Here is a 122,018-nt window from a genome sequence, read left to right as displayed (position 1 = left end):
TCGTAAAACGTCAAATATTACGAGACACCATATTGTCAGAAGTTGTTTTCAGATTGGACTAAAGAAAGAGGCTCTTACCATTGTCTTGTCTTCTGTCTGTTATGTGTTTGTGAGAGAAAGCACTTCCACTTATGAACTTTTTATCGAGGGGTGGAGCCACGCACAGTGTATTTCCTTCTTTCTCTGTGCCAGTTATGAGTATGTTAACAAGCAAAATCCTGAATACTTTGGACAATACTATTTTAGTTAGGAATAAATGCACATAATAAGACAAATGAATACACAATAAGAACTTTGTCTTTGATTTGCTGAAATGTAACTTCAAATTTGAGCAAGGCTTCTACAAAACCATGTGGCTGTGTTGTGTTTTGTATGTATCTTTGTCTTTCTATAGTCTCATGGTCCAAAAACACGGAGCCCACAATATTTTAGGGATCAAACACCATTTGGTCTCCACAAAACATGTTGTTTTGAAGGTCAAAACTTTGTTTTATGGTTAGGGTTAGATTGGGTTTATGATTAGATTTAAGATGAGGTTTAGTATTAGGCACTGAGCTGTGATTATTATTTATAGGGTAAGGAGCTAGGGAATGCATCGCGCCAAGGTTACACCACAAAGTTAGTGTGTGTGCGTGGGTGTGCGTCTGTCTGTCCATGTGCTTGCGTTTTCTATTCTGACGTCACACAACATCAACTTCACGTCAACTTCCTGGTTTCAGCCTCAACATCTCAGCCTCACCTGACTAGACATGATTTCTCCGAAACTGATTCTAGTTGTGACCAAAGCAATGCTGCATCCACCAAATAACCTGCTGTTCAATCTGCGTCACACTGAGTGCAACTGCCTCACTCCCAAAAAATGTTCACTGCCAGGAACGAAGAAAGTAAATATGAGAGTTGACCTCAGTTTAACCGTCACTATACAACCCTCCCTTTGATGACACGTAAAGTGAGAGAGCAGGAAACGCTCTCTCTTCCCTTCTTAGGTAGGGATTCATTTGTTTTCATCTGGTAAATTTTGACAAAAAAAGATTGGCATAAGATTTTGCAATGAGCCCTATTTTTTTCCATCCTTCTGAGCTGCCCTCGCTGCCTACTTCTTTTGGCACCAAAAGAGTGAACAGCTGACATTTACCTAATACATGTTTCCTAAAAGTGTGATCAGTGGCAGAAAACTTCCAAATGGTTGCAAACACTTTAACATCAGGGTTGTGGTACACTTGTGGTATGGATTTCCTGCTGCTTGGATTTCTAGTGTCTTTGACATTTTATCAGGTTCTGCTGTGTTTGCACATATCCAGTATACACCTACAACTGGTTTGTTACAACTCATCTGCTAAAAAAAACACAGTGTTGGTTCTCATATCTACGTCTTTTCATGTACTCACTACTGTTTTTTAGTCTCCCTTTTAAACTACCTTAACTGGCATGTAAAAAAGGCGTGTTGTGATCAGTTGTTGTTGTTGCTATTATGATTTCCCACTCTTAAAAAGACGAAGTTCTCAAATGGGTAGAATCTGTATAGCTGCTGTTCAACTTGATGTGAATAATTGACTGAATATCTACTCTAACACAAAAATATTTTTGGGTCTCTCAGTTTTAGCTCAGTAAAAACCTCTTTCCAGTGCTTAGTATTTTCTTGGAAATCCATGGCTCTGGCTGGGAAAGGGCAGATCCAGTAGTGTGGAAGATTGGGGAATACCTTGGAGAGGTTGGCATTCTCTCAGAAGGCCAAGAAATTACAAACAGATTTCTGAGAAGAAGTCTCTGTGGCACAAGTTCTTCACAAAAACAAAGAACCTGGGGGATTTTCCAAAAGTGTCTCTGATAGATCTGAAAAACTGTAATCAGAAATCAAAGCCTCTCTATTTCCCTCTCTACTCCCTCAGCCCAAATACAAAGCTTAATTTAAACAGTACCTTTATATTTGTGACAGCAGAGCATGAGGGACTCTTGTAAAATGGAGGTTCATCAGAGGCTGGGCGCCCAAGACACTTATGTGAGTATAAACCTAACAAAAATGATCTGTTCTGCTTTACACATTGGATGAAATTATGTTAACATCCAGTATGAGCCGCCAAGGGAAGCTTTATTTGCCAAAGAGACGATAATATTTTACAAAAGATATTCTGAAAAGTTGAGTTTATTACCTACATGCTCTCTAAACACAGCCTTAATGAATAGAAATTTGTCGGCCGTTGGGAAGTATAGTATGTAGGAGGAAAGGCTCTGAGATTACACATACTGTACCAGGATAAACAAATCAGTTCTAACCATACTGGGGGATTTTGAAACTTATTTTAATTTAAACTGCAAACTCATTTTGTTTGTTGTGCTCCAATAGATTGAAGCAAATGCTAACTGACAGTGCTTGTTGAAAATAGTTTTACAAGAAGCGACTGCATGGCACTGCCAGGTGGAAGCTGTCTGTAACCCCTCTAAAATTCTCAACCTTTGTTTATGCTGAGGATAGTATTGGCTGTTCATTAAATAGTGAGAGTTGGTTGGTCTCCTATAATGGTGTACATGCTGTTTAAGAAGCATTAAATTGAACTCTTCCTGATAATTCAAGTATCAACAGCAACACATTTATTTCTCAAGTCTGAGCAGATATGATTATAAGGTATTGTTTATTTGCTTTCCAACAATAAAGATAAGGGTCATCAATCTTACCTTACTGCTCTAAGACAGCTCAATCATATTCTGTAAATGTGTAAGTAGGTGTGACAATCGTTTCCTCTCTATCTACAAAGGGTTACTAACAGAAGTGAAACTTTCACCTCGGCACTATGTTTATGTATGACTAGAACAAAATAAATAAAAAATCAGCTCTTGTTTGTGAGGCTGATATAGTAAAGAGTCATGCAATAATGTAAGACCTTCACCAAAGTCCAAACTGTTAACTGACATGATAAAGAAATTCAGATATGCGAACATCAAATCCTTATTTTGGTGAAGTACCTTGTGTCAAATTGAAGGCTTGAAATGATTGTTTTAAGCAATATTTTTCATAGATTGTCAGAAAAATTCTCTCAAAATTAGGCTCAGAGTCGCTGGATACGATTAACACAAAACATTTATTTCTTGCAAGAAAGAGACAAGTCCGCACAACCTGTCAGGAAGCTGGCTCAGAGTTGTCTGACTAACAAAATGGTACTATTGCTATTTATATAGTTTATGCTTGCTGGCCACACAAAGTTATGAGAAAGGGACATTCAATGTTGTGGGAAAAGGCAATACTAGCCATTTAATGTTATGGGAAGACGAGTTCAGACAGTCAAAACACTTTTGCTTGCTACATAGTAATATGAGAATCAAAAGACAGGAGGAGGCCTCCCCACATCACAGAAACTCTTATTCTTGCAGCTTTTCTCATACTATAACTATATATATTTTTTTAACATAGATCTAAGACAAATTACTGCTCAACAAACCTGGGCAAAGGCAATCCAGCATAATTAGAAACTCCCACTGTTGATAGTGACCAAGTTAAAATTTGGCCTGAGAACCTACAAGACAATCAGTCCACGCTTTGAAAAATAAATGGTTCTCTTGTCTTACACCAGTTATATCAGATTATTATATCAGATGGATATGCCACTAATGTTTTGAATCCTGACTGACTGTGACTTTATTAATTTGCTGTCATATTGAATAACATATAACTGTTTTTATGCAATACATGGTGATATCTAATGCTGATTATGGAGTCCTGTGCTATGATTAATTAGTTTTGAACTGGCAAACCTTTTGGTTTTCTTTATTTAGGACACTTTGGCATGTCAAAATGAAAAAAAAACTAACAAAAAAAACGCCAGTAGTATGAAGAATAAAAATCACTGAGGTCTACATAATGCCTCAATGTCACATTAAAATAATTAAATTCTTGCACCGAGTAATTTGTTAACACTATTAGACACCCGTGTGCCTTTCCTACGTCACAGTGTGACTATGACAGTGGATTTAAAAAACATAAATATATAATCATATCGAGGTTAGTTAACTTTTGTTACTAAAAACACATTAAGTTCTATATATCCACTTGTTACGAAGCTTTTCAGGTTAGCATGGGGCTGGAATCAGTAGCTATGCAGCCAGACACAGGAATGTTGTGGCTCAAGAGAAGGAAGCCCATGTTCTACGCTCTTAGGAATTTATATGTCATACTCTATCTGAATACCAATGGAACGGAGCATGGTACAACAGCTTTCGATCCTGCTGTACGTAAATTATGGAAGTGAATTGCGTAAGGCGTTTTGTTGGATTCTAGTTGCGTAGTATCACGTGGTATAACGGGTCGTAGTTGCTACCTAGTAACCACGCTAGCGTTGTAGAGCACAGTTGCAAACAACGCAGCTACATCGCCAAACCATGGATTAAGTTACTAAAAGTAGTGAGCGTACAGTTGATGGAAAAACGGTATGAAACCAATGTTTCTACTAGTTTACGAACACGCTAAAACCAGCATCGTCGCTACTGCCCTTAACTTTAATTCACATGAGCAAAGCTAATGGTAGCTCGCTAGCTAGCTGCATTTACTCACGTAGCCATTGTTTTGCTAAATATCTGCCCCATAACTTTGCAAAGATTTTGAATCTCCCAGTGCAAATGCATGTACCTAACATGTCGTGGCCTAAAGCATTCTGAACTGAAAAGCTATTGTTCTCCGCTGGCATGACGGTGGGTGGCTTGTCGTTTACTTCCTAAGCATCACTTAGGACGCTAGATGCTACCGAACAAGCGCGACCAAACTTGTGAACCAACATCGTAAGTTATAATGTGGCGAAAAGAAATCTAGATCTGGCGTAAAACAGCGTCATTAGTTATGGGTGAGAGGATCATAAAGCTACACACAGATGACAGAAGATCCAAAACACTTGATCCACACGTCAAGTGAAGTCGATCATTTTAAAGAAATGTAGTTGCCTTTTTCTTCCCACAGCATTTACACTAATTTGATGGTGTGACTTTTTTTTGTATGCTTAGGCTTTTTCATAGTCAGCACTTCATGTCCAGCTGAAAGATGTCTCACAGTTCAGAAGATGCTCGCAAGAAGTTTATCCTGACCACAGCAGGAAACTTCTATGGAGTAAAGCCTTCCTCCTCCCTGAATGACAGCCCAGAGCTGAATAACTTCTTGGATGATGGGAATGAATTTGTCCTGTCTGTCAGCAGACATGTCAGTGATCTTCATCTGTCGAATAAGGTAACACAGTAACTGAAAATATCACTACAGCATTGATTTATTATTTTTTATACTATATTTACAGGGAGTAAAAAAGCCCAACCACAAACAACTGTGTGATGATTTGGTGAGCGTGACAGAACTTTTAACTGTAGTTAATTATGAATATTTAGCAAAAGGGATCACAGTTAAAAGGCAAACAAACTATTAATGGTATATAATCCCCTGTCACAATGGGCTTGTGTCTGTTTTGCTGTTTTTTCCCTCTTTTTCCCTCCTAATTTCCCCTCTTTCAACAGATTGAAGTATTGAGTGACAGTAGAGAGAAGGTGTTGGTGTTCTTCAAGCTGCAACCCACAGTGATCACAGAAGATAACCTTCATCAAAGCCTCCTGGTGTCATCCATGCTGGAATCTCCCATCAACACCCTCTACCAGGCTGTCAAACAGGTTTTTGCACCAGTGCTGCTGAAGGTGAGCATGTTCATTTGTATCTAAGACTTCCTTTTTGTCACTGTTTGAAGCACATGCAAGTCACATCACATGTTGGTACAAAAAGCCCCTCTTGGCTATATCATTTGAAAAGGAAGATTAACATACATGTTTATAACTGCACATTTTTGAGGAATGAATTCGCTGAAAGCTTTGTTTTGGGTGCCCAAACAATGATGCAGATTTCACCACGGAGCAACTTCTTTGTAGTCTGAAACAGTTTTTGTTTTCCCAAGGATGAGCACTGGTGTTCAGCATTTGACCCTAAGTTGGCAGCCCTGCTGAGTGAGCTGGAATTGGGCCTGGGCTTCATGGTTCGCCAGTCTAGAGCCCAACCCTCCTCCAAGAAGGGCCGGATGGAGGAGGATGTCTTGGGTATGCCTGTATATAGCCCAGATATTGAAAGAAGTACTTTAACCTGGATGATAGTGTCTCTAGGGTGGTTATGGAACCTGTTATAGGTGCCCTTTCCAGATCTTTCAGGGATGTAGTGTCATTCATGCTAATTGATATTGCTCGTAAAGTGTTTATCATGCTTCTGAAGCTGAAAACTTAAGACTGCAAGCAAATATGGCACAATGTCTTTAGGAGTTCCAGCTGCCATTCTGCTTTATTTGACCTGGTTGATGCAGGGAAGCAGAAGTCGTCCAGCCTCTCGTCTTTGCCAACGAGAGATATTGCCTGCTGTAATAATTTAACTGCAGAAAACAAGACTACACATTCAAGAGCTGACTTAGTATTTAGTGATTGATACTTGAGAAAATGGTTTTATTTATTGACGAAAACTAAAGGCAGATCTATCAAGATATTGTGACAGATTGATCAGTTCCCACAAGAAAAAAAAAGAATTCTTAGAAATGAAAATAATTGACTCGAATAGTTAGAAGAAAAAAAAAAAGAATTACAGACATGCAAACACCTAAGCTAAGTTGGATACTTAGATGTTTGCAGTAAAATTGAAAGAATATAGATGCGTGTATTACATTTTTTTGAACACTGTCTGCAGGCATCCTGACTCCCACTGATGAGTTCCAGTTCTGGGAAGATCTCTCTGAGTCTGCAGAGAAGAGCAGCGTGAGAGAAAGGGCGACATATTTCACTGAGCAGTTCAAACTCATACAAAAGGTATGCAGGCAAACAAATATGTATCAATACGCACTGCAAAACCACTTACATTAAAATACATTTACCATGTATTGTTTTTGTGTGGCAGGCGGTTGCTAATTCAATTGCAGTCACTTAGACAAGAGCTATAGTTCGGTTCGGTACTGTACTAAACAGTGAAAAACCATTTGCATGGTGGTACGTTTGACTGTTTGAAGTGTTAAACCATTGAAAATTAGAACATGAGAAAATCCTAAAGTGATACATAACTAACACATCCACATATATGTGTGTGCATGCCTCTGTTTCCACCAGGAATACGGTGGACTTGACAGCTTGTCTATGTCGGATGTTTCGGATCTGGTGGAACAGAGCAGAGAGACTCTGGACGACGTGTGGAGGCAGACTGATTTTGAGCCGTATCCCGAGACCCGCATGGTCCGACTTATGGACGTTATCGGTGGGAGTCTCTCAGACAGACGCAAACCAAAACAAGGAAATGAAAACAAATATTTGCAGATGTTGCCTTTCAGCTGCAGTGAATGCCGACATTTCTATATTGTCAGTTGGCCACTTTTACAGATGAAATGCATCTGCTGAGAAGTGAAACTAACTTTTGTTTCTCTGGAACTTCCATTTATTTTTGATGGTGCTGCGGGCATCATTGTGTATTGTAAATGAAATTTCAAACATAGTGAGTTGTTTGACATTTTAAGCCAAGTGACTCAAACTCAAGAAAAACATGATGCGCATGTGTCACTTTTCTGAGAATGTTCTGTCTTCATGTGCATCTGTAAGTGGTAATCGTGAATATGTTTTTGTTTTCCTTTGCTTGCATGTACATCTGCAAGGTGGAGACCTGGGAAGGTATGTTCAGAGGAAGCTGAGTGGGCTTAAGATTTTTGGGGAGCCGTTCGTGTCGGTGAGAGAGAACCTCAGAGCAGGAGTCTCCATCTGTGAGCAGTGGGTGGTAGCCTGCGAGCATCTGACTGGGCAGGTATGGGAGTCAAAATGGGGGCAAAGTATGCACAGTTTGAGCTCACCTCAGCTGAAAAGACTGCAATGAAACATGACATTTGGCTAAAAATCGAATTTTCCTCTTGTGAAATGAAAACTATCACGATATCACAAGATTTTAAACCCGTGTTGACTGTTGAAAGCACGTCAAATGTCAAATCTTTTATCTCAGGTATGGAAAAGACACGCTCCACATCCCTGGAAGGGAAACAAGCACTGTCCACAAACCCTTCAGTGTCTTGTGAAGAGGCTGAACGAGGTAAAATGTACCATCTGCAGAGGGAACATTGTTAAGAAATGCATAGTAAGCTTACGTATACCAACACAATTCGAGCTTAAGCGCTTTCATAGTGGAACAGATTACATATTTACGTGAAATTTCGACTCCACATTTCCTTAAAGACGAGAACTAGGAAGCAGAAGTGAGCCTTAAACGTCTTGATCAAACGGAGTCGTGTTTGTATCTATTTTTCAAAGAATGCTACCTGTGTTTTGAAACATTGTGAAACGTGTGCAATTTTCTACGTGCCTTAGTTATCATCAGATTCACTAATTCACTCAGAACATCCATGAAACTTTTGCTCTTATTCGGTCCTAATCTTTGCCTTGCTTCCATGCCTCTTTCCACTACTTCTCTTTCGTGCTCCAGATCTGTGGCAACATTGAAATCATATATAGCTACACTGATTGAGACACGAGCTTCAAATACTTACTGAGATCCCTTTCCTCTTTTCAGAAACTTGCATCACTTCCCTCGTTGCATGTAGGAACTTGTATCTGCCCCGTTAGCATTTTCCACTGAGGGTTTTCTGATTGTGTGCCATGCTTTTGGACACTTTCGTCACAAACTCAAGCAATTCCAATGAAACCCATGATCTGCAGCACAGTGCAGAGTTTGTGCGACAATGGGATATGAGTAAAACTGTGGGCACTGATAACATGTGAATACACACTCCCTGTTTGTGTCTACCAGGTAATAACTCTGCGTGTGGTTCACGAGAAACTGCTGTTTTTGCTGCCAGGAGGGAAGCAGCAAGCTCTGACTTCCAGCCGTGTGTTTGAGCCTTTCTCTGGACTCAACCCACTGCATTACAACCCTTATACCGAGGTTAGTTGAGGAGAACTTTGTGTGTGTCGACTCATTTCACCGTGTTTAAAGCTGGCCTCCTAGACTCTTTCATGAAAAAGAAAATATATTGTATTCCTGTCCTTGCCAAATGAGTTCTGAATAAGCCTCGAGCGCTGCGCTGATGCTCCGGTAGCAATGAGTTGAACTTTAGTTAGTGTGGTGGAGTTTGCAGTGGAGGCATCCTCAAAGTTTGTTATTTTGCCGGAAAAAGAAACTCGACTTTCAGAAGAAATATTATAGTGACCAGCGGCAAGGATACACGCAGTATCTGTCACCGGCACTGATGTAATTACTCTCACTGCCGGAAGGAGAACAAAAGTTCCACTCTGCAATTTTTAGCCGTCCTTGTGCTTCTGCTTTGCTGGTATGATTTGAGATTCCTCCCTGTTTTTATTTTTTATTTGTTCCCAAAGTAATGTAGACTTAACACTCGACTTAACCTGTCAACTTGACTGTTACGTCTCGGCTTGGCTGATGACTCCAATTAATATATGTGCATTACTCCTCCTGAACTGATTTGAAAGCGATAACAGTTTCAGCCTTTTAAGTTGCACCCTTCTTTATGCTGCTCATGCCAGTGGACGTTTTTTATAGCCCCAGACTATAACTGTCTTTTGTAGCCTCTCTGGAGAGCAGCGGTGGCTCAGTTTGAGCGTCTCATAGCGCCGTCTGAGCAGGATGTTGCCGGCAGACTGAAGAGCTACATTGCTGATGTGCAGGACAGCCCACTACAGGTAGTAAAGCCACACCACTTTGGCTCAGGCTGTGAAAAATCCAGAGGGTTTCTGTTGAGTCTGACATTCTGTGCGCGTGTGCGTTTGATGTTTAGCTGTTGCAGGTGTTCCAGAAGCATAAGGAGTTGATCAGACGCCCCACTATCAGCAAAGAGCTGCAGTCGGAAAGAGAGACGCTACTGGCCAGACTCCTAGACTACAACAAGGGTAAATTAGCCCTGCCTCGAAGCACCTGTGGTGTTTCTGGGTTAGATCAAGAATGACCGCGAGTTATTGTGTCGATACGTTGGAGGGGGAAAAACGTAACGTGAATAAATCCTCTTTATGGTCTGTGCTCATAACAATGAGTCTGTGCAGGGGCTGAATGGACTCATTGAAGAATGCTGCATTCATGTGATGCAACGGTATTACCGTCCAGATCAGTACAGCGGTGGCTGTTCTGTTCTGCTCTGCTCATGGCAGTAATTAGGACACTTTTATAACCTGAATATGGTGTATATAAATATAAAAAATCTCTGTGTAAATCAGTCAAAACCGAGTCAGATCTGAACAGCCCACATACACTGTTTTAATTATGTCTGACATGGGCCCACTGAGTCAGACTTGGAAATCTCTGTTCTATTAGTTACATTTTACCTGCTTCCTCAGCTTGATTCAGGAATGATTGCCTTCAACTGTGTGGTGAATTGTTGCTTCTGTTCCAGTAAATGCTTTGTTATTGTCTTTGGAGAAGTGAAATGTCCACTGACCCATAGTGACTGACTGATAACGCAAGTCTTAGCTGAATGTAAGACATCCAGTGGTAGAAATTCAGTGTTGGCAAATTGTTGTTTGAGCCCTCTTGCTTTTCTTAGGCTTGACGAGTGACTTTGAAAACCGTTGCCATGGGGAACCTGGCGATAAGTGTGGTCCTCTCATGGGCAAGAACCTCCCTGAGGTGGTCAACAAAATTGTTTGGGTGCGACAGCTGTTACACAAGGTAACTGTGTGTGTTTGTGGCATAAAATCTCTGTGAGAGATGTGAGAGAATATACTCTTATTAGGTCATTCGACAGATGGTGATGATATGAAAACAACTTTATCTTACAAATGCAAAGTAACTGACAGTGAGAACAGTCTCTGCTTCTTTTATGTTACGCCAGGTGGAAGACTCTGTCCGCATAGCAGAGGCCCTGCTTTTGGACCTGACTGGGTTCAAGGCTTTCCTGCATTTCTGTGATGATCTTCTGGAACTTCTGAGGGCTTATGAACAGGAACAATTTGAGGACTGGTCAAGGGATATACTGTCTGGACTGGCTGACCCAAAGTCTGGGATCAGGTTTGAGATACTGCAACACCCAAGTGCTGTCAACAAGAATTTAGTCTCTGTATTTAGATGGTTTTTGATCGATTTTAAAGGTGCATTTGTGGCCTCTAGCCAGACGCGGGATATATTGCTCTGTAATATTTATTGATATTTAGTATGTCTATGTAGGCTGAGTTGACTGGATTTTAAACTCTGCAATTTCTGCTAATTTCTGGTTCCCTCCCACTATGTAGTCTACAGGCCAGTGACCGCGTGATGGACCTGGACCATGTGGACGGCAGGCTGAGAATCCAGTACTCAGACAGACTGGTCACTCTGCTCAGGGAGGTCAGGCAGCTTTCTGCCTTTGGCTTTCCCATCCCAGCCAAGGTGCAGCAGGCTGCCAACACAGCAGACAAATTCTACAGACAAGCCATCGTCCTGAAACAGGTGAGAGTGTGGGATAACGCTCAATCAATAAGGAGAGATTGCTTTTATTTATTTAGTCGCATCGAAATAGGTTTGGTGTCGTAACAAAGTGTTACTTTTGTTAAAGGTGGCACATTTCTACAACACCATCGACCAGCAGATGATTCCCTCTCAGAAACCTATGATGTTGAGTCTTGCACTGGCCTTTGAACAGGTCATCAAGGTACTGTTGTTTTAAAGTCGTTTTTTACGTTTTTTTTATGTATGAATAGCTCAAAAATACAACACATCGACACACTTTGAGGAAGACACTCACTTGTCAGATTTTACCAGGCAATGATTTCATGTTGTGGACTGAGATCGTTTTATTGCTTCCCTTTGTCAGAATCCTCGCTCCCAGTCAAAGGAATCGGGTGGTAAACTGCAGATCACGTGGGATAACCCTAAAGAGTTAGAGGCTTACATTGGCAAACTGCAGTCTGCGGCAGAGAAGCTCTCCACCGAAAACAGGAAGCTACGAAAATGGCACACCGACTTCATTGACAAGGTGGTAATTGTTGTCGCACAGGGGCTGTTGGCGCTACGCTAATTTGAATGAATGCCATGAGAAAATACCTTTGCAGTCTCATTGTTCACATTGCGCGTACACCTCTGGGTACATTTCTCAGGTGGTGACACTGATGAATGTTGATCTACTGAGACATCAGCAGCGGTGGAAGGATGGCCTTCAGGAACTCCGGACTGGCTTTGCCACTCTGGAGGCCCAGGTAATCACGAGTTACAGAGTTGTATGTGTTTGTGGTGCTAACTGTATTCTTTATTGACATAGTTTATTAACATAGTCATTGTATCCACCTGACTATAAGCTTACATTTACACTACAAATATTTCCTAGAAATCTACGTACGGTAAGACAGTTCACCATGGATGTAGTAAAATAATGATAGCAGTTGGTCAAAATGGACTTGCATACATCTAAGCTTACAGATATGTGCTAATATGTAGTTTCTATTGATCAATAGCATTAGTTTCAAAGTATTTATTAAAATAAACCAAATAATCTGCCAATTTTTGCCCAGACACGTGCTTGCCAGTGTTTTTTTTTTAATTTTAATAATCTGTCATTTTGTTCTTCCTGATTTTCCTCTTCCAATGAATGTGTGTGCGTGTGTGTGTGTGTAGGGCTTCAGGTCTGATGACATGCGGGCATGGCGTCAGCACTGGAACCATCAGCTCTACAAGGCTTTAGAACACCAGTATCAGACTGGGCTTGAAGCTCTGAACAAGAACTTGCCTGAAATACACATAGACCTAATATTCAAGTCAGTGCCCTCACTTTTAGTTGTACCTTGTTTCGGTCTCACTCTGCTCTGTAACTCTCTCTCTGTCTGTTTCTCTTTTGTTTTTCATCACTTCAGACTAATTTGTCCCTTATCTCAAAGCACAAGTGACATTTCACCCCCGACACCTCTTAATTCACACAATTGACCAGCTCTCACTTCACTTTTGCCCGTCTGTCTCTCTCTCTCTCTCTTTCTCTCTCTCTCCCTCTCTCTCTCTCTTCGACAATGGCTCTCTTCTTTTGTATTGTTTAAAGACTTCAAATGTGACCTTTTTCTCAAGCAATCTATCCCTGTGAACAGGCAGGGCCGTTTACAGTTCCGTCCACCTTTTGAGGAGGTGCGAGCGCGCTATTTCAGGGAGATGAAGCGCTTCATCTCAATCCCGAACCAGTTCAAAGGGGTCAGCGCCCAGGGGGAGGAGCTTATCTTCAACGTCATGATTGATAGAAATGCCTCTGGCTTCCTCACCATTTTCAGCAAGGCCGAGGACCTCTTTAACCGCCTGCAGGCTGTACAACACAAGTTCAAGGTGCTTTCGTCGGTAGATGATGTTGACATGAATGTTTGTGGCATTATTATTAGTCTTCCTGTAAGAAAGCCTTTGTACGATATTAGAGAAGAGGGAAATTAATGTGATACAAACTGAAACCGTTGTCATGAATTGTAGTCCGCAACGCTGTTCTTCTTCTATTCTTTGACACTCCAGAGCAGATCTGAGCCTAACCTTAGATGTCAACGTCTGATTGCTTCTAATAGACTCAAATGATGTGTGATTACCCTGACAGAACAGTGACAACATTGTTTCCCTATGTCCGAAGCCATGCATATCTAAAACACAGGGGGAAACCCCCTGCCAAAATCACACTTCCCCATTATCTCCCCTGAGTTTCTTCCTTTTTTTTTTCGTCATGCGTGGCTGGTTGGGTTTCGCGTTTTTTTTCTGTCAACCTTGACTTTGACACATTTAAACCGAAAATGTACCCTACAGCCAACCTCACTCTGACACTGTGTCTGTTTGTGTTGTAGGAGTGGGTGGTGCTGGGCCAAGTGGATTTAGAAACATTAGTGGAGAAGCACCTGAGTTTTGTCCAGGACTGGGAAAGAAATTTCAAGGCCTTGAAAGCCAGAGGGAAAGAGTCTGAACGTCTACCCAGGTACATAAAATGCACAATAAGCACTATTGAATATGATCAAATTAAGATTCATACCAATGCAACTGAACTGTAAACGCAGCACGATCGCCAAGACGTATTTGATATCTAAAGGCAGATCTTTGTCACTTGTTTGGTTCAGCTCTCAGCGTCTCAGTCAAGTGCAGGAATCTTACCCTGTAACAGCTGAGTCTCAGGCACTGCTTCTCTCCTCTCTCCTCTCTCAGTCAGGAAAAAGTAGACTGTATTACAGTCAACTGTGAGCCTGTAAAAAATGTTATCGACGACCTGATCCAGAGGCTGTTTGACATGCTGCTGTTGTCACTCAGGAAGTCTATACAAGGTAAACGGACACCTCAACCATCTTTTTTCTTTCACTTTCTTTTCATTTGATGAACACTTGCTTCACTGCCACTTTGCTTCTCTCCTCGATCGCATTAAACATTTATGTATTAAGTGTATGTCATAGTTTTTCTGGGGGATATACATTTTCTTTTTCGATTTGCTTTGCTTGTTTCAGCCCCGTGACATCCCCTCACTCTCACTCTCGCTCTCAATTTCACTTTCCTTTTCTGTTTTCTTTTCTCTGTGCATCATCGTCCACTTCCTTCCTTTCAGGCCACACACAGGCCATAGACAGTTTTGTGTCCGAATCAATGGAGGTTCTGTGCACCCGACCGGAAAGCATGGAGGAAATTGGGGCGGCCAAAAGCAAATATAGCCAGATACTTTCCCGCCAGCCTGAAGTAAGACCACTTAATCCCAAACAATGAAACAACGTATCCCCTGAGATGGTATTAAACGCCTAATGTTTGTGGATAGATCCTGCCTCAGTTCCAGTTTGCCGAGGAGAAGAACCGCCTGCTGCGAGCTGTGGCTGGGGCGGGCCTGGACTCTCTATCCTCACTGAGAGCCAAATGGGACAAACTGGAGCTTGTCATGGAGAGCCACCAGCTGATGCTAAAAGAACAGGTGACATCAGCTCATACAGACGCATTTCATACATTTTCAGCTTATTGCTGCTGTTCTGCTTCAGTATCTTTGCCCGCATGCATTCATCCCGCGTTTCACCATCTGTCACGTGCCACTTTTATTTGCTGCCTCTCTCTGACGGTGTTTCTGTGCCGTTTGAGTTGTCATACTTGTTCCTTTATTAGGTTGAGGTAATGCGAAGCCATGCTGAGGGTCGTATCGGTGCCTACAGGGCGGATCTGGAGCGGTTTAAGGCCCGCTGGGATCAGCTTAAACCTAAGGATGAGATGCTAGAGACTGGCGATCATGCTGCCCTGCTTGAATGTCTTCAGACCATCAAGGACAAACAGCAGGAGTTCCAGGAGCTTGAGCTTGTGCGCAGTAAACTGCTGTAAGTTGGTTGCAGTTTGCTGAATTTATAGTTGTTTTCTTTATTGAAGCATTCCAGATCGCTGAAGTACTCCAGGTGCCTGTTGCCTTCATCTGACAAAGGAATAGCTTTAAGACCGTCTTTCCTCTCTGCAGTGAAGACTGCAGCTATTTTGATTTGGAGCCTCCAGATTTCTCTCTGGCGGAAGAAACGAAAAGAGACATGGAGGAGTGCAGCCAGATGTGGGGTCTGTATGAGGAGTGGCAGCAGGGCTTTACAGAGAAGGCCCGCGAGGACTGGATCACGTTCAGGTGTTCAATTTAGGCCGAGGAGATTTTATAGATTTATTTCCATCCACCCTATGTTTAGTTGCCACCCTATGTCATGTTGTTTTTTTTTTTTGTCCATTTGTTGTGCTTTACAGGAGTAAGACGTATGTATTCGAGGAGTTTCTGTTTACCTGGCAGGACAGATTAAGGAAACTAGAGCAGCCTACTGTCATGTCTGTTAAACTACAAGCAGAAGTGGACAAATACAAGGTACAATAAACAGATGATGATGTCGCTGTGCTCTGTTTGGTTTTTTTGTTTTAATAAAAAAAAAACATATGTTGACATAATACAGAGACCAGGGGACTAGAATAGTTGGTCTGAGGAGCGTTTAGAAGGACCTTGGAGGACTTTTTAATTTTCTTACCTGCATGTCTAGAACATGGTGCCTGTGCTGAAATACGTACGCGGGGAGCACCTGTCGCAGGACCATTGGTTGGACATGTTCCGTTTGCTGGGTCTTCCGCGAGGAACGACCTTGGAGAGACTTACCTTCAGCGACCTTCTCGGAGTCGCAAATACCATCACAGAGAAGGCATTGGAGCTCAAGGTTTGAACCAACTTGTGGAAATAGAGACACACATCGGCGCTGCAGTGCTAAAAGAGTTGACCCTCTGTTTTGCTTGACTGATGCAGGCGTGTGTGTGTGTGTGTGTGTTTTCATGTGCATTCCTGATGTAGGATTTGAACAGTCGTGCTCAGGCGGAGGTGACAATCAGAGAAGCTCTACGGGAGCTGGATTTGTGGGGCGCTGCAGCTACTTTTACCCTCACTGAGTACACGGACAGCAGTGGGCGCTCTCTTAACCTCATAAAGGACTGGAAGGACATAGTGAACCAGGTTAGACGTATGGAACAAATTGTGGGACAATAGATTAGAGAGGTGTATTACTGGCACACGTCTTCTTTGTGTATTTTGTCTAATATCACTGTTATCTGTAGCCAGAGCAACAGGATTGCTTTGCTGCACATAGATCTTTTTATGGGAAGAAATCACCTCCTCCCTGTCCAGCTGGCTTTGTATTTCTTCTGCTGTAGTCACTCAATCGTTTCTCTGTCTTGAGTTTATCGTTTCAAATGAATCAGACTTTTTGTTTATTGCTGAGCTGGCTCGTCGAATATGACCTCAAAAACATTGTAACTCAGGACCTTTGCTTCAAGTACAATGTGCTAAAGCCTTAAATGCAAGTTGAGAGAGAAAGGTTGATTTGGTTTTGTTTTACCTGTTAACTTAACAGTTAACTTGTTGTCTTGCTGAGCCACTTCTAAATCGTTAGATTGCTTTTTTTCAAAACCTTGTTTCTTTCTCAGCTGGTGACATTGACTACATTGGATCTTTTCCTCTCCCCTCCTTGTCTTTTCATAGCCATATTTGATTAAACCTCCTCTGTCCCGAGAGGAAGTTCAATCCAAATCGTTTTAGCTAAATTTAAATATATCGTCAGTGACGAAACAATCTATTTATCTTACTGTCCTGATTGAACTTGCCTGTCTAACAAGTCAGCAAATACTTGACGTACATTCATTGAAACTATAGACATGATTCAGTCCTAGTGGTACAGAGATAACTTTTCACAGTTATTAAAGAGGGACTGCTGGCAGCTGACGTCTGTTTTTTTTTTGTGACTGTATAAAGGAACATGACGGGTTATTGAGGTTTTTTTACTTGCCTGTACAGCATCTCTGTCCTGTTTTGATATAAATGTGCAGCGTAGAAAGTAACTCTGTTCACTTTCCACTCCTGAAGGTGTGAACAGAAACTCTGTGCTTTGATTCAGTGAAACTTGAGGAGGTAGCGTTAAGATGAGAAGCAGGCAGCTGCTGATGTAATGATTTACGCAGTCAGAATGTGAGAAGCTTCAGCCTCTAATGTTTGTTAGTGACATTAGCAGACTTTGTATTCATCCCCATCTTCTGCCCGTACAGGTGGGCGACAACCGTTGTCTGCTGCAATCTCTGAAAGACTCGCCATACTACCGCAACTTCCAGGACAAGGTCGGAGCAAAGGGTTCAAATCTGTGACCAGACTTTTAGAAGTCCTTTGATTTTATCCTTTGTTTAATGAAAGACCTACTGTGCTTCTAGCCTAATCAAACAAATTGCTTTAGAATGGTGTTACTGCATGTCTGTTATTTGTGGCCAGCCCATATATTAAAATCCTCATCCTTAACGAAGCTCTGATTGATTCCTCTTCGTTCAGGTCAGTCTGTGGGAGGTTCGTCTGTCAGACTTAGACGAGTACCTGCTGAATCTGAATGCTATTCAGAGGCGCTGGGTTTACCTGGAGCCTATTTTTGGACGGGGGGCACTACCTCGAGAAGAGGCCCGCTTCAGACGTGTTGATGAAGACTTCAGGTAGTCTGTATTTTAATTTGGCAGCCACCAGTTTCATTTCATATCCCCTGAAAATACAGAACCTGTCAGGTATGGTAGTCGTTATTAACCCACATACGCTTTGATGAAAAATTCATCCTGTTGATGAAAGAGGTCTTTTGTGCAAGAAGTGTGGAATACATTTAAATTTTTTTATTTTTTTTCAAATATGTAACAGGTCTATCATGTCAGACATCCAGAGGGACAGCAGAGTTGTTTCTCTGAGCTCCAGAGCAGGGATCAGAAGCTCCCTGGTCACCATACTGGATCAGCTTCAGCGCTGCCAAAAGTCACTCAATGAATTCTTGGAGGTGCACACACTAGCATTTCTGTCTGCAAATACATCAACATTTTTTTTACACTGGTTGCAAGCATTGTGCCTTGTTTTTGATGGCCTTGCGCATGGCTGTTGCAGGAGAAGCGTTCTGCCTTCCCACGGTTCTATTTCATCGGCGATGACGATCTTTTAGAGATCCTGGGACAGGCAACCAATCCAAGTGTCATCCAGTCACATCTCAAGAAACTCTTTGCAGGTCAGATGCCTCTGTTTTGTTCAGTTGTCCTTTATGTTTCATCTGTTTTGCTCCATTCTATTGTTTTGTTTTTTTTCCCCCTGCCCTGTAACTGTGGCACATTCATTTGGACATCGGCAGCAATCTGCATGTGTTTGATCTGTGCAGGTATTCACAGCGTTTTGTTTGATGAGCAGTGTGAGCACATTGTCGCCATGTGTTCTCTGGAGGGAGAAGTGGTGCAGCTCAGAAACGTTGTACGCATCTCCAGTCTTGTTGAGGTAAAGTCTTTTTTGGAGAGTTTTTAATCTACATTCTGTATATTGTGTTTGAGATGCATGCCTGAATTGATACTTAAGGGGTTGTGACTTAAAAAAAGAGCAATTTTCTCCTATTCTAGAGTTTGATATGTTGTCCTTATGAGAATCTTTTGGTAATTCACTTAAAGTAAATTCAGTTAGTTTGGGTTTAGTTCGGTTTCACTCATACTTTATGAAGCCCCACAGGGAAATGATGTTGCTGCAGTATAAAATCATTCTTATAGATAGGAGGTGTTGAGATAACCATGAATGGGTCAGAGTGGTGTTTTTATAGCTTGGCAGCAACTTAGCTGATGACGTTACACACATACTGGGCAGGTAATGAGGGTGAACTCTCATAGTAGACAACACAAACAGAGGCTTCAGCCAGCAATTCTCTATCCCTCCCTGTGACGTGGAGGATTACAACATCCATTGTTAGCCCTCTGTCTGTCGTCTGAAAACCAGGTAGAGAGGTGTTAGAGTTGTTCCTACAGCCATGTCTCGATGTAACAAAAGATTTTGCCTTCCTGATATTTCCGCTGCAAACTTGTCAGGGTTTAATTTCGTCTGTTATTTCTGCAAGCGATCTCACATTTCCCATGACGGACAAGAGAAGAACTGTTTTAAACTTCTTCCTCATGTCTCTCTGTTTAGTTCCTTTCTGCATCTCCTCTTCAACTCATCTGGCTTTTGTGTGTCGTATTCCAGGTTTTTCCTTTTGAAAGCTCACTCAGCTGCTCCTACATGCAAATAACTTTCCCTTTGGTTTCCCCTTTGGCTTCACAAGAAATATAGAAAAGCGCCAGAATTACCAGTGGCAATCATTCCTGCAACCCGGCACCCAAAGCAGCAAATAAGAGTGTTTTTAACAGTAAAGAACTCATTCGAAAATGTCAAAAAGATACAAAAAAAAAAAGACACAATATGTCCAGAGTTACTGCAGCAGGCTGCCACAAGTGTGGCGCTATTCTAAAGGCTCCTGTTTTTGTTTTTGCATTTTTGGTTTGCGATCGTGCATAAGTGTCCACTTCTTTCTAGGTGTGGTTGAGTGAACTGTCTGTGGAAATGAAGGAGACTTTGAAGCAGCTGCTGCATGAATGTCTGATGGCAGGGAGGAAAGGAGGGGTGGACCCCTCGCGGTATCCATCGCAGGTACACACACACACACACACACACACACACACACACACACATACACACACACACACATTCTCTTATGTCAATAGTTCTTGAATATGCAATACCTGTTTTTCTAAATGTTCTCCAAAGCTTGTGATGTTGTTTAGAGACGGTATTTCTTCATCTGAATAATACCATAACTATTTTAAGTTGCTTATCATTAAACATTGTCGTATCATTGTCAAAATCATGTCAGAAAAACTGCTTTTTTTAAGTCTATTTTTAAGAGCGAATGATCAATTAAATTTGAAGGGAGTGATGTGTGTTTTTGTTTTTCTTTTCTTTTTTCACTATTTTATGTTTAATGTAGATTCTTTGTCTGGCTGAGCAAATCCAATTTACCGAAGACGTGGAAAGAGCGATAAAAGAACAAAATTTGCATCAGCTGGAGCTGGAGCTTAATAGCAAACTGGAGCACTACACCACAGTGGACACCAGCTCCGACGACCATCCTAACGCAGGTAAGATTTGTTTCCGTGTGTGTTTCCGTAGGTGAATGTCTGACGGTTAGCCTGTCAGCCGCAGCAACCATTTCTTTTTTTCTTTTTTTTTAAATCCGGTGATATATGACTAAACTCATTTCACAGTCTGAGATTTCCTTGAATGCAGAAAAGATGTGAAAACGCTGCCTGTCATCGTCGTGTTCTTTTTGTCCAGAGATTTTTGAATATTTACACGTGTTTTCTGCACCTTGTTCCACTATCAGAGATCCTCTTGCGTTGTTTGTGGTTGCACTGACTCTGATCACAATCTTGTTACTCAGGACTGAGAGTTTTTCTTTTTCCAAGTGACTGATCGTGTGTGAATCTGTGAATCTGTTCACAGCCGATGAAGCACAGGAGCCTGCAGAAGGGGCAGTACCCTTTAAAGCTGTGCTTGTAGTTGCTTACATACTAATTTAATGACCTGAGGCTAAGTCTACGGCCACATCAGGTATCACAGTAGAGTTTTAACTCAGAACTTGAATTAGCAAAAAAAAAGACTATTATATTTGAATCTTTGCCAGTGCTGCCTTCTTATTCAAGCTCCTTCAGAAGGTCTGCGGGGCATCATTTCACAGGACATTGCTGCAAATTCAAAATCTTTTACATCATGTAAAAATTGTTCCTTTAGTAAGAAAATGTTATTGGGCGAAAGAGAATATAGCCCATTTTGTGTCAAAACTCCACCCCTGCCACTAATCAGTGAAATCACAGTACTTTCCATGGTAGCATGCCATTACTTTACTGGCTTCCTTTTGCCATTGCCATGTAGCCGAAGAGCCTGTAGAGTGGGGCTACTGATTAAAGCGGGTCAAGTAAGGCCAAGAAGGATAATCTAATTTCCTGGTTCACATACGTTAACGGGGCTGTAAACTCAGAGGGGAGTGTGCAGCTTTTCCTCTTTGGCACGGATACAGGACAGGCTGGCGCACATTTGGAAAGATATTTTGTACGCTTTCAGCACCAGCCACGCCTTCTCTCAAACCAGACAGGCAGCTACAGAGGATGATGCCATTTGCACTGTAATTTTAGCTGAAGTGAAATCGCTGTTTGGCAGTAAAAACAAATCCTTCTCAGTATATTGATGTCATTGTAGCTTGGACATTTTTCATCATCCGCCATCATATGCTATCACTGTGTTTTTAGAAGACAGTGACTACAACACATTACTTTACTAAATATATTATACTGACCTTTCTTGATTTAATTGTGGCTTCCCAATTCATTCATTCATTCTTTTTCCCTTTTTGAATTGTAGTTTTTCTCTTGTCTAAGTAGCTTCATTCCCTCTTAAATGGATCTCTAGTTTTTACTGGGAACACCTCTCTTTACTTTTAAGGAGAGCTGCTTATTTTGTGATAGGATAAAAGCTGGGGCCATCCACCATGCTAATGTTAGTCGATCATCCACCCACAACAAAGAAACCGGAAGAGTTTTCTGATAACTTGTGGCTTAACTTTTTTTTTTCTTAAGTTTTTACATGAAACCAACCAGACTAAAATGACACTTGCATAGTATTGTATGTTGTGTTTAATAATCTAAGAGCTTGTGTTCATCATATGCGGTTAACCTTAACCCTAACCCTGTGTATATATATATATATATATATATATATATATATATATATATACTGTATATGCTCTCATTTCCCCCTGAAAAGAGTCCAGCATCCTGCAGCTGAAACTGAAGGCCTTGATCCTGGATATTATCCATAACATCAGCGTTGCAAAGCAACTTAATCAGGCAGGCATTACCAGCTCTGATGACTGGGCCTGGAAGAAACAGCTCCGCTTCTACATGGGACCGGACAAATGCTGCCACATACACATGGTGGATGCACAGTTCAGCTACACATATGAGTACCAGGTATGTCAGAATGAATTACAGAAGGATGAGTAAGTTTAGTAACGCCCCCCCCCCCTCTTTGTGCTTCCAAGTGTTGCAGTGATGTGTTTGTGGAAGATCTGTTTCTCTGTCACTTAGAAGGAGAGGTTTCATACTGAGTGAAAGGGGAAGAAATCAGCAAAACGTTCCTCGAACAAAATATTTCATGCTTGAAAGGGTGCTGTGTGTTTTCACATGACAAATGATTACAGTTGAAAATAATCGGTCCCCTTTGGTTTAGATACATTCATTGTAGATTGACTTAATGGTTAAGTGTTTTACACATTTCAGCCACCTGTTTTCCGTGTTACACGACAGCATTCTGGCCACGCGATTTGTGTTTTTCTGCAGCAGTTCACCGGAAGTAGTATCAGGCACCCAAATCATATCAGTAGTTACACAATGCTATATTTTGCCACAAGTGTGACGTCGTAAACAAAAATATTGCTGTGCTGTGCGCCTTTTCAGTCACATCCACACGTGCTTTCAACATTTAAAGGGCACAGCATTTTGAATGTTGGGGTACATGTTATCTTGTTGTTCATTCAGGACCTCACATAGACTTTGTGAACAAATGCTATCCTCACTTTTACTCTTTTTCAGCTTAATGTCCTTAGTTTTCTTTTCACTCCCTTTCCCCTGTCATTCTTCCATTTACCGGTCTTTTTCTGTGCCTCTCCAACCACATCTTTTTTTTCCCGTCTGACCACTGTCGCTTTTCTTTCCTGTCTTTATCACTAATGCTATATTTTATCTCACCCTCCCTGTCCCCCAGGGGAATGCAGCTAAGCTGGTGCACACTCCATTGACTGATAAGTGCTACCTGACTCTGACCCAAGCCATGAAGATGGGGCTAGGGGGGAACCCCTATGGGCCTGCTGGCACAGGCAAGACCGAGTCGGTCAAAGCCTTAGGGGGCCTGTTTGGACGCCAGGTGTTAGTGTTCAACTGTGACGAGGTAAAAAGATGCTTCTCGTGAGGGTGGGACTATTTTAACATCTAAAATGTGGGTCACTTCTTCTGAAATTGTACAACATTTAGTCAGCTGTCAGCGCGAACACCTGAAGCCAATGCAGTACGTTTGTCCTGGAGAAGACATTCCTTTACTTGTTGTTTCATTATCACACAGAAATTGAATTAAAAAAAGGACTCAACACAAGCTTTTAACCATTTGTCTGTTTTTTTCAGGGTATCGACGTGAAATCAATGGGACGGATATTTGTGGGGTTGGTGAAGTGTGGAGCATGGGGCTGCTTTGACGAGTTCAACCGTCTAGAGGAAGCAGTTTTGTCTGCAGTTTCCATGCAGATTCAGGCCATTCAAGACTCCCTGAAACATCAGAAGAACACATGTGAACTGCTGGGGAAGGAGGTCAGGAATTCAAATGAATAGAATTGAGAAAAAAACAAAAAATATTTACGTAGCATTTCTGTCTTTTTGAACCTTTTTTCTTCATTGTTGTACCTTTATTAAAAATGAATTGGCTCTTAACTTCACTCTCTTGTTATGACCAGTTACTTTTCATGCATTTTTTCATGCATTGTGTTGTAATTTTCCAGATGGAACTAGATTAATGATGATATAACATGCGTTATTGCGACAATGAGAAGATTTCTTTCCTCTTTTCGTCATCCTCCAGGTGGAACTGGACCCAAACTCTGGGGTATTCATCACTTTGAATCCAGCGGGAAAAGGCTACGGAGGCAGGCAGAAGCTTCCAGACAACCTGAAGCAGCTGTTCAGGCCAGTGGCAATGAGCAGACCGGACAACGAACTCATTGCTGAAGTCATCCTCTACTCGGAGGGCTTCAAAAATGGGGAAATACTGGGGCGCAAATTGGTTGCAATCTTCAACCTGGCAAGGTAGTAATTGTAGGGTTCATTTACTTTTTTTTTTGTTGCTGTTTATATTTAGCCCATAACCCGAATATTAATTGGTGTTATGCCACTACAGTCTGCTGTGGATAAATGATCCTACTTTTGAGTGTTAAAGCCAGGGCTACAGTCAGCTGTATGTATGAAAATTCCATCTTTATTTGTCTGCTCAGGGAGTTGTTGACACCCCAGCAGCACTATGACTGGGGTCTACGCGCTTTGAAGACTGTGCTGAAGGCCTGTGGCAGTCTCCTTCAGCAACAGAGGAGAACTCTTGACAAGGAGAAGAGTAAGTCTCCCTCTGGCTGTTTTCTTTTTCTGTGAGGCGTTTTTTTTTTTTTTTCCTCCCCTTGTCCTGCCCAGCATTATGGCAGCAGAATTATAATCTGAATACCTTTTAATGCAAACAGATTTTCTTTTCCAAGGGTAGCTTTATGAATGCAAAGCTCCCCTTGATGCCCATCAACTGCTTCTTTATTTATTTTTGGTACAACATTTAACATGTGATAGTGCCAAACCGGACCGGGGGACAGGGAAAGAGGAAGAGCAAATAAGAAGAAACACAACAAAAATAGAAATAGAAATAGAAAAACGGTGTTATTTTGCTTTTCCAATATTGGGGCGTGGCAAGAACGTTATGAGGGAGTGGATGCGGAAGTGGCCGTGACCGCGGGTCATATTCTTTGCTGCCCAAAATACACAGTGTCAAATGTGCTTCACAACAGCGTTACAAGCATCTGGCGGATGCCAATTACATTTGGCAAATATTACAGAGGCAGAGCACAGGGATTCATAGCTAAGAACGCCGCTGCATGTTGAGGCATCCGATCCCATTCCATCAAGTGTCGAAAGAGGGCGGGGTTTTGTGGCAGCCAATCACACAATCAGCTGATTTGACTGAACCCGAGTCTGATCAATTGCCTCAAGTCATGAATCAATCCCCAGTGATCCTACAAGTTTGAAAATAATATTGTATAATTTCTTTTTGAGATAGACATTTCACCACACAAAAAGACATAATATGTCATTTTTTAGAAACTCTTTGAGTTGGAATCTTCTGTTGGCCACTTTAAAGCAAAAGTTTTTATTTGATGTGTGTGTGTGTGTGTGTCTTTTTATTTTCCAATCTTGGTCTTTTCTGAGATAGTTGTGGCATTGCTCATTAAAAAGAAAACAGTATAAATAGCCAGTTTAGATGCATGAGTTCTTGATATGCTTACCCTCAAGCAGTGACCGTAGTATCACTGTTTCAGTCGTCCATAAACATGAGGCAATTAGGCTACATGAATTCTAGATACACATATAAGGATCCATTCTGTTTGGCTTTCTATTACCGGATACTTCATTTAAATGTCAGAAACTGACTGCAGGGTATAAGCCGTCAGATTTAATAAGGTGAATTAGTTTTTAAAAAACTATTTGTTTTATCGGTTGTGGAAATGAAGTCGTCTGACTGTTGGACTCTGGATTTCTGTGCTTGTGACAGCTTCCTCAAGAGACCGTAAGCAATTTTATCACAAAGGCACAACTCCAGTACTCCAGTATTCCGTGTTGTTTAGCATCTTACACAGCCAAAAACCGACTGAAGTGGGTCAGGATTTAATGCTGGATGTTATTTTTCCTATGTAGATTATTTAACATGCAAGACATCCAAACTGAGTCATTTTTTTTTAAAAAGCATTGTCCCTGAAATGTATGTTTTGAATGTAAAGTCTAAGTAAGAAAAAAAAAATCCATCAATATTTGTGATGAGAAAACCATCTCTATTGTCAGACCATCATGTTTTGCCTTGTTGTGTTCATCAAAGTCAGCTGTGAAATTCACCTCAAAGCCAAAAACAGCCAGAGGTTTGAGTGTTTTCGATCGTTTCTTTCTCCATGCATCTTGGAAGTAGAGGAAATTGTGCCACGAATCCCTGCTCTGCGTCTGATGTAAAGACTTTTTCACTTCACCAAAATTTTAAATAATCTGTAAGCTTAGTTTCAGGCCATTCGTCCCCCCCCCCCAACAGTGAGGTGCTGGAAAGGGCTGTACAGCAACTTTCTGACCTCAGACACAGAGAGTTGATACAAAAGACTGACTGAACTGGTATGGAGATGCTCTTCCTGTACCTAACGTGATCGTATCGCAGAATCTTTTATCAGTGCGAGCGTTTTTTTGTGTTATTTCTGCTCAGTGCAAGAAAATACACAAGACCAGCCATGTCTCCATACACCTCCTGTCCTTCCTGTCAAAGTCCTTCAATAAAGGCACACCATCAACTGACATGAAGTCCAAAAGCATCCCCTAAAACTTCCCTTCCCGAGTGTTTTTCCCCATTTATACTTTTGTCCTTCTCCACGCTCTTGTTCCCTAGCACCTCAGCAGAGTTGTTCTGTTTACCTCCTCGGCACCTCTTTCCCCACCTTCTTCGCCCTTCGTCTGACCTCTTGTTAGCGCTCTCTCAGATGCCTGCCTGTCGATGCTGCTTTCGTCCCACTCATTCTCATGCTCTGCCCCCTGCCTCCCCCACCCCCCTACATCCCCTTTGTGTCCCTTCTTTTCAGTATCTTCTCATCTGTCTCTCTCCTGGTCGTCGTCCCTTTTCTTGATTCTCTCCCTCGCTCCCTTTCAAATCTTTCTGGTTCACTACCCACCTTTCATCTGTCCAACACAGACACATATCCACACCGCGCACATCTCCTGTCTGTCGATGAGTCCCCAAGGTTATCCCACGTTGTCTCTATGTCGTCTAGCCAAGTGTTGTTGTAGAAAAACACCACATTTGTGCCTGCAGGGAAGGAAAGAGTCTTTGTAGTTGAGAACAAAAGTATTGACAAAGTCATAGATCATGGCAGGCTTTGCCAATTAGCAAATGTGCAAGAGCAAAACAGTAATGACTAGATCTTTTGTATTAGTCTCCATCTGTCTTCTTGTTAACGTTTTGTTTCTTTGCAGTTTTCTCTGCAAGGAAGCAATGAGAAATATCCAACAAGATCTTTTTTTTTACTTGTTATTCCTGCTTTGAATTCGACACTAATTTCTTTCATCTACAAGCAGTCCAGGAGAGCAACATGGTGGTTCAGGCATTGAGACTGAACACCATGTCCAAGCTGACATTTGCGGACAGCTCGCGGTTCGATGCTCTGGTCAGAGATGTCTTCTCCGGGATTAATTTCACCAATGTGGACGACCAGATACTAATGCATGCGTTAGAACAAGTCTACAAGGAGGCACAACTTGAACTAATACCCAGCCAGGTGTGTGTAGGAGGTTATCATTTACTCTCTGAAAATGTAAATGTTTTGCGTGATAAAACCTGTTGTGAAATGTCATTGAGCCAGTTTGACGAACTCCTTACTGCAGTTTGTCTGTTATAAGCAACGGCAAATGGTTTGCTAACAAGGTGCCAGGAAAAATAAACAAAACGCCATAACCAACAGCTTTATTGGTGACTGTTTCAGCTGAAAAAAGCCCTGGAGCTTAACGAACAGCTGAGACAGCGTATGGGTATAGTCATTGTTGGGCCAAGTGGAGCAGGCAAGTCTACTCTCTGGAGAACGCTCAGGGCTGCTCTCGGCAAGACAGGCAAAGTGGTACGTAGAGGCTCAACCTCCTCTTTGGAGTTTTAATTTATCCGTTCAACTGTATATCTATTATTTCATTTGAAAGAAAATATTCAAAATGTTTCCATTGGGCATAACTTTGCCTCCCATAGTATTTACCATATCAAAGATTATGAAAAGAGTTACTTGAACTTTCAGGTTAAAATCATTCCCAGCCTTATCATCTTGCGGATTTTTGTAGGTGAAGCAGTACACAATGAATCCTAAGGCCATGCCCAGACAGCAGCTTTTGGGACACATAGACATGGACACCAGGGAATGGGCCGATGGCGTCCTCACACACAGTGCCAGGACAGTTGTCAGAGAACCACAGGGTAGGTGGGAGACCCAACGACTCCACTGATAGTCTGTCTTGTTTACTATGATGTTTGACAACTTAATGCAGTTTGTTCTTCATTTTGGTCCACTTTAGCTGGAAAACCCCTTAAACTGCACCCATTACGCTTGATAAAGTTTAGCTCAAAGTACTCTACATTGGTTGTGCACTGTGCTGGGATTATTGCATATGTATTTTTTGTATTTCCAAGAGGTGAACTCCTGGATAGTGTGCGATGGGGACATTGATCCAGAGTGGGTTGAGAGCCTGAACTCTGTCCTCGATGACAATCGGTTGTTAACCATGCCTAGCGGCGAGCGCATCCAGTTTGGACCCAATGTTAACTTCCTGTTTGAGACTCACGACCTCAGCTGCGCCTCGCCTGCCACCATATCCCGCATGGGCATGATCTTTCTCAGGTCAGACAGCCTTTGAGGACTGTACGTATTTGAATCAGACTCTGTCTTTCTCAATGCTTGTGTTCATTGTTTTTGCTTGTTGCTCTTGTTCTGAAGTGATGAAGATATTGATGTGGCTGCCTTGCTGAAATCGTGGCTGAGGAGTCAGCCAGACGAGTGTCGCGGTAATCTGGAAAACTGGCTTGGAGATTACTTCCAAAGAGGTCTGGACTGGGTCCTCAAACAGGTAACATTTTCTACATCCTACCACTACATTATTGTCCGTTTTAAACACATTTAATACTAAGCTTTTGCTTTGAAGCTTAAATGGTCCTGTCTTAATTCCCCTTGCATAAGAACCTTTTGCATTTGTGTTTTCTGTGTATGTTGAAAAACTGACTTCCTGAATTGTCAGTCATTCTACTTCTAGACCATTTATCTTGTGATTAACCTTATATATCCCATTATGTCCTCTCCCTGAACATCAGAATGACTTTGTGGTGGAAACTAGTCTGGTGGGTACAGTGTTCAATTCTCTGTCTCACCTCAATGCCGTGACCGAAAGAGGACAGTTCATCGTTGGACTTCTGAGAGGCATGGGAGGGAACCTCAATTTCAAAACACGGCAGGAATTCGCTAAGGAGGTGAGGATTCCTGCGTTTTCTCCTCCGAGGTTGAAATTAACAACGGGTCATCAGTCCTTAAAATCAGAGCAAAGCAGAACTAAATCACAGACCAACACGGCCGTGGACTATCCAGAGAAATGATTAAAACAGTCGACAACGAGAATAAAAATAAGGTCTCAAAATCACAAGACAATGAGGAGCGATCACCACTGTCAGACGGCGCAGGTGTTGTCCCCAGATCAGCTCAAATGAAACAAATGCATTAAGTTTATATTTACTGAGGCAGACTGCTTATATGTGAAATGCCAAACACACACCGCAGACATGAAATAGTTTTGGTGACCTTTTAGCCGTGGAGAGGATTCAACAGATATACATCAGCGCAGCATGAGCCCACCGGCGGTCACAACTGTTTACCAGCGTATCTGTTATCAACAGCTGTCTCAGATCAAAGTTTGTAAAAGCACCAGCTGAACAACGAGGCGTTGATTATAAACTCTATCGCTGCAGATCGGCACAAAATGAATCGTTTTTCCTAAATAGTTTTTCCTAAGACTTCCCTTCCCTCAGTGGGCGTGCTGACTGAGCCTTTGGGATCCCCTCCTGGATCTGCTGGTGTGTTGCCAGGTCTGCAGTCTTGACGCATACGAGCGTCACACTTGTAGCCAAATTATATATATCGCCGGCACACAAGGCACCAACGATATATATTTATAGCGGAAACACGTAGCGTGATGTGATAAGATATAAGGATTTATCAGAAAGTTCTCACTATCTGAATGAGCCTTATTTAACCTCGTTTTAGGGCACCACCTTCAATCCAAGGAAAAAGACAGAATCTTACGATTCTGGTATGTTACATTAATAATCAATTATTAATTAATAACTAAGAAATTCCAGTCTCATATAGTCGCTACTCGTGAATTCTCGTTTCGTTGGACTCACACATACGTATAGAACACATACACAAAAGCCGGTTGATTTTATATATGAACCATTTATTAAGATGATATGAGCAAAGACATGAACCTTAAGACAACATGAGAAATGCTTTGAATATGGATGATTATATAAGAAACACTTAGTGAATTGAAAAGAACTAAGGGGATGGGATGGATCGATACCGGAATCATTCAAATAGTCTAGCTTTGTTACTATTTGAATTTAAAGGCTAACAACTTGGGTTGATTTATCATTTTAACAGCAAATTCTCTCGACACCCACCGCATACCGTCTGAAATGTAAGAACAGGGCAGATCTTACGGTCAGGTCAGCTCCGAACCACAGGTCATCGCCAGCGGGTCCCACTGGGTCTCTCTCTCGGTTCCGCGTCTCGCGGCCTTCGTTGTGGTTGACTTTCAGGGACTGGACCGGTCGCTTTCCTGCACTGGAGAATGGCTTCCTTCTGATAGCTTGAAGACGAACGGGGTGGTGTGTCAGAATTCACGCAAATAATGATAAAACTGTCCAAGGGTGGAGTTGGGTTTGGTTGCTGACCAACTCTGATGAGGTGAACTTAAATTCACCAAAGGTTGACAAAAAGGTTGACAAGCTTAACGCTGGCTCCTTTTGGTGATCAAAACTAGATGAGGATGCTGCAGCAGCAGAGTTTAAAACGTGCTATAGAGAGTAGACAGGATGACGGACGAACAAAAACGCAAAATGTATCTTTCTACTACATTCTTCTCTTTCTGTCTTTGTTCGGACCTTCTTCTTCCATCTCATCTTCCTCTCCTGCCATTTTCAAAGACTCTCCGCCAGACTCTCATTCCATCAGTTAGAGCTCTCTGCTCTTCATCTTCTCTACTGATCTGGACCTTCAATATTCTCTTTCAATATTCCGTCCATATTCTATTCAAGAACTTGTGCGAACACTGGGCAATAACTGACTTTTCCTCGCGGTTTCCGGAGTTTGATTCGCGGAGGCGGGGCATGACGTAGGCCTACGCTACACTTTCAGCCAATGGTATGCCTGAAACTGTTGTGACGTCTGCCTGGGCGTATTTTGTAAGGCGACCTGCAAGGAGAATTCAACTCCTGCATTCCTCCGTCTCATAAACATTTGTTCAGAGGATTCTAAAACACCATAACTTGTTAAGATATAAAGGGTAAAGATATAGCATAAACTTAGGATATAAAGACAGCAAAAACAACATAACATAACATAACATGATGGTTATGAGTCTCAAAATTCAGATGGATATCTGTAGAGTTACAAAGTATGAATAACGGCTCCATAAGCTGATTAGTAATTTTCCAAAATAATAATATCTTCCGTATCGTTCCACGTATGATCATGAAAAAGGTATTAAAATGCAGCTTGTGATATCACTGAGAACATGAAAGAACTTGTACAAAGATACAAAGCACATTTAATACAGTTTAAAGATTCAGCTAAAAAGTTATTCAGGGTGAGATCCTTTTGAGAGGTCCATGCAGCGGCTGTCTCTGGCTTGAATCAGAGTCGGGGCAAACTGTCACCATTGTTTACTTTGAACCCTATAGGGTCGGAGGGGTCCTGTTCTGGTTTGCCCCAATACTCTCCTGAAAGAGTCCGTTGTTTGTTCAGCTTAGTTAGCACTAAGCTATTAATGCATTTACCTAAATTCATGGCACGGGTCTGTGGAAAGAGGGGCTGAGAAAACTCCCCCCGAATGCTTTAGTGGGCAAAGGTTGTTGTAAATTTCTCATCTTTGATGTAGAAATCCCTCATCTGGTATTTCCACACTGACCATCCCCACAAAAGAATGTTGCAGTCATTTCAAATCTTAAGTTTGTATTAAATTCCACACTTGAGTTCGCTTCACACTTCGTGAAAATATACCAGTTTTTCTTGTTCTCATTGTTCCGTCCAGGGAAGTCGCCATTTCATGATTAACAGTCCAACTCTACAGTCCAGTAAAACCCATATCTTTGTTTTAAGCAGCTACTGTCTAACAAATGTCTCATTTAGAAATAGAATAGAATAGAATAGAAAAAAACTTTATTCATCCTCCAGTGGGGGAAATGCAAAATTGATTTCCATGCTGTTGCTTTACTCAGACTTTGATATTTGCCCTTATTTGCTTTTATCTCTGCAGTTGCTCAGCTGGGCTAGGGAAAGTCCACCGAATGCCAGGAAACCGCTCGATACCTACTACGATTCTGACAGCGGCAGTCTAGCTGCATACATTTTCCAGCGTCCTGAGGGTCTCACACTGGAACAGTTCTCTCACACGCACATGCTACCTGTAATAGAGACTCCTGGCATGCTAAGAGGTCTGCACGGTTTCTCCCCATGGCTCACAGCTCAGCACAGGCAGCCCTTCATGGTGGTTGGCCCCGAGGGCTGCGGAAAAGGGTAATTGAATATGCATTACAAGTGCATGCACAAACAAAGTACACGAGTACAATCGAGCACAACTGTCATCTTGGTCTTCTTGTAGAAAAAGGGATCGGCAAGGCCACAGTGAAGGAATGTTCATTACACTCTAAGATGGGGCCCGAAGATGACAAAATCTGACAAAATAGACAAAACAACACCATCAACGGTGAAATCAAAGCAGCTTTTGTTCAAAACTTGGCCTTTCTGGTGAATGCACTGACAGATCAGAAAAGGGATCAGATCTGTACATGCATCTGTGTATGTTTTATGCGCTCAGGCTTGAGTGAGTGCTCAGAGTCGTCATCCTCATGTCTCGCCACGCTTCTTCTAAAACGTCACTATGCCAGTTAGAGGGTTTGGCAGCTCATTCCCTTGACAAAAGAACATGTAATTTGTTTACGCACTGATTACATGGACTAAGCTTGCATAATCATACACACAACCCGTGTACTTTTTATGGTTATTTCATCCTCTTGATGTGTCTATTTTTGCCTTTAAGTCAGCTGGTGCAGACATTATTCCTTAGATCCGAAGAGGCTCCTTCTGTTGCAGCGTGAAACTGTCTCTTGTCCTGACACCATCCAAACATGTATGACACTGAGCTGTGTAAATGTTTAAGCATTGACTGAAGCCTTTTCATAATGCTGAGGCGACGTCTCTCGACCTTTCTGGGCCTGTCGTTTACTCTGCAGCATGCTCCTGCGCTGCGCCTTCACTCGGCTGCGGTCCACCCAAGTCGCTGTGGTTCACTGCAGCGCCCAGACCTCATCTCGCCATGTCCTCCAGAAGCTCAGCCAAACATGTCTGCTGCTCAGCTCAAACACCGGCCGAGTGTTCAGACCCAAGGACTGTGAGAACCTGGTCCTTTACCTAAAAGACATCAACCTGCCCAAACCAGACAAATGGGGGACCAGCAACCTCACTGCCTTCCTGCAACAGGTTAAAATGATAACGCGAATGAGCAAAAACTACAGATAGTTCGATAAATGATTGAAGGGATAGATTAGGCACAGAATATGGCATTTGTTCAAATCCCTTTTGTAAAATAAAGTGCACCTGGAATGATTTTAATGTGATACCCCTTCTCCCTTCTGCCTTTTCTTCCAGGTGTTGACATATAAGGGATTTTATGATGAAAATCTAGAGTGGGTGAGTCTTGAGAACATTCAGGTGGTGGCCTCCATGTCAACGGGAGGCGCTGTCGGCAGCCATTCACTTACCTCCCGCTTCACCTCGATTGTACGCATCTGCACCATAGAGTAAGTACGGCACCAGTGACCTAAAACTAAAAAGCAGTTCTTTTTACATGCAAATACATCACCTTTGGTTTCCTTCTAACTATGAACCTTTCTTTATTTCCACCCACTGTTTCTCTGCTCCTGTGCCTCTCTGATTAGCTATCCAGACAGAGAGCAGCTGCAGAACATCTACTCTGCTTACCTGCAACCCGTTCTCCAGCATAGCCTGGGCAACCAGGCAGCCTGGGCCAGCACAGGAAAAACACACCAGCTGTCTGGGTCTCTTGTGCAGCTTTATGAACAGGTATTGAATTTGATGGGACGTTCATTCATGGGTACGTCTGCGTATGCAATGACTGGATAAATTGGACAATCTATATATGTTCGGTCTCAGGATAAAATACATATAAACATGAAGCACGTCCACGTTTTATGTAATCATTCCAAGTATTTACAGTTACTTATGTTGAAGACTCTCATACATGACACAGCACGACACAGAGGAATAATGTTTATTTGAATTGCACAGCTTTGCCCTATAGTAGACAGCGTCACCAAATGCTTTATAGGACTACTTTTCTGCCGGTTTGAAATGTCACATTCTGTGATACTTGATGGTGGGATGCTCATGTTTGCACACTCTGTTACGAAAGTGGATTATAGACTCTGAACAGAACCTTTGAACTTACACCTTGTCCGTGTGGTCATTTTTGAAAAGAGAGTGAGTAGCTTATACCTTCAAGTAGGATGATTATAGATATGAAGCGACCACAGTAAATAGTTAGAGCTCTAAAGAGGCAGAAGTATTTTGGAAAGAGTGCTTTAATGAATTTTTTTAAAATGTTTTTCTGTTTGTTTCTGTCCTCCAAGGTGAAAGCTAAGTTTACCGTAGATGACCACAGTCACTACCTGTTTACCCCCTGCATCCTCACAGAATGGGTCCTCAGCCTTCTTCGATACGACCTCACTGCCGGTAACCAAAGTCAAAAGCGAAAAAAAAAAAAAGTCCCTTACACAAAATGTATTCATGTGTTTGAGCACTTTTTGATGGGATTAATGGTTAAAGGTAGAACACGGTGATGCAGCAAACCACTTTTTTCTTTGCCAAGAGAGAGCTAAGTCACTCTCCCTGACTGAGAGGCAGGGGAAGAAAAGTGGAGCGTGGATTACCAGGCTTTCTGTCAACAGCTGTATGCCACAGTCTTCTGTACGCTGATGAAGACCTTAAATGAAAATAAAAGTTTAAAGGGAAGGATTTTGAGCTATTTATCTTTTTTTTTGATAGCTAGTTGGGCAGTCCCGTTTTTATTTGTGTTATTATCGCTCTCCTTGTATTATAATCCCAGCTTTTTTTCTCCTGCGTCGTGGCAGCCAGTTCAAACATGTGTGCAGGTTAGCTTGGGAGTCACTGCCGTGCATTTCGGCATTTCAGCTTTTCAGATTCTCCTACAAAATGATTAAACCACATCCATTGCTGAAAGGCCTGCTACAAAGAGGGGATGAGTCCAGAATCAACACTGCTCTTACTCTAATTTTCTCGCTGAATTAAGTTTAAGCTGTTTTTTTTTTTACATTAACAAGTGGAAACCTTCATCATCAAATCTGTGGTCTGGATAAAAGGACTTTTTAACTCCATTTTAGAGAAAAATGCTGTTTGTAAACAAACCCCACAGTTTAATCTTTTTTTTTTCTATTCTTGAACTCCTCATATGAAAGTATGTGTTGTTGAGCAACAAAAAGCACCTATGACTCAGTTTTGACTCAAGTGGCGACTGTCACCTTTTTCTTCAGCCTGTCTTTCTTTTTCTACCTCCTCCCTCCTTTCCTGAATTCCTCTGTCACTCATCTCTCTCGCCCCCTTTTATCATCCCCTCCCTTCGGTGTCCTTTCATCTCTCCCTCTGTCAGTCTTTCTCCCCTTCTGCAATGTGTTCCTGCTGTGATAGAGAGTCCAATCATTTATTTTAATTAAACGCGTCAGCAGACAAACTTCTCTTTTGCTATGCTCAACATTTTTCTGACTTACTCTTTTCTTCTTCTGCCCACTTCCTCCCGCTGCTGCTGCTTACCTTCTTTTTTGGTATGTGAAAACCCTTTTCTCTTTATATTATTCCTATGATTTTGGTCATGCATGTGTATGACTGCCTGTTTTCGAGTTTAAATGAAGGGAGATCATACAGGAAGTCGCTTCTTTTCTTTACAGCCATCTCAAAAAGCTGTCAGAAGTAACTGATTGTCTTTATTTTACATGAGTGGTATGATCACCACAGAAGTGGTTTTGGGCCAGCATCACAGATATAGAAAAGCACTTCAGCGTGACAACTGAGTTTTGACACATTAGCATATGTTGAATTTATATTTGGTATTCTAGGAAAACCCCAGAGTGTAAACTTTGACACTGTTTGACTTCTTCCTCAAAACTATCTTGATAACATGACAGTCATTTTTGAAAGCAGTGGACTGTGAATACACAGATTTGCCTTTGGCTTCACCCTCTTGCTCTTTTTTGTTTTTAGCTTGCAACGCCCCTCTATTTCTAGGGGGAATCCAGCACATTTAGTCTCACCCTCCACAGTGCCTTTCTCATGCTTCAAAAACAGCCCTTTGACTCATGTTGAGCCCTGAGTCATTCTGTTAACATGGCACTTATTCTTCTTCTTTCTGAAACTATAGATATTAACAGATAAAAAAAAAAAATACACATTGCATTTGTAGTTTAGATGTTAGGAGCAGAAAATGTGAATTGAATGTTCTAGTTAAGAACAAAAATCCAATGCACAGAGCGAAGGGGTGCGAAGGTTTTGAGCTACCTCTCATTTCGACCTATTTTCGTCTTTCAAAGTTTTTCTTGTAGCAGACCTTTTTTCAGAGGACTTAGAAATAGGAAAAATCCAGCAAGGACCTGATATGGGGCCTGAGAAATGTATGGAGTCCTTCAGTTCATCCATCTACTGTTTGCTGAGGCCTCATCAGAAAACTTCATGGAAGGGTGGCTGTCAAAGAAGCCATTCTTAAGGAAGGGAAACGGGGAGAAAAGCCTGAAGTTTGCCAAATGACACAAGAAGTGGACTGAAAATCAGCCACAACAGGTCTTATGGAGGGATGAATCCTCCCCTGAGCCTGGACTCCAAGATTATTGAGGCAGTGTGGGATCATGGGCAAAACAAAAGGCTGCCAACATCCAAAGAAGAGCTTTGAATAAGAGTCCTTCAAGAAGCCTGGAGAACTATTCCTAAAGACTACTTAAAGAAATGACAAGAAAGCTTGTTTAAGAGGGTTCCCACTGTGTTCAAGAGTGCTGACTTTTTCAAGCTCATAACAATGGCACAATTTCTGTTTTTGCCTCTATATGTCTATCTTTATTTACTCCTTTTTTTTCAGAAAATGACCAGTTTTTCCTTTTTCCAGGGACTATATAAAGAAATGAGGGGTGGCTCAAGACTTTTGTCCAGTACCGTCCAAATGGCATTTTTGGGTAGAAATGTGCAGCGCTATCCTGTTGAGCATTTACCCAATTATGTGTGTGTGTGTGTGTGTGTGTGTCTCCCCTTCTCCGTCTTTAGCCCAATCCAATTTGACAGACAGCGTGTTGGAGGTGGTGGCATATGAGGCCAGGAGGCTGTTCAGAGACCGGCTCGTTTCCTCCAAAGACCTTCACACCTTTGATAACATCCTCTCGTCCATCATACGAGGAGACTGGGGCTCTGACGCTCTGGATAACATGACTGGTATGGCACAGCTCTCCATTTGCAGTTTCCTGCCAGCCCGGCATTTCTGCTAGGCAGGAAGGATTCCATTATACTGGAGATGAAGTACTCGAATCAGTTCATGCCGGCATTTACAGACTGTCACTCATGCCTGAAGGAAAGCAGTATTTGATTATTTCAGAGCTCCTTTGACAGCTCAGCATATGGCAATTTCTCTGCTAATAGTCTGTTTACTTACTTTAAAGCAGCATGATGTTAATAATTACTTTTCTTTCCCCAGTTGGTTTTACTGCTTGGAATCACATGGCTTGTAAACAGACTGTGTGCTTAGTAATGTTTCTTATCCACTGATCAAGAATATAATGTCACCCACAGCTGATCGATCTATTTCTAATGATAGGTTTGATATGTTGGCAACGGACTATGAATTGTGGTTGTGGCTGGCAACGTGCCAGTGTGTTCTATGGCTTTTAATGCAAGATGCATAAAGTCGTGCTAGAATTAATGTTATCTTGTCTTACCGGAGGGCCTCTCTGGATCATTAGAACGTGAGACTGAAAGTTCTTCCTCGTGCTGCAAACGACAACTTGTAGAACTGCTGTTTTTGTCAGAGTATATGTTGTTTTAGCGTATGATGTGGTTTGATATGTGGCTATGCTACTAAAAGTCTGCAATATTTTTCCTGCCTGCAGATGGGTTCTATGTGACATGGGGAGCCTCTGAAGGGGCTGTGATGGCCCCAGGCCAGCCTCTGCCTCCTCATGGTAAACAGTTGGGTCGCCTGGATTCTGCCGATTTAAAACAAGTTGTACAGAAGGTATGCAATGAGGAACTGTTTTTTTTTTCTTTGGTCTGTAATGTCTTGTTTGAGTAGCTATGCACATTTTTTTATGGACTTGCATACAGGAATAGAGCAATTGAGTTGATTTTTTTTATTCGTGCTGCTGTTTTGTAACAATGACGCTGTGGAGGAGACACATTTGAATAATAACAGACGCTATGTATTGAATATTCAAGTTTTCATGTTTTTGGAACGATGAACTTCATTATTTATTATGAACATTGTGATTTTACAACCTCACTGTGGTGATTTAAAGGTGTATTTTACTGTTGCTGCTGTTATTCTGTTGTTGGACTCTTGTGGTTGTGGGTATTTTAAGCCTCTCTTTTGCACCTCCATTCCTCTATGGTCTTTTTTTTTTCTCTTCACCAGGGAGTAGTGCTGTACAGCCGCGATAACAAAGAGCTGGACCTTCTCCTGTTCTGGGAAGTGTGTGACTTTGTGTCCAGGGTAGATCGGGTTCTGAGCCGACCCGGGGGCTCTCTGCTTCTGGCGGGGCGGAGTGGAGTGGGTCGGCACACAGCCACGTGCCTGGTGGCACACATGCATGGATACACCTTGTTCACACCGAAAGTTTCCCGTGTTTATACCCTGAAGCATTTCAGCAATGATCTCAAGTCGGTGAGAAGGGCTTTATCGGCTTAACTGGTTCACATTATGCTTAACTAACTGTTTTTTGGGAGAATACTCCCAGAGATAATCACATTATGCCTTCAAGCTGTTCAGTAACATGTGTTTTTCAGATTGAATTTGGGTTTTATTTGCCACCTGTTCCTAGCACAGAGTTGAAAGGATGTTCTCTTATGAAAGTATGTCTGAAATGTTCATGTATATATCAAATGTTTATGTAATATACATGCATTATATACTCAGGTGATGCAACTGGCAGGTCTGGATGGCCAACAGGTGGTTTTACTATTGGAGGATTATCAGTTTGTCCACCTGGCTTTCTTAGAAATGGTGAACAGCCTGCTGTCTTCAGGTGTGTGTCCGTATTTACATTTTTATGAAAATAGATCTGAATTGTCGCACTTCAGCTTTTAAACGTTGTTTTAGGATTATTGAGAGAAGGATAGAAATTTCCATTAGGTTGATAAAATAGACAAAGTGTAGTTTAGAGAGGATTAATTGCGGCACTATTTCTTGGCAGGACATGCTGGAGACGATCCTCATTTGAGCTTCAGACGTTTGTCTTTTAGACCACTACCACTATTTAGATTTGTTCCAGGTTAAGCTTCACTTTCCTCTTAATTTGGAGCAGGCAGGTTTGCATGATGGTATGAATCTTCATGGAAATGTGTACATGTGTTTTTCAGAAAAGGCTAAACTTTTCCATGCATTTGACTGTTTTATTATAGCTAAATAAATTCTCAAAAGTATGAAGAGTCCACTTGATGTTCCTGTGAAAATGAACCATGCACTGCAGCCGCAGCAAAAACCACAAAGCCATACAAAGTCTTTTGTTGCCTCTAAGAGACGACATGTGTTATTTTTCAGGTGAAGTTCCTGGGTTGTATACCCCAGAGGAGCTTGAGCCATTACTCTCATCACTGAAAGATGCTGCTTCCCATGATGGATTCACAGGACCTCTCTACAACTACTTCTCCTTCAGTCAGTATCAATAATAGCCCCCCCCCTCCGATATGTCCACCTCTATCTAAAAAGCATGTGTTGTGCACTGGTCCTTCTCTCATTGTACATTTCTGCTACATTCGTGCAATTTCTTTCCGCAGAGTGTTATCTTCTCTTCTTTTCCGTTCTTTCCTTTTCCGACTCTGTTCTTCTGCCTCCCTGCTGTGCGTGTGCTGCAGAAATGGCAGCATGTCACTGAAGCACCAGCTTCTGCCAGACAATCAAATCAATAGCTCCACTGTTGTCACAGTTAGCTGCCTAAAGAGCTCTCTGCTCACCCCCACCCTCCAGCTCTGCCAGTGAGGCGCAAGCTGAAAGAGACGATATGAGAGACACAAGATCTAATGGCGGTCTCCATGTTGTCCCACACAATGTGTGTTTCTCTGGACAGAATTTCTCTACTCGTTCTTCTTTTTTTTTGTTGTTGACTTTTGTTTTCTGCATCTCATTTAGGAATCCAGCGGAACCTTCACATTGTGCTGATCATGGACTGCTCCAACTCCAACTTCACCATCAACTGCGAGAGCAACCCGGCGTTTTACCGCAAGTGTTCCGTCCAGTGGATGGAAGGATGGTCTGAGAGCAGCATGAAGAAGGTTCCTGCATAATGACAACAATGACCAAAAAAAAAAAAAGATAAAAATTGGATGTCAAATGGGCAATTATTGATGAAGCTCATTATGATGAGTGTGGAGTTTTGCTGTACAATAAACAGTATATACAAAGAGTTTTGGAGCCCGCTCTTTGATAAGATTAGAATGACTTTGACTACACAAACTCTTTATCAGTGTGCAATCTCTCTAGACCAGTATTGAGCCTCGGTAAGGTCTTGGTACCAAGTCAAATAAATTGCTTGTCGGTCAGTTTTAAAAGTAGACAGGTTTTCTTATCCCCTAAAACGATGCCTTCCACCTAAAATGCTGTGTGGGTTAACCTGTTTGTGTACCTTGATAGATTCCTGAGCTGCTGCTGGCAAAAATGGAGCGAGGAGGGGGAGAGAATGACAGTGAAAAGGCCTCAAATAGGACGAGCTCAGGTAAAAGCACATTAAGCCAAATTTCTTCCAGTTATAGAGGAGGTCTAGGACGTGCCACTTCTTTATTTTATGTGGCTCCTTTCTCTCATTTTACCTGTCGTTTATTAACACAGAAACTTTTTTTTTTTTTGTTATTGGTAAATGATCCAAATATGTAATGAATACAAACTTGTGTTCGCGAGAAGCTGCTACCTTTATAATGTCATAATGTATAAATCCTTGGTTCTCTGCAGGGTCTGAGAAGGGAGACCTGTGCCGCTTGTTCCTATTGGTCCACGAGTCGTGTAGAGAGTACGGTGCGACACCAAGTCAGTACATGGCCTTTCTGCATGTTTACACAGCTTTATACAGCCGGAAGCAAAACCAGCTTACGACAAGACAACAGCATCTGCAGGTAAAATCCGGCCTGTACCACATCTGCAGATTGAATCTGTAGATTCATACGGTAAAGAAGTGTCGGAGCTGGACAAAATAACGAGACGCGCAAACCATTAAGCAACACAATGGTACGCCTCTCACATGCTGTATTGACGTGTGTATGCAGGCAGGGGTATCAAAGCTGAACGAAGCAAAGGCATTGGTGGATGATCTGAAGAAGCGGGCTGCAGAGCAGAGCGCGCTGCTGAAGACGAAACAACAGGAGGCGGATGCTGCCCTGCAAGAAATCACCACCTCCATGCAGGTGTGTGTGTGTGTGTGTGTGTGTGTGTTTGCAGGCATATTTGTGACACACAGAGCTGTCCTACAGGCTTTTATGTTTCCTCTCCTCTCTTCTCCTGTCCTCTCCTCTCATCCTCTTATCCTCTCTCCCTGTCTCTCCTCTCTCCATCTGCGTTTTATGTCACGAGAAACTTTTTCCAGATTTCCCCTGGCTGTGTTCTCCCTGCTGTGAAGACACTATTTATTCTAATTTATGAGCACTGATGTTTATTAGTCTGTTTTATGACTTCTCCTCCAATGTTCTCTATATTCTGATATCCACATTTCCATTTCCTCCTCCGGGCTCTGTCTTGAGGACAGATAGATGGATAAAAGGAAGCTAACCTCTGTTGGCCAGTTATGATATTTTACTGTCTCTTCACTCGGGAGAATGTGCATTTTCGAGTACGATAGAAGGAAGAGAGACATAGGGAAAGTAAAAGAACAAACTTTCCGACTGTTTGCAGAGACATAATTAACTGCTAAACTCGTCTCTTTGGTCTGTTGCAGCTCTGTCGCCTGTGGAGACAGAGACAGCAGGGAGGGAAAAAGTGACTGATGCTTTGTAAAGACACAAATATTCAGTACTGGGAGAAATAGAAGGAAAATGAGAAGGAGATTTGAAGGGGAAAAAAGGAGAATGCTTTATAAAGCATGTAGTCAACACTTTTCTGTGGGAGACTTAAAGGAATAGAGAGAATCTTCAATAAGAAGATTAGTGTTGGATGAAGATGTGATGGGATGATATGGATAGATACCGGGGACAGAGAGGTCGGAGAAAGGAAGTGTGCTGCCAAATATTCATCCTGTCTCCCTTTTCAGCCTCAATGACTCTCCCTTTTTCTTGATATTCCTAAACTGAATCTTTGATCTTTGGCTACAGATGAGTGCCTGAACAATTTCAGAATTGATCTATTATAGTTTTTAACAGGCTGTTAAACTTTGGGAGTCTTTTTTTTTTTGTTTGATTCTTTCTTTTTTTATGGCAAATCACAGATGCAATCATAGTATTTTAATCCGGTGTAATCGTTTGTATCTAGAATGCCAGTGACCAGAAGACGGAAATGGAAAAAATAAAAGGGAAAATGGCTCAAGAAGTGTCCAAGATTGAAGAGAGAAAGGCCAAAATCGATGATGAGTTAAAGGAAGTACAGGTAAATTGTCTGATTGATCTTTTTTTTTTTTCGTGCTTGTCATCCCATCCGTGCTAAACCCTCACTTGCCTTTGCATCCCTCCCTCCCCTCACCCTTGCTGCCCTCTAGCCTTTGGTAGATGAAGCAAAGCGTGCTGTTGGAAACATCAAGCCTGAGGCTCTGTCTGAGATCCGCTCTCTCCGCATGCCCCCTGACGTCATCAGAGACATCCTGGAGGGTGTTCTTAGACTAATGGGCATCTTTGACACCACTTGGGTCAGCATGAAGAGGTGAGGGAGGAAAAGAAGGGAAGAATGTTATAGAATGAATCGGAAAGGGGCTTGAATTAGCAATTCAAGCCTAATATTTCTCAAGCCTGAAGTTCTATCTTGTCCGTGACATGCAGAAGTGTCACACTTTTTTCACACATATGATATCCAGTGCTTTCGGTTGCTTATCTCTTACTTTTGCTGCTCTTCTATGTAGCTTTCTCGCTAAGCGTGGTGTGAGGGAGGACATAGCTACATTCGAAGTGAGGAACATCAATCCAGAGATTCGCCAGAGTGTGGAAGAGCTACTCAACAGGAACAAGGCCTCCTTTGAACCAAAGGTCAGCCTGCACTTTTTTTGCCGCAGAATGACAATTCGATCTGTTGTTAATGCTGGTGAATGTCAAGAGTCGCTGTTTTTTCTTTTTAATTCGGCACTGTGACTGCTGCATGTTTGTTTCTGACGTGTGATTCTGTTCTTATTGTCAGAATGCAAAGCGGGCCAGTGCAGCAGCTGCTCCTCTGGCTGCCTGGGTCAAAGCCAACGTCCAGTACTCCTTCGTCCTAGAGAGAATAGAACCACTGGAAAGAGAGCAAGCTGGACTCATGGAGTAGGAACACACATAAACGCACCTCCAGACAACACCAGAAAATGATTTTCGAGATCAGAATGACACACATGACACGCATCCCTAATTCTGCTTTTGTTTATCTGTGTGCCTTTTTAAAGAAACCTCAGGAAAACAGAGAGTAGGAAGAATAAACTCGAGGATCAGCTCAGCAGTGTTGGAGCCAAAGTCAACAAGCTGAAAGAGAAGTATGTTTTTATCCATTCCTTCACCCTTTAATCTTTCTATTCTTCTGTAATTCTGATGATTAAAACATTTCAATGTTGCATTTTGTGATATTACTCCCTCTGGTTTAGTCTTTGTGACTAAATGAGTTGTAAACAGGTCATTTGAACTTATCTTCATGGCAATTATTCTTGAATAATAGCATTCCTCGCAAGTACACAAATGCCCCCCCCCCTTTGCATGCGGTACTTTTTTGCAGTGATTAATATAAACAGTATGCTGCCTGAAGGTGCTTTTTAATTGGCTTCACCTGCTGGTTTAGAATTGGGCTGGTAGTTTGTCTTCAGGGTGTAAGCAATGACATGTGTGATGATTTTCTGATGTTATGATAGGACACGATCGCCTGTGAATAAAGTTATGAGCGACGACTGAATAAAAGGCCAATCTCATTTTTCTATCAGATCGAATAATCAAAGCTTAGCAAAAGCAAACGTCATACTGCATGTGTATCTGAGATCCCTCCTCCTCTGTGTCGTTCTTTCCTCCGTCACCTTTAACTGTTGCTCTTTACAAATACCAGTCCTGCCATTCATCGTACCATCCACCCATGTTCTCACAGTTCTCTAATAACTGAAAGCTGTCTCGCTTCCTCTCAGATCCTCTACATACCACCTCGTAGTTTTAGTCTATTTGATCCGTCTCTGGTGGGGAAAAAAGAATTATCTAACGATCGTCCTGGAAATCTCCGATGATCCGACGCCATTTTCTACTTACCGACATGTATGCTGTCTTCTTATTCTCTCCTCAGGTTTCAGTGTCACACGGCAGAGGCCGCTAAATTGGAGGCCGAGGTGACAAAAGCTCAGGACACGATCACTGCAGCCCAGCAGCTCATATCACAACTGGATGGAGAACACACACGGTGGAACGCACAGGTAGTGTAACATATGAGTTTGTTGATGTGTGTGTGTTTGTGTGGGAGGGTTTACAAATGTACTCCAAAGGGGGCTAATTTACCATGTAGGAGCAACAGGAGGTGTGGGTGTCAGGGAGCGCAGTTGTGTGTGTGTGCGCTACAGAGGGATGGATCCTGCTGCCGTGGGTCCCCTCTGGCTGTTTTTACTCCTCTCTACAGCATCTGTCTGCGCCTTAATTAAAACACTCAATCTCACGCTGACACACTCACTTGCGCACACACACCCTCAACTCTCACGGTCTCGCTCAAGGCCTGCACCACAGAGCCAGTTTACTCTCCACTCACGTATTTCCATACCATACGCACATACACACATCCACAGACGCTCTTTTCGCATCCACAACAGTAGCTGCAGTTCACTATATGTTGCTGCCTCGAAGCGATTTAGTTCTCTTAAAGGAAATGAGGAGGGGATGAGGACAGGTGTGCAGAGTCACAGAGTTTGGGGTGAGGGGTGACTGCGTTCTTTTCAGTGTTAATACAGCAGACAAGAGATTACAAAGTCCTGTAAACCTGCGGCTTCAGAGAAGTGTTCGTGTAAGGGCCTTAAGTCTTAACCATCAAGGCTAACGTGAAGTTATTCATCAAAGACACGCGTGTGCATTTGTTATCTCCTGACATGCCGCTGAAGTGCCTCAGTGGAATACCGATCAGCCCTGAACTCCTGCAGTAATGTCTGTACGATCGGCTCACACGTTTGTGTTGTCATTTAACATTCTTGCTTTCGTCTCCCTCCTCTTTGGTCCGCGCCTTCCCCCCTCGTTTCACCCGCTTGTGCGTCTGCTACCGTCCTGTTTCTTTTTCAGATGTCTGAGATTAAGAATGAGTTGGAAACGCTCCCCCTCAGGGCTCTGCTCGCCGCGGCCTTCATCACCTACCTGTCCGCTGCGTCTGAAGACCGTAGAAGACTCTGTCTGGAGACATGGATGGCCCAATCTGGACTACAAAGTAAACACAGCAGTACCGCTTTTTGACACGCTAGCATATGCGGACTTCTGCGCTCAATAGCCTACGCACACACCTCTACCCACACACAACCCCACGCACTCAGCTGTTGCACATTGTAAATGCACTTCTAAGCTCGGTGTCTATTGACAGTGAGGGCTCTTTGAATCATTATCAAAGGGAGCTTTTGATAAAGCTGGTTTGTTATGATTATTTAGATACTCTGTAGATGTTATGTGGGTCAGGAATTTGGCTGAATTGGAATGTGACACGACGGTCACACACTGTCATTTTAATAATTAAAGCCACAATATGTTTGTTTGTTTGTTTCAGAGTTTGACCTGCGTTCGTTTTTGTGTTCGGAGAGTGAACAGCTGATCTGGAAGAGTCAAGGGCTGCCATCGGATGACCTCTCCATGGAGAATGCACTGGTTATACTTCAGGTTAGACTTTTTGTCATACATCGATCTGCCGCAACAGGGGAAGTGGGTTCCTGTCGAGGGGTGGGATATATTAGGCAGAAGGGGAATTGTCAGTTTGATTGATGTTGTGGAATCAAAAATGAAAACTGGGCAAATAATAAGGACCTGAGTGTTGTTGAGATCTTTGAAAACATTTTGTAAGGAACTTTTTGATTAGTTTCTACCCAAAGTGGACAGAAAAAAAACCCCTAAGAATAAGACCCTAACCCTAACAGAAGCAAAACTGAAAACAGGACTGTCATTAACTCAACTAATATTTAAAGGCAAAGCAAAGGCTGAGAAAAAAGGTGGGAGATGAGACCAACCCACCGCCCCTCTGGCTTTATATCGGAGATACAAGTGTATCCAGCCAATTACTCGAGAGAAGGCAAGACAGAAGAAGTTAGTCACAGGAAAGTCACATTAACAATAGTCTGACGAAGAGCTGCATGTTAAGAGTTGCTGAAAACATTAATCCTGGACATGAAAAAAAGGTGGGAGGGCAACAGTTCTCGCCGCTTGTTGGCACCACATAAGCACAAACCATGCGGTGTCCATGCTGTCTGCCGCCAAAAGTGCTTATAATGGTTTAGTGTTACAACTGAGCCTTTGGGCAAGGATGGAGGGAGGCCCGATGTGATGAATCGCATTTTCTGTTCAAGATGTGCTGCAGAAGTCATGCACCCCGACACGGCCACTGTGCTGCTGAACGGCCGTGGTCTTTTTCAGCAGGATAATGCCCCCTGCCTCTGTTCAGGCATGGTTCGAGGAATGTGACAAATTGTTCAGGTTTTTGACAAGTCTTATCCACGGAGGCTCTACCGTGTAACTACCAGGACTTAAAGGATGTGTTGGAGCCTTACGCTACAGCACATCAGACTTATAGAGTCCATGAAGGTACTTAACAGTTTTTAAGTATGTCGTTTTCAGTGTTGTGGCTCATTGGTTTGTCTTTATGTTGTACATTGCATACACTTTTTTTTTTTTTTAAAGCACAAAACAATCTCCACATTACTTATTGTGCAAAGAATTCTGCCCTTCTTGCCATTCACCTGTCCTCCATTTGCTTGTACTGTGTTTGTGTGTGTTTCTACCATTGCTGCCCTCAGATCAATGCATTAAAGATACAGGTAAGAAGTTGTTCCGTCATTCCCCCTCATAGCCCACTCTTAGTTCCTTTTAGCTGTTTGTTTTTGTCTTTCTCTGTCTGTTCATGTCATTTGTAGCTGTTGGGGGTAGGAGCAGAGGCTTGTTCCCATGCCAGCTTCCATTATCTTGTTTTGCTTGAGTTTACATGGACACCATCAGCTGAAAGAGTTACATGCAGATCCTGTGATGAAGTATTGGGGCTCTTTTGGCATCAACTTCTTTCCTCTAGAATTAGATGAGGCAGGCAGTTTTGACCAAACTGGAAGTTGCATGACATCTTCACCATGTTTAGATATTCTAGCTGTTATGAGTTTGACGGTTTGATCAATCACGGTGTGATTGTCACGGGGTGCAGGAGGGGGGTGGTCGTCCCCTTGGAATTATCCGCGACCACCTAGTAACCACCCCTCTCCACCCGATTGTGGTTCTTTCTTTATTACTATGAGTGTGAGCGGTACTGACGAGCCACAGCTTCGATGCAATTAAAAACTACATTTATTAAAAACAACAATGTGCTTAAAAACAGCTGGGAGAATAAAAACACCATTAAAAACTTTACTAAAATTACAGTGGGTGTGCCACGACCACTGCCCCTGCCACTCCAGCCAATCCCGGCTCCTGGTTGGTCGGCTCCGCTGGTCCCCGGTGCTCCTCAGTGGTCCCAGCTACGGACGTGGACCTAAAAAACAAAGAACATGGGCGGCAGACAACTATGCGGACAGGAGGGTCACTCGCTCTCTCTAGAGTGGGCCTGACCCTACAGCTAGCAGTGCATTGTACATCAGGGACTCACAGCTTTCGGGCTACCAATGCACTGCTCCGGCGTCTCCGGCCAGCCCACAAGTCCCTCCTGCCGCCGCCGCCTCTCGCTTGTCCACGTCCGCGCCGACCAACCGCTCCTGTCGTGTCTCTTTTTGCCCACGTTTGTTCTTGCTACCTTGCCTCCTTAAAACAATCTAGGCGCCAGTCCCAGCACCTGATTGGCTGGCGCCACAGTTGGCGACTGTGGCGCCAGCCAATCAGGTGGATCCACTTACTTGTTAACAAAACAATACATGCAAGAATGCAAATCATAATTAACACAATTATAACAAAAACACAACATATAAATAAACATGCAACTTAAACATAACCAAAACATAACAAGTAAGTGGATCACACTCCTGACATGATTTCTTGATTGATATCATTTCTTTTTGTATTATCCGCTTTATGAAAATGGCAAAAATGATACCTTACTTGTTTTGATGGCCATTGTCTCAAAGAGTATCAAATGTTTGCTTGTCACCTACGAAAAGGTGAGGAAATGTTAAGAGAGTGTACGGGGACAGACAACTAAAAATGTTTTGGACAGAGGAGCCTTGAGCAAGAGACCATGAAATAGAAGAACAGCCAGTCGACAGCTGGGTAGTGGACTGCGTGCCTTTCCCTGGGATTGGAGTGATGGTGTTCAATAAGCACAACAGCACTGTGACAAGACCGAACTACATGCATACACGCTCGCTTATCCTTTTTCTCGGTAATTTAGCTTCTTTCTTCGTAAAAACAGCATAACCTGAAATTGAGGGTTTTCTCATTGTTCTGTAGAGTGTCGCCTGTCCATTCCTGATCGATCCATCGTCCCGAGCTACAGAGTGGTTATGCACACATCTCCGAGAGCATAGACTAGAGGTGATCAACCAGCAGGTAAACACTCTCACACACACACACACACACCTCTTTTTCATACCCATTCACATATTGAATATATTCCCTTCAATTTATTAACTCTCAACCTAAACGTATCTAATGTCTGAACATTTCCTTAAAGTGATTTGGTAAATATCACCTTTGATCTTTTACTTCTCATCTCACGGCTCTAAGTCCACTCACTGGTCCACTATTATACCATTTATCAAGTGTTTAAGCTACTTTCATCTTCACTTTGAGCTGCTCCAGGTGTTGATTGTAACAGATGATTATTCTAATTCCATTAATCGTTATTTAACTGGACTGATCTGCACTGCACTGACTTACTTAGTCATTAACAATGACTAAGTAATGTCAATTTACCGTCAATATTTACATTGATGAGGCAGTCATTTTGTTTGAGCTTTCACTGAACCCATTCATTCATGTTAACTACTCTGGCCACCTGCTAGAGAGTAAGTCTGGGCCCTGGACATGAAACATTTTCAGTTTTTCTGCTTTTATTCACGATGTGTAGTGAAGAAGTATTGCATAGCATGGATTGCAGTAAGGTGCTGATCACTGAAAAGAGATCACATATGTTTCCGTGTTCCCGCTCTTTGTAGGATAGCAACTTCATAACATCCCTGGAGCTCGCTGTCAGATTTGGAAAAACCCTCATCATCCAGGAGATGGACGGTGTTGAACCTGTGCTCTACCCACTGCTGAGGAGGGATCTCATAGCACAGGGTACTCGCGCAAACTCACAAGCACAAACACAGATAACACACGTATTTTCCTTTACTGTGTGCACTATGAAGGAAATCCAGACTTTTGTCATGTTTAGTTTTTTTTTTTTAAACTAAAAAAAATAAATAAAAAGGTAGTAAAAATGCATTATCATCGTTATTTTTATTGTGATTATTAAAACGTCTTCTGAAAAGCAAAGTCCTCCCTCTTTCAGTTCTAAAGTTTACACATCAAAACAACAAAAATCCTCTTGTCCAGGTCTTAGAATTCGGTAAAGACAACCTCAGATGAAAAAGGTGTCATTTTTGCCCAAATCTCAGCCTGAGTGCAGACGCAGTCTGTGAAAAACTAGGTACACCCTGTGATTCAGGAGCTTGTTGAACCACATTTAAAAGCAGTCGTTTTCTGCACGACGTCGTCAGTCTCTCATGTTATTGTGGAGAGATTTTGGCCCACTATTTTTTACAGTGTTGCTTCAGTTGGTTAAGGTTCTTTCACCTATGCCCATCTTTCTTGAGATTCTACCACAGAACTTTAATCTGGTTGAGATCTGGACACGGACCGAGCCACTGCAACACCATGATTCGTTTCCTTTTTCAGGCATTCGGTTGTGGATTTGCTGCTGATGTTGGACGACCCAGTGGCCTCTTGTTTGACAGGAGAACATGTTTTATATAGAGAGAAGTTCATGCTCAATTCAATGTCCCCAGTTTGTGTGGCAGCAAAACAAGCCCAAATCATCCCCCCTCCTCCACCGTGCTTAACAGTTGGTATGAGGCGTTTGTGCTGATATGTTGAATTTGGTTTTCACCAAAGGTGCTGCTGTACATTTGTTTCTTCAAATGCAACTTTGAAAACCAAGGCCACGCTGCCACCATCATTTCATAGAGAAGAGTTCTCCTAGCAACTCTACCCAACAAGCCGTATTTGTTCAGTCTTCTCTAATTTTACTGTCATGAACTTTAACATTCGCTCACTGAAGAGGCAGAGATATAGCTCTTGAGTACTGCACTTCCTGTTTTTTTCTTCTTCATTGTGTATGAGTTTTTTGCATAGAAATAGATTCAAAACAGCAGAAATAGGGACAAAAGCATGTCTGGGAAATATATCAGGTATATGGAACGCGTCAGCCAACGGGTTATGAGGAGGATTTTCTAAGAATTAAAGGGGATGTTGTGGGGAAGCATGAGGCTGGATTCAACAAAGAAAAACAGAGAAGTGGCGAGAACTAATAATTGTTGAAAATGTCATGAGGTGCGTTACATTACCAGTGCCACCATGTAATGTGTTTTCTGTGGTGCTAAAAAGGTAGTTCCCCTATGTGTGAGTTTTCATCATTTAAAAAGTAGTACATGGTTGGAGCTCATTTTCTCCACTTCCCCTGGGGCACTTGTGGTCATTGTTCCTTTAAGAGAGAAAGAGCAAAAGCCAACTCTGGAATCCAAAATGTCATCCCTTAGCGCCGCCACGTGTGGTTCTCCACAAGTTCATGACTGTTGTGCACGCAGTGCAGACCCCAGACATGGGGCTGTCAGTCGAAGTATTGTTTCTTTTGCTGCCCAATATAACTGCAAAGGACACATGCAAAACTAAGTGTTGTACTTCCGTAAGGCTCTTGAAACTTCTGATGTAACCAGTGATATTTTATAGCCTTGATTTAGATAATTACACACTAACCGCACTCGTATTAACAGAGGTTGGAAACATACCTGGGAAAATGAGGATGATTCATAAGGCTCTGAGTCACCCAGGGAGAGGCGGTTGTCAATTTGAAGCTGAATTGGAAAGAGTGGGGGCAGAGGAACTATATAAAAGGGCAAGGTAGCCACTTAAAAATGATGTTGGGCAAGACGGAGAGAAAAAAAGGTGAGACGAAGGGAGTACTGCACAGCAGACTTCTAGAAGACAAAAAGTGGAGAGCAAAATGATAAAACCCAAGGTTAGATTTTTTTCGAAGTTAAAAATCTGAATGGAACAGTATCTGTTGTTAAGCGCTTTGATATGTGCACTCACACACCTGCAGGTCCAAGATATGTGGTCCAGATAGGAGACAAGGTTATTGATTTCAACGAGAACTTCCGTCTGTTCCTTGCAACGCGGAATCCCAGTCCCTTCATCCCTCCTGATGCTGCCTCTGTGGTCACGGAGGTCAACTTCACAACCACCAGGGCAGGCTTGCGCGGACAGGTACCCCAGCTGACCCTAACGCGATCTAATCTGGCAGTCAAGCCCATGGTTAATGTGTGTGTGTGGGGGGGTTTGCTGACTGACTGAATGTGCTGCAGATTTTCTTTATTTCAGCTGGCAGATTAACTTGATATGACTAGCACCAAGTGAACGTGTAGAGCTATGTATATGTACTTGATGTTTTAGTCATGCTGCATTTGTTTCTGAACTCTCACTTTTATCATCACTTGTCTGTTTGTTTGCGTCCGTGCGTCTGTTTATCAGCTGCTAGCCTTGACCATCCAGCAGGAGAAGCCAGAATTGGAGACTGAGAAAACAAGACTACTGCAACAAGAAGAGGATAAGAAGATACAGTTGGCTCAGTTGGAAGAATCTCTCTTAGAGGTACACTTGCCAAGACACACAAGACGCATGCCATACATGTTTGGCTGCATCATATGTGGGTAAACTATGCAAAGCATAATTATGAGACAAAGTTTAGATAAGTTGTTGTGAGATTTCCCTCTCTCCCAGCTCGGAATGCTTAGCTTCCACTGCGGCGCACGCTCTGTGTTGTTGCTAACTCCCTCTGGCTAGCCTGACGAGGGTGCAGTAGAAAGAATAAGACAGAGAAAAAAGAAGAAAGAAGACAGAGCGCACTGACCGAGCAGGAGCAGTTGCAAATGCCATGACCAGTTTCCCTGCAAAACGTATCTGATGGAGCAGTCCGCCACAGCCAGAAGCACCACTGCTCATTATTGATCCCACGTCTCTGCGGTGTACTTTTTGTCCTGCGCCACCCATTCACCTTGATCAGTGGGTTGCCTCAGGGGGCTTTAATGACTGTTGTTTGCTTTACTTCAGCTCTGTTTAGTTCCATTAGTTTGTTTAAATTTGCATTTCAAATACTCAAAAATAATTGAATAATGTTTTAGCAGAGTAAAGCTAATGAATCAGTGATCATAATTTGCCTACAATTTTACATCTACGTGGATTCAAGAAACCCCAAGCTTGAAATTTAGGCTTTAGTGATGCAATTCAATTTAGTAGTTTTGCAAGGAAAACACCTGGTAATTAAAGTGACGGCAAGTGATGGATAGAGCCATAAATATATGTCAAGCTTTCTTTGTTCGCTTTAAATTTGAATAATTTAGGTATATGGTAAAGAGAATATGGAGGCCAAACATCAGATTGTTACTGCCCATATGAATAATATAGATATACACATAGACATTCAATATAAGAATGTTTTTGTTTTTTTTGTGCAGTCTTTGGAAAATTTGGACATATACACATACAGACACCCACCCACACACACATAGATAATGCCAAGAGCTGGATGTCGGTGCTTCAGTGGTACTAGACATGTAATTATTCTTGAATCGTAGGAGCATATTCAACTTGACATTTCCATGCTCCACTGGCTTCTCATCTATTTTACTTGAATTTATTCGAATACATTTTATCACTTGGTTTCAGAGAACAGACTCCACAGGACTGAGTGCGAGAGTCGTGGCACCCAATGAACGCCGATTTAGAATGAATTATACATGCATCCCATCAGGCGATTACAGTACAAACAACGTCTCTATCTCTTGCAACTTTGATCAGATCACAGACATCAGCCGAATGACAGAAACATGGCAACATATATTCTCTTCCATTATGTGACTCCCTCATCCCTCTTTTCTCCTCCATTCTTACAATCTGTCTGTCTGTCTTTTTCTCTGTGTCAGACTTTGGCTACAGCTCAAGGTAATATACTTGAGAACAGGGAGCTTATAGACAGCCTAAACCAGACCAAGGCAAGCAGTGCCCTGATCCAGGAGTCACTGGTGGAATCCCACAGGCTGCAAGCATCCTTGGACCAGGTACTGTATGTCAGCCATGCATTCAAGAAATCACACACACACACTAGCACACTAAATATATGACAATGCCATGAAAAACAGGAAGTCAGTTTCTTATTTGTCTAAATGCTGCATGCACTCAACTGTACTTTGTTGCAATTTTCATGCTTATTCTGCTGTACATGTGCTTAATAAGGATCTTGAATACAGAAAAAAAAGTCAATATGTCTGATTGAGGCAGATTGTGCAGCCTACACATTTCCTGACATTCTGACATCGAGGCTCTGAAACAGACAGCAGCAACTTGTGGATAAACAGAGATTAGTTTGATGTATTTTTATCTTTTTTTAAAACAGCTGGCAACTCACCCCCCCCCCCCCCCCCCCCCGTCCCGCTCCGGGGGCTGACATCTGCATTCAAATCAAACATTATAAACTAGACTAATTATCCCAGAAAGTTGTAATTATCTGAAACTGTGGTTCATCGCGGCATGTGTGTCGAGTCTAATGCCGTCCTTTAACGCTGCCACAGTCACTTTACCTTTTAGAAGGTTTTGGAAGGTAATTGCAGGACTTAACAAGTTTAACGAACCTGACTGAACACACTACTTTTCCTATACAAAAAGGACATTATTTTACCATAATTACACAACATACTGCTTCGTTTATATGTGAAATCTCTGTTGAAATGTAAAACGGAACAGATTGGTTTACTCATAGTGCGACAGAATAACCTGTAATGGCTGAAATTCCAAAGTCAATTGATACTGAACAGTGGACCACTGCAGTGTGGCAGCCAAACTGCATCAGCATGCGTGGAAGTAGTACGATAGGTTTAGTTAGGCTTTTTGACTCATAACAGCTGTTATACTCATTATTTATAAAAGGGAGAGGATTCAGAGCAAGCACAGGAGAGAGACTCTGCTGAGGGAGGAACATTACAAAAAACAGATGACAGAGGTACAGACAGACACAACCAGTGGATGTAAGAACCATCCCTCTTTCTTTAATTTTGATTGACAGTGGAGATTTTAAGCAGTAATATGCTATTGTGCACAGTTTCCTAGTGTTTGAGTAGCTTACAGAAACACAAGCTTGCATCCTCTCACTGCACGAAATGCTGCAAAGCTCAGACAGCAAAGGTTGAGAGGCATGGGCTTGTTGAGCTGCATTACAAGATCATCCTCTAGGGCGCAGTGTTACACCAGAACTGATGATGTGCTCTTTCTCTCAGTTGTTTCTATTTATTCATTATCTCTCTCCTGTTTCTTTCTCTCATGCACCTCCTGTCTTTTTTCTCACACTTCCTGTCCCATCACACCTCATGGTGTCTACCCTCCTTCCTTCCTTCTTCTGTACTACTTCTCTGCATATCATCCCCACATCAATCCCCCTATCTGTCGTCCGTCTGTTGTGTTTTATGTAACTCTCAACATATGCGGTTCTTTTTCTGCTTACCCTCTTCTTTCTCTGTCATGTTTTTTTTTTTTTCCCCCCTCTCTTTCTCTTTTTTTTTTTTTCTTTGTAATTCCAGGAGCGGGATGCCTACCTGCCCCTAGCAGAAAGTGCGAGCAAGATGTATTTTGTCATCACAGACCTGTCAAAGATCAACAACATGTACCGCTTCAGCCTGGCTTCTTTTCTGCGCATCTTCCAAAGAGCTCTTCAGGCCAAGAAGGTAACTGGATGCCACAGAAATCAGCTCCGATACCTCTTCTTCTTCTTTTTCTTTTTTTTAAAAACTGCTCAACAGCGTTTAACACTCATTCTCCTCATAAAAGTATCCAAAAAAAAAAAAAAAACAAAGATCAACTCCACTAGCTCTAGCTCTAGGCTTTGTTTTCAGGTGATACTAGCTAAATTGACGGCTTTTGGTGCAACCTGTCACTGGTGCGTGTGCAGCTAGGGAGCTGGAAAGCGGTGCTCGTCCTCGTTTGTTTGGCAGAGGCAAGAGCCTAAACGGAGATGACAGGGCAGTTAACTGTACCAACCGCTAAAAAAGACATACGGAAATTGTTCAATATCCTGAGAGGATCACGGTCCTATGCCAAGAGCAGAAGAAGATTGGGGATCTAGGCCAGTGAAATACCCGCTTCACATTGCAAAATGCAAATCTCTGGCCGCGTGTCCAGAGACTTTATTTCCTTTAGCTCCACAGAAAACAGAATTCTGTGCATATCAGGATCTGTATGCTCGCAGATTTTCCTTTGTGTAAACACCTGACGTCTCAGTGAGTTCCTGTGGAAATGTGACGTAAGACGCACTGTGGGACTACTGATATAAATGATCCTGTGTTGTACTGACAAAAATATGTGCGATTGGGTGACAGAAATTACACAAAAATGTATGATTCTGTTAAATGACAGTAATAAGCCTTTGTCAGAATGGTGGTTTTCTGGCCATAGGGTGAAATAAATCTACGGATCCTATATTCAGCCATTGGTGGACTGACTATGAGCTTCAAGTGATTTATCATTTTTTAACTGCTTGTATGTGTAAGCACTCAATTCACATTTGTGACTGTAAAACACATCTGGAAAGGCTCCGTGCGATAACCTTGTGCAACTTCTGCTTCTAAAGAATCTTCAACTTGGTCTTCATCCAGTCAGCTTCCAGTCAGCTTTCTTTTTCTTTTTTTCTGTGTCTCTCAAGTCTCTTTTTCTTTCTCGCCTACAAGATCTGCAACAGTCAATCTGCTGTTGATCTGTGTTTGTTGTGGTTGTGTGCTGAACAGATGTGTCATAAGACAGGGTGAACACTGCCCAGAATGCAATGTACCGTGGCGTCATTGCCCATTCTCTATGTCAGGCTATGCAGATATTGTCAGGATCCAGTCATTCCTCAGCAGATCACTGGAATCAGTGCCGACGACTCTGCCTGAAGCCTTTAACCGTATCTATCAGATATTCTACTGCACGTCGACAGAAAGAGTCATTTTTGTTGGAAGTTTTAAGTTGTAGAGAGTATTTTTTACTTTTTGGGCCCAGCGAATCTAGAATTAACAGCAAGCTTCTAATATTGTTGAGTGAGGAGAGCAAAACCACATAACCAAGTCAGATCACTCAGAAATATCGTTAGCTTATATTTTCCTATTAGCTTAGAAGTTTTTTTTTTTTTTTTTGTTAAAACTGGGCAGAGTAAGAATTAGTAAACTGTGAAAACCTGTTTTGTGAGGAAGTTTCTTGCAGTCTCATGACTGACCGCTGCGGTTTTCTCCCCCTGGGTGTCGGGATGTTGGTGAGCAAGAAACCCAGCTAATGCTAATGAAGGAGGGTTATATCTGGCTGATTGGCTTCAGATGGTTTCAGTTGCAATAGGCCACGCTGGGTTTATCGTTAATACTGCATAAAAACAGCTTCGTGTGAAGGTTCAGCATTGTGGGAAATGCGTTTACACATTACCTCGCTGAGAGATCTCTGTGCTCAGAAGAAAGAAAGGAGGCAGGGGAAGTTGCTAGCATTCCTCTGTCAAACAGTAACAAAAAAAAAAAAGAACTTCTAAAACTCACTGATTAATATGTTACATCCCATTAGCTTTTTTTGTGGCTCTCCCTTGTTACCAGGCAACATAGTCCGCCAGTGCAGCACCCCAATCGTTTACTTTTCTATGTATTCCTCCGAACTTCAGGCCGTTGCTTATAACATCTGTGGACTTTGGGATGGAACCGGGTCACAGATCACATGTAATTTTAATGAAATAGCGAAATATTGCACGTCTCTTGCTAGGGTTGGCTCGAGAAAAAGAAAATCCCTTTTCAGTGCGAGGTTATACATTTGCTTGGACAGATGGCAGTAAACCATAGGTGTTATTTCTTGCTGCTGAGGATTTACCCTTGGGGTTGTTGTATTCTTGATAAACTGAGCTTAATTCTATTTCCTCAGTCATACCTTTTTGAGGTGTATTTAATTAGAGACCATCTTGATTTCTAACCAGCTATTCCTTCTATTTTCTTTATCCAATTTATCCCAGTGTGACATGTACAGCTGGAGAGCGCCACAGACTGTCACGCTGCTGTTCTCCATCTGAGTCCTGAACACTGTCTGATAACCAGAGTACACACACACACACACACACACACACACACACACACACACACACACACACACAGGAAAACTGACAGTGAGTTGTGAGACTAAACGCTGATGCCGCCAAATCCTGTGTGGGCTGTCAGAGCCACTGCTGTCATCCAAGAGTGTCACCTGACGGCAGCAGCTTGTCGCCGCCGTTGCATGTTTCCGTGTACGTGTACGAAGTTAGGCTTTCGGACACAGTCAGCGACTGTGCTCGTGGGCTCTGCCTCCCTTTGTCTCATTCGGTTGTTTGTTGTATTGAATGGGCAAGTTTAATTTGCCATGTGCTGCAGATGGTTCCTGAGATCTGGAGAGAGGACTTTTACCCTCTCATGGCTGACCTAACACACTCCTGTTTGCTTGTACATGCAGATTCACATCACCACAACACACTCGCATACATAGAAAGCACACTTGCTGTGCAGTGCCTGCTCATTCGCTGTATTCAAAAAGCGCCAACATGTACTCACAGAGTACCACACACACACTGCAGCACAGAAGACATTTCTGGAAGACATTGGGAGCTAGTTTAAAAGTCCCAGCTGTGTCTTCTCGCATATTATACAGTTTTTTTTTTTTTCTCCTGTCCAACTCCATATAGTCTGATGCCTTCGTGGTAATTTTTCCATCAGAGGGAAGAAGAGTGAAACTATGTGGTAAAAGACGAAGGATTGCTGAATGCCTTTGTGTCTGTTGAACAAGCATGAGACATCAAAGCTACCCTCATGTGACAGAAGCAGAGGACACATTTATCCAGTGCGTGCTCAGCTTTAGGACACGTTTAGCTAGAGAAAAAGCATTACCTTATAAAAAAAAAAAGAAGACATCCAGCTCAATAAACCTCCCGAATCTCTTCAATGTTCTTATCTAACATAATTTTGCCCAATTCAAAGGCCGATACTATACTTTAACTGACTTATTGTATTTGTGTGCATTTCAGGAAGAAGATAATACAGAAGCCAGGATTGCTGCTTTGCAGGCCAACTTGAAGAATATGGTGTATGAATACGTCTGTCGGTCGCTTTTCAAGGTATTATACAAACCAAAGACACAGAAAAACAGCCAATGTGGATTTGGAATCTCCAGAAATTCCTATCATTGCTCCGGTGATATGTTCAGGGAATGAGTGCGTAGTGACAGCAATTGTGGCATTCTTGTTGTTGAGCAAGAATGCCACAATTGCCCCCCCCCTTCATTCACAGGATGTGTTGTTTGCAATACAAAAATTGTCTGTAAACACACACCCTCCACGAGCCAAATAAATATCTGTTTTCTCTACCCACACCGACAGAAACCTTCCTTTGCTGAGATACTTTCAAAAAATTGTTTATTCCAAACTGACACATGGATTGGATAAATAAAGCACAACAGTGTTTATACCATACGACCGTCACAATTTACTGTGTGGTCTTCCAGTAGATCAAGATGCAATTTTGGTAAATGAGACACTAAAACTCAGTGTGGTGCTTCTGTTGTTAATGAGGCTGGTTGTTTTCACCTCCTGCAGATGCGCTGAAATCTGAATCAGTTTTATGTTGTAAAGCGTTCGTACGGCAGTATTTAAGCCAAAGACAACAGCAGATATCCATCACATAAATTTACTCACTCCTACTCTATGTTACCTCTGTGGCACACACACAAATGAAGTGTCAAATATTGAACACCAGAGCAATCATTGCATCGACCAGGCAGTAAATGTTAAACATAATTCCTTTGTTTGTGCGTCTGTGTGTGTTTGTGCATGTTTGGCAATGGGAATTTCAAGCAGTCAGAGTGCTAACCGCAGATCACAGAGCATATTTACTCAACAGCAACACCCCAACACGTGCATATGTGTAGACATCATCCCCAGTTATGAGCCGAGAGAAAGCCTCGGACAAGCGTATCGTGCTTCCATCAACACGGCTTATGTGCTTCGAAAGGGATAAGTTTGGAGAGCAGAGAGGTGGGAGAGCAGACTCCAATCAACCGATGAAGGTGGAGAACGAATGAGAGAGGACCTGAAATGAATGAGGCTCTATAGGAGGTAACAGAGCGAGGGAGTCTAAGAGGAGAGAGGGATGAGATTTAGACATGATGTCCATGTTTCTACAGAAAAATAACAGCACACCCATCGGTTATCTATGTTATTCATTCATTCTTTTTAATTATTTACAAAGACGTTGGAGTCAAACAGAAAAACGCAAAAATAAAGAGTGAGAAAAGTATCAGACGCGCCCAAAGACTTTCTCACAAAGAGGACATATTCGATTTTCAAGGTAGCTACAGACTTGGTGTGACCGATTTCAGTGGGCAAAGAGTTCCATAAGATGGTGGCTCGAATGGAAAAGGCTCAATCTCTCTTTGTAAAAAAAAAAAAACAGGGTTGTGATTGAGGAGTTAACAGGGCATCCGTGGATCTCAATTGTCGAGAGATGAGCAGTAAGATTTTAAGATTAATACAAAATCAGGGGCAATGTGTTTATGCCTTTTTGTCTTGGTAATGAGTCTAGCTTCAGCGTTTTGAATCGATTGGAGCTGAATGAGGGAGCCATGATGGATACCTGAGTGTCGTGATTTAGAGTAATCATGACAAAAATAAAGCATACAATAATCTTTGCAAGTCAGCAGTTGGAGAAAAAAAAAAGGGACTCGATTTTTGAGAACACGTTTGAGTTAAGGTTCAAAACTAAGGCCGGAATTGAATATGACACCTAGATTCTCAGCAGTTTGGGTGATATTATGTGACAGACTGCTGAGATCAGAACCAACAGGAATCAAACAGAAGAACCTTGATTTATGATTGAAATGAAGGGATTTAAAGTTAGAAACTCAAGCTGGAAGATTAGCGCGGTTGCTAGGATCTGTGGGTTTTATGGGCAGGTTCCCTCGGCATGAGTGTCATCAGCATAAAAATGGCATTTTATATTATGATCTTGAATAAGCTGGCCAAGAGTTGGCATTTAAACAGAGAATGGAAAAGGGCCAAGCATGAGCCCGGTGGTATTCCACAAGCCAACTGAGCCACTAAGGAGGTAAAGTTATTCAGAGTGAGCAAAAAGGTTCTGTTATAGGTTTTATTATACTCTGAATGCTTAATTCATTCCTTAATTCATGCAGGAGGATTTTGATCGACAGTATCAAAGCAGTAGGTCACTGATCACCTCAACAAGGTGCTCTAAAACCAGACTAGAAGCTGATAGAAACTTATCTAGCACATATTTTTCACATATGTGATGAACAGTGAAGAGATGACTTTCTCCTTGGATAGATTTGGATTAAAAGAAAAGAAAAAGAGGCAGTTTGGAGATTGTTGTGTAGTTGCTTAAAGATAAGGCGTCCAGAGTAAGTTGCTTTAGCAGCGGCTGAATAACAGCATGCTTGTACTGTTTGGAAAAGAACCAAAGGCCAGAGACATGTTAAAATGTTTTAAGATTACAGGGCTGACTGGGGAATACTTCTTTAAGCAGCCAAGTAGGAACATTATCTCGAATGCAAGACGAGGGGGTCATACAAGAGACTATACGCTCTGATTCTGAGAGAGAAATCTGTTGAAATCTGTTGATTTAACATGGAAAATGGACATTTTGCAGGAACGGAGCTTCAGATTTGTTGGCCTTCCGCTGACATTCAAATTTTGAGTCCTTTGAGGGAGTGTGATCATTGATCCAAGGGGAGTTATTTGAGTTTTATTTCTTGATCTTAAACGAAGAAAATTGGCCAAGGATGGGAAGACAAAGGATCGTGAAACAAATGTAACTGCACCTCTGGTCCGAGCGGTGCTCCAGTAGGATTTAAGGATGTTAAATTTAAAGGCATTTGCGATATTTACCCGCAGAGTCAGCACTGGAAATGCAAGCGCCTTTCTTAGTGCACGCTGTTAAAACAGACTGATCTTCTTCTACAGTCACTTGTGTTGTGGCAGGTATACCTATTCACGAGGTTCACCGCGTGTGTCAAGATGCAGATGTAAGTTTCTATACAGGCAGCGGTTTGAGTTGTCCCAGTGTCTATGACAGGTCCTTCCCTTTCAAAGTCTCAGCCTGAAAGTCATTTTCCCCGTCTTACTGACACTCTGACTTTCTGACTGACACATATGGGCACACACTGCGCGCGGAAACATAGTTTGATGGGTCTTGCCGTATGCTTGATTTCGTGTTCAGCTGTATTCGGCGTCGCTTCAGCAGACGGAAAGTAAGTCGGTGGCTTGGTTGAAATCATGCAGACTTTGGATGAAGAGACGAACCACGGCGAGGGTGTGAGAGAGGGCCTGGTTTTGTAGAGCTTTGGTCCAAATGTAACCTGAAGATTAACCTCGCTCATCTGGTCAGTGAAAGCACAGAATACATCAGGTGACAGCCAGAGATGTTTAATGTTTAGAAATACGTTGAACTACTTATTTGTCGCACAAGAAGAATGTATTTAATCTTCATTTATTTACCTTGCTAGGGGTGATTTGGCCGTCATGTCTAACCAAATGCCCAGTCGTCTACCACACAGAAGAATTAACAAGAAACTATGTTTAACAGAATTCTCAGCATTTAATAGTCTGCAGCTTTTATCACAGCTAAACATAGAGCTGTGACTGCTGGGAGGGAAAGGACTGAAATTGCTGCACCTGTACCTAAGATGTGAGAGACTCTGAAACCTATCATTTTCTTTGGAACAGGCTAAACTGGATGTTGTGAACGTGTTGGTGTGTGGGGGTGGAGATATTCGCTAACGGGTCGTGTCAGCGCCTCACTACTGAGATATCGTGGGTCCTGGGGTTGGGTGTTAAAGTTTCCTCCATGGCTTTTACTCACATTCATTGCATGCTTTCTCATTTGTTGTCCCAGTTTAACTAACCATTCGGTTAGCACATCTGAGTGACTGCAGTCATCACAGATGCCAAAGAAATGTCCTTAGATAGAAACAATCTCCCTTATCTATCTGATATAATACGAGCTACGAGTGTAAAGAGCCAAACTGATAAGACCAGTGTGGTCATTTAACTTTTTGTCACTTTACAAAACACACCACTGAGACATGTTACTTACTTGCATGCTTGTTCTAATGGTTGTCCCTGCTAGGCAGTTGTCAAGTGGATAAAATCCCATTTGAATGCATTTACACGAAGCGGTATGGCTGCATTCCATTCTGTTTGTTCTGTGGTATTGCAGCTCTGAGAGAATCAAATTGATTCCGTACCTAGAGGCTGGCAAGATGTTCATATTATGTAATTTGCGGGCCATTTATCCCACAGAGGTCAATTTAAAAACTCAGAAGTTTAAGAAAAGAATTCATCAACAGCGTTTACTGTTTCAGCTGAAATATCTTGCTTACTGTCTCTTGGTTTCTCTCTGTGTGGGAGTGGGATAAGCATCTTGATTAATAGCTGCCTCAGTTATCTCTATTCAAATTCCACCAGCAGATGTGAAAGACAGCGAGGCAGGCGCAGCAAGGGAGTGTTTAGGGATGATGCAGCAGCCTTAGCAATGTTCGAAGTCCCTGGGGATTTTTTTATTTTTTATTTTTTTTCGGTCCATTTCTAACAAACCTTTACAAATTCTGCAGAGAAGCTGCCTAACATGATATACAATATCCCTTTTTTCAGTCTGGCAAACGCACTAACATTATGTCGCGTTTGTTTTTAATAAAAAGCAGATTATCATGATTATTATGTGTTATGATCATAGGCTGTATATGTCGAGGGGTATTTCACTGTATTTCATCTGAGGAATGCATCCGTCTTTATGCTTTTCTCATTTCAGGCTGACCAGTTAATGTTCGCTATGCACTTTGTGAAAGGCATGTACCCTGAACTCTTCCAGGAGAATGTAAGTCATTTTCCATATGGAGTTTAGTAGATCATTTCAGATTTTAGTAGATCAGATCATTTCACATAGAAAATGAAACTGAGTATGCCGCTTAATCCTTAATCCTTAATCCTTAATGCCACTGTTTGTCGTAGGAATGGGATGTGTTCATTGGATCTATTGTAGGTGAAATGTTTAAGAAAGAGGTAAGAGAGATTTTTTTCTTTTCTGTTAATAAGAAAATGATGGCTTTTTATATTTTTGACCAACAACTCTTCTCTTTTGCCAGGAGTTCCCTTCTTGGATCGATCAGGAGAGACATGGAGCACTGGCCATTTTGAAAGTAGGCACTCTGAAACATACATTAGCAATGCACTTTCTCTCAAAAGCTGAACGTGAAGGTCATTACACAGTTGCAAATGCAATGGCTTGCACAGCAATAGCGCCGGTACTTGATGATGTAAAAAAGACTGACATTTGGATGTTTTTTCCGACCGGAGACATCAAAGACACAATACAAAATCAATGTAAACCGAATGTCATCATCATCAGTAATCATTGCCAAGCTGGAGATTGAATCTACTCATCTAATGTGATATCCTTCATCCATTTAACTTTGTCACCTCTCTTTTGCAGTCTACATTTCCAGCTCTCTACCAGACCCTGTGTTTGAGCGACTCAGACCTTTGGCTGTCCTTCTTGCAAAGCTCTCAGTGTGAACAGGAAATCCCATCCTCCGTCGCCAAGAAAATTAGTCTCTTCCAGCAGGTCAGCTGTCACTCATCTTCTCAACTGTGTGGTGTTTTCCCCATTTGTTGTTTTTACTAAACTGCAGTTGAAAAACTCTCCACCTGTAATTTGAACAAAAATCCTTATATATTAAGATGCATTTCAAGTCTTATCAGTCTCCCACATGACATTCAGCAGAAATCACCATCCTTTTGCATTGTATAGTTATGATGGAAAGTCGTCCACAGTTTATGTTTTAGTTTCAACCTAAAATGCATCAGTTTGAATTTGTTTACACACAAATGGAAAAAGGCTTATATTAAATGTATTTTAGGACCTAAAAACGTTTAGTTGCAATCACACATGGGACAGCTATGTGCTCCCTGGGTTCTAGTTTTACCGGCTGTAATGACATCCCGTTAAAGCTATTGTTTAACCGCAATTAAGACAAAAACTGTGTGATCTAATTAGCATATTAGACCAGACATCACGCTTGTGGTTTGACACTGAAGAAAGATTTAGCTCATCTTGATACGAGGAACCTTAATTACAGAAAACATATCACTAAAGCTGCCATAAATATGCACTTGACTGGGAAACCTGTCAACTTGTCTTCACACTGTAGATTGTACGCTCAGATTTATTATCATTGGTTATTTTGTTCAGAACAGAAAACAATTCAAAGCCTTTGTGAGTTTGACAGTGCAATCAGTTTTTTGTTCATTTTAAAGCTCAGCTGTTGAAATATGTGACATATATCCATCCACGTAAGTGAGTTGGACCTTCTGTCTAACAAGTGTTATTGACTTCTTGCTGTTCCTTTCTCCCTCAATTTCATTGTTGCTCTCCTCCCTCTTCAGCTTTTATTGGTTCAGGCAGTCAGACCCGACCGGCTGCAGAGTGCCATGACTGCCTTTGCCTCCCATGCCCTAGGTCAGTGTTTCATTCATAGTTTTCAATCCTTTCCATGTTTGTCAGTGTCTTGAGCGCTCTTTGGTCTGTGCGCAAGAATGCACGTACATAGAAATCCGACTGACAAATCAAAAGTGCAACATGGAAAACGGGTTTCATTGTCTGCAACATTTGCAAGGTGTCGTACTCGCTCTGACTTCTTCAGACTGATACCAATAAAGCAAGTATGAATTTCCCCATAAACCTTTCAAACGGTAAGATTAAGATGGTCCATATTCGCTAGATTTAAAGCATAGGTGGTGTTGTAGTACGCTTTCTTGTCTGTTGTGTTTTCTGATTTGCCTTAAAACTAATGACCCATGTGAGCCTTGAATTCACAACCTTCAGATAACACTCACATGCTGCCTGCTGGGCATTAAAGCCAGTGTCGGCGTGCGCTCCTAAACTCATCGGGCAATTGATTTGAATATAAACCCAGGGTCAACTTACTTGCTTGTTTCAGCTGTGTGACACAGGCTTTATAATTTGGTGGGATTTCTTTCTCTCATTCCACACGTTTTTACAGCTTCTCTTACGTGTTTGCGTACATGTTGACCGGATCAAACTTGGCTTATCATCTTTAATTTGGAGGAAAAACTTTAAAAAAAAAAGAAGTAAAAAGTTGATAAAAGTACACTCAAACTGGTCAAAAACACTTGACCTCCAGCTCTCTAAACGGACTCTGCAAGCCTTGACTGTCACGGGAAATTCTGAAATGATAACAGTGGAATCCGCCTGCTGCACCAGTGAGAGTCAAAGTTAACGTGGGCTCAGAGGGTTGTCTCTATGGAAGCTGGCAGTAATTGTGAGGTGCTCTATTTCTTCAAACGTCTCCCACCTGTGCCAGCAGCGAGACTTATGGTCAAGCTCAGGGTATTTTTTTTCAAGGTCAGTAATAAATTGTCCGACTTTTTTAAGCACCCCTCAAAGCACCCAAATTTATTAGCATTTCGAGCGTCCACATTCCCATCACAACCGAATGAGTCAATTCGCTGTTAATGACCTGCAATTAGTTTGAAATGGCCAATTCCAAAGCAAGTGATTAAGTGGACCCTTAGCTGAGATTGTTTTCTCAAATAATTATTTAATATACACAAGGAAATTGCAGTTTGCCACTGAATTTGCTTGAAGAGAATTACAGCCCCCTTCATTTTTATGCTTCTGAGCCTTCTGCCTCCCGTTCCCTGCCCGTCTCTCCGTTTTCTCAGCCGCAGTATTTGAACAAATCTGATATCCTTTCAAATCCCCAAGATTGTCTTTTAAGTTTAGCGTTCATTATTTGCTAGTAACTGAAATGATGATGGCAGCCAAACAGATATTCAGTTTATATCTGTGATCACATGTTGTTCACAGTGAGACAGAAACAGTGTATATTGTTATACTGTTAACTTTGGTGCAAATTAGGCCATAATGCATCTCCTTTAAAATGAGGCTAGATGTAGTTAAACCTCCAACATGTGATGCGGAGAAGATGGAAAGTTCTGTCCGTTCTCGATTGTTCTCTTTCATCGACGAACTGTAACAGTTCCATATTTGAACTCGAAGGCAAACAGCGATGCTGATGCACTGCCTGCAGTGCTAATGAGGCTGTGCACATACCACTTATGATGAACTGAAAAAAACAACCATCTACTCCGTTTATGTACAAATGAAAGCAGACCTCGACTGCCACTCTATTTTAAAATGTTCTATGTGTTCCGTTGTCTCCATAACCGTGTTCTCATTAAAATCTAAACGTGCTCCATTTGGAGCTCAAACTTGTGACTCTCTAATTGGAAGATTGAAGCGTCACTTGTTAGTGTTATGTTCCCATCACAAACAATGCTTTAATTTAACTAATTACTCTGAAGGCAGCATGCAAAAAGTCAAAGATTTTTTATTTTGAATTCTTGTAACATACCATACTGAGGCATTAGTTTCATCACACTAGTTGCCCTTGCTAGATCACCTAATCATACATTTTATAAATATACTTTTCCAAACACAGGTAATAAAGACATATGTGTTGTGTCCTCTGTGCACTGGATTCCTTTTAGACTATTTTAAAACAGGCTTCAGTCCCCCCCATGACCCTCGGTTAGATGAAGCAGGTGTAAAAAATTGATGAATGAGTGAGTACTTTGTTCAAATTAGGTGTGCGGTGAGGCACACCCAGGACAGGTTGCCTGTCCACTACAGGGCTACCGGAGAAAGGCTCAGACTCACACCAACAGCCCATATAAATGACCCAATAACCTAAATCGTATGTCTCTCACTTGCCTTATCTGATTTTGTCATTTTTAACCTTCATATTGTGAGACTGATGCTAAAAGATTTTCCCTCAAGGCTTCAAAAGAATCGAAACCACATAATCCAGACATTGATTACTAAAGATCAAGAATGTCAACTAAATGTTGGTGCGAATCATTATTGCTTTTTACGAATTTCTATTACAGCTCAGAGTGTGAGAATTGAACTTGAAAAGCAGCCCTCCCTAAGACTTAATAGTTTGCTGTAATTTGTCAGCTCCAGGTTGCTTCTGATCATGATAATGACTCATGGATTCCATCCACCCAGGATGGCAAACAGAGGGCGTCCTAATCAAATGCCCGTACATTCCTTTTGATGCAGGCGAGCGGCGGTTCCACTTCAAACTACCCGCAGGTGCTCAAGCTCCTCACTCTGTGTTTACGGCTGAGCCAAGACACCATCTTAGGGAAAATGATTTAGCCTTTTGCATCTGCAATCTCAGATCTGTTACTTCGCAGATCTCATGACTGCAGATGAGGGTGGGTACGAAGACCAGTAAATCAGTAGCTTCGCCTTTCAGCTCGGCTTCCTTTTTACAACAAAAAGTCCCGTTCAACACGCTCGTTGTTAATTACGAAGACTCATCTCCATCCCATCCTTGGAGGGGCCGACTTTCATCCCTGCAGCTTCACACTCGGCTGCAAACAGTGTGCGCTGAATGTCATGGTTGAAAGAGACCAACAGCACCACATCCTCTTCAAAAATCAGAGAAGCAATCCTGAGGTTTCCCAAACTAGTCACCGCCCTCTCTCTGACTACCTCTCGAGATCCTGTTCATGAACACCCCGAGCAGGATCAGTGGCATCAGCTCTGGCAGAGTCCAAGATGCCATAGACCACATAGACCATTTTGCGGGGCTGTCTTGGTTGACATGCCGAGACATTCAGCGCCTCTTAAGGCGAATCTCGTCCATCCTTGGGGCCTTACCAGTGAGAAACTACAACTACATTGGCTATCTGTGGCAAAGGGATGAGGGCATCTTCCACCAAGTCCTCAGATTCTGCCGGATTAATGAGATCCTCAAACTGTTCCTTCCAGCACTAAACAGTATAACCTGTGTGGGTCAGCAGTATTCCACCCAGATCAAGAACAACCCAGGACGGGCCCTGGTTTTCCTCTCAGAGCCCCCAAATAGTTAGCCCGAACATCCTTTTGTTTTTACTCCAAAGACTGTGGATGTCTAACAGATTGTCTCTCTCATAAGTCTCTTATTTAGCTTGTGTCGGGTTTGTTTCTCGAAAGCTCAAGTGTCACTCCTCGTTATCTCTTTATTGTTTGTTTGTGGGCAAATGCAATAAAACACACAATCGTGATACAGATAGTCCTCGCATTCCTTCAACCCCCAGTGATCCCACTCACTAAGTGTGTACAATGCATGAGATGGGTGGCGTTGCGTGTGGATGAAAGAGCACGCGAGACAGAAAGATGAAAAAAAAAAAAGAACAAGAGAGTAGAAAATATGTGGTGTGAGTGTGTACGTGTATGTGTTTTGGCTGTAAATCAGTATGCTAATGAGGCATGGTCTGTAATCCTCTTACAGTTAATCTCACTCAATCCCTCCAGTCCAGGCCTGGGCACTGCTCACACACACAAGCACGACCGAGTGAATAAAGTACACACTTGCAGTACTTCTCCAAAAAGATACAAAATCTTTTGTGCATACAGATACAATGCACTAAAAAACAATTTTATATTGAAAAACCCAAATGCCCACAATGTCAAGTGTGTTCGACTACATGTCTTAGCCTCAGTGTTTGAGCCATAGAGAGATGGACACTCTCATCTCCGGGCTCGTCATTTCCTTGATTTCTGATTGTGTGTGATAAAGGCCAAGGTGAACTTTGCTATTCACTGGCAGAGGACGCTGGTCTGCAGCATGAATACTAATTATCTGCCTAAGTCAAAGGTAGTTGTGTGTGTTTGTGCATGTTATGCAAATGCTCAATCTTTTTTTTTTTTTTTTTTTTTTTTTTTTTTTTGCAGACAGACATCATAAGTCATGTGGTCAGATGCCCGTTTTTCTTAGTGTTGCCATGGTGACTCAGCAAAAGGTCGCTCTGAGGTGCTCACTACCAAGATCTCGCGTGTGTGTGCATGCGTGTGCTTCAGTGCAGTATACTTATTTGGCAGCGGAGAACATAAGAATGTTTAGGCTCGGCCGTTCGCTTTCAGCTGGAGAGGGACAGCGCTGCGTGCCTGTGTGTGTGCTTACATGTAGGCGAGCGCGCATGTGTGAAAGAGGCATCTACTGATACATTCACAAGTAGCGTCCATTAGGGATTTCGAACACAGCTGCTGGTGCTCTGTGTGCCTATATTTGCCAAATGTGTGTCACTATTAACTTGCATCTGTGATGCAAATCAGTTTATTACAGCAGAATTGAAGCCTCAGTAAAGGGAAGCAAACGCAGCCAGGCATTTACAGTAGACACACACATAAGAGCCTGGCCGCTCAACACCAGGGGGCTGACAAGGTGTTCTTCTGCTATGAATTTTGCTGCATTCCTAACACTCAATATGCACAGCACATCACCCTCCTAATCTCTCTCACTCTGTCTTTCTTTGTGTCTTCCTTCTTATGCCCCATTCCCTCTTCTCAGTGGCTTGTTTCTGGTTTCTCTCTTCACCTGCCCCCCCGCCAAGTATCCCTAATTATATCCTCCCTTTGGCCCAACTTTGGTACACCAAACGCTGCTGCTTACGAGTATTTATGCTCTACTCCTTCCTTGTCCTCCTCGGAGTCTTATGACCCGTGTATTCATTTACTTTCACTTTGAGTCGCGTACTAACTGACCAAAGCTTAATGCAGCATATGGGTTATACCAGTTCCTACGTTTAGAAGGTGCCACAGGTCTTGAAGGTTAAAGACCAATGTTGAAAGACATCTACCTGTCACACTCCACATACTCATCTCTTTTTCTTTCCCCTCCTCTCCGCAGGTATCAAAGAGCTGTCCCCGCCTCCTCTGAATCTTCGGCGTCTCTACACCGAGACAATGGACTGGGAGCCAGTGTTAATCATCATCTCTCCAGGGGCAGACCCATCCCAGGAGCTTGCAGAACTTGCAGCAGAAACTGTTGGCAGGGACAACTATCATGAGGTAGCAAATAACAGAATAGACGGATTGAAGTCGCAGCAGATTAGCAAGTGCAAGGGGATTTATCTGCTGTATAGCAAAATCACAACCGCGGACTATTCAAGTGTGCAACTAAATGGGGAAAACTAAGCTTCCTACCACTTGTTGAATGTTTTATTGTAACACAGCTTTGAGGCGTAACTCGTGACCATGTTCTACCAGCGGAGTTAATCGGTCGTTATACAGTTCAAAATGGAATAAAAGGGTTATAAGGTGTTCCTGCAAGATATTCCTGTAAACCTTGATTTATTTAATTTGGTTTTTACAGCAAAGTCTGGGTTTAAAAGACACAGTAAGCCAGTACGGAGCCAGTATGTCCGTCACAAATGTTTTAATTGATATAATACAATCAAACCTGATATATGGAAGCATCTGCACCTGGCTGTGCCGTGGCCTTTAATGACAAAACAACTAGGAGTATCACATACCCACACGTCCTCATGAAAATCTAACTTTTAATGCTTCTTCTGTTTAAAGATTACCCATTTTTTTCTCAGTGATGGAATATATACTGTTTATGGCTAATTTATGCTTTTTGATCGAAGTTTTAATATCTTCTGTTTTCAATTTGCTGCAACTGGAGATGATTTAATACAAAATCTGGATTCCTGAAGATACTGTGCCTTCCAATTATTTAGGTGCTGAATATACTGTTGTTACATTTCCATTAGCTATACAATACGTCTGATGAGCTATGGGTGACTTTCTTGTGTTTGGGACCTCCATTGAGAATAATCCCCCTTTTTGGTTTTACTCACTAAGGACATAGACAAATTAAAACATTAAATCAGATTTCAGGCCCGGACTGCAGAACGGAATTTTCCAACCCACTGATTCCTTTTTGTCGCCCACTCCAATCTTTCCCGCTCTCTCTGTCTGTCTAGATCTCCATGGGTCAGGGACAGGCTGATGTGGCCTTAGCCACACTCAGAGAATGTTCCCGAAATGGAGACTGGCTTTGCCTGAAAAATCTTCATCTTGTCACCGCCTGGCTGCCCCTCCTGGAAAAAGTGGGTACTCTGTGTATGTGTGTGTGTGTGTGTGACTTTGTGAGGTAAGGCTGTGTAGACAACTCTTTTCTTTATCTTTGTTTGTGTGTCTGACTATTTTTTTTTTAATTTTCCCTGTATGTTGTGCTTTTTTTGTTGACGGCAGAGTAGGATATTATGCTTGTTTCTAATTACTGAACAATTACACCTGAGAAAGACAATTAGTACCATAATCAGTTCAAGAGAGCCTGATCAAATTGACTCTGCTGCTCCAGAGGGATTACGTATATATTTGATATGGATGCAAGTCTGTCCAAGATCCTATTGCATCAATTAGCATTGAATTAACATTTCATCGAAAGCATTGGAGTCGCAAGATCCAGGAAATGCAAATAAAATCGACTGTCAGACCGGCTCAGTCAACATATGTTGTGGATTTTTTTTAAAGAAATAAACTCCAAAGACAATTTTTCTTCGGGATCTTTGAAGTTTGGCTGCCGCACACCCCCTCTGGTATACATAACAGGGTCATTCATTTGAGAAATATTATCTAAGGTGACACAAAATGACTGAACTTCCAAAGTAAGTCCAAACGACTGCATCCATGAAAGTGCTGTAAATCATCCCTCCTGTGAAGCAAGACAAATCTCACTTTTTCACGTCATCAGCATGTGAAGTCAGGGTTAGGGGGAAAGGGCAGCCTGGGGGGGGGGGTTTGTGTATTAATGATGTGGATGTAATTCCTTGTTTCAGCCCAACCTGTTTGTGTTTGGTTTGTTTGTTCCATTGCACTCATTACACCACTACACTCTCACACACTCTGTTTCCTGCCCATATTACCATATCTAAAAAGGACCTTCTGTCCTTTGCTTTCACGTACACATTTTGCATTCCACCTGTCAGGGCATGTTAGCCGCTGTGGTGTTTTAGCTGCGCTTGTGACCGTGTGTGTTTGTCGCATGTACATGCTTGTAAGAATGCATGTTTAGATGGAGCGGCTATCCGTGTGTGTCACATTACTTGTGATCTGCGTGCTGTTGCGTTACGTGAAGCGGGTTTATCTGTGCCCTGCAATTTCTTTGACTCTATTTGTGCTCCTGTGCCTTTTCCTTGGGCCTCTGTGTTGTATTGTGTCACAATAGTAGGTCATTTCTCACTGGAGGCGGAGCTGTTGGTTATGATTGGTCGGTGCATGTTTGCGTGTATATGTGTGTGTGCGTGGGCACCCTCGTGTGTGTGTGTGTGTGCTAAAGCTTTGGCTAGAGATCCCCTCTTGTCCAGCCTGCTCTCATGCTGTGACATAAATCATAGCATATTTAAGCTTTCCTCTTCTGCTTATGCACCTTTTCTATTTCATCTCTCCACGCCACTCTTTCTCTTCCTCCTTGTATTATCTTCTGCATCTACTGCTTTCCACCTCCTCATCCCCAACAACTCAGAAGTTCTTGACACTTTTACTTCCCAACTCACATTGTTTGACTAGAACTTTCCCTTCTGTCTGACTTCCCGTCACTTTCGCTCTCCGTTTCTTTGGCTTGGTCTTTGCGCATCCACCAATGAGGTTAGGGTCTCAGCAGTCAAGCTTGAAATGAAAACCCACACCACACAAGAAACAAGGGAAGCAGAGAGCATAAGAGAGAAAGACTGAAGAAACGATGGATAAAAAAAATGAGAAGGAGGGAAAAGTGAGGTGAGCCGCAGCGTGCAGGTGGTAATTTCTACCAAGAGAAGGATTTGTTTTCATGTCTGCCTGTAACTTTGTCCATCTGCTCAGTCTCACTGTATGTTCGAGTGTAGTTGCAACATTTTCCTGCTTCTTTTGGCCATCTGTCTCCGTCGTGCTTACCTCCTTCTTCGAATCAGTTGGTCAGTTAAAGAGAGGAAGAAGAAGAAGAGGCAGAAGAAGAGTGGTCTGTGTTAATAATTTAAGTGGACAGTGCAGATGTCGTCTCATCCTTGCCCGATCATGTTCTTCCACTAACTCTTTTCCCTCAGTCTGTCTATAATTCTGCCTGTATTTATTCACAATGCGTTGAAATATTGATGGATAAGTACTCGTGCTGAACATTTTTGTAACAATTAGTATGTGTTTCAGAGTCACAATATGCTTCAAATATGTTGTAAGGATTTTATCGAGAGTTACTGCCTCTAATGATTCTTATCACTAGTGTGCAGGCACTAAGCCTGTTACCACATGAGCAGTGTGGCTTGAACACTCTGAACTGCATGCGTGTGTTACAACAAAGATAAGTTTTGATGTGCAAATTCTAGAAGATATATCTGCTCTCCCTCCATCTTCATGCTGCTTTTCTTCATCTGTATCTTTTCATTTCTTCATAGTTCATCTTTCTGCAATATCAGTTGTTTGTTCCAGTGGAATTCTGATTAACAATCCCCCATACAGACAAGCACACACACACACACACACACACACACACACACACACACACACACAAACACGTGCATGCTCACAAAAAATAACAGGCTGAAGAGTTTCCTTCAAGGGTCGTCAGTTCTCCTATTCTGTGATTATTGGCGATCATGTGAGCTTCCTGGAGAATGAATAAGGTTTGAAGTGATGCAGAAACACATTGATTACAGTTCAGTGTGTGTGTGTGTGTGTGTGTGTGTGTCATTGTGTTTGAGTGCCCAATCAGATGACACAAGACCCTAAGCTGTCAGCATGCTATTTTTAACTCGGCATATTTGAGAAATACAAAGATGAGGAGAGAATGTAAGAGAAGTGTGGGAGAAAAAGGTGGAAATTTGAGAAAAAGAAATGAAGACTATGGACAGGGGCTGAAAACACACCACCTAACAGTTGTATCCCCTGCATGTGTAGGGATTTCATAACTTAGCATATGGCTATTCTCAATATTTTTAATTAATCTAATCTAATATTGTATGCAATGATTCTCCTCCATAGGAACTAAATGTGCTGCGGCCCAAAGCAAGCTTCCGTCTCTGGCTGACAGCAGAGGTTCACCCCAGGTTTCCTCCCATTCTGCTGCAGTCCAGCCTTAAGATCACTTACGAGGTATGGGCACAACCTAACATGCACACGCACACACAGACACACACAAGTTCAGACCCCGAAACGCCACAGAACTTCCCCCAGTAGAAATGAAATTCGGTTGGACAATGTCTTCCTACTTCAAATCACGCAACATTCCACACAAATACGCACCCAAACATTTATTGGAGGCTATCTGCAGATGCATGCTAGTACACCTCCACCGCTATAAAGGGCTCTGCTAATTATCTCCCTCCCTGACAGTTGGATTCTGTGTACAAAATCTTTACATGTCTTTTCTACTCTATATAGTCTGTAAGGAGAGGCAGAAGCCCACAGCTTGCGCGGTAGTGATGCATGCTTTAGTGCTCAGTGTGTTCTTGATGGGAGTCATGCTCATGGGGTTAGCTGCTTCAGCAGCCAAGCATGCTGCACAAACAGCCTCTGCCTGTCTGCCTCTCTCTTTGTCTGTAAGCCACTGTTTTTTTTTATTCCCCCCCCCCTTTCAGATAGACTGACACACTTTCGTGTGCGAGCTTACGGACATTCCTTACAATATGCATCTGCATGCATCCTGAACTCTTAGGGATGTATAAACAGGGTTTGCGGTATTTAGGCTGTGGCCGATCAAACACATTCAGTCTACTAAGTTAGCAACATATGTAGTAAATTGGCTGATGAGATACTGTCTTTGGGGATTATCAAAACCTTCCAAACGTTCAGTAAAGATGACATTATGTGAACCAGCACCAGTGTATGCGCTTTTGCGTTTCTTTTAAATGGAACATATTGTTTGAGGAATAATCCCCTCTTCAGAGAAGCGTTCCAAAATTACAATACCTGCGTAACGATATGGAGAATGCATCAACTGAATGACAGTATAGCAGTTCAAAGCAGTGCTTTTGTACCCATACATTCTGTATACGATAGCTCTCAGTATTAAAGAGCATCTAAAACACCCTATATGTTGGATGCTGGCCCGATTTGTATCCTGAAGTTAATAGTCATGGGCTTCCGACTTTGACAACCCCCGATTCCTCATCTAATCCAGTTTTGTTGTTTTATTTTTCATTTATTTTTTTTAGTTTATTAGCCCTCTGTCATTTTAGTAGATAATTGACAATGGGTTATAGATTGCTACAGAAGCAGGGTTGATAAATGCAGGAAAGATTTTCAGCCCATGTGATGATGTTTTTTTGTGAGCTTGATTAGATTTAGTGTGTCAGACCTGTCCAATTTCTTTCTGACAACACTGCAATTAGTGTATTCGGTGAAAGAATTGCTTTTTTCTCTTTGCTTGTAGGTAGTACAATGGTTGGGCCTTGTCATTTTTAATCTACATTGAAGATTTGAATTTTGTGTATGATTACATAATATAGATTTTCCTCCCCTTCTGCTTCAACTTCTTGTTTTCCTTCTCCCTTCTTTCCTCCCTTCCTTTCTTTTGCCATCTGCAGGCTCCTCCAGGGTTGAAGAAGAATCTGCTGAGAACATATGAGTCCTGGAATCCAGAGCAGATCAGTAAAGGTTAGCTCTTCTTTCTATCTCTCTCTCTCTCCTCTCACATCTAGAACTAGAACTTTGCTTTTTAATTAGCCTCTTCTCGCCACATACCGTTACATTGATGGGACCCCTTTCCCTCAAAGTGTAACTCACTGGGTACCATTTTGGGCTTCTTTTCAACATGCAAGATTAACATTGTTTTGGGATATTTTTTAAGCCACCTCATGATCTTTTTCAAATCTAACTAAGCTTATAATCCTGTGCAAACAGAGCGAAAAAGAAAAAAAGAGCAACTTTCTTCAACTTTCTTCACAAAGGGACATTTTAATGCATTTTATGTCAATATTTTGTATTACTATAATTACTTACAGTGAGCATGATGTCCATGTGAACCTGGTTGAGTCTACAGTTTCTGGGTGGGAAATTAGAAGCAATGAATGGGTCCAGAACACTGTATTCAAACAAAGACCGCATGCTTGAATCCCCTTTGTGTTATCTCTTTATTTTCTTTCATGGATAATAGAGAAATAACTGCTCTTAAGTTTAACGAAACGCAGAAAATGATCAAACTATGACAACCATAAGAATTAAGCAATGTAGTTATTTTAACTTGCCTGTTGATTGTCTGTGTGTAGGAGGCAATCTCACCAGAGCCCAATCTCTTTTCTGTCTGGCTTGGTTCCATGCTGTTTGTCAAGAGAGACGGAACTACATCCCACAGGTAAAATGCTCAAAGCCAGCTGTACAACTGCCACAGTTCAACGGTTACATTTCACATTTAAACCTTTAAACCCAGCACTTCTTCTAACGATGCCTTTTAAGAGACTGAAAATGCACACAATTAAGGACTAACAGAGAAGTGAGATCGCTGTAGGAATACAGTAAACTCACCAACTCTTTGTCTGCCTTGTATTCAATATTTTATACGAATACCGTTAAGTTGAGCTGTTGTTTCACAGTAGATGCTTAACTTTGCCACCAGCCGGACAATCGGGAATGTTAACACCCTTTGAAATTCAAAAACTGCTAAAGATATCGACACAGATCCATTTACACACTGTAAGCCAGGTGCACGGCTCCTTTAGAGAGTGCACGATTCCTATTTTATATATATTTTTTTCAATCTTTTCTGACCAGCACAGCAAACATGTTTTTTTCACTCTGTAAAGTGCCTTCGGCCCCGTTATATATGTGTGTGTGTGGCTCTGTGTATGAAAGTTCAACTATGAATATACGTCTTTGTAGAAAACCTGCCTGAAGGCCAACACACATAAAACACGATTTAGAAAAACAGCCCCCACTTGATAAGGCTTTCGAACAGTCTGTTAACCTGATACTTTCCATGCAGACTACTCGCAGGCTAATGGATTTGCTATGTCCAATACAAGTTGAGTAATTCCTTTTACTCGCTGAGGTCTCAGACGGCGGAAGCATGGTAAATGCAATTTTTGTGATGACATAAGCTGTCAAGGGAGCTTAAGAAGGAATCATATTTTTAATTTAAACTAAATATCAAACCGTTGACCCATGGCACGTGAAGTTGGTAATAATTCAATGCATTCAAATTAAAGGGGGTGTGACGTCAAGTTGGAGACATCAAGGGGAAAAGTAGCAGACTACAACCAACGGCCACGACTTTTGCATACGAGCTTTCTTTCTTATTTCATGTGGCTTTGGTGACCCCTCACTTTTTTCCAAGGATTGATTCAGCTCTGTGTAGAAATACATTTAAAGGTCAAAATAACAAATTTGCAGTCCTAATTTTAGAGAGTGTGTTCCAACTACCGGAGGGTTTCACACTTTCTCAGCCTCTCTTGGAGAGAGGAGAGAGGAGTTAAGCTCCACAGTTTCAGGAGAAACAGAGTGGTTTTCCACACATTTCCTTCATTATAGACTGTTTTTGTCTGGTCTTTAACACTGTCTCACTGTCTCTATTATATCCCATCTAAGAGGATGATCACCTAAGTATTGAAACAGCCACTTACTTCCATTTTACTGCATCTATTATCCCTTTCTCTTTTATCCTTTAATAGTTTTCCTCCTCTTTAGAAAGGTGTTTTCTACGCCTGGGTAGAAAACACTTCATTTAGAAGGCCAGAGGTAATGATGGCTTTCTAGTGTCACTCTTGTGTACTGCTTACTAAAAGAAAAGTTGCTTTTTTTTTATTTGATGTTTATCTATTTATTTATATTGGCCAGAATGCAGCAAGGTGACTTGCATTCGGTAACACACTCACTTAAGTCCTCAAAGTTGATTGAGAGGAACAGAGCTTTGTTCCAAAGACCCATATTTTCAACTAGTTAATTTACTGGAAAGCACTCAGAAAGCACAGCCTCTTCATCAAGGCCAGGACTCTGTCTTCCACTTTTAAAGTTTAGTGATCTGGATCCACATCAAAATTGAATTGGTCCTTTATCTGGCCCATGCTACAACTTTCCCCCCCCCGAAAACGATTGGTGTAATCATCCTGACAAACAAGTGGCACGGAATACCTCTTTCGCTAAGAGAAACAAGTAGCCGGTGCTATGTAGACAAAACAGATGCAAACGCGGCCTCTTCCACCGGCAGCATCAGTGGACAGATTACAGATGCTGATCGAGTGTCAGCGAAGAGCAACAAACCCTGTTTTCACCGCTCTGTGATTTTTATTAATCTGTTATATATATATATATATATATTTAAGATGGTCATTGCTGTTTTATTGCATGTGTGCAGGGGGCTTGTGCTCTTTTGTCTTTGAACGTGCATAAATGTTGTGGGATTACAGCCGTCCTGTCTTTTCAACCCTAAAGCTTCCGCACTATTGCCTTTCCTCTCTGAGCTCCGGGGCACAGCGGAGCATGTGTGCACTCACACACGAGTCTGCCTTTGTTTGTGCACAAATGGGACTAATCTTGCAAGAGAGGTTTGCTTGCAATATCATGAGGATGTGTGATGGTTACAGGGTAGAGAAAGTGACTGCTAGAATAACAAACAGGCTGTGTATAGCAGCCTCGACTCAACAGTCCTCACTAAGTTTTTGATCCGGCTAATACTTTGCTGTCTAAAAACGCTCATTTTGTCTCATTTTGGCAAGAGAGTTAAAGGGGTTTCAATGGTACCAAATTTGTCGCCTGATAAAGACTAATAAATGCATTGACTTGCAGTCCAAACCCATAATTACACGACTGACTTTGTGCTCTCAGATTTAAGGAAAAGAGAAAATGGGTGATGACTGGTACCGAAATGCTGGAACAATCTGTTTGATGTGAAAATAAAACCGTCGTTGCTGAATGTGCTGTGAATCTGCTACTTTTCCAGGGTTGGACTAAGTTCTATGAGTTTTCTTTGTCGGACCTGCGTGCTGGCTTTGAGATCATCGACAGGCTTTTTGAAGGTAAGATGGCTGATGACTCAAAACGGCGGACTGGACAGCTCTGCATGACTGTTTAGCATCTTTTACACACCGCACACTATAAAGCATTACCTGAACAAGATCTGGATATAAGGAGCACTTGTCACTGTGGCCTCTGTGGTAGTTATGTGAAAAGGAGTTATTTCGGTGCTTCCGATCACTAGAATTGTCTCAGATTTGTTCAGTCAAAATTCTGAGCGCTCAGTCCCGCTCACTGAATGAAAACATGGCCGAACCCAGTCAAGGACTCAAGATCTCATGATTCCGCAAGTGCTTTGACTTTGACAAACATTCCACAGGCCATTGAAACAGCCCCTACTTGAATGAATTTTGGAGTAAAAGTAAATTTGAATAAAAAAAAAACCCACAATGCTGAGCAAATCCTTTTAACCATCGAAAATAGAATACAGTCAGTATGCCAAATGTCGCAGCTGAGGCCTCCTTTGTCATATTTTCTGTTTAGTAATGCACCAAATCTTTTCAGACAGATGCAGACTGCAGGTAGGCCTATTTATCACCCAGAATCTTTTATTACATGCTGTTGTGGTATGCGCAGAATGTGGTTTAGCATTGTTTTGCTGAAATAAGCTAGGCTCTATATGAAAAACATGGTGCCTGGATGTGTTGTTCCAGTACATGGAGCACGCTGGATAAGAAAGCAGATGACCTCTTCTTCTCTGAAGGATATGGAACTTCCATTTTTGATTTGTCGATATGTGGGACTTTTAAGCTACTTCTGCCACTCTCAGCTTACATTGACTGTTTAATATCATCACTGAACGATTCACTGAATGTGCAGCGTTCCAGTCAGTGAGCGCGTCCCTGCATTTTCAGGAAGTAATTCAGTTCATTTCATACACCCACCCCACATCACTGCACTAGTCAGTACTTCTCTTTCCTGCCAGTGCACTCGTTTCATGTGCTTGTAGCTTTTCTTGTGTATTTATATTTCTTGTTTTGTCCAAGGTGGCAAACTTTTCCAGTGGGAGTTTGTCCACGGCCTTTTGGAGAGTGCCATCTACGGTGGCCGAATAGACAACCCCTCTGACCTCCGAATTTTGCGCTCCTACCTTGAGCAGTTCTTCTCTGCACGACTTCTGTCATCATCAGCTGGACAGAAGAGGAGTCGAGGAGGAGCACGCATTTTTCCACCACAAATCAGCCTCCCGAACTCCTGCTCCATATTGGTACGTTGTCAGGATGACACAACTACATGTACACAAGCACAAACCTTGGATGCTGTACCGAGGACTGAAGAAATGAAGTTGTGCTACAGGGAAATGCTTCTTTTCTTTTAACGCTTAAGCTGAGACTTGTTGTGGTTTTTTGTATTTCTTAATTGGGCACTGGAAAGGAAACAAAAACAGTTAAAATAAAGAGTCTGTTTATACAATCTGAGAGTCAATTGTAAGTAGGAGATCAGTATTCAGGCCAACTTGGTATTGCCAAAGGAGATACATTCAAGCGTTATTTATCATACTCTCATACAGAGATCTAATAAGGATGTAACGACATTTGACTTATTCATTTTGAGCTTGCATTTGTGTTTGAACAGCTCTTGTGTCTATGTGTCCTCCCAGGACTACCGCAGTGTAATAGAGAATCTCCCAGAGGATGACAGGCCTGCATTCTTTGGTCTGCCTGCCAACATAGAGAGATCCTCCCAGAGAATCATCAGCTCACAGGTGCACTCACACAGACTCAAACGCACACGCAGGCACCTGCTTATTCACTCGTCCACACATGCCAACAGCACCATACATCACAATTACGTATTCCGCATAAACACCGAATTAACTGTATTCAGCAGGATTCACCAGTCGAGTCACAAGTTGAGATCATTTTATTTTTCATGCATGTACAAACCCTGTGTCCCGTGGTGTGAGAAACGTTTGGCTCTCTCGGTTTTCAAGCGCCCCCATAAATGTTCAGCAGGGACTGATGTCAGCAGACTGTAGAGGAAAGTCCATGAGAGTCAGCACTTCTGGGTCATCTTTGATCTTCAAGTGCTTCTTGCGTACCTTTGAGGTGTTGCTCAGGGTCAATATCCCACTGCAGCACAGACCCTTTTTTAAACAAAGCTGCGCACCAAAGGGTGCGGCAGCATGTCTCTGAAGAATGGAGCACTTCTGCCTCTTGATCAGGGTGAAGTCGATGAGAACAAAACATTCCCAGTCTTAACTCTAACCTCCCCCACGTTTCTCTGTAGCTCTGATACACTGAGATAGGAGTATTTCAAGTAACTCCTCCATGACATCTCAAACATATATAAATATTTTAATAAGACTCTTGGTTTTTTTTTTCAGTCCAGTTGTCTGGTATGGTATAGCCCAGAGCCCAACTTGATTTGGAGGCGGACATGCACACAAACAACCGAGCGAACCTCACACGCATTACTTTTTCAGTAGCTGAACCGTCTAATGCAAGTTTAGCCAGAGGTCCTATAACTGTAGACTGTAGATGATGACAGTTTGTCTTCTGGACCCTGCCAGACTCTGGCTCACCCATGGACATGCAAACAATGACGTGGGTGTGGTCCTATGAGATGACTCTAAGGATGGCTTCTTTTGGGATCTGTATGTAGTAGTGCCTGTAAATCTAAAGAAGGTGCTCTCTCATTGAACAAAACCTGCTCACTTTCACTTTTTTACTGCCTGTTCGTGCTTTGGATGAGTCCTGTAAACTGCCACCAAGGTACCTACAGTCAAAAGTTAATCATTCGCATGATTAGCTGCTGAAAAATTCCCTTGTGGTGATAATTTGACTTATCTTACTTTTGACTTTTGTACTGCCCTTTCCTCCCACCATCACAATGCTACTTCTGAGGGAAAATGTTAAAAACTTTGGCTGCACGTTGGTTTTGGACCACAATGCTCATACAAATATATATGTTGACTTTAAGAAGTTTACATTGAAGAAATAATCTAATTCTAATGCGCTGTTCAACAGATAACAGAAGAAGAGATAACATTTGTCAGCATAAAGTCGAGGTTTCACATCCTTAAATTCTCCCAACGTGCAGACAGGGTCACCGATAAGCTGAATGTTTTTACGCAGACGGCAAGTAAGAAGTTTCACTTCTCTATAATCAGTGAGGGCAGGAAATTGTCTTCAACCAAACCACATTTCTGTAACACAAAACTGTGGCCATGCATAAAGAAGTCGAGGAATGGAGCATAAACAGACAGAAGCTGCTCCGCGAGGGTGTGTTTAAGCAACACGTCACATATAGTTTGCCCTTCTATCTGACAACACCGAACGCTGCAAATTGTCTGGGGTATTTTAGTGCATTTTGTTACAAATTATCTCTATTTTTATCATCATGCACTCACAGAGGCTATGGGAAAAGAAATCCTTTGGCGTCTGACAAATATTGCTTTTTTTTCTTTTTTTTTGCAGTTATCTTGCAGCTTTTACCAGATTCCCTGGTCTAAAAAGAAGGCACCACCTGGGTTTAACTTCACTTGATCAGGTTATGCTGACTGCCGAAATATACTGAATGACCGAGATTTTCCATCATTAGATTTTTCATCCCTGAGGACATGGGCATATTCCAAGATGACAATGCTAAGATTCATTTGCCTCAAACTGTGAGAGTAATTCATGGAGCATAATACATCATTTTTCACACATGGATTGGCCTCCACAGAGTCCAGACCTTCAGGCAGTATTCGCACGGACGTGACGCTTTAACACTCGATAGTGGGCGGTCCTGATGCTTGAAATTGTAGCGGCAGTCACACGATCGGACATTCGATTAGTGAGGCAGTTTGATTGGTTCGCTAAATTAAGTCAATTCGGCGGCGCAAAACATCACTCCCTTCAAAGTTAATTAGAGGCGAGGCCATTGGCGCCTGAAACGCATACATATGAATCTAGCCTGAGCCCATTGAGGATCTTTATGATGTCCGGGGGAAGAATTTATGCAGCGGCCCGACTCATCCCATCAGAATTACAAGGTTATAGTGAAAAATGATGCAACCCTGGAGGGAAATAAATAAGATTATCAAAATAATGAAACGGAGAATGCATGTTGTAATCAAAGGTAAATCGGTGACTTTTTTTTCCCACCGTGCGGTGAATTTTGAGATACTGAAGGAGGAGAAAAGTGGTCCCTTAATGGACCTATAACGTGGTGCATAAAAGGGTTCAATGTGATCCCTGCTTCTGTACTTCTGTCTTTGAACTGGAGCACTTTATTTATAGGTTTGTGGTTGATCTGTAACCTGCTGTAGTTTAGGAGAAAATGTTTTTTCTTTTTACTGTCAGTGTATCACTGTGATAAAAACAGACGGATATTTAATTTAAGCAGGAATTACCATTTTTAGAAAGGCAACAAGAAATGGCAGGCGAGACCTTAAATGAGATGAGAAACCACAGTCAGTCTGAAAAATGAGAGTTGGGGCACGTAATGATGTTTAGGTGGATGGTTTGTCCCACCCACCTAAAGGCGTGTTGTGATCGCCTGACATGGTGTGGTTGTTGTGGGCTCTGTTGGATTCATTTCCAGTGCTCAGAAAAGGTTTGATGAATCATTTCCCATCACTACTTATGCAGCACAACTTCACACACCTGTTTATGTAAAGCGCAAAAACAAAAGGGACGGAATGAGGTGATTTTTCTGGTCTTTTATGATATATACCTGCCAAACATACTTAGAGCATGCATAACTGTTCCAGCTTGTGTGCACAGTCAGCCTGGGTGTTTCTGCAATTAATTCATTCATAATGTCACCGTGATCCGCTGATCACCGAAACCACCGACCCACTTTGATTCATGCAACTGCCACAGGGGCATTTATGAGTGTGTGTGTGTGTGTGTGTGTGTGTGTGTGTGTGTGTGTGTGTGTGTGCTGTACTAGGTCTTTTTATTTCACCTCTCTTCCACATATGTTTCTGTCTCCCCTCCTGCTGCTGTCGTCTGTCACTGCCACCTCCATGCTCTTTCTCTCTTCCGCCCTACTATATGCCCTCTCTTTTCCCAAAAGACAAGTGTCGCTGGCAGTGGGTTGGGCACGTAACCGCACACACACACACACACTCTGTCACAGAGTGCGCGGTCCTGGTGGATACCATTTAAGATAAACGTCTGGGCCCTGTGCGAATGACCCAGTGTAGGTCAGATTGCTCGTAAATGTCTAATGAGGATTCCCACTGGTTTACGGGCATGAAATATGGGTTTAATGATACGTTTTTATGTGTATTGAACACAATGATTAAACTCACATATCCTGAGCGAGTAGAATATATCATTGATGAGTTCTAGTTAATATGACACAAAAACTTTCTTCAGATGTGTCATGATTCTGTGCTACAATATCAGCCTAAAGCAGTACCTATGCGTGCATTTTTTCTCCACGGATGGTTTTATAGGGCATCTTCTTTATCAAGGCCATAAGGATTATTTTCTGATGATACACCATGAAAGGGAATCAACTTTTCTCCTCACTTGATTAAGGATTATCTTCTCCTCCCAAAAGTTGAGATGCTGCATGATATGTAAGTAAAAGTAGAATCCGGTGATTTGCAAATCATTGTCAGCCTTATGTTGAATTGAATATGGTATGTAAAAGACAATTTTACAACTTCCTTTATTCCCTATTCTTCCTTGGTGAACCAGTCTTGATCCATTTTATATGTAAAAAGAGAAAAAGAAATCAGTCGCGACTCTCTGTTCTTCCTTTATTCTGGAGGGCTCATATCCACCAGTCAGTCATCGGAGGCTTGAGGACTGTCACTGAGGCTCTATCATCGTTTTTTTTCTTTTTTTTTTTGGTCACATTTTTTAAATCTGATTCACCATGTCAAAGCATAAATGCATGAAGCAATCCTTGTGATTTTTTCGAATAAATTCAGACGCGTTTGTTGAGAAGTCGCGTTACATTTAAACGTGTCTTCTAAAACTCAACTAACAGCCCGACCTTGTTCAGACATTGCCTTGGCATTTCTTTGTTCGTTCAGGGAAACTTTATGATGGATTTCCTACTGAACGATGTGAAGACTCCTCCTGCCTTCTGCACTGCAGAGCTGTTCTCAGATCTCACATCCTAGCACAGAGCTGGATATGAGCCAATTAACCTGGTTCATTTTGAGATTTTCCTCTGTGGGACCTTCTTTTTTTAAAATTTTTTTTATGTTGTTTGTTTTCTTTTACAGAAAACGATACCGTTTCTCACTTGCAACACTCAACACCTTTTTGGAAACCAGTCGTATTTGAACCTCGATCTATTACAGAACTCCATCCTCAGCGGCAATCGGTTTTACTGCTTCAGTAACATTTTAATTTGCCACCTGATTTTTGTCCATACCCCAGTATTTGATGTCTCTTTTCCATACTAGCAAACGCACATGCTCACACACACAAACACATGCTCACACACACAAACACATGCTCACACACACAAACACATGCTCACACACACAAACACATGCTCACACACACAAACACATGCTCACACACACAAACACATGCTCACACACACAATCACATGCTTGTACAAACACCTACATGTATGCTACCCCCGCCCCCCGGGCAAAAATGATAAAGCCGAGTTCTCTTAGACCAAATGAAAACCAATTTCTCTGCTGCTTTGTCTTCCTCACCACACAGAAACTTACACGGCTGCACAAATGCTCGCACATAGGAAAAGAAAAAACACGTTCTAAGCCTGAAGCAAAGCTTTCTTGATGAGGTGAATAAGGTGCAGTGAGGATGTATGTTTGAGGTTTGGCTATTTTTCCTCCTGCAGCATTCCAGGAGCTGAGCATTCCAGGAGCTGAGTGTAGATGACAATGCGCTTTTTGCTGTTTTTTTTTGTCTGAAACCATACCTTGATTTGGGTTGAAGTTGCGCATACGTGTTGTTTATTTTTCATTTTATTATTTTCTTTTACCTTTTTCTCATATATAAGTTGTCGTCGGATAAATGCCAAATGCTTATTTTGAGTCTTTATCATCTGTCACACGGCTACAGAAAATGACGAAAAAGGATGTTTCAAGAAACGCCGACCTTTCATTTTTGGGCAGCCTTTCACCAAAAATAATTTAGCTTATTTTGTTCATTTGTGTTTTTCTATTGAAACTCGCAGGTGATTTCCCAGCTGCGTATCCTCAGCCGCTCAGTGGCAGCCGGTTCTAAGTTTGACAGGGAGCTCTGGTCCAATGGCCTTTCACCTATCCTCAACTTATGGAAGAAACTCAACCAGGTCAGTGGTCTGTTTTCAGTTTGTCTTTTCCACACCGTACACGAGGATTCATTTCATCAGCTTAACGCTCACCTCGTTTATTTATTTTGTCGTCCCGGTCAGCTTTTTAACTCCCACGCGTGGACCGAGGGGAAACTCCAGCAGCTTCCCTTTAAATATTATGCGCTTCTTTGGCGAGCACAAAGCTTTATGATTCAAGCAGTATGAACTATTTCAAGATAGCAGTGCCTCAGCATTTTTTATTTTTTTTTTTTACAATGCTCAAGCGGTTAAAAAAAAAAAAAAAAGTGGCCGAGAGATAATTGGAAAGTAGCAGTCAGCGGCTATCGCACACACAGTTATAGCCCCTGGCTTGCCCGGTGAGGCAGTACTGCTGTGCGCGGTTGCTTGGAGACTGGAAGCTTTTTTTTTTTTCTTAATCAAAAGGACATGTACATCTACGTTAAATAATTTAGCTACATATTCCCAACTTCTTGCTCTGCTTCTTTTCATGCTGTAAAACACACATGCCCGCTGTCTCCTTTGCACCTCCCTCTCAGTCTCCCTCAGACTTGTTTTGTACTAACCGACTGAGGAATGATTCACAGAGTTAATTCTCCCTGCTCATGAACTAGCTTCCCATAGATCCCAATCTACCACCAGCTGCCTTTAATTAACTGTCTTCTTTTTTTTTTCTTTGCCATCAGCTTAACCTGTTGTGTTTGACCATGGGTGCATGTGTGTCTCCCGGTGTGTTGCTTGCCTGTTCTTGTTCATTGCTTGCGTTGCTGGTTCAGAAGTGGACTTTAAGGACGCTTGCACGCTTTCGCGCTGGCACATTGGTGAACTGTGTGTAGATGAACTGATTTTGTAACTCTTCATGTGGTCTAGAGAGAAGCAAGATGAACTTGGAATGTTTATTTGGCTGTAAAATTCTGTTTTTGAATAGATATAATGCTTCCCATGTGGCTCCATCTTGTCACTTTAGATGAAGAATGATGTTCATACTTGTTTTTTTTTTCTAATCAGGGCTCTACGTTGATCCACCAGAAGGTTGACCCACCTGCAGAAAGTCAGAAGTCCCCAGTCTTGTCGTTCATTGGTCTGGAGCAGTTCAATGCCATCCGCTTGGTCCAGGTGTGTATTTGGGAACAGGAGCTTTGCCAGTGGCGAAAACATTCTCCGGGTCACTTTAAGTTGTAGTTCCAAGTGATTTTTGTTCCCTCTCACAGCGATATATATTCAGAGGGAGTGTAACACGTCACATAAATAAAAATGATGCATACATTTTAATGATGAAAGATCATAGAAGTGAGCTGTGTTTCATAAAGATGAACAAGATGCGTCAGAATAGCAAATTCGTGAGTTTTCATTGAGACATTCTGTGAGTTTGTTGGCTTCATTTGCAGCTTGCGGCCATTTCGCTTTTATGTCTTGCTCGATGAAAAGTATACAAAATATTTTTTTTCACTGCAGAACAGTTATTTTTATCATTGAAGAAATTACGGAAAATCAAATGTTAGGAGAAAAGATTGTTTCCTTCAGCTTTCAGTCACAGGCCCAGGCAGTCGGTATCAACCAGATCGCTGCAGTTCAGTTATGGAGATGACTCTCCATCTTCAGAGACACAGTCTGTACCCACAGCAAACAAATGTTGAATGTTGTTCCAGAATATCCACCAGTCTCTGGCCGCACTGAGTAAGGTCATCAGAGGGACCCAACTTTTAACCCCGGAGGTCCAGAAACTGGCCACAGCTCTGCTAAATCAAGAGGTAAGAAAGAGAGACATGGAGGGATAAAGGGGAAAATGATGAAAATTAGATTACATACAACCTCCATAGGACTTGCAATGAAGCACAAAGGTTTAACATGTTGTCCACTGGCAGCTTTCCACATCGTTAATATGTTAAGATAACCAGATAACCATGTATATATATATTTCTCTTCATTGTACTGTTTAAGTGGTGGAGCATAAAAGTCGAGGCCACATATATGGTGTACATAGCTGACTTGTTGACATCATGCATACACATTTTATATCCTTGTATGTCCCCAGGCTGAGTTGAGGACAAAGGGGATATGATGAGGTAGAGAAGAAGAGACAAATAGTCAACTTTACTTCTTCTGTGTTTTAAACCCTGCTGACTGAATCCTTGGGCAAAATTAATTTTTTACTGTTCTTCCTCGCTCTTTTTTTCTGTTAATAAGCAGGTACTAAATCTCGTGCCCGTCGTCACCCAACCAACTCTTTCATGTTTTCCCCTCTATTCTTCTCTTTTTGCTCTCTGTTCTTCGTTTTTCTCCGTCATGCTCTCTTACCCTTCTTCTGCTTTCTTTCTTCATAATCGACCCAACAAGTCACGCTGTTGAACATTGATATTATATCTGTAACAGATGGGTGTTTTATATATTATATATGCATCCTGGCAGTGGTACGTAACATTGTTTTGCATTATATGAGACAAAATCCTCGTTCCAATCAACTGTTTACCCACCCTGTTGAATCTGTACAGTCACAGTATGTGAATAACCAAAACGATGGATGGATTTACTAATTACTAAGTTTACTAAGTGTCTAATTCAGACATATTGTCATTATGTTGATTGAAATGTTGTGAATAAGGTACTCTTTCCCTTGAAGAGAACACCCTGTAATACATTATGACTGATCTTCGGGTACCATTCAGAATTGAGCTGCTTTACTATGGCAGAAATCCTAATCATTACCAATTTAATCATCATTATTGATCGTTTTAATACAAATACACAGTTACAGTCTATAACATTTTGCTGGATCTGTTTGCAAAATGTGCATTGTTTCTAGTCCCAGCTAATTTGTCATGAGTGTATAATCCTATGAAAATAAGAGTCACTGTGTTTTTGTTGTCATGGAACAAAGAATTCACTATATAGAGTAGCCCAGAGGGATTAAACCAAACATGGCTCTGGAGCTGGCCTTTTGCGTGTTTTTAGCAGCCACCGTAGGTTCTCCCACACTAGAAGCGGATGGAGGGTGAGGGGTATGAAAGTGGTTGCAATCCTGAACATCACCCCTAGATGACAAGAAATCTTACACACTGGTCCTTTAATTATCCACAATGTGTTCATCAAGAGGGATTTTCCTTAAATTGGCAGTCGTATTCAGTTGGAAAAACATAAATTGTCCAAAACGGAGATGAAGGGAGACGTTGGGGACTATCTTTGAGTGTAGAACCCATCTCCAGCGGTCGTAGCTACTACAGGATAAACTTTAATGCATTGGGAATCATGCAGGAAATTCGCAGAGAGCAACTGAGGCCTGACAAACACCCCAGAGTGAGCTGACAGCAATTAACACAGCTGCCAAAAGTGTAATGTTCAAGAATCCCTGAGAAAAGCAAAGACAAAGGACAGTGCACAGGCATTTCTTCGTCTCCTTAGCTCGGGCGGAGTGACTTTTAAAGTTTTGAGTTTTAAAGACACTGTAAAATGCTGGACTTAAATCACAAGAAGAAAATAAGACCATCTTCACCAAAGGGACTACATAATAACTGTATTTGTTATCTCATTTTGGTTATTGTCGGAGGCCAAAATGGTAATTGCTTTTTCCTTGATGGTTATTTTAAGATGTTCTCTCGGTTTGTGTTGTGCATATTGAAGAAGAAGCATTTCAATGAGTTCTTTGATCATCAAACAATGCATTTTATTTGTTCTGTAAGGAGACACAACTTTATTAAGTTATATCATGACCTGTTTTTTTTTTGGGGGGGGGGGGGGGGGGGGGGGGGGGGGGGGGGGTTCAGGTTATACTAGCTGGTGTGTAGCTTCTCCCAGAGAGGAAGTCTGTGAAAACACCTTGAATCTTTTTTAAAAAAAAGCTGCTGCAACTGTCATTTCAGATTTCTGCCTTTGCACATTTTACCAAGTCCCAAAAAATATTAGACACCGACCACATTTAACATCTAATCTAATGCATCTAATGTTTTTACACTGCTTCTCAACTACTGCATTTAAATGAGCTGCGGCGTCCGTGCAGAGGAGGGTGCGACGTACAACTTTTGACATCCCGAGGTTTAACCAGCCATTACTGATCACCCCAGTTTCAAACCAGAGCAGAATGAGCTGGTGTGGCGATATATATTTGGAAAATGGACCATTTGGGGTTATGGTAATGTAAAAGTATGGCAGGCACAGCTCTGAAGGGGATCGGCTCCACTGCTCCTCCTCTCAGTTGCACAGTAAAACATAATTAGATACTTGTAAACTACCCAGGCTGCCATCAGAGGAGAGTGGTAAGCAGTGCTGCTGAGCGGAAATAATCATCAGCACTGCCTATAGCCAGTGTAAAGATTATAGAAATCACGACTGATGTTGAGAAGGCTTTTTTTGATTAAAGGTTAAACAATCTCTGGCACCCATCGTTTTTTGTTTTTTTTGTGTACCAGTTGGCATAATTAGCACGCCGGTGTTTTCCTTTCAAAGAGAGAAAAGAGACTTCTTTTATTCAAAATGTTTGAATAATTCAGGAGTGTCAGTACTGTGTCGAGGTATAGATTTACAGGGTTTATTTGTTTTCTGCCATCATTAACTTCTCAAACTTCTGAATGATCAGAGAACAGATATGTATTTGTACCACGGAGGTGTCAGCGATTTAAATCGAGCCTGCGCATTTATCTCGTTACACGCTTCAAATCGACAACACACAAACACAGTGGGGTAGGGACTGAACTATTGAGAGACATACAAAGTCGATCCATTATGACATTCATGCGCGAAATGCACCTAATTCTCAGTCCCCGGTGTCCCATTGTGCACATTTGTGTGTGAGGCAGTTCTTTTTATCTCTGTTTAACAGTTTTAAGTAACGTGCGCTGTTACTAACCCGTTCCAGAGTTAACGGCCTTCTCCCGAGGGGAGCTTTCTTTCACAACCCACCACAACAGTTCGTGTTTATTTCAAAACAAGACACTTCAGCAGTTCGAATAAGCGCCGATAAATGCAGGGATAAGCAACTACAACTACTGCCTGAGTTAAAGCCCGTGCCATATGACTGATACTCTTTGAATTGCGCCTTCGCTACAAGTTCAGTGTGAGATGGAGATGACTGGTGATGATGACTCGAGAGACAAAACTGGGTCAGAGGACCCCGCCACTTGAATATTTATGTGCTTTAGTCTTTGTTAAAAAGGCAGCATTTCAGCTCCGAGTCGCAGTTCAAATATTAACAGTTGTCAATATTTATGTATGTGTTGGCATACAGACTGATTTGTCTATGCTGACATCAGAGAGAAAAAGAGTGGTGTTAAAAAAAAAAAAAGGATGGAAATTTAAAAAAGACTTGTTTGCAGGTGGCGGGAAACAAAGGAGTCGGCACGCAACATGTTTTTTTTCCACGATTATGTGCTTTATACCATTCTATATCTTTTTAGCTACAATCTTGTGACTTTTTAAGACTGCTGCAGCGGTTTTAACATTTCTTATTTCAGGTCAACAGTCCTCCTGCAGATTAGCTTTGGTCTGTAAATGAGAGCGAGGCAGGGTTCAATCTCCCACTCGGAAGCCTGATTGGAGCACATCATTCACGAGCTGCAGAATTGTCAAAGCTAAAAAAAATCAATCTTAAAAGAGAAATGTTTCTTTTCTTTTTTATTGTACTTATAAATGACTTTTCTTCTCTTTGTCCTCCTCCCTCTTTGTTAGTGTCCTCTAACATGGCAGAACAAATGGGAAGGACCAGAGGAGCCGATGCAGTACCTCAGAGCCGTGGTAACTCGGGCTCTCGCCATACAGGTGACACAAGGCTGTGCATACCTTAAAGCTCTTTGTTTTTGAGCTTGTCCGTGTCTCTCAACTTTTCTCACAGCAGCACAAAAGTCTTTGGACAAACAGACAAATGAAAATATGCACATAACCATCTTGAAAAGGGACAGTATCTGGTCATATCTTTGAAAATGTAGGGAGAGGATGAATGTTGCTTGTAGTGTAATAACCTGGACTAGAAAAAGAATTGCAGTTAATTTGCAGTACATTGTCCTTTTGGGTGAATTTAAGAAGATTTGATTTCCCAAACTTTAAAGGACACAGATATTCACCAGTCTTTTTTTCTTCTTCTTTTCTTGCAATTTCTCTCCTCCTTAATTGTGAAACTTTCTCCCCCATGAAAACAATTTAGACGAAGGAGAAAAGCTACACCTACAGGTGGATTTGTCAGTGCGGCTGTTCATTTACTCCACAATAGCAGTAATGGGTAATCGGAACCCTCAGCTCGACGTCATTGGCAAACAGCAAATGAAAACCTCTAAGTTGTTCCCGATGCCCTTCGACTTGATTCCTTAGGGTTTTTAAATACAAAACCCCGGCAGTTTGATTTCATGATTTTGAAATTGTTGAAATTCTGCAGTTCCGAGGATTCCACATGAAGTGGAAATTTCATTTTTCAATGTTTTTTTCCAAGTGTTTACTGAAATAACGTGAGTACTTCAGCTGAGCCGTATGTAGTAGTCAGGCAATGTGTTCATTAATGATATGGATTCCGTGCCAGAATGACTTTATTTTCTGCATTATAAGAAAGCAGAAAGTTCAGCCTTAAGTTGGCTCCAGAAAATAAGGTTTCTGATAGAAACTCCTCTTCATCTCCTCCCAACTGAGTTTGATTGCACGCCTACCTCAATATGCTCTGGCAGACTCCAATGTTCACTTACACTCAGGAGTTCAGAATTAATTTGTTTCTGTGTCCATTTTTGTTTGGATCTTGGTCTGTCTGTCCATCTGCCTGTCTGTCTGCCTGTCTGTCTGTCTGTCTGCCTGTCTGTCTGTCTGTCTGCCTGTCTCTCATCTGTTTGCATTAGAGCCCGCCTGACAACTGTCTTTTTTTTTGCGTCTACCTGCCCCCCATCTGTCTTCATATATGTCCACCTAAAGGCTGCACTGTCCTTAACTGGCTTTTTTTTTTACCCATCAGTAGTGAGTGATAACTGCATTAGCAGCTTGTCTGCATTCTATTCGCTAATCAGTCTAATAAAGGCGGAGTTATCAAGAGCTGCTGAAGAATGATGAGTAACCGGCTCGCCCAGACTTACAGGACAACCTTGACAATAACTGAATTCTCACATTCATTCAGAATGTGCACAGCATTTGCATGCACTGCCTCGCTGTATTATAAATATCTCCAAACATTTGACCGTTTTAATGGTAAAGCGGGGGTTGCGTCGATGCACATTTAATTTTTCTTATTTTATCACGAAAGACTATGAAGATTGAAGCCGTGCTAAAAAAAAAAAAAATCCATTTATGTAGTAGATTGGATCTGATGTTTGCTCACTTGGCCTTTATTTTCACACTCCAAATTGACTAGTTTCTATGGCGATTTAGAATATTGATTAGCGTTTTTCTTTTGTAAAGAGATATGCTAAGAATAGATTGAGATCTTAGGTCAGCTCTCACGGCTCAAATCTTGCCACTTGCCTGCAGGCTCGTGTAATCAGAAGCTTGCCTGTAAGTGCTCAAAGTTCAGTGAAAACAGGTCTGCGGCATTGGCCAAAAAAACATCGAAGAGAGCGCTTAAGCTAAGAAGTAGAACTGTATTGTGAGATACATCCAGGTGAGCTGAGTGAGCTGCGCTGTTGACAAAATGTAAGAGTTTTTATGCAGTGAAACAGAAAGAGGCTGCTTAGCTGATCAAAGCAGATGCTGAATAGAATGGACTGGATCAACAGAGTAGATAAGGCTTACAGGGTCTATCTCCAGCCATATAGATACACGCACGAGTACATCACTGCACTCCAGTACATTTGTTCGGTTTCCACATTTGTCATCTTTTAGTGCATTTGTACCAATTAGAGTTGCTGCATTCATGTGCATAAACATGATCAAATAGGGCTCTGTATGTCTATGCCTCTGTGTGTGCGCACTTCTGCTGTGTTCCCATTAGCAGGTACTCGGGGGCTGCAGTGTTATCAGCTTGTTGATGTGGTGATAAAAAGGCGAGGAGACATTAAATAGCCTATTAACCGCACATTTGAATCGGCTGTACATTTTATATGATTTCTTTTTCTTTTTTTTATCTTTAATTTACACGCTAACTCTCAGGCAGACGCGGCGGTCACAGATTGCTCTTCAAATCGCAAGAAGTCACGCAGAATACAAACGTAGATATCGAGATCAAATATTTGATCCTGATTATTCTCATTATCTTTAAATTATCTTCTAAATGCTTTTCCTGCCCTCTGTATTAAACTGATTTCATGCCTGAATTCTACGTTGTCTCGGAGTGTTTATCTGTTATTTTCTAAGAGTTTGGTTCATTAATCCTCGTGTGTGTCTTTGTGTCTGTTTACCTCTGGGTTTGTGCATACAGAGTTGGGTGGAGCGTGCGAGCAGGGAGGCTCTTCTTTCCGACATCCTTGATTTATCCGATCTCTTCCACCCCGATACCTTCCTCAACGCTTTGAGACAGGAAACGGCCAGGTGAGGTAACACTCACAGTTTATGTGAGGCGTACAGAGCAGGGAAGGCTGAGGCTAATGAGATCTTGTTTTTGGTCTTAGGTTCATGGGCTGTTCGATGGACAGCTTGGTGTTCGAGTCATCCTGGAGAGGCCCAATTGCTCAGGCCAAGCTACAGGTTAAGGTAGAATTACAGCAAACGTGCATTAAGCTACAGATCATGCATGCAAACAGCAAACGCTCCCACCCAGCTGCAGAGCACTGGCAGTATAAACAAAAGAGTTTATGGCTCAGTGGTAATTGGAGTATAATTGAGTAAAAGACAACAAGAATAGATTACAGATGCAGATAAGAAGGCAGGAGTGGAAAGAGAGAAGAAAACAGACAGAAAGCAAAGAATCTGCAGCATATAAATTAGACACAAGTACGCTGCCTTTAACAATGGTCATCTCATGTTTCGTGTTCTTTTTGATACATTCGACAGACAGGAATGCTCAACGTTTAAGGGCTGGAATCCCTGAAACAGCACAGCTCTGTCAAGACATCTCTCTTTTATGCTCTGACCTGCAGGTGATATAATTGCATTGTGTTCAGTTTAATACTTTTAGGCAGTGGTTTCATTTCAAGTCATGCCAATAAAGCTTGGCACAACTCGACATGCACTTAGTTAAAATGTACAAAGAGAGAAAGGAAGGGTGTGGGTGCAGAGAGAGGCTGCAGCTGCAGGGAGGGAAGGGAAACACTCAGACATCTGACAGAAAGAAAGAAAGAGGATAATTGTTGTGAAGCAATGAGCTCTCTTACACACACACACACACAATTGGACTTTTTCTAGGTTTTTCTATCTCTCCTCTTCTTGCCGAGATTGTAGTGATTTAGTAGTTGTCCATGTGTTCCAGAGTTCTCTTTACAGTCCAGCCTGCTGTGGAAGAACCCTGAGTCGCAGGGTTGAATTCACACAAACACTGACTCTTTCATGTCGTATTTTTAGAACATGCTTCCTAATCAAGTGACCTTAATGTGTGTCTCCATCTCATGCTTCACATTTGTCCAGTTAAACAGTTTTTCTGTCATTTGTGTCTTTTTTTTCATATGGAACAACATTCTCAAGATCTCTGTCTCAGCATACTGCTTTGAAAATCTCATTTTGGGTGTCTTTGTCTCACCTTTTTTACTGTCATATTGAATAATTTTTGGCTTCTTTCGTCGTCTTTCACACTGGATTTGTAGGTTGGAGGTCTGCAGATGGAGGGTTGCCGTTTTGATGGAGTCCATCTTAGTGAGAACCAACATGATTCTCCCAGTGTGTCAGCTGTCCCACCGTGCTACATGGCCTGGGTTCCACAGGTTCAGTACATATTTCTGTTTAAAACGGCAGCATAACATATCTTTTCGCTTCCCTACCCCCTCCACTCCACTTTATCTTTCTGTACTCACTCTATGCCTGCACTCTATTTCTACACTGTCACCCGTCACCTCTGTCAGAGCGTGACTTTGTGGTTTTCCTTCTGTGTAGCTCATTGTTAGCTTTGATGTTAGCTGTTAGCTAAAGATATTCAGATTAAAGTGATACCTGCCAGGGCTTTGTATCACTTGACTCTTCAGTGGGTCATCTGCTTCTGTTCAGTTCAATTCAGTTTTATTTATGTGGCGCCAAATTACAACAAATGTCACGAAAAGGCAACTCAAAGAGACAGCCCAATTCAAGCCAATTACAAAAGGTAGCATAGAAACTTGTCTTTGATCCAGTCTCTCGTCCTGAGCGCGCACAAGGGGACTGTGGAAAGAAAAAACTCCCTTTTAACGGAATAAACGGAACCAGACTCATGAAGGGTGGCCATTTGCCTCGACCTGCAGATTCGACCACTATTTGTGTCCTTCAAATTTTTTTAATTGGTGAATTTGTAATAAACTCCCACTGATTGGCTCACTTATGGAGGCCAGTTTCCTAAAAGATCCAAGAATTAGACATTTCTGACAGTTGCAGATTGATGTCTTCATGGCTTAACAATTTCCCAACAATGACAGAGTGCTAAATGCAAGCACTTTTAAAGGTATTTTTAGGGATTTAAGGTAACTAAAGACTGCCTTTCATTGCAAAAGCAGGGCTATCCGTGCACGTCAGCCATTTGCAGACGTGGCAAACCTTGAGAGTTTCAGCGTATTTGTTTAGTTCTCAGCATTTAGCTACAGTTTGCATCTTCATCAGACTCAAGATAGACTAAGAGAACAGGAAGATGATTATAGTCAATCTACAACTTCTGAGAAAAAGGATGACGTCGCCATACTTGGAGGATGTTCATTCAGCTTTTTTATTTAGTAGAAAATAGACGAATAAACAAAACACAAATATGACACAAAACAATTATATGAACCAGCTGAACATTCTTGCTTTGCAAAATGCATCCTCAGAAAATAACATAAAATTATATCAGTTTTTTACAATCTTGTTTTTTTTTTTTTCCAGATGAAGTAGAGGAAACAATTGCTGAATCATGAACCAAAGAAAAAAATCAGTTGGTACTTTGTTGCACCTTGTCTGGCTTTAATGACAACTTGAATTCTTTGAGGTCTTCACAAATGAAAAACAGTATTCTTCATAGATCAGATTCCAACTTTCTTAAATAGTAGTCAACATCGTACAGCTTTGCCGACTGGAAACTTATTTTTTTTAGAATTGAGTTCGCTGCCCATGTCATTGAGTCGATATGTTCTTTTCTGGAGAGGAGTCCAGTTGCTCTTTGCTCTGTGGCGAGATGCATTCTCATCCCGAAAAATGACCTCAGCATCACCAAACCTCCCCTTTAGATCAATGAAACGGGGAAAAGCATCCAAATTTTACAAAAGACTTTAGATATTAGCTTGTTTTCTTCAGGCAGCCATCTTTATATGTTTAATTGGATCTGCAACAAATAAAACTTCCCGTATCATCTCCTTATCCAACGCAGATTTATGATTCAACGCCACCGAATGTCACTTTCATCCAAACATTCACAGTCCATGACAGCTTCTCTTCAGTCCACTGTAACGTTTAGCTATTAGTGATGGTTTATGTTTGACCTTTTTTTTTTTGTATTGTAAATCCCATTTAGTCTTTTTCTGTCCTGTTGCTTCGACGTCTTCCTTGATCGACCCGTCTGATTCCCCTTTCACAGCCTTCCCCGTTTTTTTCTGTCCTTGCTCCAAATTTTCAGACACAGCGGACTGGGAACAGCCAGCATCTTTTGCCAATCTTTTGGTCCGAATTACGTTCTTAAAGGAGTGTTAGAATCCTTCCCATTGTTTCTGTTTCTGTTGGCGACATGTTTCCTGACAATCAGCCAGGTGCGACGGCTCGTTAAACTCTCCAGCTCCTCCGCTTTAACTGCTGACTCATTAGCATATTTAGACTTGTGCAGAAATGCAGATTACACGGTGATTTGATTATTTTTTCCTCTACTTCATTCATCATTATAATTAAAACCTTTTTATTAGTTTTTTTCTGGGTTATTTTATAAGGCCTGCGTGCGTAGCTGTTAGATGAAATTATTTTGTCTCACAGCTGCCTTTTGTTTATTTTCACAACATAAAACAGCGGAGCATCCTCCAAGTGTGGTGGCTGTACATTTTGCCTGGGGTATTAAAACAGGTGGTGTGCAAATATCACTGGAAAAAGGGTTGAACAGGATTTTGAATCCATTGAGTTCTGCATACCAAGGCTGAACTTGCCATCATGTCGGTATACTCAGTGTTTATCGGCTGGTTCTTGATACTTTATATTCCCTTTTCGTTCCCTGTCTGATGCCTTTATGCTTTATGCATCAGCTCAAACTGAAATTGATAAATAGTAAATGTGTTTAAGTGATCACTGATATGATTCTCATCTTTGCACCATTGTTGTCTCATCAAAGATTGAATACGCTACAAAACTCGATCTGTCCGAAGGTGAAAGTGTTGATTAAGGGGACGTCCCTTCCTGCCAGCATACATCTTCACTTCTGTTTCGCAGTTTAGCTCCTTTCCTGTCGTCGGCTTTTGTCACGTCCGCAGGAAAAAGGCTTTGTGTCGACAAGTCACGACCTCAACACCACGCCGGGCACAGAGGAAAACAGATTTGCACAATGAAAGCGAAAAACCTGCATCAAGTAACGACGATCCGTACCACTCTTTTATGTCGGAGTCGTCACGAACCAAATCGACAAGTACAAAACAACACGTGTAAATACCTAGCAAATGTATAGCCAGAGAAATGAAGAATTCAATTCCTCTCTCTGGCCAAAAATCTCTGTGACCAGAATGTAAATCCAATATGCTTCTCTGTAGAGCAGCAAGGTCAGTTCCCCAGAACTTTAATTATGGTTTACTGCAGACCAGCGATGAGTTTGTGCAAACTGTCGGTAATTAGGATAATCCATGTGTCCTGCATGTTCAGATATGCAAATAATTAAAGCTCTGCTGCCTCACGTCTGTGTTCAGCTTTGCTCTTCTGAAATATTAGTGTTGAAATATTAGTTAATTCACAGTTAAAAGTTGCAAAAATAAACCTGTATGTCTCATCCCTCTCCTGCTCTCTAAATTCCTTGTCCTTGTACATCGTTTTCTGCACTAAAATGACGTTTACATTTGATCCTAGAGCTCTGCAGCTGACCCCGCTGCATCAGAGGAGGGTATCTGGCTCCCACTGTACACCAGCTCAGAGCGAGCGAAGGTGGTCACACATGTCTCCCTGCCCTGTGGAGCGAACCCCAGCCAGTGGATACAGACGGGAGCTGCTCTCTTTCTCAAACAGCAGTGAAAAGGCGGTGACAGATTTGGGTGGATCCACAATTACAGGGAACTAATTGTTTGTACCTCAAACAATTTAGTTTTTTTTTAAAAAGAAGTATAGAAAAAAAATGTTTTCAAATACGGCAAATGTGTGTCTATAAGAGCTTGAGTGTGAGATAAGAGGAACAAGGACTGTGCTCGAGTACTTCAATAAAAAGTAAGTCATTGAACAGTCAGCAACACTAACAGCTCTGATGAACCATGAACATTATGCTATTTGCTTTTTCAGGCTGTAATAGCTTTGATACGTCATTGCGCTCCGACTATTGTTACCCCTCAAAAGTTCCATATTTTGTAAAATCCTATAAAAGTGTACACCAGCGACTCTTGTGAGTCACAGGACGATGTTGCCTTGCATTTATTTCGCAGAAGGCTTTGAGCATAAATGTTTGCTGTACAGCGATTCTGTTACCTGTGTGAATTTTTAGAGCTTATTTATTAAAAGGAAACAACGAATAAACGTCACTGTTGCTGTCTTTATTTCAGTAGTAGCAGTTACTGACACGGATTCCTGTCCGCGAGGTCGTCAGCGAGAAACTCCGACTCTCAGACTTAGTTTGATTTAGGTTCAGCTTGCGTTACATGCGCTGAGAATGATATACTGTAGCTGTAACGCAGAGATATGCGTGCGTATTTGTGTGCAGTTGTGCTTCAGTTTGTCTGAGCCTCTGTCCTTTTCTCTTGTAGTCAATAAGTAACACAAAAACCAGCAAAAGGTGATCCTCTCTCAAACACACACGCTCAAGTTAGTCCCTAACCTCTGTGTGATTGGTTCTGAGTCGAGGTTGAATGGAGTCAGTGAAGCTGTGACGGATGGCCACTGAGCTTCAAGAGAGGGTGTGAGGCTTGTAAAGTGTGTTTGTGTGTGTATGTGTGTGTGTAGGAATCCGACAAAGAGCGTCAGTTTTGATTGATGGCTTAATTAAGTCTTCTTTTTTGTGTTTCCGACCACTGTTTCGATTGTGTTTATAAAGCTGTGCTGCGACCAAAAAAATGCACACACATTAACAAAAATGTTTGTGAATGTGCGACTGTGTCTGAATGTCTGAGTGTGTGTGTGTGTGTGTGCGCTGCGTGCCTCGCAGTGAGCGTATTCTTGGGAAACGGAGAAAAGAGCTGAAATGAGGGAGGAGAGGGTATTGTGTGCGCACTGCAGTGTGACAAAATGGGAGCGAAATGGAACAGCAGGTTTAAAAAAGTGAGGGGATTGGATTTCAGTGAAACAGGGCCCTCTGGGTCAGATCGGCAAAGAAAGACTGAGGGATGGAGGCAGAAAGAGAGAGAGGGAGATGATTCAGGAAACGGGAACAAACGAGAAAAGGCCATAAAACCTGAGCGAAAAAAAATTGTAGAGAAACAGGAAAATAAGGGTAGCACAGGTGACAGTTTGTGAGGAGAGGAGAGGTTAAAGGGAAAGATGGATGGGAGGGGATCAGGGCTAGTAGTGAGTGATTTCTGGAAAACTGACCAGAAGGGCGTAGTGTGAAAGAGATGGAGGTGATAGAAATTTTTCTCATTTGTCTCGCAGTCATTTTGTCCCCTGCCTTTCCCTCAATCCTACAGATAAACTTAGTGTTCACTTTTTAAACTAAACACCTCAAACCTTGGCCATTTCTCCTTCACTGCAGAGTAATGCTGCGTTCGATGTTGCTCTGAAGTTAGAAGTCGGAATTCAAAATCACTTTACTTTCAACGTACTTTGAAAGCTGCCTTTTTGAGGGTCCTTACAAGAATCCCCAATCAGGAAACCCGCTTTCTTTGCATTTTCTTGGATTATTTATTTTTTTGTTTGGAGATGAAAAAGAATGTAAATTCAGAGTTCCCTCTTGCCACTGAATGCAGCATAGATAGAGTGTTTTATGAAGTAAGACACAGACTATGTTCCACAAACAAACGCATCCAAACCTACACACAACCCAGTGGGAAAGTGCTGCTTTGCCACTTTTTATGTGATATTTTACTTCAATATATTCATCATCATGTTTGAAGCAGCAAATCAAACTGTTCAAACAGATTCTATATGAGTGCTGTAGAGGCACTAGTGAGCACAACGTATACATATAGTTAGCTGTGTAAAGAAGAGTGATTACACACAGTACGTATTAGTATAGTTTATTTTTAGCTCAAATGTATTTACTGTTGATACTGTGCAGCCAGTCACAATAACACAGCTAACTTGGCATGTTTACAGGCCAAATTTTATGATTTTTGTTTGTTGTTTGACGGAATTAATGGGAATAAACTGGAAATTTTCAAAAGTGAAGGGTAGGAACTTAAATGTAGTTGGTAAAAAGATGTGTTGTAGCACAATCTTGGCTAAAACAATCAGATTTTATGCAAGTACAGTTGAGTATCTATGCTATTCCTCAATCACAGATACATAGCTCACTACTTACTGCAGGTCTGCTGAGGCTGCACCCCCTACATGCATTCCTCCATCACATGCACAGATGATTTCTAGAATTCTGAATTGCTAAAGCTACTCTTTTGAGCTCATCATAAAGCCACACATCTAAACCTAAAGACTGCAAAAAGTCAAGTAGGTTTTGATGATATTATGAGGTATATATATATATATATATATATAAGTTTAACTAGCAACTCATGAATCAAAATGTATTCATAAAGTAAATAGCTAACTGGTAAGCCAGATATGCTAAATGTAATCCAGCTAGCATCATTTAATTAAAGTGGCTATTTCATCAGGGTACTAGCTACCTCAAATGTGATGCTGTTTCTTCTGCCTCCTGTTTGTTGGTTTTCTGTACCCATACACAATTTTATACATCAATTGTAACGTATTTAGAAGACCATTCCCTAACTATCTGTATATTAACATCTGCAATGCATTGCATTCATATTTTTTTTACACTTTGCCTTCTTATTCAGCAGAAAAAGATGACACGTCATCTGATGTGTGGAGAAATGTCACATTTTTTAATGTTGATGGAAAGTTTTTGTGTAGAGGTCAATTTGTAATATTTTCTAAATTCCTCAACTAAAGTTCCCGTGGAAAGTTTCTGGAAATTTTTGCCAGGAACTTTCCATCCCTTTGCAACCGTAGGGAAGGGGTTGTGGTAAAGGTAATCTTTGCTCACCAGGAGCTTCCGTAACTAATGGACTTTTTGTTTACTTCTCCTTGTCTTTATGCCCTGTTTGCGCAAGTTTCTTCATTTACACATTTTCTGTTCTCATCAGGCAGATAAGACACTATGGTGACTCACCTCCCATCTAGTGGTCTAAAGTGGTATTACACTCAAATTTGGTCCAAATTTCATCTGTATATCCAAGCTGCATCGTACACAAGTTTTTTTTTTCTATAAAGTCATGGGTATTACTTTTCTAGTTCTGTTGATTGCTTCAGTTTAATTTTTGATGTTTTAAACATTTTTTTTCCTTCATAGAGCACCTTTAAAAATTTCCAAATAACCAGAAAATCTCTTTGATCTTCACCTTTAATGCTTCAATTTGCGCACACTTGGCATTTGCTGTATCGAGTTATAGGTCAAGCATTTCAAACTGCCAACCCAAATCATGTCTATCTTGATTTAAAAAAAAAAAAAGAAAGATGCAACACGATACGGTTCAACACAAAATACAGCACAACAAGGCAAATCCAGAGCAGTGGAATTAATGCTGCGACTAGCAGGCTGCTGTTGAGTTCTCTATGTGTGTAGCAAGAATTATCAACATTAGCAGTCCTCACACATATGTTGGTGATGTCTTGACACAAATCCATTCTGATCATTTGTAATTAGTTTGCTAAAACCTCAAAAATGCAAAAATCGGATTCAAAACAGCCAATGTTTTTCACAACTGCGCTCTACATTTTGATGACTTCTAGTCCTGCAGACGAGGTAGAAAATTAACATTAGCATTGCAGCAACCAACATAATTTACCACAGGCTTGTTTCCAAGGTGACAGGTGTTACAGGGTGTCTTTAAAACAAATGAGCATGCCAGGTTTAGAAAAAAGAAGACTATTTTTTTTTTGCTTTCTGATGGTGACCAGCAGCTGCTTTAGTGCATTTGTTTGGATTTCTGATCACAAACCCACACACATGAGTAATCCACCGAAGCGTCAGAACAATGATTTAAATGCAGCGCACGTCATCTGACAGAATACTGATTTACCTCAACGAAGAGCAAAGCTCAGTCTCAAAACAGCTATGCATGCATACCAAAGCACATAACGTTGAAAATCATTACACATCCCACTCATTTTCCTCAGTTCCTCCTATTTCTACTTTTTTTTTCACAGTACACTTTTTTGACACTCCCTCCATTCTTCATTCTTCTTGAACTTCCTCCCTTCGCTCCTCCATGACGTCCACCATTCGCTGTGTTTGAGAAATCTCTGTTGTTTAAGCAACAAAACAATTCAGTGCTTATGTAAACCTAAGCATGCAAAACATTTAATTCTCAGTCTGATTATCCAACACACATATCCTATAAATAATTCAAATGTGAGGATATAAACAGAGAAGAACAAGACCTTTTCACTTGTTTCCTCTCACTGGGGATATGTAATCAATCCAGCCGAGACTGGAGTCAGATTTGTTCATTCAACATTTAGTCTTCCTTTTTTACTGCTTGTTGAAAGAAACTGATTCGGGTATTTCAGCTTTTGGCTACCAGCACGCTAACTGGCATGGCGTCTGCTTGGTCTCCCTAAAACAATACTGGTAATATATTCTGGATTCCCTTTCGCTCAATAGAAACCGACAGAAACCTCTATGAGCCACAGCCAGCTGCAGCAGACATCAGACTCCTCTCACAATGCAGCCAAACAGTGAAATCATAACTCGAAGCATCAAAACATTTGTCAACTTTAATCTAAACAGATGTGAATGGCATTTGAATTTTTCCATTATACGCCATCTGTGCTATTGAAGCTCGTGGCAGAAAACTGGTCTCTGGGGCTTCTGGTGATGACACCTCTGGTCTCTCCCACAGCCTTCATCAGCTTCGCTTTTGCACACGATGGGATTCAAATGTGTCACTGAGCTGTTTGCTCAATAAACAAACTGGATTAGAGAAGACGCCACAGTGTGTCCCACCTCGGCAGTGTGGTTTTAGAGATGGAAAGTGAGAGGAAAAGCTAATGCCGTCCGCAGCAGGCACAGGGTGGTGGAAATGCACCACGGGAGAACAGAGTGGCGGAAGGTGTCGAGAGAGAGAGGAAAAGGTCACGGGCAGAGGGGCAATGCCAAAGCCACAGAAAAACTGAGCACACTACAAAGACATTGTTAGTTATCAGTCAGTCAGTCAGTTTCTAAAATTATAAAGTATTATTTGATTAACGCATTTCCCTATGACACATTACTTTTTTTATCATTCATTCAATAAGAAGCAGTGTGTGTGTGATAAACTAAGCAGATTAGTTTCAAGATTCAACAGCTTGTAGATCCATCTTTAGATCATTTATTCATTTATTTGTGTGACATTCTCAGTTTCTCACATCACCGTGAAATAGTTGTGCTCCACTCTTCTGGACAACTTTGCTTCTGTTCATTGAGGTTTGTGGGCATTTGTTTGTTAACGGCTCTTTGGAGGTACCCCTCCACAGCATTTTCCCTGGTTGAGGTCTGGACTTTGACTGGGCCATTGCAACACCTTGATCATTTTCCATTTCGGCCATTCTGCTGTAGATTTACGACTGTGCTTGGGATTAGTCTGGCCCCGGACCAGACACCAATCAGCGAGGCAAGATGCCTGCATGGCGCGCCGCCCTTAGAGACAAAGTCGTCACTACCTGATTGTCTTGCCGCCCTCTGAGGAGCCTCACAGAAGCGTCTGCTGCCTTACTTGCAGACCTCAGAACAGGTTCTTTCCACAGGCTGACAGTCTACTCTCCACCACAACAGTATTATAATGGATTTTTTTCTGTCTCCATAATTCATTCATTCATGCATAGCTTCTCTTGTGAGCCTCATAAGAGACATTTTATTAGACAGTCTCTGGTTGCATAATGATAATCAAATTCAATCTTGAGTCATTAATGCTTAACATTACTTACATGACTTTTATGACATCCGCCTTTAGTGGAGGAATTTTCAACAAATCGTAGTGGCCAACTATTGCGTCACCAATGATCATTATGCTTTGAACTTGCCAGTCACAAAGTAGCGATTGTTCATGGTACTGAGAGGCATTTTTACTCTGATGCACCTCAAGTGATCTCAAAGTTTATTGTGCGAGAAGCTCTGGACTTTTTCTAGAATAAATGTAGTTTAATCCTCAAAGTAGGATGAGCTTTGATTTTTGTAGGTATGGCGTAGGGCTTTTTGTGAGGCTGCGGTGTTAACTTCAGCAATTACCAACAATGAGTATCAATTTCAAATCAGACTCTTTAAAAGTTCGTTCCGAATCATTTTAATGACAACTGTTCATACTCCGAAGTTAATAGGGGTCTAAGTAGCAAAGCAGCTTGAGTTTTATTAGCTTCTTTCGTCCACTTCTCCCTCCTGTTTGCTGCAGGTGCAGCACCAAGAGATCAGTTGGAGAGTTGTGGGTGTTGCTCAAGGGCACTTCAACCGTAAAAAGTAGAGTGGGACTGCGCTGCACTCACATTTTTTTTTTTCCTGCCTGTCAAGCAGGTTCTCAAGCCTCAAAGCCATTTACATCCCCAACTATTATCTCCATTTTATCAAAGAAAAATCATATGGCTATTCCAAATTAGAAACTGCTGGACCAATCATCGTAAAACTAGATCAGAATCGTCTACAGACCTTATTGATGCCTGCTATAAAGTTGTTAACGGAGGAGTGTATAGTGTCCAGTCACTGGTTGGTGTTTGGATAAAGACCGACACTGTTTGCAGAGCTGAGCGGCTATTTTAGAGGTAACAGAATTAATTGATTTTGTGTGATTTTTGATAAATTATTCCATTTCAGCTAACAGAAATTCCTAAATGGTACCAGCCGGAATTCTAAGAAAACATGTCAAACCATTGCAGTTTTACAAGCCAAAAACTCGCAGATTAGCCTCAGTATTTATGTGCACTGTGCCGCAGCTCTATGAGAGCTTCAAGTTTACATCTTGTACTGTGACTGGCTTCATGAGTTCATGAAATGTTCGCAGCGCATCCACTTATCAGTTACTAATGTTTGTCTCTCTGCAGCCTATGTCCACTTCAGAGGTTCCTCACTTTATACTTTTGAAAATGTGCTAAATTGATAGCTGCATCTTTTTTACAAGTCTTCATGCTACATGGAGACTTGAATGCTGACTGGAATTAGATCTGAATTCTCTATTTTGCTAAATATTCAATTAGATATTTGACAGAACACACAAAGCCAACAGAATTACCAGAGATTTTTTTTCCCCAGAAGCCCCTCCCCTCATCTTTTTGCACCTCAATTTTCCCCTGCCATGAATTCATTGAGTCATTTTCTCTCAGTATGCAAAGGTCCAGGATTCAGACCCCTTGGTGGCCTAGTCCTTCTTGCCGTAACTGTAGTAATTTATGTGTGCGGTATGTTTGCAAGAACTCACTCAGGTCAGCAGATACCGATGGGTCAAATGCTTGCAATCTGCTTGGACCCCAATCTCGCCGCTTGTAGATGTATTTTTGATAAAATTTACACTGACAGATGGCATTTCAAAGTTGATGAAAGTCACGACATGGGGTTGTACAGGCTGTCAGCTATCTGTGAAGTGGACCCTGCACTTCTGCACAGTATTTAATTTATTTAAAGCGCAGCTTGTTCACATGTTCCTCTGATGCGTCGTGTGTAGATTACTGTACAAGTCTGAAAGCCCCAGGAGGCAGATTAGTTGCCAGCGAGGCTACACAGTGTAAGACGAGACCACTTTGTTTATTGATTTAAAGAAGAAACTCCCTTCTGTACATCAAATCGCATTCTGCGTTGTGCAGCAAGTTATTTCTTGCCTTAGCTTTGGTCTGTGTGTGTGGAGGTGTGAATGAGAATGTGGGAGCACGCATAAGGTCTTCTCAATATATTGTACAATGGTTTGTGTTGGTGTGTTTTATTCCTCTGAGACATATCCTGCCTGCAGCAGAGTCAGAGGAGCTGACAGATGACCGCAAGGTCACTTGTCTCGCGAATCTGTGATCCTCTCAGGAGACGCAAACACTTCTGGGGAATCTCTGACTCACTGCATTGACTCGCATCTGTTCTCTCCAGTCTTTACATACTGTTTTTTTTTTCTTTTGTTTTCTTTTGAATTACATCTTTTCCTGCTCAAATCCATGATCTTCCCCATATGGCAACAGCCTCATTGTCATATAAATGTACTAGAAATGTCAGACAGGATTAAGATTTCACGCCATCTTTGAAGCTGGATACTGACTTGGTTGAGACAAAAGAAAACGACATTGTGATGTGACATCAGCATTTTTCTTTGTTGACACGGCCAAAATAAACTGGTGTAGTTAGCTTAGTTAGATTAGTTAGCTTTTGGATACTGAACAGCAGAACCTCTGACACCTTGACTTGTCTACAGCTTGGAAACATTCAAGTGAACATTGTCCCTTAGTTTGAAAAAGTTTCCTCAATGTGAACAGTGCAAATTTGAATGGATTTTGTATTGTATAATTACGCTTTCTCTGATTGCCTCATGGCTCTTAAGCTTACATCTTCAGAAAGTATCTTAGAATCTTTAAAATAATCTCCTTTGACCTACCTTGATCAGTGTTTGGCACTGGTTGTCAACCACCTTCACAAATCAAATTCAGTATCTGTTTTCATTCAGTACAGATGCTCAACAGATGGACTGGGCTGCTGACATCACTCAGCACCAAGGTACGTTTTTTTTAAAAGTTTGTTCCTACAAACAAAGGAAAAAGGCACATACCGTGCTTTGAATTTTCTTAATAATGTTTTATTTTATTAAAGACATAAAGGAGGTGCTTCAGGTGAGGTGCTGTAGTTGGCAGAACAAGTTGGCATATCATTCAACCCATTAGGTTAAAGTAGTTAGTAGTTAGTGAAAGTCTGTGTTTCTTTCTTTCTTTGGCTGTGTTTCCCTCTGTTTGCATTTTGTTTCATTTTTCCTTCTATCCCATTATCACTTGCACTGTAAAGAAATCTATCTGAAGGTGACAGAGTTTGAACCCAGATATTGAACTTTCAGCAAACTATTTGAAGTGATTTTTCCAACCCTGGATGAATGCCATCGTCACTGGCAACACACACCATCTAAAGGCATCTTTCTGTATTGATTTTACACGAGGGCCTCGGTCAGAATCAGTCAGATTTCAACTTATAGCCACAAGGGGCCTTTTTTTTCACCGATACTGCAGTTAAACTGAGGGCAGCAGTGTCCTAACCCAACCGTACAAAAGCCACTCAAACTACAGGTCAAAGCAGATAGAAGAAAAATAAATATGCTGCAAGTATTGATCTGAGAGTCTAGTTTTGCTGGAAGTTTTCCTTTTAAAGCAAAATTTCACTCCTTACTGTCACCAGGAGCTCGTTCAGTGCTTACTCAGCCGCTCTACATGGGGCAGACCTTTTACTCGGTGAACTGTAGACGTACCTCTGCAACGGATAATCTTCAGTCCCATCTCATACAACCATAGCTCACCTTTTAATTCAAACCCTATTTGTTCACACTTTGAATAGCACTAGTAACCCAAGTTAAATCAAGTAAAATGATTAATGGTTAAATAAAGGGATGGATTTTTTTTATTCTTATTGAATAATGCCCTTAGAAGAGTTTCACTTTGCACATAATCACATGGGGGTAACAATAACACAGTTTAATTAATTTCAGAATCTGTCATAATAATTTAAATAATCTGCATTGCTTGTTGATTGATTGTAGTTTTGTGCTCCCACCATCGTTGTTTCACCAGTTTTCGGTTTGTCCCACATATTCCAAGCCACAGAGATGCAGTGACGTGTGAACTGAAGCCCAACTTCTTCTCTTCAACTTTTGCTACCTTATGATTATTGTTATTGTTGAAATATAGTTTTGAACCAAACTATCTCGGCTTCTCTGGCCAGTTGATAATCAGGGAAAACTTGAACGTAAATCCTCAAATCAAACAAAAGAAGCAGAGGATAGATTTAACTTCATTTAAAAACTTTAAAGGTGCTGTTTCGTGGTGATGAACACATTGTTGTGCAATTGAGATGTTGGGCAGGTGTAAGTAGAGGGCACTTTTCAGCCTAAGTAATTGCTTAAAAACACCATTAAGTAAATGAATAAAGAAAACTAAACAGCGAAATGAAGGAGCCAGATAGAAAAACATAGCATTTTAGTGTTCTCCGTTTGGCCCTCGTGATCATGTGCCCTCCACCTAATATTGAAGAATGTTCCAGATTAGACATCTGACAGCAGCTAACTGACCAGCTGCACTAACCCCTCCCCTCTGCCGTCACAGCCACTGGACCAGCGTAGATTAATCACCCCTCAGACCCTCGGCCAATTACCAAAGTCAGCTCTCATCTCCAGCGAGGGATGCCCTTGAGCAAACGCATACGCACACATTCAAGCAGGGTTATACACACAGTGGTGCTTACAAACACACTCACACACACACACACACAATTACACACTCACCACTTAATTCAGCCTCCTCTGAGGGCAGCGGGCCACTCAGTGCCGATGTTTATGGTTTCTCTGAACCTGCAAATCATCGTGGTTACGGCTGGGCAGATTTACGACCGCAGCCTGTCCACCAGCCCTGAGACAAACGGTGGATCATATGCTCACACAGTTGCGCACCCTAAAGTGGAGATGATACAGCATAAAAGCTCCTTGTGTTAATTTGTGGTTGACCATCATTTGCAAAGAGACGCAGTCTGTGAGCGCGAGCGTGAGTGTTATCGTCCTATTGCAGTTTCAAAGTCCATTGTCAGGTTTGCAGCTATTTTAGGGAAAGGGATATCTGCAGTGATGCAGTGTCTTCACTGAACTCTGGAGCACCGGGGGGGTGGGGTGGTTGGTGGGGGGGGCTTTAACATACACATTACAAATATGACGGTGGAGATCCATGCTGGATTTCCAGTTAGTTTTATGAAAAAAGCAAACTCAGGCACAGCAATTTCATGATAGAAATGAAGGGCTCTGTGTTTGTAACAGTGCATGGGGGGCAGGTGGGCGTTTGCATCACAAATACGACATTTTCATCTTTTTTTTTTTTTTTTTTCCTCTCACCTGAATCCATTTTGTGTTTTGATGAGTCATCGTGACCTTGGCTGCAGTTATGTGAGCGGGGAGGCACAGTCGGGGAAGTGTCAGTAATGATCAAGCAGTGAATGCCTGTCGATTCAGAGCATGTGTGGGCTGATACCGGCCAATTTGACTCATAAATTCCTGGAAGAAGACAAAAGAAAATCTATCGTTTTATTCCACATAATTACAGTCTGTGTTATTGTTACCCCCATGGGATTGTAAGTGCTTGGCATGACAGAGATTGTTTATTTTATAACGATCGGGCTTTGGAAGGTTGATGCCCCCCTGTTGTGTCCAAAAATTGTCTTCATGATCTGCTGCTGGTTTCTAATGTCTTTGAATCATTGTTTATATCAGAGCACTCCTTCTCCTGGCAACAGATCAACAGAATGTGTTATTACCCTGGCAATTTTTGCAGAATCTGTTCTAGGAGGTTTATATGCAGTAAAGTGACATGATTTTCTGTTTTTCCCTACAGTACACTAGTTTCAGCCTCGTTTTTAAGAAAAGTTCACCCACAGCTTTCTATGACTTGAAGTGGAAAGAAAGTGCCTTTTGAAAATTGAGCAAATTTCTCTCGAAGAGAATCCAAATACATCATTTGACAACAATTCTCAATAGATTTTCAGTCTCCCCAGTCACAAAGGTTCTTTTTGAATACTGCAAACCATTTTTGGCAGTTTAAACAGTTTTGTTGCTTAATTTTACTTCCTGTGTGCAAACAGATGAGTATTTGATAAGCGTGCAGCCGTGCTTTGTGTGGAAGCACACTTGCAACTCTAACTCTATCTGTGTGTGAGTTATCTCTGACTTTCTTCTTTATCATCAGCATTGCATCAGCAGAGTTTTACTAAGCCTCATCCCACAGTTGCTCCTCTAGATGCTAAGTCTTGAGGAACTCAAAACTGTTGCTATAGCCACCACACTCCATGAAAACCTTTGAAATTTTTGGGGATTTCATAACTACAGTTCCTGGGAAAGAGGTACAAAGCACTAATGGAGGGGTTTTTGCATTGAATTATGCACCAAGAGCCAATATTCTCCAACATCACATGAAATAGATCACCTCACAGAATCTCACAGATTGTCTCACAGCTTTGCAACTTCCAAGTTTTTAATGCAGCAGAGAGCATCTACCCAAAGTTTGTACATCTATCAGTCTGTCTGTTCAAATATGTGTAGGAATAAACTAAGCATTGTTGCCAGGGATGGATTAACTCAGTGTCTCTGTCACTAACATGCTTCACGGGTAAAGATAAATGCAGACAAGCCAGCAAACAGACACAGCTTGACAAAACAGCTAGACCACAGGAGAGCATCCAGAGAGATATGAGTGGAGACAGGTGGTGAATATAAGGTTTGGACAAGGTCATAGGATCAAAAACAAGCGTCTTTAGCGCTTATGGCCAATTGCATTAATATTATGAGATCCCGGTCAACTTCAGCCATTAGTTGTGGAGAGAAGTACAAGAAGAAAATGAAATTCAAACAAAATTATTTGGCCAATGCTGCATCCACCAAGCAGAGCTAAAGACCTCATTTTTAAAATTCCCTGCATGGAAAGCACTGGGGGAAAAGCAAGCATTACCGATGCAGATTGAACAAGACGTGCACGCATGATAGCATAAGCTGAAAAGTAGAAAAGAAGCGTGCTCGAGTATAAGGGCAAAACTACTAAGGGGAAAGAGAGAATCAAAAGAGGAGTGGAAGTATCTCAAGGACACAAAGAAAACAGGGAGCTTGATGAAAGTTATGAGTCGCAATGAATTGTATAAAATGGAGCCTATAAGTTAATGTTATAGAAAGCAATAGTAATAAGACACAGGACTCCTCTGATGGATGAAAAATGTGACAGCGCATTGTAACAAAGATGGAGAAGAGGAGGAGGAGGTAAAAAGAACTCATTTGACAGCTTCTTTAAGGGGAGGAGGGTGAGTCTGACTCATCCAACATGATTTCACTCTTTCTGAGAAAGCCTGATACAAGTCACAGCAAACAACACTAAGACAGACATAGTGTCAAACTGCACTGCTTTTAAAAGGCTGTTAAGCCAGAGAAAATGCTGTTAATGGGCCCAAAATGCTTTCAACACTCCTACCCACACAATTCAGGCTCCTGCCTTCTCCGTATTACTTTCCCTGGCACAATTATGAATCCCCCTGTTTGAAATTTAAGACGACGCAAAATAGTTAAGTGAATTCCAGCTGTAGGTGGTGGTGATACACAGCATAGTTTTCCAGCTGCCATGCAAATCAAGAAGTGGCTCGAAAATCTTTGAATGACTAATTCTCACTTGAGTATGTGAAACTTGCAATGCCATTGATATGCAAAGTACATAAGTAAGTTAAGTGTCTAAACTCGACAGATTGTTGCTGGTAACTTGCTTTTGTGTCATACTCTTTTCATACAATCAATTTCCAGGTCACAGGTCAGGAAGGAGGAGATGATGAGAAATTGAGCAAAGCCTGTTCCACCTAGCCCTAACCCACATGCACCTTGAGTGATACGATCACAAGTAGATGATAGTTAAATGCAGTTTATTTATCGTGCTGAATGCACTCAGGATGCATTCAGATTTAGTCTCTCAGGTCATATTCAGAGGTGGTCTGGGGCACTTTTGGCCACATTATAATAAAAGTCTGGATGCAAATCGGGCCTGGACTAGATTCAAAGACCATCCATAACCCTAAAGTAACTCCACACAAGCTGTTGGCTTCTACAAGGATGTTTTTTCACAGAATGAATACATTCTGTAAAAGCAGCGTAGAACAAAATTGAAAACTAAGGAAAAAAAGAATGAAAATTTACAGGATTTATCAATCACACAAAGAACCTCCTGCCCGTATTTTGGGATTTCTGCAGCAACGGTAAACAAAGCAGGCTGTGAGCACAGCACCAAGTATCTGGATCTGTTCTGTTGGTCCTGTGAGTCACCTTTTAATGAGCCTCGCCTCAAATGTTTAGAGCTGAGCCATGCATATTCCAGCTCATCAAAATTAATAGGTGCCACCCCATTGATTATTTTCCTGATGATGTCCCACACAGTAAAATCGTGCAGTTAGATGAGGTATTGCACAAGTATTAAATCGAAGGTTATGCTCATCACTGTAACCAAGCTCTTAATAGATGTAAAATAATACATATAAAATCCTTCACACCTCTCTTAAAACATCCTGGCGAACTGTGTATTTTGTGTAGGGAGTGTTTGATGATGCCTCAAAAGAATGATCTGAGTGTGTACAGAGAAATGAGGTGAGCTCTTCCTCACACCAGCTGGGACACAGCAGTCTATATAAAGTACACTGTGTTCATGTTTATAACTGCACAGAATTAAAATGAATTACTCAAAGTCAATAGTTCCAATTAGTAATGCCAAAAAAGATTTTTGATAACAAGATTAGACAGAACAACAATAAGACAGAACATCTGAACTTTGTCATGAACAGAAAGTAGAAAAAGCTTCTTCATTACGTCATTCTTGTAGTTTCTCTTGGAGCAGCTACAAGATGACCAAACTGAATATGGATGGAGTTTGTTATCGATCCACATGTGACATCACAAAATACCAGACTGAATTGGATAGGGGCAAAGCTGGACCCAGGTATCAGCGAGACATCCTTGGAGAAAGCTGGTAACAACCAACAATAACTTGAAGGAGCCTGTATGGTTTTGTAAAACAGCAACGCATAGGTGTATGTTTTTATAGTCTAATTCCCAACAAAGCTGCTCTGATTCAACTACTTTTTCGTTTCTTTAATCAGATGGCTGAACGACTCCCACTGAAGTTTGTGTTGTGACTAGAGATCAGACAACCTGTCAGCTCGAGAACGCTCTGCTCTAAAAAATCCCCAATTTTTGAAACCGTAGCATCATCAGAGAAGATCACCGTCCAAGTAACTTAAAAACAACGCAGCGATTTCGGCCACACTTAAATGTACGGTGATCTCCCATAGAGAAAGTTGGAAGAGGCAGAATTCCTTGAACGTTATCTCACAGAATGTGTTGGACATACTTCAGCTAATAACTTGATTCTGCTCCCTCCAATAAATGGCCAGGTCAGCGCAATTCAACCATGCATACAAATGCACTGACTGACCATCTTGTAAATGCATATATCAAGTGTGTTTGGGATTTTTTTCTTCATCCTCTTTCGTTGTGTCCGCCCCACTGAGAATTCACACCTGAGTCAAAGGCACAGTTTGTCAGTTTATATAACTGTCTTCCAACATTGCCGATCGTAGATGTAATTATCGCAGAAAACCATCATGCAGCAAATAAGTGGCCAAAAGCCAAACTAAACTTATTTTTTCCTTTCACACCAATGAAAAAAGCGTGTGTCCCTGAGTCAGGGCTTTGCACAAGCATTAAAAATGGTCCAGAAGTTTCCACTAACATCATCAAAAACAGGTCAGATACTCACAGACACTCGGCATAAATTATTTAGCCGAAGAGCTCAGAGGGCAGCCAGTCTGGACTTTATATAGTGGTTTTGTGTGTGCTTTTTACCCAGGTGCATCCATTCATCTACGTACACTAACTGTTCTGAGGGTGTGTGTCTGCGTGTTCTGTGGCAGCTGAGAGTTATGAGTTATGGCGGTCACATTGTGGTGTCAGAGAGCAGACTTCCTCTCATGGTGCTGATAACCTGCCCACCGGCGATGTTCATTCTGACACACACACTCAAATCTACAGACTGATTGTTACATTCACATAAATACAGAGTTTGGTGAATGCAACGCTTACGGTAGACTTTTTTCCCCCCCGATCCTAGACAAGACACTGTCCTCAAGTGATTACATTATTTTGTTGACTCTGTGTCATATGTTACATATGTTTTCTGTGATGCATTTCTTTCCAACAGCACAATTCAGAAGAAATTAATTACTTCCTCTATGTGACTCCACTTAAGTCCCATGCCTGTCCTTAAGACTGACTGTTCTTGCACAAACAATAGCGAACAGCATGTTTTCAGCCCAGCCGAGGATGAGTCTCGTCATTGCACCAGAACAAAATCCTACAGAACATTTGGTGATATCTCTGCCCTATCTCTCTTTTCTAAATGGATATTTCATGCACTGAGATGAAGTAAATGCATATTCGAGACCTTGACAAAAACCTGATAGTTTGTTTTGCAAAATAGAGTGTTTCACTGAGGTGTTCAGTTCATATTGGTTTTATTCTGCATTTAAAGTCTATCTGATTTGTTTGCCCTTGAATAAGTGGTGTGTTTTGGGCGGGTAGTTCTCCAGATTGTTATTGGCATATAAACTTCAGATACTTCTTTCAAAGTTTATTCGGTCAGAATTAGATCTTAAAACCCATTATTCATTTACACTAATTGCAGATTTTCTGTTCTTTAATGGCAGCAGCTTCAGTTCGCCTTTAGCTGTTGATTCAAAGTCATCCAGTCACACTACTTATTTTGCGGGTTCCTTATGCGGAGATGATATTGTTTGGCGATAACGATGTGTAGGAAGAGCTCGCATTTGTTTCAAGCTGAATGAAAATATCCTTGAACAGAACATCTGGCCCAAACTCTGTGACACGTTCACACAATGTGCAAAACATGCATTTACCATACTTCCACATTTCACTGACAACTTGTCAAATTCAATTCTTCTAAGACTGAAAAAGAGATTGTTTAGTCAGATCTACTCAACAGTTTGCCAGAAACAGATTCACTTACAAAGTAGTGGCTGTCGGAAGGCTACTTTTTTTTTTTTGTCACCCTCTGTCGCCATAAGGCTGTTTGGATAGACTTAGCCCAACATCGCCAATATTGTACACTCACAGCTTTAAATGTGATTAGAGTATTTTAATCTGAAAAGGAAACAAAATAAATGTTACACCAAAGAAAGTATAAACTTTAATGTTACACTATTTTTTATGGAGGTTTAAAATGCTCCAATACAATTTTCACAGCATCTGTTTATGCCAACAGTGTAAGCCGGAAGTAAACAGGTTCTGCAGTCAGGTTACCTTTCCCATAACATAATCGAAGTGTGTTTATGAAGGGAACAACATTGTTGGAATGTTAAGATTTTTATCAGGTGGCCGAGAATAGAGAGGGGTACTTGTGTGTTTACATGTGCAAAGGCCACATGCATCTCTACCCAGCTGCAGTAAGGTGGAGGTTTTATCGGCTGTTTATTTAGTTACTTAGAGATTTATCAAATAAGTCTCGTGTGCTCTCGGCTTTATGAGTTGTGCAGTGATTGAAGCCTCTGAGAAAACAAATATTTCCGAGGTGAGCCTTTGGGTTCAAGCTTGCAGTTTTCTCTTCTCTTCGCTCTGCTGCCTATGCTTCATGCCATGGCACAAAAAGACAGCGGATCATATCACGAACACAACCCATTTTGTGAGTAGAAATGCGTTTTCACGTGTAGGATGCTCCTGTTTCAGTCGTAATATTCACTTGATTCTTTTTCTGTAAGAGACATACGATTATGTTTCAGCATACATTACCACGTGGTCAACAAAATCATTGGTTTGTTTGGTGTTATATAGTCTGTCTTTGGGTAATAGTTCATATTTCAGCGAGTCTAATATGTATCAGACGAAGTTAGAATCAAATTGTCATCTAATATGCATCACTTGACAATATATTATACCAACATGCATTTTGTGAAATGCCTCTTTGTGTTCTGCTGCTGCACTCTGCTGAATTTCATTGAAGTTTTTTAAGCAATACACCAGTTGTGTGGATTTATGGTGGTACTCCAAACTTTGTGAATTTTCTATATTTCTACATAAATCCAAGTAAATGACGATAACTCAGTGAAAACAAATAATAATACAAAAGTAGTTGGAAATGTATTTTTGAGGAAAATTGTCCAACCATACATATCTGTGAGTGGTAATGGCTCGAGTGCTTCTGGTTTTTAAGCAGTTGATTTAGAAGTGAGATCAGGATCAGGTGTATTCAATCAGTGGGATGACAATCAGGTGTGATTGGGCAGCTCGGGGCAGGACTACGAGGAGTCGTGTTGTCAAGACGATTGTAAGAATATTTTGAGGTCTAATGACCTAATGACACCAAAACAGTACATTTCTGCCTGAATTTGAAATTTTATTTGATTTATTAAAAAAAAAAAAAGCAAAGCGTCTGTATAAGAACTGCATCTTACCTGTGAAACTAAAAGTATCGGGACTACTCTTTGTGAACGGAATCTCAACAGAAACTGTGTCGTCGTACATGTCTGTGCTTTGATCTGAAATGCAGTGCTGAAAACCATAACCGAATTCTGTTTGCATGTGTGTACGAATGCATGTCTGTTCGTGTGTATTAGATGTGTTAGGTTGGGGTATTGCCTCCAGTAACATGTGTTTCCTGTTTTTGCACCTTTTTTGTCTGACCAAATCTCCCAGTCGGGTCTGCCAAGAGCACACACAAGACAGAGAATCATTTGTTTTCCAAAGACAAATCACAGGTCACACAGGTCGCTCCTTACCAAACGTTGTTTTTCTTTCACAGCTCTCATATTTCTCTTTTCTTGTTCTACATCTGTCTATTATCAGAGGTGAAACAGTCAAGTGTACGTCTGCCTGCATGTATCCTGTTTAAGTCTATCTATTAATCTATCCATTCAAGCATGTAGTACACAACATAAAGACAGGACACTCAGGATAACATCAATTACCAGTTTTGAATTGTGCATGCAGTCTGCGTCACTCCAAACTCTTGTCATCCTGTGGAGAAAGCTGCCCACCAGTTGCCTGTTAAGATAACCAGCAATAATGTCACATTCACGTTGTCTACTGCAGATTGCTCCGCCGCCGAGAGACAGACGTCCTGACAAACCTGAAGAAGTCATACTGTGAACATGGCATGATTGCCAGTGTTCCTTCTTACTAGTACTGCCAACTCCGTTTGTCGTATAGGCCGAGCCAAACACAACGGTGCCTGGAAATTTAGCTCTATTTTCCTAACAGCATGGACCAGGGTGTAAATCCGTCAGGGATTTCATGATGACTAAGATTTCCCTGTTCTGATATTAGTAAGAATTAAAATAGTTCTGTCAGCACATTCAGACATGGCAAGAATGTTTCCCCCTCTTCACCCTGAAAAGCTTTCTGGTTGTTATGGCTGTATGTTGGAGACTGTTTACAAGCATGAAAATGAAACGTGTGAAATTTAAGCATACAGTAACTCCCTTCCACTAACAGTAAGCTCATCAATAAATGCAAGTGGGCCAGTTCTACTGACAGCAACACATGTCCAGAAACACAGCCTTCTGATATATCACATGATTTGTATTTAACTGTGAACTGTTCCTTCTTTTCCCCCTATCTTATATTCTTATATTCTATCCATCACTCTCTTAGAGTTGAATTTATGTCTTGTCACAACAGAAAACTTTGCTCCTGACTTTACCAGTTAGAATATACCCAGCGTCCACCTAATTTTATCCACATAATCTCCTTCTTTGGTTGCGTTGTCACCTTTTTAAGCAAAAGTCATGGCAGCATGTATCCATCTGTGTCTATTTCACCCCATTATCTAAAGATTATCGATATGCGACCAACACAGAAGAACTTGTACATAGCCCTGACAGAGATGACATCACTTGTAGGTCAAATGGTGATAAGCTTAAACTTAGCTTGAACCTGGAGGTGGGCGACCGCAACAGATTTGATTACGAAGGAGAAGAAGTGTGAAAAACAATAAAAGATTGAGGAAGCATGGGTGAAAAACACTGAGACAGTCTTAATTAAATTTAACACTCGATGCCCTGGCACATTAAACTGACACTGAATACCCAGCAGTGACAAAATGCACCTTGTTGTGTCGCCTCACATCGCCAGTGTCTGGGCAAAAAATTAGGACTTAAACTCTCAGTAGGGACACTGACTTGGATGTACGATGCACGTCTGCACAGAAGGAAGATCATGCAGATTGAGAGAAAAACAAGAAAGAAAAGAAAGAAAACCCTATCAAAGTTTCATAAAAGTCCGTTAACTTTGAGCTGGGTGTATCGCGCCATTAAGTTTCACTCATGCACTAAGCAGCTTTATCCCTGTTCACAATGAGATACAAAACATCAATGGCTTAATCAGTCTATGAAAGTGATAACTTTCAGTCATTCACACATTGCTCACTTTTCCTCGGCTTTCACTTAGACATGCCTGTAAAAGTGATGAAAACACCCACAACAGGTCATGAGAAATGCCAAGGAAGTATCTTTCTCTTCCCTTCTCCCTTCTGCTTGATTGTAGCAGTAGCGCCTGGTGAGTGGGGATGTGTCACAGCTGCTGCTCATTAGTCACCACCTCCACAAATACCTGGCTGCAACACTCACAGATTATTACTGCTTACATGGAAATTTGGTTGCCTTGCTCAAGTTATTGTTTCTAGTTGCTTCCCTTTGTGCCAGGACTTCTGGGCCCAGACCTTGCCTCTTCTATGGTAGATGAAATATTGATTTATGGTCATAAAGAGAGCAAAGGCTTCAGCTACAGATCAAATGCCTTGTTTTTTTTTTTATGTCAGATGTGGAGTAAAATAAAAAAAAACTTACTGATACAGCTAATTTGCCTACAGTAAATGAAACAATTGTGTTGGAAAATGAACAGAGATTTTACTTATTCAGTACTTATCCAACATGTCGGATTTCTCTGAACACACCGCTGCTGTGCAGATCTATCTGCTAATGTGACTGTAGCTGTTCACACTCGTGTCGTGTTGAAAGTGATACATATGTCACTTGGTGTGACCTAATCAGATTTCCATTTCAAAATGTTTTAGAATAACCACGTAGAGGGTCATTCACGCAGTAGCTTTCTGAAGGTCTTTTGAATTGGACATTTTTTTTCCTCTCACTTTCAAGTTTTCACAACGTATAAACCAGCGACCTCCTCACTAATCCCCCCCCCCCCCCCAAGTGGTAACAAAAAACTACAACACGTTTGTTTTCAAAACTGAATATTACAGAGCAAAATGGGTGTAGAACCATGCCAGTGCGCATATCCTCCTATTCACAGAAAATCCCACCTACGGTAACTCACCACTCAACTCTCCAACAAGCCCTTCAACTAAAACAAGCATTAGGGTTGTTTGTTCGTACCCTTAGACATGACCCATAATGATATCCTGTAAGTACTGCCTCTACAAGCGGCAGGAGGGAAATACGACTCACTGGAGTAGACGTCATTCTGAAACCTTTTGTTTAAGAAGCCTCAAAATCCTCATAGGAAGGAAAGAGGGGGGTAAATGGCACTCACAGGGCTTTCAATAATACACTTTGAGATTGAGACCAACCTCACCAACCTGACTATTTTCTTCACTTCTGTTATGTCCAGTATATTATACCACCACACTTCACTAAAACACCTTTCTCACTTACTGGTTAGGTTTTTGGCGAAAACTTGAACTGGTTAGGGTTCAAACAGTTCATGTTCAGGGCTAAAGTAAAGTATTTTTACAGCACCACCTTTATGGGAGCCATTTTCAAACTCCACTTGCAGTAGCTCTTGTGAGGTTTAGATGCCATATGTCTTTGAATGTAATTATGCAGATGAGTCGCATCTACCTGCATGAACATACAGCGCGTGGGCACAATGTATGGAAGGAGTACAGTGTCATATCTGAGCCATGTGTGAGCTCATCTTTACATCAACTACTGCAGCCGCAAAGGAAATATTTTGTAGATGAGCATTCGCTTACATTTAAATCTCTTTTACTGTCCCAATATTTATGGTCTGGACTAAGTGAAATAGTTTTTACACAATAACTCTTATGCTTTAAAGCTGTTTGGGATCTTATGTGTTGGTTGAACTTACCAAGGCTCACATACAACCCCAATTTTAAAAGAAGTTGGTCAGTGACATGGTAGAGACAGAA

The 122,018-nt window shown here is 41.6% G+C and overlaps 1 protein-coding gene across 3 annotated transcripts; it reads left to right on the top strand.

Moving 5' to 3' along the window:
- The first annotated feature begins 4,322 nt into the window (after positions 1 to 4,322).
- On the top strand, positions 4,323 to 100,490 carry dync2h1 (dynein cytoplasmic 2 heavy chain 1). Of its 3 annotated transcripts, none has more exons than XM_072392596.1 (96): positions 4,323 to 4,419; positions 4,987 to 5,206; positions 5,485 to 5,658; positions 5,913 to 6,051; positions 6,683 to 6,801; positions 7,096 to 7,240; positions 7,632 to 7,777; positions 7,970 to 8,056; positions 8,771 to 8,905; positions 9,547 to 9,660; positions 9,756 to 9,867; positions 10,515 to 10,639; positions 10,803 to 10,978; positions 11,200 to 11,395; positions 11,502 to 11,597; positions 11,760 to 11,921; positions 12,043 to 12,141; positions 12,557 to 12,696; positions 13,018 to 13,246; positions 13,744 to 13,871; positions 14,096 to 14,211; positions 14,487 to 14,614; positions 14,691 to 14,840; positions 15,026 to 15,231; positions 15,366 to 15,521; positions 15,635 to 15,749; positions 15,919 to 16,089; positions 16,221 to 16,379; positions 17,465 to 17,533; positions 17,739 to 17,893; positions 18,090 to 18,222; positions 18,327 to 18,444; positions 18,592 to 18,704; positions 19,764 to 19,877; positions 20,215 to 20,365; positions 22,047 to 22,252; positions 23,046 to 23,228; positions 23,459 to 23,641; positions 23,910 to 24,133; positions 24,319 to 24,434; positions 27,185 to 27,384; positions 27,589 to 27,720; positions 27,932 to 28,064; positions 28,278 to 28,485; positions 28,582 to 28,711; positions 28,953 to 29,108; positions 32,171 to 32,430; positions 33,147 to 33,393; positions 33,562 to 33,713; positions 33,852 to 33,996; positions 34,563 to 34,665; positions 37,255 to 37,419; positions 38,091 to 38,215; positions 38,612 to 38,860; positions 39,113 to 39,221; positions 39,737 to 39,850; positions 40,325 to 40,467; positions 40,826 to 40,907; positions 41,141 to 41,301; positions 41,452 to 41,589; positions 42,647 to 42,760; positions 42,870 to 43,030; positions 43,227 to 43,350; positions 43,499 to 43,620; positions 43,740 to 43,826; positions 44,612 to 44,738; positions 45,586 to 45,727; positions 46,058 to 46,167; positions 48,922 to 49,020; positions 49,629 to 49,752; positions 51,776 to 51,939; positions 52,204 to 52,323; positions 53,655 to 53,789; positions 55,302 to 55,445; positions 58,778 to 58,867; positions 63,570 to 63,635; positions 63,770 to 63,820; positions 63,904 to 63,957; positions 64,251 to 64,382; positions 65,204 to 65,276; positions 70,522 to 70,682; positions 71,603 to 71,728; positions 74,634 to 74,744; positions 76,178 to 76,247; positions 76,859 to 76,944; positions 79,525 to 79,600; positions 80,585 to 80,805; positions 81,199 to 81,303; positions 86,706 to 86,822; positions 87,831 to 87,938; positions 88,472 to 88,573; positions 92,481 to 92,570; positions 95,137 to 95,246; positions 95,327 to 95,408; positions 96,455 to 96,571; positions 99,837 to 100,490. In XM_072392596.1, exons 2-96 carry the CDS (start codon positions 5,024 to 5,026, stop codon positions 99,996 to 99,998), a joined length of 12,906 nt encoding a protein of 4,301 aa, XP_072248697.1. In that variant the 5' UTR covers positions 4,323 to 4,419; positions 4,987 to 5,023; the 3' UTR covers positions 99,999 to 100,490. The 3 variants fall into 3 exon arrangements, with proteins under 3 accessions (XP_072248697.1, XP_072248698.1, XP_072248696.1); XM_072392597.1 differs by having other exon boundaries at positions 27,182 to 27,384; positions 37,273 to 37,419; XM_072392595.1 differs by having other exon boundaries at positions 27,182 to 27,384.
- Positions 100,491 to 122,018: the final 21,528 nt, after the last annotated feature.

Source organism: Leuresthes tenuis, unplaced genomic scaffold (assembly GCF_036924035.1).
Source record: "Leuresthes tenuis unplaced genomic scaffold, fLeuTen1.0.hap1 SCAF_9, whole genome shotgun sequence".
Taxonomy (NCBI): domain Eukaryota; kingdom Metazoa; phylum Chordata; class Actinopteri; order Atheriniformes; family Atherinopsidae; genus Leuresthes; species Leuresthes tenuis.
Note: the sequence above shows the minus strand (reverse complement) of the source record. Positions and strands in the feature narration are given on the sequence as shown.

Coding starts and splice junctions, on each gene's coding strand:
- dync2h1 (XM_072392595.1), top strand. CDS start 5,024: ATGTCTCACAGTTCAGAAGATGCTCGCAAGAAGTTTATCCTGACCACA. Junction 19,878..20,214: donor CCTCGCGGTATCCATCGCAG/GTACACACACAC, acceptor TGTTTAATGTAG/ATTCTTTGTCTGGCTGAGCA. Junction 28,712..28,952: donor TGGACTGGGTCCTCAAACAG/GTAACATTTTCT, acceptor CCTGAACATCAG/AATGACTTTGTGGTGGAAAC.